Below are 144,179 nucleotides of genomic sequence, written 5' to 3' on the forward strand. Positions count from 1 at the left end.
AGAAGTTGGCTAAGTTCGTTTCCAGCTGAAAGGAGAGCCTCGGAAGGGACTGGGCGAGGAGCCACAGATGGGAGAAAGTATGGGTGAGGAAAGCCCTGAAGGGAGCTTGCCTTCCTTGTCATAACTGAAGCAGAAAAAGAGAAGCCCAGATCAGCACAAGTACCCCGAGGTAGTCTTTGAGCCCAGGGGAGATGGGAAGGAATAAAATAAGTGGGGACAATCGAGCAGGCCTCAGGCTCCCCACTTCTCTCTCCCACGGCACACTCCAAGGGCTATTAGTTGCAGCTGAGGGAGAGAGCTCTTGGAAAAGGAGAGTGCTGGAGTGCAGGGATGGGCAGGTCTCAGGGAGGGGGTTGCTGGCAAATGGGGAGGCTGGATTGCAAAGTCTTCGGTCTTTATTTTATTATGCCTTCCCTTTAAGACTGGAAGCAAGACTATACTTTCTTTCTCACGGATCCTATTCAACATGGTGTTGGAGTCCTGGTCAGTGAAATAGGGTGATAAAGTAAACAAGAGGTTAGAGATTTAGAGAGAAGAAAGTCAACAGTCATTATTTGAAAATGATAAGATCATCTACGCTAAAAAAATCTGAATCAGCTGAGAAACAGAACTAAGACAACAGTGTAGCAAGGTACCTTAACCCATGCTATTTCTTTACACCAGCAATAACTGACTAGAAAATGCATTAGAAATCCAGGCAGCATCCACAAGAGCATTAAGAAAACTGTAAAGCATACATTTATGCATAATAAACAATTTTAATTTTTTTCCTTCTACCATTCCCTTTCTATTTTATAGTGGTCATATAATGTGTTTATAATGATCAACAAAATGTAGTTCTTAATTTCCTGGATATCAGGATATCCTGATATCCTGGATAGCAAGATTGTTACTGGACTAGAGGAGGAATGGATATCACCAGAAATGGAAATAATCTAACAAAAATCCATAAAACTTTTATGGAGGAATTTTTTAAATGCTACTATAGGACAGAAAAGAAAACCCAAGTAATTAGAGAGCCATACCATGTTCATAAATGGAAAGCAATATTATAATGATGTCAATTATCTTAAATTTAATTTGATCAAATTTAATATGGTAAATTTAATATGATTTAAATAAAAATCTAAGAGCATTTTTGAGGCTCTTACCAAATCTATTCCAAAATGTATATGGAAAAATAAAAGTCCACAGATAAAGTCCCGCAGTGACCTGTCTTATAATGGGAACCATACCCTCACAGCTTTAAAACCTAACCTGTCTGGATAACCAGTCCTAGATTGCCATGTTATGCCTTGAGGGTTTGTAACCACTTACGGTGCCAAGTACTATATAGCCCAGCCTTCTTAGTTGCCAACAACAGAGTCCCCTCTAACTATTTTGAGCAGAAAGGGGTTTATTAAAGGTTCTGTATAGTTCACAGAATCCTTGGGAGGGCTGAGGAGACAGAATAAGCTCAGCATCCACATCTGTCTTTAAAATCCACTTCAGCTCATTATCCACACACCCTCTCTTCCCCGTTCTCAAACTTTGAAGCAACATGTTCCTACCTAACATAATGTAACTGCCCTCATACAGACAAAACGTACGCAACCTCCCCACAAAAGAATATGCCAATATCTCAACATTGCTAAGCAGCAAAATAGCACTTTATTCCCATTAAATTATCAAAAATTAGAAAGACATTGTCAAGTGTTAATGAGCATGTGAGGAGACAAAAAGTCCCGTTTCTGTTGGTGCAAGAGCAAACTGGCTTGGCTGTCCTAGGGAACAAGAGTAGCTTCTAGAGTCCTTAGTAAAATTAAGTATGCATATATGACCCTGGACATCTTACTCCTTCATCCATACCCCAAAGAGACTCTTACAGATCAGGAAAGACCCTACGAGGATAATCATCAGTGTTGCTTGTTGTGGGAGAGCTTGAGGCACCTAAGTGTCCATACTGGGGAATGAGACAGAGAAAGTAGTGAACGCTCACCGTGGACTACCATGCAGTAGTCAGAAATCAAGCATTGGGTGCACACGGAGCAGCAGAGGTGGATCTCAAAAGCATAATGTTGCCCCCAAAGTAAGAAACAACACAATATTTACACCATGATGCCTTTATGTAAATTAACACACACACACACAAAACATATATTTGTAAGTATCTGTTCATACATGCAGACACATATCAAGCATGTTGGAGATGGTGACAGTGGTGCAGAGAATGGAAGTAGAGATAAGGAATCAGGTAGAGAAAAATAATTAAAAAATGATGGGCCTTGCACGATGCATAATGACGTGTTCTGTATAGACAAATGGGATTAATTCAACTCTGCACCTGACGGTTTTGTTTTTGTTTTTTTCAGTGGGAGATGTGTTCTGCGATTGTGGTATCCCATTTTCCCCAGTTAATCACAATAATTAAAAATTCAAAAATTGCTCTGAACGTGCAGACGCATTTCACTTTCAGACATAGTGCTGACTCGTTTTACTCATCTCCAAGCTGCTTGTTTTCTTGATTCCATCTAGCATTGGCAAAGGAAGGGGGAGGTTAGAACAGTCTTTCAAAACTTTGAAAATGGTTCTAATTGCTCTACATTTAGGGAAAGTTACTGGGTGCTTAATAGCTATTTAGAGCTCTTTTTGGAAAGCAGACAGCCATTCTAGGCTATAAAGATAGTTTCATGGAAATGTTCCTTTTGACTGAAGGAAGACATTGGAGAATTCATATGCTATTTTAGCTGGCTCTGTGATTGCAATCACACAAATCACTACATTCCAGAGAGATCCCAAGAACAGAAGGTTTTTCCATTTCAGTCTTTCAAGGTAAAACATTATCTTTTCATTTTCTGTATACTCCAGAGTATCCAGAAATGATGAAATGTAAGCCATAATTATAATCGCATTTCTAAGTCTTCCTTGATGGTCAGAGGTAAGAAAAGGACAGAGGAGGAGAATGCTTTTGTTCTCAGTGACTTTAAAGTGCCCACCCAGATAAAAAAATATATATTGAATTTGCTTCCCTTTGTTCAACGGTTGTAACCTCCTGCGCTCTCACTGCCTATTCAGCCCCATGTGAGTGAGTGTTGCAGACCCAGAGAACCACTGTCTTCCACAAGCCTCTGTAGTGCAATAGAACGAGAATTGGTTGGTGCAAAGAAATGGAATGAAATTAGAAGATGAATGCACTATAGATTTGTCACACATTTTTCCATCTGTTCAATCTGGCCTGCTGATCCTTTGTTTGGTACTTTTATTTACCCTCATATGACACCATGAGGAAGTAGATAGTATAAACAGTGAATATCTCTTGGGCCATTCACTTTTGGTTTTATATGTATCAACTATGCTTATGACTGCTGGTGACATTTGTGTTCCATTTGGGTGGTCTGATTTAAGTGTGGAATATCATATGAGGGATGAGCAGAACGGGTACCGCAAATGGAAGCGTCTACATTCAGGGCTGCCGATTTAATTGCTCATGAAATTCTAGCCTGGGAAGCTCAGCTTCCCCAGGCTTCTTGAGGACTGATCTCTGCTATAGCGTCTGCTAAGATGAGGTGTGCGTGGCCCTTATTCACTACGGAGGGACGGCTGTCTCTTAGGAGCAGAGCAGTGTTTAGTAGTTGAAAATAAAATTCTATCTTTTAGAAATAAAGATTGCTAGATATTAGCTCATTGGCTATTAAAAATATCCTTCTATGGGATGAAAAAGATAATCCAAAATGACTTCTTTTCCAGGACCATTTCTTCAGGCATGAAAAATGTAAGAGATAAAGGAAAAGGTGCGATAAATTGAAATTCGTAGCTCAAGATGAACTCTAACCTATGAAACCTTTCTGAACATTCCCTCATTGAAAGCTTCTTTCCTCTTCATTACTTTTCCTCTTTTGTGTCTCTCCATGGCCTTGAGCAGCTGAAATCACTGGCACATCTGGACAGTATTTTCTAAAAATATGTTGGTACCCAGATTCCACTGTTAGAAACTAAACATGAAGCTAAAAATAAATGAGAGATGATAGAGTTATGAGTAAGTCCACAGTCTCATGGTAAATGGCAACAGACTCTTTCAACTATAGTCTGCTTATTGCAGGAAGATAAAAACCAATATCAGGGGCTGGCCCCATGGCTGAGTGGTTAAGTTTGCCTGCTCTCCCTCAGCAGCCCTGGGGTTTGCCAGTTTGGATGCTGGGTGTGGACCTACATACTGCTCATCAAGCCATGCTGTGGTGGCATCCCACATAGAAGAACTAGAATGACCTACAACTAGGATATACAACTGTGTACTGGAGCTTTGGGGAAAAAACAAAACAACAAAACAAAAAAGGAATATCAAAATTGTTTGGGTGATAACCTTCTGCTCTTTCTCTTCTAGACAGCAAATAACCTACACTCTTCAAATCCCTGAATATTTTTGTGTTCACATTTTCTGAATACTTAAGGTGCTGTTCTGAGATAGTGGGAACCAGACCAATCTGTTATCTTATCTCTCTTAAATAATAAAATGCAGATTGCACCAATCAGCCACAACCAGGATTCAGAGGTTACCATTTGAGAACATGGGATGTTGCTAATGGGTGAAGTACACGCTCCATAGCCAAGGGTGCAAAGTCACAGCCAATGTGTTAATGACCCTGGATGTCTGAGATAATTATGAATATACAGGAACATATGTGAGCCAAAAGGTTGAGGATTCCTAAAGCATTAAAGATATTCTATATCTAGTTGAATTATCTTACTTTCCTAAAGTGAAAGAATATAGAAAATATTTGAGGGGCCAACCCAGCAGCGCAGCAGTTAAGTTCGCACATTCTGCTTGGACGGCCCGGGGTTCACTGCTTCAGATCCCGGGTGCGGACATGACACCACTTGGCAAGCCATGTGGTGGTAGGCATCCCACGTATAATGTAGAGGAAGATGGGCATGGATGTTAGCTCAGGGCCAGTCTTCCTCAGCAAAAAGAGGAGGATTGGCAGCAGATGTTAGCTCAGGGCTAATCGTCCTCAAAAAAAAAAAAAGAAAGAAAATATTTGAAAGGAGTCCTCTCTAGACTCATGTTCCTTTTCAAAGCCAAGTTGATTTTACTGCATTGATTTGAAGCAGCCATCACTTCACTTCTAATGCCAATGTGAATGATGTTGTAATACAAGAAACTACAGAAGTTGAGTCTAGTGTGCTCTAAGCACTGTTCTACCACTGATTAATATGTGTTACTTTGCCCTCTTTCTTAGCGCTGAAAGTCAATTGAACCAAATTGACACATGGATTGGCCCCGCAGGGCTGAGGTGTGTTGGGTGGATGCACTGTCTGGGTGGACTGGATCTCAGGATCGGGTCAAGCTGGTAGGGTTACTGGCCAAGTTGGTTTTCCATGTCTAGCAAGGATAGAAGCAGTAGGTCAGAGCTGAGACCATATCTAGAAAGTGGAAGGACCTACATTAAACCTAAGAGGTGAGATGGAGAAATTAACCTTATTATTAATCAGAAAATACCTATCCCTGTAAAAGCAGGACAGGATGCAGGATGTTGGTAGAATTAGCTGGTTGAGGAACTAGTGAGTAAAGCAAGTGTGAAGCCGGGCTCGCTTTGATGTGAGCCTGGAGTGCTGTGAGTGTGGCCGCTTAGGGGAAGCATGCTAGAATGGACGCAATGCAGCGATCCAAGTGTAGGGGTGGGGCAGTGAGAGCAGGGACAAAAGGAGGTCTACGTATATAGGTACTGCAAATGCCTGGAAGCCTACTTATTAAAACAGTTAATAGAAGTTCTCTCTGTATATTGGCAGTTTGGGATAATTTTACTTTTGGATTAATTGTGTTTTCTAATTTCCCTTCAAAACACATATATTACTTGAATAATAAGAAATTTTAGAAAAAATATTTAAACGGATCAAATGAAAAAAAGAAAGGTAACCACCATAGTTTAAGACTCAGTCTGTAAAATTCTAATGCAAGAACATGACCCGTGTCATCTCACACATGCGCATGTGAGCACACACACTGTGTCTGAAGCCAAAAGAAACACATGATTTGATTTATTCCTGTTGGAGCATATTACGATGAGAACAATGTCTAGGGGACGGCATGATCTCTGTTCTCATATGTATAATGAAGGGTCTGCAGCGCTTCCAATGGCTTACGGTTTATGGTTCTAAAGGGAAGAAGCACAGTCACGCTGCCCTGTAAGCTTGGTGAAGGCAGGAACCATGTCTGTCTTGTTCACTAACGTATGTCCAGGGCTCAGCACAGTGTGTATTTATTCATTGGCAATATGCAATTAATCATACCTACCTCTCAGTGGTTATGAGTATTGAATGAGATAACGTGGTATTTGGTTATTCTGGTTGTCTTTTGTTGCATAACAAACAATCCAAAACCTGGTGGCCTAAAGTAACCACAATAATTGTTTTGCTCACAGAGCTGCAGTTTAGGCAGAGCCTGGTGGGAATAGCTCATTCCTGCTCCACCAGGTTCAGCTGGGGTGACTTGAAGATGAGACCTGGAATTACCTGCAGGCTCGCTCACTCATCAGTGGTGGTGAGCTGCTGCCAGTTGAGACTTTAGCTGGGGTACTTAGCCAGAACGCCTACACACAGCCTCTCCATGTGACCTGGGCTTCCTCACAACGTCGTCCTTGGATTCCAAGGGTGAACATCCCAAGAGAGAGAGCCAGATGGAACCCTTATGACCTTGCCTTGGAAGTAAGTATGCAGTGTTGCTTCCACCACATTCTATTCATTTAGGCAGATAGTCACCAAGGTCAACTCAATTTCAAGAGGAGAAGAAATAGACTTCCCTGCTTGATGAGGAGTGGCATGTGGGGCCAGGAATATTGCTGTGGCCTTTTTTGAAAATACAATCTGCCCTAATGGCACATAATGAGATACTGAAAGTTTGACATAATTTTTATTTTAAGATGAAATGTTGGTTTGGTGGCATTAATCATTCTATTCATACTAAGCCTATCTCTCCTCAAGTATGCCATTATTTAGTGACAGTATGGCCTTTTGTAGCAAGAAGTGAGTTCTCTCCGGTGTGAGAAGGTCCCAGATTCCTGGAGAGTAATCTGAATTTCTGGTAGAAATTTGAGAGTCAGATCATAGCCACAGCCTTTCATCCTGAGAAATGTGAAATGAAAATTAAAATGAGCAATATTATTGATACATTTTAAAACAAAGGCAAAATTAAGATTACTTGAATAAATGGATACATGTTGCTCAGGTGTGACCCAGGTGTGTTTCTGTTGAAGTTGAGAGTGAGAGCAACCAGTATGGTTACTGTCACCACGGAAGTTTTCCTGGAAACTGATTCTTTAAATCCTATTTTGTGTTCGTATTGGACTCTGAGCAGAATAAAGAAAACTTCCTTGCAGTTCTTGAGGTAAAGGAGAGGTCTCCGTCTTCGTCTCTGTTTGGACAGCTGAACTCTCTCTCCTTAACCTCCTGGAAGAGAAGGGCTGCTGACTTCCGGGCCCTGGGAATATTGCATTTCCTCCTGCTCCAGGACTGGGAAAGGTGCGAGGCGAGCCTTTTGTTTGAGGCTTTTGAAAGCTAGAATGACCACAAGGAAAGAGCTGCTGGGTTTGGAGACCACACAAATGAAATAACCTGGGATTTAAAAAAAATCATTTTTCTTTCAGATGTGAGAGAAAATGAGTCAGGTCTCACTTAATTGGTAGGTTAGGGCATATTTCAAGGCTTGCATTCATTTACTCATCCATTCATCTAATAAGTATTTATTGAAAACCCACTATATGCTAGGTTGCTTAAGCTAGCTAGGTGCTTAAAATATGAAGATGAATGAAAGAAACAGGTTCTTGCCCTCACAGGCATTACAGCTGGTAGAGATAAAATTGTATGATGATTCTGTTGGTTCTGAGGTTTAGAGTAGCCACGGGGGCACAGGCTGGGATTAGAGCTGGGCAGAATTAGGGCCAGTGGGTCAGTTAGAATATGCAGCCATGGGTGACTTCGATGGGGACCTATAGCCTCAAAGAAGACCAGAAAACAGAGGTGAGATTTCGTGCCCGTGTGGTCTGTATCCAGTGACTGGCAGGGAGTGGAGTCTGAACCTGCAATAGAATCCCTGTCTCAGGACATATAATAGGTAGGTGTGACCACTTTCCAAAATGAGCAGGATGCCACGGCTGCTTGTAGTTAGTGATTGAGATGCAGGCAGACTTTGGGCTATAGCAGAGGCAACATCACTCCTTCTACCAAAAAGAGAAGGAGAGAAAGAGAGAGACGGAAACTGCACTCCAGTGTTGGGATCTTTTCTGTCCCTTGTTGCTCTTTCTTATCCCCACTGTAATGAAGCACCCTACTGTCCCAAGGCTTTCCACGTGATACCAAAGCTCTTAGGTCTCATTTGGGCTTCTGTCTTCTCTCCAGTGAAGAATGGGCTTCAGAGTGCATTCGATGGAACTAATATGGCTTTCACTGAGTCTCCAGATAGATGAGTGACCCTCCAACTTTGTTCCAAAGTTTATTATTATTTTTATAGCATCACTAAATGGGTAGACGACAGGAATGCCAAAAATGTACCCAAAATGTCAAAAGGTTGCCAAAAATGTATTGATTTCATCAAGGCACTTGACAAATTTTGTCTGATATCCTTGTACATAAGCTTGAGAAATTGGATAAGTGGCAAAAATGTGTCTCCAGAATATTGATAAATTAATCAATGCTAATCCAGACCAGTGTTTCTCAGAGTTGAGTAATGTGCAGATTCTCTTTAAAGGAAATACATACTCATTGACTTCCCGATATTGATTTAAAATTTTTATTATAATGTTATTCAAGCATATGAACCTAAAACTAGAAATAACTTCTGTACCCTTGCAGGCCTTATTCAATAAAAAATTTTGAAATCAAAACAAACACATGAATCAAATAAAAACACAGTGTAAGTTAATAGTATTCATTTAACATGACAGATAATGTTGTTTGCTGACACTAAATCACTGATGGATTTCATATTCAACTGATGAGATTTCAGGTCAGGTTCTATAACTTTCAGCATTTTGGCTTCACTGTTTCCAATGCAGAAAGGCTTATGTGCATAAATATGCTGTACAAAATGAAATTTAAAACTCCAAGGATTTGTTTGATAGCTCAGGTTCATCAGACCTTATAATTTATCAAAATTCTGCCAGCGAGAAATTCTTACACGCCAATTTTAATTAATTACTAAAGATTAGCATTAAGGTTAATATTTTAGGGAACCGAAGTCTGCATTAAATGGGAATTTAATCCGTTTATTTCTGGAAGTGGAAACAGAATTTCTTATACTTAGAACATTTCCTGCTAAATTGGTATTCTAGAAGAAAAGTTAAATATTATTTTCAAATCTAAGTATTCAATCAACAACAAGCATTTATTGAGCACATTTCTCAAACTGCTATGTGCCCTGTGAACACAGATCTCTCATTATCTTTCCCCATTTGGACTGTCAGAAACCTTTCTTTGTGTGGGATGCCATGAAATTATTTGGCTTTCACATGGCGTGAACACAGTGGCAGGCATAAATGCAAGCTTGAGTAGTAAAATGAAGTAGCAATACTCAGTGTTAAGACAATCACCAGATGATGAAGAATATGTTCACATGATTTTTTAAAGATCATAATTCAGTGTAAATCCACACTTAAAATTCTGGTTTCTAATTCATGGTTCAGAGTGGAGTTTTTGAGCAATCTTTAGCTTAATGCTGGGAACTGCTCGATAAATGAAAACTATTTTATTATTGTTGTTGCTATTTATTTATTTAAAACATTTGGTTTGCAACACAGCCCAAAAAAAAGGGGTTGATCCCAGAACAAGATTCAGAATCTCTTTTCCAGTCTTATGCTGTCTAGCCTTGGATATCATCTTGGATATCTCTGTACTTGAGATTTCCTATCCACAAACAAGGTTGAAACCTTCTAGAATCACTGGAAAGAGCATATGAATTTAAAACTTAATTCAATAGACGTCTATTACTTAAAAGCCTCAAGGTAAGTCTTATGGCGTTACATGCAGAGTTCTGAAAATCTAACAATGCTGTATACATCTTAGATGTTCTTTTAAAAGACCTGAGACAGCTTGGAGAAAGAAAATAAATTTCTCAACAATAAAAAAAAAAACCGCTCAGGAATAGAGCATCAAATCATTGCCCGTGGACAACTGTCTGATTATCCTACCACATGATAGTGATTATTCTCAAATGAGACCTTCTGAAGCTGTGGAAATATTCAGAGATGAGATTTTTAACCTAGAATTCATGGATAGGCTTAAGGGAATGTGAGTTTCTGAAATGTATGCATCCTTTGGGGTATGATTGTGTGCGTGTGCACATGCTCACACACGTATCTGAATGGAAAGGTTTCTATTTCATCAGATTCATAAAGGTGTTATAAGAACTAAAATGTATATGAACCACTGTTTTGGAATGAGACCCTTAACCCAGTACTACTTGAGAATGAAAACTTCACTTTGACCTGAAGCTCTGTTTCTCTGGAATTATTTTTCTGGGAGTGGTCTCAGGGTGCTACAGTGTTAGTCCTCACCATAATTGTGATACAAAGCGCTAATCAATTTAATAAGGGCCGTTACATCCTTCTTAACCTCCATCAAAGATAAAGCAGGACTAGAGATTAAACAATGGTGCATATTGCAACCATTGAGCTGATGCCGTTGCACTGTGTTACTTGATTTGGAATTATAGTGTTAACTAGCCGGAATAGGTGATGCTCGTAAGCATGCACTTCGTCTTTATAGATGAAACCCATTGAAGTTACAGGACACCTTTTTAGTTATGTGAATGTGAGTCAGCATTTATCTGGGGAGTAACCAGATTTAGGCTGGCTCTCGTCTTCTGTTACGTTATCGAGGCATGTATGGTGAGATCAGGGATCCTAAGTCCACAGTTCACTTTTGACAAATGCCTCCACACCTGCATAACCCACGCCCCTGTCAAAATACAGAACACTGCCATCACTCTAGAAAGTTCTCCTTCTCAAGCATTCTCTCTAGAGACTGATTTGGTTTCTCTCATGACGCTTTCAGTTATTTTAGAGTTTGTCCTAGTTTCTTATTTAGAAAACCAATTGTCAGATTGGTATTCACCAATGTTTTCAACCTGTGTTTCCTAGAATCTTAAAGATCCTTGGAGGTGGCTTGAAAGCCAATTTTGGGAGCCAGAACTGGAGAGAGGACTGAGGGAGAGTCTTCGAGAGATCCAGACACTTCCTCACCTCCTATTTCGACTGCAACAGCTTCCCTTTGAACTTTCTATAAATTGGAATTCTGCGGAGGGATTGGTTTTAAAAGGGGGTTCTGCTTCTTTTAAAAAATTATCTGGCGTAGACCAGTGTGCCAAAAATAACTGCAGTGTTTAAATTAAACCATTATAGAATCTACTCTTAAATTAACTGTTAGACTTCCTAAGACCCAAGGGAGTGAACAAAGTTGGCTGTTGTGAAGAAAGAAGCTGACAAACGACGTGGCCCCACGTTGAAGCAGCAAAAGATTCTGGAAGGCAGCTGCTCCATGGAGCTTTTCTGAGCATGCTCTCCAAGTCCTATAGCGGAGTTCCTTAATTCCTAGAGGACGCTCTTGCATTCTTGGCTGTTTTCTGTAGTAAGGTGACCACTGACCATTTTGACTGCTTCAGATCAGTTTTGTGCTTTGACTTCAAATGTCAAAGCACATTTGTATGTGCTTTGAGAAATGTAATGAGAGATCTGTGTTCACAGGGCACATAGCAGTTTGAGAAATGTGCTCAATAAATGCTTGTTGTTGATTGAATACTTAGTTTTGAAAATAATATTTAACTTTTCTTCTAGAATACTAACTGGACCCAGAGACTGACCGCAGTCACTTGTGACAGCATCTAACTAGACATTGTCCTATTTTCTCCCTAAAATCCAACTTCATTACTTTATGAATTTCAACCTAACATCTACCTGTGCTTAGAGGTTTTGCTTTAATGGAAGAAACAATCCATTATATAGACTGCAAATGTTCTCATATTCATCACAGGTAAATAAAGGAAACTGTCTTTAGAATAAAGTTTATTTTTATTAAGTATTAGCTCCTAGTTGTTTAATTTTTATAAAGGACTCATTAGAGGAGCATCCTTGTTGGTTGGCTGTTTTGATGTTATTTTCCTCTTAATTTTATCCTAAAAAAGATAGAGTGTAAATAATAATACTATATATTTGTATCTTGATTTGTAGTTTATCAAATATTACATCTGTTTGTCATAACAATCCTGAAAAGTATGTATTATTATCTCCACTTTAAAGATGAGTGAAATAGCTAAATCACTAGTTCAGTGTCCTATACCCAGCACCTAGCACTGTTTACCTGCATTTTTAGGACGGGTGTGTTTAGTTAAGAGACAACGAGTAGGTAACTGTTCTTAACCCTAGATGTAGGTCTAATCCCATTTACTAGCCCATTTTTAATGCTGTTTTTATCTTTTAATGAAACTGGGCATGTTCTCTCTAAATGTTTTTAGATTTTAATTTTAAAAGCCTGTTTCCATCGGGAGAGGAGAGGAAATCATTTCCAAAAACTTGAGAAAGTGCCAGGAAAAGCTAAATGATTAATTTCCCATAAAGCGCATCAGGCATTTCATTTTGCCAAATGATTCTGAATTAGAAATCTTCCTTCGACTGCAGATACAATCTTTGTGAGGCTCTCTGAACCAGGAAAAGGTATATTTGACTGGATGGTGCGGAGAGACGGAAACAGGGAAAAGGCCCCCTCTGGACCAAGTAGACCCAGAAATGCCTACAAAACGCTCCGTGAACAGGCCAAGTTTCTCTAACAGATGCGCCCAGCCTGATCGCCTGGCTGGTGAAGGGCCATATGATAAGCAGGGTTGAGAATATCATTTTTAAACAAATGATCACTTAACCGAATGCTCCATTACTAAGAATGTACACTTCCCATCACAGAGGAAGAGAGCGTTTAGTCACACATGTGAGAACCAGCAACAGAAGAGAGACAGAGAGAGTCTAGAAGAGGATAATGTTGCGGTCTTGGGGTCAAAGGGGAGCCATGAGTCTGGATGAGTCACTGAGGGGCCGAATTCCTCAGATACCGTAGATGAGCGTAAGGAGGAGGCTAACCAGCAGAGAAAGCAGATGACAAAGGGTGAGACCGGGCAGCTGCACAAAAGGCTTACGGGTTGTTGGGATCCAGAACAGCCACAGGAGGGCAGCAAAAGCACCACAGATGCACGTTCCCCGGGCATCCTTTCATGAAGCATAAGTTTTTAAAGATATAAATCTGTCACAGATCCAGACTTAAAACTTCTGGGAGTCAGTGGAATATTTCTTAATGACTCTTATGTAATTTAACCCAAAATAACTTTTATATTCAATTTAAAGATTCAAAGAAGTAAGTAGGAGAAGTGGGTCTGCTGAAAGGATTTTCTAAGTAGGGAAAAAACAGATGTATTCTTCACTCCCGTATTTCCTTTGTCTGCCATGGTGGATGGAGAATTCTAGGATTAGTAACTAAGAATTCAGGACAGATGCTGTGGCCTTTCTTTGAGGTGGTGGCATGCAGGCAGCTAAAGCTATACTAACATTGTCAATCAGAACATGGAATGAAGGAAAGTGTGTCTGAGGAAATTGACCATTGGGTGATGAAACTACTTAATTGCTTAATTAAGTAATTAATTAAACTACATACTTAATTAAAATTATGCTTAGGGGCTGCAATAAGGCTCTCTCCAGAAAGGACTCCCTCCCTCACTCCTTGTACTCCCCTGAATTTTCAAAAATTGCGTGGAACAAAAGAGCATAGATTGGGCCAGCTCCACTGGTCTACTGGTTAAGTTCAGCACACACTGCTTTGGTGACCCAGCTTCACCAGTTCAGATCCTGGGTGTGGACCTACACCACTCATCTGTCAGTGGCCATGCTGTGGCGGCAGCTCACATGCAAAAAAGAGGAAGATTGGCAGCAGATGTTAGCTCCGAGCAAATCTTCTTCAGCAGAAAAAAAAAAAAAAGCATAGATTTTTGTTTAAATCACATTTTTCTTCAAAAAGGAAAATAAAAATCTATAACTGAAAAAGAAAATACTATTCTAATAGGTCATCAGAGTGGCCCCCAGAATAGATCTGTTGTTATGTTAGGAGCAAATTTTAGACTGGATTACTTCAATTTAAGAGCAGGAAGCCCAACTTTGGAGGAAATGGGTGAATCTCCCTTATGACATCGGGAGAACGACTAGAAAACTAACTAAAATGGAAAAACACTTACTTTGTTCAGAGAATGTAGTCTTCTCTCTATGACCTCCTGAGGCCTGAATTTCCTGCTTTTTTATTTTTATAAAACTCTAACAAAGTGTCAAAAACAAACAGACATTAACCAGGAATTCCCTTCCTGGGAAATGATTGCAAAAAATAACCAGGGATGCAAAAAGTGATTTTATGTGCAATGATGTTTGAAGACATGAATGTTTTATTTATATTTGAGAAAATGGAAAATAGCCCCAAAGTTTCATAATAATAATAAACCTTTATTGAGTCTTAACTTTGTGCCAACTCCTATGTTAAGCCCTCATACAATTTATTTCTCACAACAAGCCTAGGTGGTAGATGTTATTATTACACCCATTTTACATATGAGGAAAAGAAGGTTCCAAGAGGTTAAGCAAATTGCCTGTCACACATCCAATAAAAAGCAGAGTTGGGAGGCCGGCCCAGTAGTGCAGCAGTTAAGTGCACACGTTCCGCTTCAGCAGCTCAGGGTTCACCGGTTCGGATCCCGGGTGCAGACATGGCACCGCCTAGCAAGCCATGCTGTGGTAGGCGTTCCACATATGAAAAAAAAAACTAGAGGAAGATGGGCACAGACGTTAGCTCAGGGCCAGTCTTCCTCAGCAAAAAGATGAGGAGTGGCAGCAGATAGTATCTCAGGGCTTAATCTTCCTCAAAAAAGTAAATAAATAAAAATAAAAAGTAGAGTTGGCGGGGCTGGCCCCGTGGCCAAGTGGTTAAGTTCGCGTGCTCTGCTGTAGGCAGCCCAGTGTTTCGTTGGTTCGAATCCTGGGTGCGGACATGGCACTGCTCATCAAACCACGCTGAGGTAGTGTCTCACATGCCACAACTAGAAGGACCCACAAAGAAGAATATACAACTATGTACTGGGGGGCTTTGGGGAGAAAAAGGAAAAAAATAAAATCTTTGAAAAAAAAAATAAAGTAGAGTTTGGCCTTTTACTCCAGACCCCATAGGTTTAACATTATATTATACAGCTTCTTTCTATATAATGGAAATTAAATACATTTTGGTATATCCTCATGATAGGATATTTTCCAACCTTTAAACATCATGCTTTTGAAGAATAGTAATGCAAGATTAAAAGCAATCTGTTAAATGAATAATCCAGGATACAAAATTGTACCTGCACTATGACTTCACTTGTACAAGATTCAAAAGAAGTATTCTGAAATGTTAGCTGAACATATTTCTGGAAGGTAGATTGAAATTTCCTTCTTTTTATCTTCTGGCATTTTCCAGTTTCTTATAGAAACAAACTTTGCTTCTGTAATTATGGAGAAAGTTATGATGTAGCAGGTACACAGTGAGGAAGAACTTGACACTTTTACTCTGTCAGAAACTTTGATATGATGAACTTGACAGCGGCTTAGGAATTAGTAGGCGAATTTGCATAAGCAGCTCAAACATTTGGCGGGAGCTGAAGAACAAGATCTGACTCTTCTGTCCGTGGTTCAGAGCTACTGCAGCCTGCCGGGCAGAATTGCAGCGGCTTTAATTAAGCAGCAGTGAAGTGAGATTGGGATCTGTAAAAGAAAATCATCATGAGTGTAGAAAAGAGATGAGGTCAGTGGGGTGATTCCTGTAGTCTTCACACAGAGACAGTATGTCCCCTGAGAAGAAGTCTGGAAGCAGAGTGGTTCCAGGTTTGGTTCAGCTATCTAATCTGCAGTGATGAACCCTGGCACCTTCCCATCTTTCCCCGTACCATCCCCAGTTGGTTTACAGCATCTCACCTCATTGTCTCAGGATGGCTGCGGTAGTTCCAGGGATCACATGCAGACATGACCACATTGAACATATATGAAAAGTGGTTTTTCCTCCATGCATTTCTTCTTATTATGGATATAGTTTCCCTTGGTCCCTGTTGATCAGGATTGCATGCCAGCAAGAGAGTAGGGAAAAGGGAATGGTTGTTGGGTAGGCAACAATCATTGTCTGTGCAAGTTCTTCTGAGTGACGTAGTAAATAGCAGAACTTGCCTGGTCCTTTGGGTGACACAGCTGTGTATTCAAATAATTGCAGCGTTGTAAATTGGGAGCCCCAGCCAGATTTGGTGTGGAGCATTTTGGGTGAATGTAGCAATGAGTCAGGGTGAAGGTCAGGGATGGAGCTCCTGGATAACAAAGCATTCCGACACTTCTGGCCATCACCGGAGGGAGGGCCCAGGTGGGATTCAGGTGGTTTAATGGGAATATTTAAAAGAAATGGGACTATTCATCATGCTGGTAAAATGCAATGTGGTGATGATGTTTTTATAAAGTAGAGGGAAAAAATTATCTAAGAGGATATATTAGGATGAAGTGGTGAGATAAAATTTTTTTTTAAAAAAGATCATGTAAAGAGTAAATCTAACAGGTAAATGAGGCAATAAAAATGAGAAGGTAGAAGAATAGAAACAGGATAAAACCATAGCAGCAGGTACACGAGTAAAGAATAAAAGGAAAGAATAGAAGAAGACAAAGATCAAATACAGTGATACAACAAATTCAATTAAGTGCCAGTACTTGAAACAGGCTAGAAAACAATAGAAGCCACAGCTCCAGAAAGCATGGGGTTTATACAGCTTCGGCTTACAGCTCTTGGGGCTGTGCTAGTTACAGAGGCCAGCAAGCATCTTAAATGTCTGACACGATTCTGAAATGTAACAAAGCCTGTCTCTATAGCCCCATGCTGAACCTAGCTATCGCCAGACTTTTCATTTCTTTAACTTTCTGTAAAGGAACTGCCAAGTAACTGGCCCAGCTCCAAACGTGTTCCCTTCCCGGCTGGTGGAGATGCAGAGCCTCTGCGTTATTTCTGCTCAGGCAGATCAAGTCCACATTTTATTCTTGCTATTTTAATGAAGGCATCATTTTTCGAGAGAAAAGGCATAATTGACTGAATCAGGTGTGAATCACACCCGCGCCTGGGGAATCCTGACTGGTTAGTCCACAAAGGGCAGCTACCCAGTTTGCAAGCGCAGCATCTAAAAATAAATCAAGAGTAAGGGTACTAGTCAAATTCCCCAATGATTAGGACTCTCTGCTCCCTGTGTGTCTTCTAGAATCCAGCAGCTCCCGAAAACTCTGTAAGCTTAGAAACTTGGCTTTGTTTTTAACTCTTATTTGTTCAGTCTTCCCTATCAGCCACTTGCAAGAGCTCCATTTCTACCCAGTAAAAGCCGATGGTCCTGCTGAGCGCGCCTGGCCCGCTGTTTGAGCCCTGAGGTGGATAATGATGAACTATAGCGACTCCTGACAATGGATATCTTCTAAACTCTTAGCCTTGAAATATATTGAAACTTATAACTCTTTAAATAAATATTAAGTGAAAGAAATATTTTTGTTACATGGTATATGTTCATTTTAAAAGTTAGGGAATATAGATAAGTACGAAGAAAAAGAAAAATGAACACATTGTGAAAGGTCCTTTGAGTTTTGTGTTTTTGTGTGTGGATGTGCGCTTTTATTCATTGGTTTATTATTCAATAGGTGTCTATTGTGTGCGGGCCACACCCTAGGAACTAGGTTTAGAGAATGTTGTGCTGAAAAAAGTCCCTCCCTTCATGTAACTCACATTCCAGTATCTTTTGTAAAAGATGGAATCATTTCAGACCTGCAATTTTAAAACCTGCTTTTTATCAATTTAAAGTATACATTGCATGCATCTTCACGCTAAATATAGATCTATGCAGTAATTTTAAATAATTGTTTAATAGTTCAAGATTTGAATACGCCATAATTTTTTTATCCAATTCCATAACTATAAACTGATAGTTTCCATTATTCTTTGCTGTTACCGTATAGACAACTTTTTTGAGGAATTTTGTATGTACATTGGTTCATAAATAAATGGACACATTTATTCAATTACATCCATGGGATAAACTTCATACTCCAGTGTTTGAGCCCTGGATCATATTCCAAGCCAATATGTAGACCTGCTTTATCATTATCTTTATATTTCCTTGTGTGGGTAGTGTGGTATTTAAAAGCAGTTCCCAATTGATTGTTTTGTTAAACAATGAAGCAATAAACAGTCTTGTGCATGCACTTAGGCACATTTATATGAATACTCATTCCTTTATTTAATTAGATTTTAAAATTAAAATACATGTTTGGTATAAAAATGATAAGTAGAGAAGTGTATTACATGAAAAGTGTAAGCTCTAGCCTGTCCTTTCTCCCTACACCCAGTTAGCTCCTTGGACGTAAAACCACAGACGCTCCCTGTGCATTTATTTCTCCTGTGAATTTCCTCCACATATTCTGTATGTGCCACGTGATGCTTTGATCACACAGCATCCATGTCTCTCCTTTGCGACTGCACCCCGATTTTTAGCAGTACCCTCTCTTCCCCCTTTAAATCTGCTCCAGCTACCCTGGCTTCCTTGTTCCTAACACACGCCAAAATAAATGAAAAATATTTCAGCTTCAGGGCCCTTTAATTTGCCACTTACACTGCCTGGAAAACTCATAATTCAAATTCCCATAACTCCCTCCTTGATCCTTTAGATCTTTGCCCAAATCTATCTTATCTAATCGCCCCATGTAAAATGGCAGTCCCCAGCCCCACACCTCCATCTCCCTGCCTGGTTCTACTCTCCTCCGGGGCATGTTTCGTCATCCATAGGTCTTACCATTTCCTTTGTTTATTTGAACCCCCCCACTAGGATGTACACTCCATGAGAGCAGGAATTTTTGTGTATTTTGTCCACTGCTGTATCTTCAGTGCCAGAACTATTATTAACATATAATAAATAGGTGCTCAATTAATATTTATTTAATAAATGAATGAATAACTGTGAAGAGCACACATAAGTTTGGGGCTAATTAGACATTGGTTTGAATCTCCACTTATTCAAGTCACAATAGCTGTGTAATTTTGGGCAAGTGTCTTAATTTTTCTAGGCTTCAGTTTCTTCATCTGTAAAACAGAGGCATTAATCACTTTATAGGGTGCTGAGATGATTCAGAGAGGTTCTATCATAAACGTCTAGAACAGTACCTAGCACTCAGCGGGCGCTCAACAAAGCTTCTTTTCCTTCTCTTTCTCCTTTTCCTCTTTCTCCTTCTCCTTCTTCTTCCCACCTCTCCTCCTTCTCTTCTTGTTACTATTTTGAAATAAAAAAGCATTGCCTTGTTATTTTTCGTTCCCAGAGTTCCAATGTGTTGCTTAGCACACAAAGCATCTGGGAGCTTCCATCTGCCACAGCTGACTCATGTTCCCCTTCAGTGTGTCCTAGCATTACAATGCAGGTAACACTCGTAATTCAGGAAGCCTCTGCTGCTTTGCCCCACGAGGGGGATCTGGCACCAGGACAGCTGTTTGAACACGGACTCTGTAACCTCCGACTACATGGTCTGGGACAGCCATAGGTGTTGGTCCAAGTTTAGAGTCACTCATGTTTGCAAAAATATGAAACCTAGGACAGCTCCAGTGTTTCCCTGAGTATAGGGGGGCCACACTCATGGTCCATAGACTCCAAACAGCCGTCTCACTCCTAGTTCATAGCAGCCAAGGATAAATTAGTGGAAAAAGGATCCCTTTTGGTCCCTTGGCATTCAAAAGGAGAGAAAATGACCCATTCATATTTCTCACAGACTAATTTCCAAGGACTTCTAGTCAAGACTTCAGCTCCAAGTTTATTCATTGCCACATCTTCCATTCACTCAACAAACATTTTTTAAAAAAATAAACACTAGAGGAAAGGCACCATAAAATGTGCCCTCAAGAGTCTTTCTGCCTGAAGACAATTATTACAACTAGTCATAAAAGTTGTGAAAGCTATTTATTGAGAATTTATCTTTTGTCAAGCAGTCTACGCAGGAACTCAAATCCAAAATGATAACAATGTGAGGGGATGGTGAAATCTACATTACAGATAAGAAAACAGAGATTCAGAGAAGTCAGCCATCCAAGGTCACAGACTAGACAGTAACTGAGCCAGGACCCAAACTCCGTGCTGCCAAACTCTCAAGACGAGGATTTCTGCAATAGTTTATATTGTCTCTACATATTGTAACCTAGAAGAGAAAAGATAAAGTTTGTCAATAATATAAATTATATGGAAATCATTCAGTTGCATCCAAGAAGCGTTTGTTGAGGCAGTAAAGCCCTGTTAGGTATTCAAAGGAAGTGTAACAATTTGGATAGAGTCAAGTCTATCCACAGCTTCTCTAGGGGGTTGTGACTGAATATAGTACAATAAATGCCATAATTGAGTCAACAGCAGGGGACCTTATTTCTGGTTAGAGGGAGTTTCACAGATGATGTGGTATCCTGGTCTGGAAGGCCGAGGAGCCTGGCAGCTGGTGAAGAGGGTGGGAAGAACATGGCTAAGGCACAGAGGCCTGACAGTACTGAGCAGGAGTCTGAAGGGACGAGAACCAAGCAGCAGGTGGTTGGAAGCGGCAAATATGGAGAGGTTCCCTGGCCACAGCGTGGGAGTCACATCACTGCTGGGAAGGGGCTCAGGAAGGGCTGACAGAGTGGGACAGTCACGCTGACTGGGATCACAGCAAAAACATAGCAGATTGGAGGGGTTCAGGTGCAGAATGACTGCGAGTCACGGGGTGAAGGAACCGGGCAACAGCCAACTGGAGGGAGGCGGTAACAATGGGGAGGTGACTGTGTGTGGAATTAACCAACCCCAGGGTTCCAGATGGAATTGTGGAGTCATGGTGAGATCATTTAGACAGGCTCAAAATGTCCTTTATTGGCCATTAACCCATAGTTTTGACTTGCAAAGCCTTCAATCTAGTGGCAGGACTACTTTGAAACGGCTTCGCTAGAGGGGGGCCTGGTCTTTGGTGACAGGGATGGTAGGGAGCAGACTCGGGTTGGTGGTGTGACTACTGGAGAATATTCCCCCAAATGCGGGAGTGTTCGTGAAAAGTTTAATCTTCCCAGGGTAGTCTTTTACCCCAAAAGATCAAGGAAAGCGCTCACAAAACGTGGCCAAATCAGATGCATTTGTTTTGAATGCTCTGCTAACTAATGGTTCCTGAAAGTATTTTTTTTCTTTTTAACTGAGATATAATTGACATAAAACATTGTGTTAGTTCTAGGTGTATAGATAATGATTTGGTTGCTCCCTAGTCACAATGTTTTATTGAAGCCCGGGAGACCTAAGAAAGACTCAGTCGAGGTTTAACTCAGATGTCTTCATTCTAGTCACAGTATTTATCGTTAGTTTAAACATGGAATGGAAGATAACAGAAGCATATTATTATTCTGGTAGAAATGAAAGTAGGACAGCTGCTCACTGTCCTTCTTTATTATTCTGAATTATTTACATGTAGTAAGATTGAATTTATTATTTGACAATGGAAATGTATATTAATAGCTGTGACTATGGCATATTGTGTCATATTTTATCAGGGTCCATTTTGTATGTTTTGAGCAAATTGGCTTTAAAATGTGCTTGTTCTTGTAACGATTTCCTACAGTTTTGAATATGTACTTTCATTTTAAAATGCCCCTGGGAAGGAGAGTTCACCCCAGTGGTGAGGGTCAGTGCTCCTGAGATTGGCCCTGTTCTCTCGTGGGGGAGAGGCTGGAGGAGGCAGAGTCGACGGGGCAGCACTGCTCCTTCAGTTCCGTGTCACTGTCACACACAGAGGTTTCACCTTTCTGAGTATGAGAATCTGGCCTCGTCAAGATAAGGGTCTGCTTCTCTTGCCAGCAGCCATGCTGGCCCTTTCTGCCTGTGTTTGCAGGGCAGAGGGCAGAGGGCAGAGGGCAAAGGAAGGAGCCAGAGCAGCTCCTGCTGACGTCGCTCCTGCTGCTACAAACACTCCCACTTCCTGACTACCAGCTAAGATTTACTGGGCATTTACTGTTTGCTAGACCTTGTTCTAAGGATTTCAACCTATTAACTCATTTACTGTTTTATAACAACCCTATCAAGTAGCTGTTATTATCCTCATTTTACGGATGAAGCATTTGAAACACGGCAAGGATACATAACTGGCCTAAGTTCACACCACTAGTAGCTGGCGGAGCGTGAACGGTCTAACTTAATCCATTTTATCAGACAGTTACAGCATTAACATTGCATGCTTTGAAAAATATTCACTGGACATGCTCTAAAGTATAACTCTGTAATAAAATTTCCTCTAGGGAAATTGAGTGAATAACTGAGTCGTTTGGCTAACTTTGACCCTGCAATATTTCCCTATCTCCCAGAATAGCACAATTCTTCATTTTTAAAAAAACAAGGAAGGTTGTAGTCAGGAGCAAAATAGAGTTACAATTTCTGCTTCCATGACTATTTAGGAATTGGTCTCTTTTGTATAGTTGTTTAAAGATAGGTTAATAAATAACAGAGTGCACATTCCATATCTGGGAATTTTATTTTGCTTTGTTGTATTGGATTGCCTTTGAGAGGACATTAAATTTTGCATTAAAGTGATTTGAATTCTTTGACCCTCACTCCACTCTGTGAAGAGGAGACAAACCCCACAGTCCGGAAGGGCATACTATTGCTGGCCTACCTAATGTACATTGCTCTTGGGGCAATGATATTTCAAGCCTTGGAGAAAGACTTTGAGGTAGAGCGGCGAGAATTGGCAGTTGATACGAAATGTGATTTTCTGAAAAATCGTTCTAATATGACTCAAGAAGACGTTGAAGTCTTTGTGCAGGTAAGAGATGAAGACTTGGTTATTTTCAGAGTCATGCGACTGCTGTCTATGCAGAGAAGCCATTTAATGTGAAAATTCTATGAAATAATAACTTCCTTCATCAAAACGAAAGACAGTTCACCAAAACAGGCTTTTCATTTTAGCTGTGAGTCACACAGGGAGAACTTGAATAGAAATAAGGAAATCATGCAGACTGGGAAGAAAAAGGAAGGCAGCAGATAATAAGAGGATGGAAGGAGGTGAAAGAGAGGGGTCGAATTACAGCCCAGTCACTAGATGAGTGTAAAAGCTGAGAATATTCTGACTGGAGTGGTCCTTTTCATTACTCCACGTGGAGTTCAGAAAGATGTTCTGATAAGAATTTGGCAGGAGGGGCCAGCCCAATAGTGTATCGGTTAACTTCATGCACTCTGCTTTGTCTGCCTGGGCTTTGCCAGTTCAGAGCCCCGGCATGAACCTACACACCTCTTGTCAAGCCCTGCTGTGGCAGCATCCCACATATAAAGTAGAGGAAGGAGGGCATGGATGTTAGCTCGGGGCCAGTCTTCCTCAGCAAAAAAAAAAAAAAGAGAGAGAGAGAGAGAACTTAGCAGGAGATAGGCTTTACTCTCCTTCCACTTTTTCCAGGGATTGTCTTGCTCTGAGTTCTGGACGCATTGTCTCTAAAATTATCCTTGTGATATCTTTTGTTTTAGAGAAAATTTAATTTTAATGTAGTTGTTCTTATTATTCTTTTCCTTTAGGGTTTGTACAGCTTAATCAGTTGTTTCTTTTTTTAAAAAATTTTTTAAATTTTTTATTTCAGTAACATTGGATTATAACATTATATAACTTTCAGGTGTACATCATTATATATTTCGAATTCCGTGTAGATTACATCATGTTCATCACCCAAAAACCAGTTATAATCCATCATCACACACATGTGCCTAATCACCCCTGACTTTGGTATTGTAAAGACAATTTCTTTTTTTCTTTCAATTATTTCACTGAAATCATAAAGGTTTTTAACATTGCGTAATTTTGGCTGTACGTTATTATTTATCAGTTTCTGTGTAGACTGCCTCGTGCCCATCACCAATGATCTAATTTCTATCTGTTATCATACATATGTGCCCTTTTACCCCTTTTGCCCTCCCTCCATACTCCTTCCCCTCTGATAACCACTAATCTGTTCTGTAAAGACATTTTCTTAACCTTTTTCTAAAAGCTTTTTAATTTTGCTTTTTACATTTAAATCACTAATCCATCTGGATTGTGTGTGTATGCACGTATGTATACATGTTAAGTAGAATCTAATTATATATATTTTTCCATGTAGAAAGCTCATTGTTCCAGAACAATTTATTGATTAATTCATTACTTCTCCATTAATTTTTAGTGTTAGCTCTGTCATATTCCAGGTTCTCATATGCACATAAATTTTTTTCTTGGTTTTTGATTCTGTCCATTCTGTTTGAATTGTAACAGGCTTACAATACGTCCTAAAACGGACTTTCCTAGTCTTTTGTAAGAATTTCAAGATCAGATTGTCAAATTCCGTAATATCTTCTGCTGGGGTTTTGATTGAAATTCCTTTGAATTTGGGGAGAATTATGTGATGATGTTGAGTATTCTTAAACGCAAAATGGAATCAGTATATAGGAACCATATAATACATAGTCTTGTGTGACTGGCTTCTTCCACTTTGCGTGATGTTTTTGACATTCAGCTCTAGTACTGCATTTATCAGTATGCCATTTCTTTTTGTTGCTGAGTAGTATTCTATTGTAGACCTATAACAAAATGTGTTTCTCCATTCCCATTGGGGAGCTTTGCGTTGTTTACAGGTTTTGTCTATCAAAAATGAAGCTGCTACAAATACTTTTTATGTAAGTCTTGGTGAGGAAACCTGTTTTTATTTATTTATTTTTGGTAAATGCCTGGGAGTAGAACTGCTGTGTGAAATAGTATGTAAAACTCTGTGAGAAACTACCAAACAGAGTGGTTCTCCAGAGCGCTTGTGTCGTTTTACACTCCCATCAACAATGTGTCAGCGCTCCAGTCTCTCTACAGCCCCACCAAAATTTGGTGTTGTAAGGTTTTTAATTTTAACCAATCTAATGATGCTTCATGGTGATTTTAATTTGCACTTCCCTAGTGACTAATCATGTTGAATATTTTTATGGGCTTACTGGCCATTTTTATATCATCTCTTGTGAATTGTCTGTTCAAATCTTTTGCTTGTTTTTTTCATTTGTTTTCCAAATGCAGAATTGTAAGTGTTTTTTTAAATATTCTGGAGAAAAGTCCTTTCTCAGGCATGGGTATTGCCAATATTTTCTCCTAAACTGTGGATTAAATTTTCATTCTATTCATGGTTTCTTTTGAAGAGAACTTTATTTCTTATAAATTCCAGTTTGTATTTTTTTTATCTTATGGATTGTGCTTTTTGTGTTCTAGGAAACCTTCAGCTAAACCAAAGTCACAAAGATTTTTTGACTTTTTGTAATTTGGCTCTTCTAGTTATTTACATTATATGATATATTTCAAGTTAATTTTGGTGAATTGTATGAGATAAGCAACTCGATTTGTTGTTATTTTTAATACACACATCCTATGGTTTCAGAATCATTTGCTGAAAAGACTATCTTTATTTTCCATGGTATTACCGTGGCAACTTTGTCCAAAGTCACTTGACTAGGTTCCAGTTATGGGTAAGGTGGGGTCAGCACACTCCACTCTTTCTCCCCGACTGACTGTAACTATAAAATCTGGAAAGAATATATAGGTCAGGTATTGGAGGAATCTGAAAAGTAAACGGGAGCATCAGTGTAGGGGAAGAACACCAGGACTTGTAGTACTGAACCGGCAGTGAGTTAAGCGTTGTACCCGCCTCACATCTCCCAGCCTGATCTTAATGCAGCTGGAAACTTTGATGTGAACAAGACGACAGCTCTAGGAGATGCCCTCTAGTTCTGGCTCCAGGAACGGGAAAGGGAACTCCTAATGCTCAGAGACAGTGTGGAAATCCTCCCTTTTATTTCTTTTCTTTGTTGTCTTGCACCCCGGTTCCCAAGTGATCCTGTGGTGGTGGCGGCAGCAACAGTGGAAGCAACGGAAACCCACAAAAGGCAAAATTCTGAGCGAGGGGAAAATTGCCCTCTATTTTCTGAAGATGTTGTTTCAAGGCTAGGGCCAAAGCCTTTTACTTTTTTTTCCTTCTCTCTCTGTCCTTTCATCACTTGACCCCAGATATGTTGCAGTCATAGAAGTAGTTGGTTTCTGGCTGGAAGACCAAAAAAGAGGAGCCCCCAGGAATAAGAAAGTAATGAGGAGATCACAGAGAGGGAGCTGTTTGGGAAAGTAACCATATAAAATTGCTTAAGATCTTCTGGGCTCACCCGTGACCTGCTCATACATGGATCCGATCCTAATTTTCACACCAAAGACTTTGAGAACTGAACTAGTGGGTAGACATGCATCTAGGTCTCAGACTGACCTCTGAGTGATGGACATATGGCATAGGTCAAAAGGATACTGTAGAGGCTGTGAGAGCTGAACTGACATTGGAACCACATCCCACAAGATGTGAGCTGGAACTTGTAGTCTGGATCTAACCAAGTCGATTGCCTGCTAAAGGGAAAATATCCACGTTCTCCATAGGATTTAAATAAGACTCAGAGTCTCATAACATAGTTTGCAAAATGCGGAAGACAGTCGGAAAGTACTCAGCACATGAAGAACCGCAAAAGTCTGGCAATGAATCCTCTCAGGTTTTGTTTGTCTGAAAAGCTTTTGTTTTGCCTTTTTCAAAACAACATTTTCATTGGATCTGTAATTCTAGTCTGGAAGTTTAAAAAGGTTGTTCCGTAGTCTTCTGTTTCATTGCTTATGATGGGAAGCCTGCTATTATTCTTGTTTTTGTTGCTCTTTACATACTGTCCTTTTTTCTCTGGTTACATTTTAGACTCATGAGTTTCATTTTATGATTCATTGAGTTTCGTGTGACTGTGGGTTTACAGTTTCCATCAAATTCAAAAATTTTCAATCATTATTTTGTCCCCACTCTGCCCCCTTTCTCCCAACACACATACTTGATATTTGATTTTTTTTCATCTCTTTTTTTCTCTGGGAGCTTCAGTTTGCGTAAAGCCTACTGCTATATCTTTCCGTTTATTAATCTTTTCTTCTGCTGATACGCCCATCTAGTGAATTATTCTTTTTTGGGTATTATATTTTTTATTTCTAGAATTTCTATTTGGTTACTTGCTTTTTTGGTTTTGTTTTTTGGTTGCTTCTTAAATATTCCATTTCTCTTCTCATTATGTTAATACTTCCTTTTATCTTTGAACATGTTTATAAGAGCTCTTTCAACATAGTTGTCTGCTAATTCCATCACTTTAATAGAATTGTTATTTACGGGTCTGCTTCTCTTCACTGATTTTTCTCCTGGTAATTGTCTTTGTGTGTCTGTTAATTTTTAAAACTTGGATAATGGACATTATGCATTGTTTTGGGATGCTTGGTTTTACTATATTTCATTAAATTCCGTGGAGTTTCTTGGACAGGAAATTAAGGAAGTTATTTAAACCTTCTTGTAATCCTTTCAAGATTTGTTTTAAGCTCCTTTCAGACTTAAAGTAGTCTTTTTTCCTAGGGCTAATTTTACTGCACTTCTCAGCTACAGCCTTTTGGGGTTCTCTACTGAATGTTGTGAACATACGATCGAGGCCTCTTCACCCTTGCTGAGAAAACTCGGATAGCTCCTAACCTGGCGTGAGCTCTGGGACTCGGTCAGTTTACAGGCCACAGTAATTTTTTCGCAATATATTAGTTAGTTGCTGCTGCGTAACAACATTACAACAAACTTCGGAGGTTCAAACACATTTATTATTGCAATTTCTGTAGGTCCAGAGTCTGAGCACAGCCTCACTGGGGCCTCTGCTAGACTGTAGTCCAGGTGTCAGATGGGGCTGTGGTCTCATCTGAGGCTCAGCTGAGGAAAACTTGCCAACTCCTGTGGCTTTTAGCAGCATTCAGGTCCCCCAGGAACAGACCAAGGACCCGGTTTTCACGTGGACTGTCTGCTACGGGCTACCTCCGGGGCCCTGCCATAAGGCCCTTTCTATAGGTCTTTCACAACATGGCCGCTCCCTTCTTTGAAGCTAGCAAGGGAGACAGAGACCCTAGCAAGATCAGCACTATAGTCTTACGTAACCTAATCACATGCACGGAATCACACAGCTCCTGTCACCTCTGACGTATTCATAGCCACATATGTGGCTAGAGATAAGTCACAGATCCCACCCACACTCAGAGAGGGAGTCACACAAGGGCATGGACACCAGACCACGGGCGCCACTTTGAGAGTCTGTCTGCCACACTCAGGAAACTGTTTTTGACCAGCCTCATAAAGTTCCACCCTTTTCATGTGCAGGATGTCATTCAGCCAAAGACTCAAAGAGACCTCTATGCAGGTTTCTGTAGTTCTTTCTCTGTGCAGCTTTCTCCTCTATGGAATCCTGCCCACAAATTGCAGCCACCTCAGCTGCCCTGAACTCCAGTCTCTGGCCCCTCCACTCAGCAAAATCACCATGCTCTCTTTGGGGGTCCCTCTCCCTATACCCCAGTCTAGAAATGACCTCCAAATAGCTGGGGCAATAGTAGTACTCACTTCATTCGTTTTCCTTCTCTTGGTGATTACAGTTCTGCATTTCCTCTTGTCCAATGTCTGGAAATAGTTTTTTCCTAAGTTTTGTACAGTTTTCCAGCTGTTTACTGCAGAAAGATAATTTTGGACTGTGTCCTCCATCGTTGCTGGGGCAGCAGTCCACTCCTCATTACCATCACCTCTGCCCTCACCTCAAATGTCATCCAAGAGTGTTTTTGTTCCATCTTATTTTTAAAACTCCCGTATGTATTATTATACAGTTATTTTTTGTTTTCATTTACCCAAATTTTATTGATTTCTTTCTTCATTATGTCTTCATCTCAGAGTTTCTTTCAGGGATAATTTTCCTTCTTGTGAAGTATGTCTGAGAAATTTCTCTCAGGAGAGTCTGCTAATGAGAACACTCTTTTTTGTTTATTTTGTTTTGGTCTAAAAATACATTCATCTCTTCATCCTTCTTGAAACATACTTTAGCAGAGTATCCGATACTAGGTTGACAATTGTTTTCTTTCAGAACGTGGGAGACGTTTGTCCACTATTTTGTGGCTTCCTTCAGCTGCTTTTAAGAAGTTTTCTGTCAATCTAATTGCCTATCCTTTGTAGGTAACTTATCTTTTCTCTCTGGCATCAGAGTCCTCAGATTTTATGAACTTCTCTTGATCTCTGGTATTTGCTGTTTCAGTTCAACAGTGTAAATGAGACTTTTGTTTTTATTTTGCTTGGGGTTTACTTCCTGAATCTTCATATTTGTTTCTCTTATTAATTCTGGGAAACACCAAGCCGCTAATTTTTTTAAAATGAACAATATGGTTGATCTGTTATTTCTGTCCTCTATATCTCTTAACCTTTCTTTAATATTCTCCATTATTTTGCCTTTTTAGCTGTATTTTGAGTAATTCATTGACATATCTTTTATTTACCTATTTTCTCATTGACTCATCATATCTGAAGTTTTGAAATTTTAATTTCAATGGTTATATTTTTTCTTTCTAAAAGTTCTGTTTTATTCTCTTTAACTTTGTTTGGTCTTTCTTGTTACTTATATTCCTACACGTCTCTAGTTCCTTTTGTTTAGTTAAACACTTTAAAGACATTATATATTCTCTATCCAATTACTTCAATACTTGAAGTCTTTAGGATTTTAATTCTGCTATTAGATTGTTCTGTCACTCTCACAGGGACATTCTTACCTTGTTTTTTAATTAGAATGCCTCTAGTGTTTCACCATTAAGCATGAATCTGCTGGGGTTTGTTACAGTTACTGTATATCAAATTAAAATATTTTGTTTCTATTTCTAACTTACAAAATATTTCTCTAAAATTATTTTATTTTACCTCTTTTTGTATTTATTGAAATGATTAATATATGGGTTTTCATCTTTCTTACATTTTTAATGATTTCCTATTGTTAGACATTTATTGCATTCCTTTAGTTATAATGTATTCTTTTACAATTCCACTGGATTTGATTTAATAATATTTCATTTAGAATTTGGAAATCTATATTTACAGGCACTCTATAATTTCTCTCCTTCCTTCCTTCTTCTTCCTCCCTCCTTCCTTCCTTCCTTTCTTATACCTGTGCTAATCATGTCTGCTTTGCATATGTTAGTGTCAGATTCATTCTAGCACTCTGCAAAGAATCAGGAAGCATAGAAAACATCTTTTCATTATTTTGCTCACTGTACCACTTTCCACTCCCACTTTGCTTTCCTCCTGACTCTGTATTTGCAGTTTCTCAGGGGTGTTTAAGGAATAAAGACATCAACGTCTTGAATAGGTCATTACTATTACTGTTTGTTTGTGAAGTTATTTGGCCGAGGTTCTTTTATTCCCAGAATTCCATGTATTGTAGACTTTCCGGAAATTGCTGGCCCTCTCACTAACTCCTTTCTTATTCTCCAGTGATGGGATAAAATTGCTGTGTTCTTCTTTTCTCATACCTCTCTCATGATTTCAGTTTGCTTCAACTGGAGGTCTCCCTGCCGCTGTCTTTGACCCAGATTTGCTAAGTTTTTGAAAATAATTGAACTTTATTAACATTTTAATCATTGTACTATATCTATACACATCATTCTCACAAATTTCCTCAAAAAGTATTGTTATAGCCACGTATCCAACCCATGTACAACTTCTAAAAGGGTTGACACCACTATAACAAATAAGGCTGTCCGTTATAAGTTATCAGACTAAGCATTTCTAGTTTACTTGATCCTCAGGCAAATTTACAACTTGACCCAATTAGATGTGGGTTTTGGTTTTAATCCAAATAAGTGGGACTAATTTTCTTTAGTGTTCTCCTTGAAGAAGTATAAATTAGACAAGCTCAGACTTCGTTTCTGTTTTTTCTCTTATTTTAATTTATAGATGATGACTTCTCTCATCTTGTCAGGAATACCTCCCCTAGGAAATAAGACTAACGCTCTCCTTTGGACTTTTGGAAGCTCCTTTACAACTTCTCTAACTATCTTATCCACAATAGGTAGGTACTGTGCTTTTTTTTCCCAATTAGGATGTTAAATATTTTATAAATGTTTTGCATAAGGTCCTGTCTACATACTGTCCATACCTGTATGTGGCATCTTAGATTTAATGAAATGAAGTAGTTAGTTCAAAGGGCAGCAGACCTTGTGGAACTGTCTGCTGAGATCAAGGAGGGGAGCTGGCCGGATTCTCGGCTCGCTGTGAAAAGGACAATTTTTCTTTTTCCCTACACTTGGGTCCCTTAAAATCTTGGCTTGAGAATATGCTCTTTGAACCAGGAAGTGTGGGGAATAAGAAAAGCTTTCCTCTCACTCCATTTCAACAAAAAGTGTTCCAAATCTAGAAAAATGTCCCCAAATAAGTCAAATGGGACTGACTTCTCCTCTCCCACTCCCCAAAAAGCTTCATCACCAACTCTTAGGCATAAAAGGGCCCATGACTGAGGTAAAAAAAATAACTTCTTAGGATAAGGAGCTTCCCAAAGGGCTAGGCTGTAGTTGCGGAACAGAGGCTAATTTTATCATAGAGGGTGATGAAAAAAAAAAAAGAAACCAAAATGTGAAATGACGAAGAGATGAGGGAGAGAGGGAGAAAATAACAGGGAGGGAAAATACTCTCATCACACAATGTCAGGAATCAAGAATTTATAAAGAAAATTTAAACAAAGCTTTAAGAATACTGTTTAAAAGTATAAAGGCAAATACAGAAGAAAGCAAAGTAGCAATATACAGTAAATATCAAACATGGAGAGAAGGAGGAAGAAGGCGATTAAAGGAATTGAATCCCTATCTTCCATATCAAAAACATGACATAAAATTGGTAAATCAACAATGGACGTATAACCATATTCATCAGTCTAACCCGGAGGACCGCTCTGGGCAGAAATTGCGCCCTGTGTCAGGTCTGGCCCTTTGTATCCCCTGCCGGTCAGCTGTTGGTACTAGCGCTTTCCAGTTTGAGGTGGGGCAAACCGCCAGGTGAGGCAGCTCCACTGGGCAAAGGACAGTTCTCGAGAGAAGGAGGCAACTGCTTCCTCGGCAGCTGATGCTCATGGCACCTGGGGGTGGGTGTACCAGAGGGGTCAAGGGAAGCTGAGTGAGGGCCCGAGAGCATCCAGTGCCGCATGCATTCTTAAAATTAGTCCACTCCTAAAGTAAGTACTCTTCACTTTTTGTTTAACTGCAGGAGTCAAATGTAATAAATGTAGAAAGCTTGGCAAACATGGAAAAACATAATTTTTAAACAATTAACCATAATCTCACTGTTCCACACACAATAACTCTTAACCTTTTGTCATAGAAAGTTCCTCATATATGTAATGTCATTATGCACTTTTAGACTTCTTTCCCAGAGCAATACATCATTAGTATTTTCTGTCATGCACACCTCACTATAATTCTTAAAGCTATCACAGTAATTCATTATATTGATACACCATATTGTACATGTAAAGGAGATCAGTCCCCTTTATTATTGAACATTGATGCTGATTCCAATTTGAAATACTGATACCATGAAAACCCTTTTTATTTTAGCTCACATTTCTTGATTATTTTCTTAGGATAAGATCTGGTTGAGTCCTTGTTTTTTTGTTTGTTTTTTAATGCGTGCGGTGTGTGCCAGGGCTCTAAGAATACCAACAACTGAAAATTGGCCCTCAAAGCCTGACGTCAAATGTGCCCCTTATACCAAGGTGCCGTGCTGAGAGGGCTTTGCATTAATCTTTTTTTCTCTTATCAGGTTATGGGACAGTTTTTCCCAGAACTCCTGGTGGGCAGATGTTTTGTGTTGTCTTTGCTGCGATTGGAATCCCTCTAACTATCGTGTTCTTTAAAAACATCGGTAAATTAGTTTCTCTGCCATTTGAAAAACTTGGAAACTGCCTTAAACATAAGGGAATAAGTGAGGTAAGTTCTCTCTCGTTCTCTCGCTGTCTCCACACAATCACACACACAACACACACGCAAAATCACACACAACGCACAAACACATGCACATACCTGGTAGAGAAGTTTTGTTTTTTTAAAAAAATATATATTATGTGTATTTACAACCTTAGATTGACTATAGGCATAGGACACTTTATAAATACTTATTGAACTCATGTTGAATGAAATTTGTAGGAGTAGAAAAAGCAAGTTGTTCTGTGTTATAAAAACAGAAGTGAGAAAATCCAGTGTTCAAGAGACCACCTAGTTCCTCTTGGGTAATTTGCCTTTAGTCATTTAACTTATCATAAGATGAGCAGAGGTGAGTTGTGTACAACCTAAGCGTTCTCAGAGGTCATTTAGTCAACCCCTTTGTTTTAGAGAACAGGAAAACATTTCCTAAAAGCTGGCTGGCTTACCCAGGATCAACCAGAGAATCAGCTGCAGTGCTGGCACCACCCCCAGAGATGCCTGGACCAAGGCTTTGTCCACATATCAAGTTGAGTCATGTGTGGTCAACTGAGTAATTAGCACAGGTTTTACACTTTTCAAAAAATTAGCAATATCGTTACTAAAATGATTGAGAGTTTATTACTAAATTGAATTGTAGACATTCTTCAAGAAGCTGTTTTTATTTTCTGTAAAGGAATATAAAGAAGGGGTCCCCTTCAGAGAGCCCATGGGAGCAGGTGGGCAAGGTGAGAATCCCATTAATCGTTGGTGTAAATAAAGTCCTCACCCTGGAGCGGAGCCCTTCACTCTGTGGGGCTCCGCTTTCTGTGTTATTTCTCTGTGTCCTTTTTGGCAGTCTATGATTACTGTAGGATCTACTCTGCTGTTATAATTAGAGTTTAGTCCAGTGGTTCTCAACTGCAATTACACACTAGAATCACCTGGGGGAGCTTTTAAAAATCCTGATGCCTAGGCCCCACTCCAGACCAATTTGATTCAAATCTTGGAAGGTGGAACCCTCAAGAGCGTTTAAAACTCCCCAAGTGATTCCAATGTGCAAGAAGTTTGACAACCATGGATCTAGACGAATGGGTCTCAAGTGGAGTGATTCTACCTTCCAAGGGGACATGTGGCAATGTCCAGAAGCATATTTGGTTATCACAGTTCAGGAGGAGACTGCTACTGGCGTGTCATGGGTAGAGGCCAGTGATGCTCCTAAACATCCTGTAATGCGTAAGATGACCCCTCACAACAAAGCATTAATAGGTCCCAAACATCAGTAGTGTCAAGGCTGAGAAGCTCTGATCTAGACCAGTGTGCTCAAAGGATGGTCCCAAAATCAGTGTCACCTGGAAGCTGTTAGGAATGCAAATTCTCAACCCCCACCCCTGAGTATAAATCAGAAACTCTGGGGATGGGGCGCATCAAGCTGTTTTAACAAGCCCTGCAAATGATTAAGATGCACACTAAAGTTTAAGAAACACCGAGCTAACCAGGGGAAAGGTGGGGTGGGGGAGGGCACAAAGGGTGAAGAGGTGCACCTACAACACGACTGACAAACAATAATGTACAACTGAAATTTCACAAGATTGCAACCTATCATTAACTCAATAAAAATTAAATTAAAAAAATACAGGGCCAGCCCGGTGGCACAGCAGTTAAGTTCACGCGTTCCACTTCGGTGGCCTGGGGTTCACCGATTCGGATCCCGGGTGTGGACATGGCACCGCTTGGCAAGCCATGCTGTGGTAGGTGTCCCACATATAAAGTAGAGGAAGATGGGCATGGATGTTAGCTCAGGGCCAGTCTTCCTCAGCAAAAAGAGGACTGGCAGTAGTTAGCTCAGAGCTAATCTTCCTCAAAAAACAAAAACAAAAACAAAAACAAACCAGGGGAGAGCGTATATACATGTTGTTTGTACACACACAGAGTACCTCAGAAAAGACTCTCAAGAAACTAGAAGCGGTGTTTGGCTCCAGGAAGGAAAACTGGGTGGCTGGAGACAGGGTAGGGAGGGAGGGAGTTTTTACTGTATACGCTTTTGTGCCTTTGGAATTTTGTACCATGTGAATGAATTCCCTATTCATAAAAATAAATAACAATTTAAAAAACAAAAACAAAAACACCAAGCTAAAGCCTAATCAATACTTCAGCAAGATTAAAACTTCACAAAGTTCTGCTCTTTGAAAGAAACTGTTAAAACAAAGAAAAGACTAGCTACAGACTGGAAGAAAATATTTGCAAATTATATATCCAATAAAAGAACTTGCATCCAGAATATTTAAGAACTCTTAAAACTCGATAATCAGAAAATAAACAACTCAATATTTTTAAATGGGTGAAAGGTTTAAACATACCTTTTGCCAATAAAAATATACACAAGGCAAGCAAGCATATTAAAATATACTAAGTATTAGTCATTAGGAAAACGCAAGATAACACCACCATGAGACACCAATACACGCTTAACATAGTGACTCACAATAAAAACACTGACCACACCAAGTGTTGGTGAGGCTGTGGAGGAAACGGAACTCTCGTATGCTGCTGGTGGGCGTGTAAAATGGTACAATCACTTTGAGAAACAGTTTTTGGCAATTTCTTAAAAAATTAAACATACACCTACCTTGTGATCCAGTCATTTCACTCCTAGATATTTACTCAAAAGAAGTGAAAGCATCTGTCCTTACAAAGACCAGCACATGAATGTTCTTTGCAGCTTTATTTGAAGTAGCTCAAAACTGGAAACAATCCAAATGTCCATGAAGAGGTGAATGAATACACAACCGTGACCTATTTATATATAGGAATATGACTTATCAATAAAGTGAGTGAACTATTGATACACTCCACAACGTGGATGATTTTCAAAGTAATTATTCCAACTGAAAGGAGCCAGACAAAAAAGAGTGCCTAGTGTATGATTGCATTTATAGAAAATTCAGGGAAATGTATGCTAACGTAGAGTAACAGAATGCAGACCTGTTAGTGCTGGAGGTCCGAGATGGGAACAGCGTGAGAGGGAGCATCCAGGGGCATGAGGAAACTTGTAGAGTTGATGGATAAGTTCATTATCTTAATTGTGATAACGGTTTCACAGGTATATACATATGTCAAAACGTATGAAACTGCCCAGAGTTTATTTTTGTCAGTTATACCTCTCTTTAAAAGTGGGAGGAGCTTAAAAAGTACATCGAGTTAAAACAAATAGGCAAGGTAAATTAAAGTGTCTAGGGATCCACATATGGTGCCATAATCAGAAAGCAGTGGTTCTCAGACCTTTTGGTCTCAGGGTCTCTTTCCACTCTTAAAAATGATTGAGGAGCCAGCCCCGGTGGCCTAGTGGTTAGGTTCAGTGTGCTTCACTTCTGGAGGCTGAGTTTGGTTCCCGGGCATAGGACTACACCATTTGCCCACGGCCATGCTGTGGAGGTGTCCCACACACAAAATAGAGGAAGATTGGCACAGATGTTAGCTCAGGGCGACTCTTCCTCAAGCAAAAAGAGGATTACCAACAGATGTTAGCTCAGGGTGAATCTTCCTCAGCAAAAAAAAAAAAAAAAAAAAAAATATTGAGACTCCCCCAAAGGGCTTTTTTCATGATTCTTCTTTAGGAAAACTGCAATACCTCAGTAAGCAGCAGAAGTGCTTTAAGCATACTTTCCCATTTTTTTCCCCAGAATATTAAATTAGTGTTCAGAAAAATTAATTAATTTTACAGAATATTAAAAATTCGTGTACTTGAGGCTTATGATTTAATAAAATTAATTTTTAACTACTTCATTAAGACATTCTTAAGTGAAGCTGGCTTCTTTTTTAACCGTGAGACCCCGGTGCTCCAGAATATGACGAGTGCTGCTACAGTCAGCTGCCACCGCCTTGATTCCCGGGAAGGTGGCAGCCATTTTACCCACCGTCAGTGCAAATGGCAACATAGTAAAAAAGGCAAATCATATCTTAGTATTACTATGAAAATACTTTTGATCTTGCAGATATCCATAAAGCTCTCAGGGCTCCTGGGAGTTGTAGATCACACTTTAAGAACCACTGCCATAAAGAAACGCAAGGAAGTCATTCCTGTCTAAGTCAGTTTAGGAGTTACTTTTGGGAGAATGGAGGAAAGGGGCACGTGATTGGGATTCTGACATATTAATACCTTATAATAAATCACTAAGCTTTAAAAAAGTTCATTATATATCTTTCCAGAATTTCCTGTATGGATATACAAAGAAATATATCTACAGGATTTTTTTCCAGCTTTATTAAGATATAATTGAGATATAACACTGCGTTAAGTTTGAAGTGTACACGATGTTGATCTGATATCACATAACAAAATGATTGCCGCTGCAGCCTTTGCTAAAACCTCCCTCACGTCACGTAATTACCATTTCTTCTTTGTGGTGAGAACATTTAAGATCTACTCTCTCAGCAATTTCAAGTATCTAATGCAGTATTATTAATGATAATCATCAGGCTGTATGTTAGATCCCCAGAACTTATTCATCCTGTAACTGGAAGTTTACACCCTTTGACTAACACCTCCCCAGTCCCTGGTAACCACCTTTCTACTCTCTTCCTATGAGCTCAACTTTTTTAGATTACACGTGTAAGTAAGATCGTACAGTGTTTGTCTTTCTGTCTGACTTATTCACTTAGCATAATGCCTTCAACTTCTATCCATGTTGCCACAAGTAGCAGGATTTCCTTCTTTCTCATGGCTGAAAATATATATTTATATATATAATTTATATTTAATTGTAATATTTATGTATACGTACCTCACGTCTTTATCCATTCATCTGTCAGTGGACGCTTAGGCTGTTTCCATGTCTTGACTGTTGTGAATATGCTGCAGTGAACATGAGAGTGCAGCTATCTCTCCGAGATCCTGTTTTAATTTCCTTTGGACATACACCCAGAAGAGGCTCACTGCATCATAGGGTAGTTTTATTTGTAATGTTCTGAGGAACCGCCATATTGTTTTCCATAACGGCTGCACCAATTACACATTCCCGCCACCAGTGCACAGGGGTTCGATTTCTCCACACTCTTGTCAGCATTTGTTTTCTCTTGCCTTTTTTTTTTATTGAGTTAATGATAGGTTACAATCTTGTGAAATTTCAGTTGTACATTAATGTTTGTCTTTCGTGTTGTAGGTGCACCACTTCACCCTTTGTGCCCACCCCCCACCCCACCTTTCCCCTGGTATCCACTAAACTGTTCTTAGTCCATAATTTTAAATTGCTCATATGAGTGGAGTCATACACAGATTATCCTTCTCTCACTGGCTTATTTCACTTAACATAATTCCTTCAAGGTCCATCCATGTTGTTGCAAATGGAATGATTTTGTTCTGTTGTGCAGCTGAGTAGTATTCCATTGTATATATGTACCACATCTTCTTTATCCATTCGTCTGTTGATGGGCACTTAGGTTGCTTCCATGTCTTGGCTACTGTAAATAATGCTGCAATGAACATTGGGGTGCATAGGACTTTTGGGATTGCTGATTTCAAGCTCTTTGGGTAGATATTCAGTAGTGGGATGGCTGGATCATATGGTAGTTCTATTTTTAATTTTTTGAGGAATCTCCATACTGTTTTCCATAGTGGCTGCACCAGTTTTCATTCCCACCAGCAGTGTATGAGGGTTTCTTTTTCTCCACAACCTCTCCAACATTTGTTGCTATTAGTTTTAGATATTTTTGTCATTCTAACGGGTGTAAGGTGATATCTTAGTGTAGTTTTGATTTGCATTTCCCTGATGATCAGCGATGATGAGCATCTTTTCATGTGCCTATTGGCCATCCGTATATCTTCTTTGGAGAAATGTCTGTTCATGTCTCCAGCCCATTTTTTGATTGGGTTGTTTGATTTTTTGTTGTTGAGTTGTCAGAGTTCTTTATATATTATGGATATTAAGCCTTTGTCAGATATATGACTTGCAAATACTTTTTCCCAGTTAGTGGGTTGTTTTTTTGTTTCAATCCTGTTTTCATTTGCCTTGAAGAAGCTCTTCAGTTTGATGAAGTACCATTTGTTTATTCTTTCTATTGTTTCCCTTCTCTGAGAAGGCATGGTGTCCGAAAAGATCCTTTTAATACTGATGTCAAAGAGTGTACTGCCTACGTTTTCTTCCAGAAGCCTTATGGTTTCAGGTCTCACCTTTAGGTCTTTGATCCATTTTGAGTTTATTTTGGTGAATGGTGAAAAAGAATGGTCAATTTTCATTCTTTTACATGTGGCTTTCCAGTTTTCCCAGCACCATTTGTTGAAAACACTTTCTTTCCTCCATTGTATGCCCTCAGCTCCTTTGTCAAAGATAAGCTGTCCATAGATGTGTGGTTTTATTTCTGGGCTTTCAATTCTATTCCATTGATCTGTGCACCTGTTTTCGTACCAGTACCATGCTGTTTTGATTGCTATAGCTTTGTAGTATGTTTTGAAGTCAGGGATTTTGATGCCTCCCGTTTGGTTCTTTTTTCTCAGGATTGCTTTAGCAATTCGGGGTCTTTTGTTGCCCCATATGAATTTTAGGATTCTTTGTTCTAATTCTGTAAAGAATGTCATTGGGATTCTGATTGGGATGGCGTTGAATCTGTAGATTGCTTTAGGTAGAACGGACATTTTAACTATGTTTATTCTTCCAATCCATGTGTATGGAATGTCTTTCCATCTCCTTATGTCGTCATCCAATTCTCTGAGAAAGGCCTTGTAATTTTCACTATATAGGTCCTTCACTTCCTTAGTTAAATTTACCCCAAGGTATTTTATTTTTTTGTTGCGATTGTGAATGGTATTGTGTTCTTGAGTTCTTTTTCTGTTAGTTCGTTATTGGAGTATAGAAATGCTACTGATTTATGCAAATTGATTTTGTACCCTGCAACTTTGCTGTAGTTGTTGATTACTTCTAAGAGTTTTCCAATGGATTCTTTGGGGTTTTCTATATATAAGATCATGTCGTCTGCAAACAGTGAGAGTTTCACTTCTTCCCTCCCTATTTGGATTCCTTTTACTCCTTTTTCTTGCCTGATTGCTCTGGCCAGGACCTCCAGTACTATGTTAAATAAGAGTGGTCGTAGAGGGCATCCTTGTCTCGTTCCTGTTTTCAGGAGGATGCGTTCAGTTTTTGCCCATTGAGTATGATGTTGGCTATGGGTTTGTCATATATGGCCTTTCTTATGTTGAGGTAGTTTCCTTCTATGCCCATTTTGTTCAGAGGTTTTATCATAAATGGCTGTTGGATCTTGTCAAATGCCTTCTCTGCATCTATTGAGATGATCATGTGGTTTTTATTCCTCAGTTTGTTGATGTGGTGTATCACGTTGGTTGATTTGCAGATGTTGAACCATCCCTGTGTCCCTGGTATGAATCCCACCTGATCATGATGTATGATCCTTTTGATGAATTGCTGAATTCTGGTTGCCAAAATTTTGTTTAGAATTTTTTCATCCAAGTTCATCAGTGATATTGGCCTGTAGTTCTCTTTTTTCGTGGTGTCCTTGTCAGGTTTTGGTATCAGCGTGATGTTGGCCTCATAGAATGTGTTAGGAACTGTTCCATCTTCCCTAATTTTTTGGAATAGCTTGAAAAGGATAGGTATTAAATCCTCTCTGAAAGTTTGGTAGAATTCCCCAGGAAAGCCATCTGGTCCTGGGGTTTTATTCTTTGGGATGTTTTTGATTGCTGTTTCAATCTCTTTCCTTGTGATTGGTCTGTTCAAATTGTCTGCTTCTTCTTGAGGGAGCTTTGGGAGATTGTAGGAGTCCAAGAATTTATCTGTTTCCTCTAGGTTATCCATTCTGTTGGCATATAGTTTTTTGTAGTATTCTCTTATAATCTGTTGTATTTCTGCAGAGTCTGTTGTTATTTCTCCTCTTTCATCTCTGATTTTGTTTATTTGAGCTTTCTCCCTTTTTGCTTTGTAAGTCTGGCTAGTGGTTTGTCAATTTTATTTATCTTCTCAAAAAACCAGCTCTTTGTTTCATTGATCCTTTCTACTGCCTTTTTCATTTCAATAGTATTTATTTCTGCTCTGATTTTTATTATTTCTCTCCTTCTGCTGACTTTGGGCTTTATTTGTTCCTCTTTCTCTAGTTCAGTTAGGTGTAGTTTAAGATTGCTTATTTGGGATTTTTCTTGTTTGTTAAGACGTGCCTGTATTGCGATGAATTTTCCTCTTAATACAACTTTTGCTGTATCCCATATGAGTTGGTATGGCATGCTATCATTTTCATTTGTTTCCAGGTAGTTTTTTACTTCTTCATTAATTTCTTCAATGATCCATTGCTTGTTCAGTAGTGTGTTGTTTAGTCTCCACATCTTTGTGCCTTTCTCAGCTTTTTTCTTGTAATTAATTTCTAGCCTTATAGCACTATGATTGGAGAAGATGCTTGTTATTATTTCAACTTTTTAAAATTTGTAGAGGCTTGCCTTGTTTCCCAACATATGGTCTATCCTTGAGAATGTTCCATGTGCACTTGAGAAGAATGTGTATTCAGCTCTTTTAGGGTGAAATGATCTATATATGTCTATTAAGTCCAATTGTTTTAGTTTTTCATTTAGCTCCACTATTTCCTTGTTGATTTTCTGTCTGGATGATCTGTCCATTGATGTGAGTGGGGTGTTGAGGTCCCCTACTATTATTGTGTTGTTTTTAACATCTTCCTTTAGGTCTGTTAATAGTTGCTTTACGAATCTTGGTGCTCCTGTGTTGGGTGCATAGATATTTATAAGCGTTATTTCTTCTTGATGAAGTGTCCCTTTGATCATTATATATTGTCCCTCTGTGTCTCTCTTTACCTGTCTTATTTTGAAATCCACTTTGTCTGATATAAGAATTGCAACACCTGCCTTTTTTTCCTTGCCATTAGCTGAAGTATTGTCCTTCACCCCTTCACCCTGAGCCTGTGTTTGTCCTTGAGGCTGAGGTGTGTTTCTTGGAGGCAACAAATTATTGGATCTTGTTCTTTAATCCATTTTGCCACTCTGTGTCTTTTTATTGGAGAGTTCAATCCGTTTACATTGAGAGTGATTATTGATGCATGTGGACTTAATGCTGTCAATCTGTCGCTCATCATCTTGTTTTCCTGTGTTTCTTTTCCTGTGTGGTTTAGCCTACCCATTTAATACTGCAATTTCTTATGCTGGGTTTCTTAGAGTTTTCCTTATTTATGATTTGTGACTCTGTTCTGTATTTTATTTTAGTGTCTACCCTGAAGTTTGTATTTTAGAATCTCATGTATAATATAGTCTATTCTCTGGTGGTCTCTTACTTACTTGACCAATACTGATTTAGACCCTTTGCTCTTCCCCTCCTAAATAATTATTTTCATTTCTTATTCCAACTCGTGTTATGAATTTGTACTTAGAGTGATAAGATCGTCCTTGCTTTGGTAGTTTCCTTACCTTTACCCTAATGCTATAGTTGAATATTTGCTATCCTGTTCTGGTTCTATCCATCGGTCTCCCTAGTCTGTGGATTGTGACCCCTTTCTCCCTTTTTTCTTTTTTCAGGTATGAGAGCCTTCTTGAGGATTTCTTGTAGTGGAGGGCTTTTAGTTACAAATTCCCTTAACTTTTGTTTGTCTGGAAAAGATTTAATTTCTCCCTCATATCTGAAGGAAATTCTTGCTGGATAGAGTATTCTTGGCTGAAGATTTTTATGTTTTAAAGCTTTGAATATGTCACTCCATTCTCTCCTAGCTTGTAAGGTTTCTGTAGAGAAATCCGCTGACAGTCTTATAGGGGCTCCTTTATAGGTTATTCTCTTCTCTTTTCTTACTTCCCTGAGTATTCTTTCTTTATCTTTCCTTCTTGCCAATTTTACTGCTATGTGCCTTGCTGTAGGTCTTTTTGCATTGACAAATCTAGGAGATCTGAAAGCTTCCTCTACACACATTTCTCCATCAATCCCTAGATTTGGGAAGTTCTCTTCAATAATTTCATTAAGCACACTTTCTGCTCCATTTTCCTTTTCCACGTTCTTGGGAATTCCTATGATCCTTAAGTTCTTACTCCTCATTGAATCCACTATCTCTCGGAGATTTTCCTCGTTTTTTTTAATTCTTAGTTCTCTTTCTTCCTCTGTCTGGAGCCATTCAGCCTATCTATCTTCAGTTATGTTAATTTGCTCTTCTATGGTGTCTACACGGGCATTCAGGGAATCCGTGTTCTGTTTTATCTGGTCCATTGTGTTTTTCATCTCTAGTAATTCTGTTTGATTCTTCTTTATGATTTCAATCTCTTTTGTGAAGTAACTCCAGAACTCGGCTTGTTTCTCTATCTTTCTCTCTACGTCATTGAGTTTTTTGATTATAGCTGCTCTGAACTCATTATCACTTAGTTTACCTAATTCCAAGTCCTCAGGACTTAATTCTATGTTTTTATTGTTTTCCTTCTGGTCTGGGGCTTTTATAAATTGCTGGAGGGTAGAGGAGCGGCTTTTTCACATGGTGGTAGAATTCGGTTGCAGTTACAGCCTGTCGCCACTAGATGGTGGTCGAGAGCCGTGTGTTATGAGCTCTCCACCTTCGGGCAAGATGGCTGCGCCCAGTGGCTTTGCCGGGAGGGAGGGGCTGCTATTCTCACGTGCTGATCTGGATTCAGATCAGTTCTGTTCTCTGGTCTCCCGAGGCCCTGGGTTTATGGGGTCCCCACGGACAGAAGCTTTCCCCCATCAGCAGGTTTCCACTGAATCAGCGGCAGGAGTCCTGGATGATCCCCGGTCGTGTGGCCCCTCCCCCGCTCCTTCCCGACCCCGCGCAGCAGCCATCGCAGACTCTAGGGGGGGAGCGACATTGTCTCCTACCCTTCCAGCACCTCCAAGGCTGTAAGCAAGGTTTATGTTCTCCGCCTTCTTGGTATTGTAGGTCTCTAACGTGTTGGCATTAGATTTATTCTCTGAACTTCAGTTTTTCCAATCCTTTGTTGTATTTTGGAGGGGAGAGAATCCCGGGTCAGCTCGCCCTGCCATTTTGCTCCGCCCCTTCCCTCTCTTGCCTTTTTAAAAAAAAATTCTTTATCTAGTAAATTGCAAATCTCTGTGACTTTGAATTTGGCTACCAGGAAATTATTGTGATCCTTTAGCAGTGTCATGTCACCTTGATTGTTTGTGTTCTTTGGAGTTGGCGTTGCTGTCTTTGCATTTGAAGTAGCAGTCACCTCCTCCAGTCTTTGCTGACTGCCTTCAGGATACAGATATGTTCCGTCTGCCCTGCTGGGATTCTGAGGCTGTCTCAGACCTTCTACGTGTACACCGGCTCCATCCTTCTTGCTCTCTCTTCTCAAGCTTGTATGCCTTCTCTGGATCCTCAAGGCATCAGGCCAAGCACTGACACCCTCTCTTGTTTTCCCAAAGGTGGCGCTAAACCTCAAGTTTGTGGTCTCTCTGGTAGGCATATTTGGCTGACCTTCTGCACTCACTCCTTAGCCAGCTGGCTCCTGCTGCTGTCAGGAGTGCACACAGGGAGCTGGCCCCAGGGTAGGGAGGCATGTGGGTGAGACACACAGAGCACTGGGGGTGCGTGGGCCAGTGAGGCATTCCCAGTAGTTCATGGGTGGGCTTCTTGATGGAATCTGTGAGGCAGTAGGGACTGTGACCCTTTAATGTCCCCCAAGAGTGTTCCTGCCACTCTCCCTGCCTCTTCCTGCGCCACAGGCCACAGTCGTGTGGCTCTCAATCCAGCACTCTGAATGGGGTGAGAGAGAAATGAGCCCCTTTGGCAGCATCCTGTGAAGCTGGGGAAGCTGGGTGCTCACTCACATGCTCTCCCTTCCCCTACGGGACAAATCACAGGTCGAGGAAGAGGTTCCCTGGCCCTAAGCTGTGCCACTTTGGGGGAGGGGTGATGCAGGTAAAGTCAAACTGTCCGTCTCCCCCTCTACAATGGATCCAAACTTGTATCTGTTTTTTCTCCAACGAAGTGCTAGAATTTCTCCTCTGGAAACCTAGATTTCCACAAAGGCTCTCTTGCCCATGAGTGATTGTCAAAGTCAGTGTTCACCAGGGCCTCTCAGACCGCAGCCAAGAGGGCAGGAGATATTTCTAGGCCACTGCAGGGTCCACAGCCAGGACCAAGTTCTGTCTGCCTACTACCTGACAGCAGGTGGGCAAGGCTCCTCCGGTGGCCTGTAGTGCTGGGTCCCACAGCTCCCTCCACGGCACTGTTGTGCATGGGTGGCTGCTTCGGTTCATGCAGGAATTTCTCCTGTCGGGGGGACAAAAACAAGGGATGCCTCATACCACCATCATGCTGACATCACTTTCTACACAGGATTTTTTAAAATAACAGTTAGGTCATATTATCTCTTTAGCTCCAAAATTATTATGGACACCTCTCTGTGATGGAATTTTAAAGAGCTACCTAATTAAATCTAATGACTTAATTATATTCCATTGTATTTTTCATAATTTACTTATCATGTTTAAACTAGTATCATAATGTATCCTTAATTATCACATCATACTAAATTATACTTATATTAATAATTTAAACCACTCACAAACTTTTAAACAGAACTTCAGTAGTGGTTAAAATAGATTTGTCATGATAATGAAGCATTTTAAAAAGAAAAAACTATGTATATTGCATACAACTTCTAATCATTTTATCCTTTTTGGACATCTAGTAAATCTTTAATGTTATTGGAGGTGCATGTGAATTTTTATTGTCTTTAGCATTCATCAGTTAGTGTTTTTTTATTGCTAGTTTTATGTTATCGTATAAAGAAGTTTTATTCCCCTGTGAGGGGCCAGGGATTCTGCCCTGTGCATATTGTGTATTGCCCCATCCTCAACTGTAATAACTCCCTGGCCTACAGAACACTACTTTAGTCACTGTAAAAGTTAAATATGTAAAAACTGATTTATTGGAATCTTGTTTCATAAATGGGGATACAGGGACACAGCGAGATCAAGAAACTAAGTCTGAACATTTTGAAATAATTGGGTCCGAGAGACGAGACCTCAGCAGACAGCTATAGCACTTGCATCTTTCTTTTGGAGAAGAATATAATATCTGAATTTCTTTAAAAGTCACTATATGAATAAATATTTGTTTGGAGATTTATAGTGTGTAGTTTAGTTTTACAACATCATTGTCTGATCCTTGTGACAACCCCACAAAGCAGGCAGGAATACCAATACTATGTGAAACTCAGTGGAGAGCAACTGTGAGGGAGCTGGGACCTCTACCATCAGAACCTAAATCTCTCTCACACGGTTCTCTGTACAGTAGGCACAGATACAGGGCTATGTCTCCTGCCTCTGGAATGAAAAAGTGCTATGTGAATTGCGTTGAGCTTAAGACAAGACATACAATTAAAAAATTGGGGAAAATAAGCCTGCCTGAAGAAACTTATCCTTTTTTACTAAAACCACCACTCCATGATGGCTCAGATAGAGCCATGGGGAAGGACCAGGAAAGTGTGTGCTTTATAAAACTTTGAAGTTTTTGGACCAAATGGATGTAGTCTCGTGTTGACTCAGGATAGACCACAAAAAGAACTTGAGTCAAACTTAAATAGCTTCTTTGTTCTCCATTTCCCTGGGCCCACATTCATGTAAAGCTCTGATGAGAGGCAAAGACAAGTTTAGACAAATGCCTGTTAGGGAATGGCAAGCCCCCAAAAGAAGAATGTTTGCCTAAATACTGAGTAGAGAGCTAAGACTTCTCAAGGCAGTGTAGCCTCCAAGTCAAGGCAACATCTTCCAGCCCTTGTGTCAGGGAGACACGAAGAGGGAGAGAAGAGCGGGAGAAAAGAGCCTGTATTAGTCTGCTAGGGCTGACGTAGCAAAATACCGTAGACTGAGGGGCTTAAACAACAGAGATTTATTTTCTCACGATTCTGGAGGCTGGAAGTCCAAGGTCGAGGTGACCTCAGATCTGGTTTCTCCTGAAGCCACTTTCCTTGGTTTGCAGATGGCCGCTCCCTTGTGGCCTCATCACATGGTCTTCCTTCTGAGGACGTGGGCCCTGGTGTCTCTCTGTGTGACCTAATCTCTTCCTCTTATAAGGACAGAAGTCAGATTGATTAAGGCCAGCTCTAACGGCATCATTTTAACTTAATCACCTCCTTAAAAGCCTTATCTTCAAGCAGAGTCTCATTCTGAGGTACTCAGGGTTGGGGCTTCAATATATGAATTTTGAGGAGACGCAATTCAGCCCATACTAGAATGCAGAGAGAGAAACTCCAAAGAGGTAGAAACACTGACCGCACATCTAGCCCTGGATGCTGGAATGTTCCTGAACATGACTCAATGGTAGGGAAGAGGTGGAGTGGGAAGAGCACTTAGCCCTCACTGGAAGCCAGCTTTTCTCAGTGTTTTTGTTTCTTCTGTTAACCCAGTGGACACAAAGGCATAAGGTATGGTCAGTCAGGGATGCTGATGTGCCTCTCAGGGAAATCTGCCGTGACCTCAAGGGACCTCTTCAGCAACCTTTCTCCCTTCTCCCCCAGATCCACCTAGTAACAGAGACGGGCAGGTCCCCACCTCCGAGCCTCTCTGACGTGGTCCTCAGAAACCTTGAAAACAGATCAAGATGGTCCATAATCAATGACAAGACTATGTCACAACAGTGCCAAATCCAACTTATTCTATTTCCCCTCTCAAACAAAGCTCAGCAATCTTGCCCATCCACACTCTCCAGAGAGGCCTATAAACACTGTACTAGGTATTAGCAGAATTCAAATAAGACATTCCCAACCATTTTAAATGCTCAGCTTCTGCCTGAATGTGATTTAATCTAGTAAAATGAGAACATTCTCATTATGCTTACAGAGAAATGAATGCTTCAACACAATTACTCCTTGATTCCACAGAAAAATAAAATTTGCAAAATGTATACCAAATGTCTGTCTGCTGCCCTTTTCTCCTGATTTTCCTTTGTACTATCCAGGAGGGTTTTTTGGGGGGTTCCCAGTTGGGACCTCTCCAGGGTTGATTGATTCCAAAGCCCTGTTCCTCACGTATCCCCCTTTTCTAGTATTCAGGATAATCTACAAATTCTATTAGAATATTGTACTGCCACAAAAGAAAACACAGTATGCCTCAGGCTCTAATGTGACCAGTACAACAAATTACTATCAAAACATAAATCTCCATATGCAATAGTATTTTTAAAAACCACCCCTGTCATTATGTTACTTAGAATTCACAGTCCCTGGTGTTGTGAAGTAAATTATATGTAAATATAAGCAAATGATATTTACACATGTAAATGATAAACACATTTTCTAAATGTTTATTTACTTATCAAAGCTCAGTGAAGGCATCAAATATGTCCTTTATTCCTTTGTTTGCCTTGCATCTCATATAACGCTGGACAGCAGTAAGGGTAAAAGATGCTGGATGAATGATAAATTATAACTTTATAATAAATGAGTAGAGACTTGAATCACATGATAAAAAGAAATTGATAAATAAGAAATTAAATTATGAGATGATGTCTTGATTTTGTGTGAAAATGTAAATATAGTTTGGGGCTCTCTAAACAATAAATGAGATACTTACTGATGCCAATAGTGCCCTATCTTCCAGGTGACAGTTGTCTAACTTACCTTATTATGCAAGCAGACAGGAAGGTGTGGGGCTGTGCCAGATGGGGTATCCTGGGCTAGGCTGGGGGTGTGTGGGCACAGCCCAGAGCAATGGGAGCTGTGGCCTGATATCTAGCCAAGGGCATTCTTAGAAGGAATGGGGGTCTTGAAGGGTCACATGGAAATTAATCTTAAATCATGGTCTAGATTTTGAGAATAGGAAAGAAAGAACAAGAGAGAAGACAAGAGAAGACAGAGCAAAGGATGATAGGAGGTAGAGTAGTAGAGCCTGGGCATACTCCCAGAGGCAGGATTATTCAAAGGAATGATCCCTTTGTAGGGCTCCAAGCCTCTGAGCAAGGAAGAAGTAAATAACACTAAGCTAGTGGAGCAAACAATAGTTTTTGAATGCTGCTGGTTTATGATATAACTGCTAACATTTTATCTCTTTTTCTAATATATTTTAGAAAAATAGTTCTCTTTCGAAGAATCTGTTTTTCATTATGACTGGAGCACTTTTGTTTCTGGCATTACCACCATTTGTTTTCATGTCATTAGAGAACTGGACTTATATTGAAGGAGTTTATTATTCATTCACCACCATAAGTGCTATTGGTTTTGGAGACTATACAATAGGTGAGTCTTAATAATCTTGAAATAAGATTAGCTATCACAGCAACACATTGAAACAGGATGTAAAATAAAGGATAAAATAGAAATGTCAACAGATTTCTTTGAGACGTAAGATAAAGGCCAGGCTCTTTTACATAAATCCCGATGGTATAAATAAACCCACCCCATCCACATTCCTCTCTCCTCACACCACGGTGATTGCTGACTATGGGAATAAAATTCCTCTTAAACTAAATATCTCTGCTTGATCACACATTTTTTAAAAAGCATATGTAATCAAAACACTAGGCTTAAGTGATTAAACCTGTATCATGTGGCTTATATAAATTTTCCAAAAGGTATTTCAAATTCCTCCCTGAAATAAAGATAGGAAAGGAGGGGGATAGAGCCATACAGACATTAAATGTTTCCATAAACATCTGTGAACCAAGATTAAAATGGCCCCTACAGCATTTTGGGTATAGATTTCTAAATGTGCAGTTATTTTCTTTCAGTACTTTAAAGCTGCATTCCATTGTCTCTGGCTCCATCATTTCTGATGGTAAGTCAGCTGTTAGTCTTATGCTGCTCCTTTGGGTGAGGAGCCTTTCCCTCACACCCACCGTGACCTGCTTCTAAGCTTTTGTCTTTGTCTTTGGTTCTCCCCAATTTAACTGTTATCTACTTCAGTGTGGTTTACTTTGTATTTATTCTGCTTAGGAATCTTAGGTCACAGAGATTATTGAAATGAGGAAGTGAAATTTTTCATTTGTTTTGAAAAGTTCTCAGCTACTAGCTGTTCAAATGTTGATTGTCCCTTGTTCTCTCTCCTGCTTCTGAGAGTCCAATTACACAAATGCAAGGCCAGCTCACAGGGTTTCACATGTTCTAATGTGCTTTCTGTAGTTTCCATTTTTTTCTCTGACTTAACTTAGGATATGTTCTCTTAAGCTGTCTTCTAGTTTACTAATTCTAACTTCTGCTATATGTAAAGTGCTTTTAAATACATTTAATGAGTTCTTAATTTCAATATCATATTTTTTTAGTTCTAAAATCCCCATTTAATCTCCCCCTTTTTTGGTAGATTCCAATTCTCTGATGAAATCCTCATCTGTTTTTCCATATTATCTTATATTTTAAAAACATGATAATCATAGCTATTTTAAAGTTCTTATCTACTACTTACAATATCTGGAACATCTGTGGGTCTATTTTATAGTCTTTTTTTTCTTATTTTTGGCTGTATGGTTCTGTCTCTTTAATGCTTGATAATTTTTATTTGGATGCCAGACACTGTACATTTTAAAAATTATAGATGCTCCAGGTAATATTAGTTTCCTCCAGAGAGGTTTTACTTTTTCCTATGCTAGGCATATAGAGGTAGGAGGGAGCGAGGAGTAGAATTAAACACCTTAATTCAGTCAGGGAATGATCTTATTCGAGACTGGATTGCAGGTTTGGTAAGGCTTAGTCTCCCTTTGGTTTCTTTCTGTTTCTAAATCTTGGTTCTTCAAGACCTTCAAATGAAAGCCTGATGTGTTCACAAAGCCATTCCTTAAGCTGGTCTTGAAGTCAGTTCTTTGTTTCTTTGTACTCCAATCTACTGAAAACTCTGCTCTGTTCCAAAACCTCTTAAAGGTTTTTGGCTTACCTTTTTTGCCTGCCACCTCATGCAACTTCAGAATTTGGCAATGTATTCCAGGGTGAAACAAGCCATGGGTTTGAAACCCTCAGATCTCCAATTTTGTCAATCCAACCATGTAGGACTACCAAAAGCTTTGCCAATTTCTCCGGTGCTCAGCAGTATCCTTCCACTTAGACAAAGCCCAGACCCATAGCCTCTTGCCTATGCCAAGAATCAGCAAAAGACCCAAGGGAAAAAGCAGCTGCAGAGTCTCTGCCTATCTCTTCTACCTGGAATCTTAATCCTTGCAGTCTTCATTACTTTAGCAGCTGTAGTGCCTTTAAACATATGATTTTGTTTTATATTGTTTTTAATTTATCTGAGCTTTCTAGTTGTTCTCAACTGGAGCATTGTTCCATCACAATGGTACTCCATCCTACCCAGAAATGAAAGTGCCCCTATTATATCTATTTTTAATCTAAATAGCACTAAAAATTAAATCATGAATATTTAGTATATACCTAATTTTGAATAAATAAACATATTTTGAGGATATAGGCCTAAAAATCTAAAAGCGTTTTTTAAATATCACTCAGAAGAGTTTCTGTTACATTTTTCTGGATTCTCAGAGTAAAGATAGTGGGTGCTTTCTTGGCATTCCTGTAGAAATTTGCTCCTAATTTTACAATAAAACTTTTCATCTTATACTATGAAACTTAGTACTCATCTTTTTTTAAATCACATTCTCTTATCAGTAAAAAGAATGACAAATAAAAACATTTTCAAAGACATAGAAGTTTCCAGTGCTCATTGAAGAAATTTTAGAAAGCATAGCTTGATGTAAATAAGCATGAAAAAAATCAAAATGTAATTGTAGTAGCTCCTGTTAACATGTTACCTGAATTCCATGCATTTTTTAAAATCTTTACCTGCTTGACATAATTAGCATATGTAATTCTGTATCCTTTTATGTAGCTTTATATCCTCAGGCTTTCCCTAAGTCATTAAAAACTCTCCAAAAATTGAAATGCCTGCTATTTTAAATAAAATTTCAAATTTCATTTACAGCTGATTTAAAGTCCTTATTGGGTAATTTGATATTCTCAATCATTTCAGAGTCTACTTCTATTGATTGATTTTTCTTCTGGAGAGGGATATGTTCCTGCTACTTTGCATGCCTGATGAGATTATCTCTGATTCAAATACACCCTAAAGATATGGCCTGTTGGGATCCCAACTTAGTATAAAGAGTGTTTCTGTTGGAAATTGATTTAAGTTGCTTTCACCACACCACAGGAGGCTGCCAAAATCAATGCCCTAGTGTTTTAGAATAGCGAAATACACTTAAGGAAAAATGGCTTAGGTCCTCTGGTGCTTATAATGTTGTCTAGTAGAGTCCCAAATTTTTGTGTTTTCTGATGCTTTTAACATGAATCAAACATTTCTATTAGTTTTCAGCAAGGAAAGTTGGTCCAAATATCCATAGCTGTGAATATCATAAATAGAAGTTTCTTTAAATATTCTTCCTTTTAAAATTGGGGTATAATTTACCTATAGTGAAATACACAGATTATAATTGTTCAGTTCTATGAGATTTGGTTATTGTATGCCTCAGTGAGCCATGTGGACAACAGGACGTAGAATATTTCCACGTTGTGATCACTCTTCAGAGGCAGGATAGACCTTGCAACCAAAATTGGTTTGGATGTTGAGATGATGCCACATACACCACCCCCCCAAGAGTGTAGGTGGGCAGTAGTGGTGTAGTGCGGTATGTAGAGTAGTGTGTAGTAGTGGTGTAAAGAGATTTGTTATTTGCATAATGAGGCTTTCTGAGCAGAGCAGGATGACTTTTGAGCAGGTCTGAAAATTTCTTGAGAGAGCAAGAAAGAGTGACTGGATTTGGCTTTTACTGTGGACTGGGGAGCTGGGAAAGGATGAGAGCTCCATGCCTGGACCAAGGCTTGCATGGTTGCGTTTCCCACCATCAAGGAAGGGAGTATGCGGGATTTCTTATAGATTTGCCCATCTGTGGGACAAGAGGGAAAGAAAGAGGGATAATGCTGAGAAATGCCAACAATGAAGTTACACTTTATTCCATCCCATCCCTCAAAAGTACCCTTGTGATCCTATACAATCCATTCCTGTAGTGAGGTCAGGAGATTCGAGAGCTGATCAAGCAAGAGAATATGACGGTGAGGTGGCAGGAGCATGCATGAATTTTATTTGGGGTATGCTTTGATGAGTTTCCATGGGGGGTAAATCCCTCACAGCATGAGACCATCCAGAGACTACAGCATGGGGGCCTCCACCCAGGAGGAGAGGAGGGCAAGGGACCTTCTGAGGCAGAGGAGAGTCAGAGGTCTCCAGGTCAGAGAGCTCCAGAGAGCAGCAGGCATGCGGAGGCTTTGAGAGCCCCAGGGCTTACCTCATCTATGGCTTCCAGAGGTGAGGAGCAGCTTTGCGGGGTGTGCAAAGCTGGCACGTCCAAACGGCTAAAAATCTACTTATTTGGGCTATTTATAAAACAATTAGATACGGAATACTTTGAGTTTGGTGCTGGTGGGCTTTTGAGCCAGTGGCCCAGCCTTCTGTGAGGAAATCAGCAGCACAGGGCCGGTACGCAGACGCCATCTTTGGCTCATTTATGCAACAGTTCCCTCCCATTCAAAGAGGCAACCACTTTCTGATTTCTAGCAGCATTGCTATTTTGTGTGTTTTGGACTACAAAGGAACAGAAGCAGAGAACACGTGTTCTTTTGTGTTTGTCTGCAGTTACTTGACATCTTTTTGAGATTCATTCGTGTTATTGCTTCCGTGGTTCATGGTTTTTCTATTGCTGTGTAGTAGTACGTTGAGTGATGATACCACAATTGTTTCTCCTCTTGATGGACAGGTGAGTCATCTCCAATTTTTGGCTTTTATAAATAAGGCCACTATGAACATTTTCATACAAGTTTTTGTGAATCTATATTTTCATTTCTCTTGAGTAATTAGGCAAGAGTGGAATTATTGGATCATAGGTTGATATATATTAGCTTTATAAAATAAAGCTTAAAATGTTCTCCAAAGGAGTTTAGCCATTTTATTCTTTCGTCAGCAATTTATGAGAGTTCCCATTGTTCTACAGACTTACTAACGTTTGATATTATTGTTTTAAATTTGACTGTTACAGTGGCCATAAAATTGTGGGGTTGATGTGCATTTCCCTGATAACTAATAAGGTTGAGCGCATTTTAATGTGCTTATTGGCCATTCACATATCTCCTTACATGAATTCTTTTTCAAATATTTTGCTTATTTTTAGGTATTTCTTCTTTTTTAAATTTACAGACAGTAAAATTCACTTTTTTATGTACAACTCAATGAATTTTGAAAATGTATGGAGTTGTGTAACCATTACTACAAAAAAGATACAGAATGGTTCCATCACCCCCCTACACACACACACAGATGTCCAAATTTCCTTGTGGTAACCTTTTATAATCAAACGGCCCATCCTCCCATTAACCCCTGGCAACTACTTATTTGTTCTCAGAATGTCATTTAAATGGAATCATATAGTATGTTGAATTTTTAGTTTGGTTTCTTTACTTAGTATAATGCATTCGAGATTCATCCTTATTGTTCCATGTATCAATAATTCATTCTTTTTTATTGCTGAGTAGTTTCCATGGTAGAGTATGTACCATTTGTTTATTCAATCCCCAGATGAGAGATATTTGGGTTGTTTCCAGTTTGAGACAATTATGAATAACACTTTTACATTATATAAACATTTTACATTAAATAAACACTTACATATAGGTTTTTATAACAAACATAAGTTTCCATTTATCTTGAATAAATAGCCAGGAGTGAAATTGTTGAGTCATGTGATAAATGACTGTTTTCCAACTGTTTTCCAAGTGGCTGTAACACTTGCATTCCGATTAGCAATGTAGGAGAATTCCAGTCATTGTGCAACCTTGGTATTGTGCCATATTTTTTACTTTAGCATTTTAATAGATTAGTAAAGTATCTGTTAGTAGTTTTAGTTTGTATTTCCTTAGTGGCTATGATGTTGACTGTCTTTTTATGTGTTTATTTGAAATCTGCATCTTTTCCTTTTGAAATGTTGTTCAGTGCTTTTATTTGTTTTCTTGATGAGTTTTAAGAACTCTTTATATATTCTGGGTGCAAGTCCTTTGTAAGATATATGATTTGAAAATATTTTCTTCCAGTCTATAACTTGCCATTTAGTTCTCTCGTCAATCTCTTTTGCAGAGCAAAAGCTTTAATTTTGATCAGATACAACTTATCATTTCCTCTTGATGGATAACTCTTTTCATATCATATCTGAGAACTCCTTGCATAGTCCAAGGTCCCAAAGATTTTCACCTGGAGATCCCGGAAATCCTATTCTTTCTTATTAAACTCTTTTTTCTTTTTGTATTTAATTACGGATAATTTCTATTGGACTATCTTCGGTTTTATTGATGATTTCCTCTGCTCTGGCCAAGCTGAGCCCCTTACATCATTTCTTCACTTCCAATTCTGTATTTTCATTTCTAGCATTTCCGTTTGCTCTCCATTAGTTTCCATCTCTTTGCTGAAATCCCCTCCAACTGTTCCTAATGTTATCCACTGTTTTCACTATATCCTTTATCATATTTGTCATAGTTTATTTTAAATGTCTATTTGATAATTCTAATACTTTGTCCATCTCTAAGACTATTGACTGCATTTTCTTTTGAGCATGTGCCACATTTTACTTCTTCTTTCCTTAGGTTTTTATTTTATGCCACCCTGTGTGTAAAACAGCAGTGGAGACTGCAATGTTTACCTTCAGAAAAAGGCACGCTCCTTCTTCTTCCCGGCTTCTAGTATGCTCAGGCGGTGTGCGGATGTGATGGTTATTGAATCTTTAGATGTTGAGGATCTGAGCTTTGTTGCAGCTTCAGTTGGATTCAGTTCATCACTGGCTTGGAGTATTTTGAGGGTTGAACGAAGACAAACCCTTCAGCAGTCTTGAGAGCTGAGTACCGGTGAGCCGCTACACCATCATGGGGTGTTCTTTTTTCAGCTTACAGCCCGGCCACAGCTATTTGGGTTCCTGGAGTGTTCTCTTTACTCTCCAGTCCCCTACTTCCCCCCTTTGAAGGCCAGATGCTCTTCAGGCAGATTCCTCAGCCCTCCTGCCCTGCCTCCAGGCTTCAGTGGACAGTCTCTGCTGCACCTGGGATGCCCACCGTGGGTCTCACTCTACAGGGAAGCAGGTAGCCATGAGTATCTTCTCTGCCAGGAAGGGCTGCTCACTTTCTAAAATTTCATTCATTTAGGATTCTTTTTCATGTCCTCTGCTCTCTGACTTTTTAAAAATAAAACTATGATTTTGTATCCTATCATTTTCTTCTCTTGGTGACTGTAGGTATGACAATCTCTTCTGTCTTTCTACATAATAATACAGAAGTTCCTTACGTTTGCTTTTTCGTTAGTAACATAGACACTCAGATTATGGCAATAGATTGGACTCACAGTCTTAGGTATATTTTGCTTTTATTGATCTGTGCGTGTGTGTGTTTGTGTGTGTATGTGTGCATGTGCCAGTGCACAAGCACATGCTTTTAGGGAGGTGGTGTTTGGAAGAAGGTGCGTCAGACAGCAGTTAACCGAATATCACTTTAAACAAAAGTGCATGTGGCCTTCCAATTAGATGCCTTCAATTTATTCTCTGATAATTATGCTTCGTAAATCTTTGCTGGTTAATTTATGAAATTATAGATGAATATGGAATAATTTAATGTCTGATAATTTAAAATATTTCCTGTTATCTCATACTCTAATAAGCACAGTTAAATTGTGTTCTTGTGATAAATCGCAATGTGTTCACTGTGTTGTCTCTGTTTACTTCTCTTTGACTTCGAAGTTCCTGCTCTTTCAGCTACCCCTCCTCATATGTGTAGATTGCAATCATAAAAAATAAATGACAAGACCTGAAGGGAATGTGAAAGTTATAGTTTGCCATATTTGGATGAATGAATTATGAGTGATTGTCTTTCCCTTCTTCAAAAAGTTCTCGCAAGATTTTTAATGACAAAGGCAATGAATTTATAGAATTTTAAACTCAGAAATACAGACAAGTGGCACAATGAAAAGTACTGTATTTTTGTCAACAAAATCTGAATCCCGTTTTAAATGGTTTTGTGTTATATATTTTTTCTTCCCCCATTTTAAAGGTTTCCTAGCAGTAGTGATGATAAATAAATTACCTCATTGCGAAGTATTGTATTTATTGTGATATTCAAAAGGATAATTTTCAAAGAAGAAGAGAATTTTTCAACCTCCAGATGTGATCTAAAAAATGAAAAGAATCTGAATATTTGGAATTTAAATTATATTTTTTCCTTGAAAGTAGAGATTATTTTAATTTCTAATTTGTTTTCAACATCAGACTCTAAAAGGAGGCATTTTTCTAGGTATCGATGAATGGAAAGAAAACGTTATGGGGAAAAGTCACCATCTGATTATTTGCATGTTATTTGCTTCCTGTCTTTAGTTTCAAACCCAATGAAAGAGAGTCAGAACATCGCTTACTCAATCTTATTATTAATTTGGAATCTCCATGGTCTTGCCTGGATTGCTCTTGTATTTCATTTGATAACCAACGTTTTTCAAGAAATGGAATCAAAGCTAAATAAGAACATATCTGAAATAGAAGTTGAAGCAGAAAGCATGAAGTCAGGCGCTGGAGATCCACACGGTCGGTAGGTTTCCTCGATCCAGACAGCAGAGGGTTTCCACAGAGCCCTTTCAAAGGTGTCAGAACAGGAAGGAAAAACAGAAAAACACCCAGATGTCTCTCCATAAACTTCTTATGTGAGTTACATTTCCTCAGTGAAATTTATTGATTTAATTTTGTATTGTCATTAAGAAAAATAATTTTAAAATATAATGCAAATCTCAACTTTACTTGTTAATTTTCCCCACATCAGCCTTGCCCCATGTGTAGATTAACACTGCATTTGTGTACAATAGTAGCTATTCTGAAAGCTGTGTTCTCATTTTTTTCCACCGTGCATTTCAATTAAAGTAGAAATACGCATGTACAAAACTATGGAGCTATTTTTATTGGGTTCTTGTACACATAATTTCTAATTATCAATCCAGTGTTTCTTGAAGTTTTATGCATTTTTTTAGCCCTATCAAACAAAAAGCATTTTAACCCAAAAGTATGGCTTGAGAGATTTGTTTATTTCATAAGGTATGATTTGTACCTTATAGCAATATCTTTTTTGGACAATGAGGAAATTTAGCCTTTGACATTATGAAATATTTCCCGATGTGACCTTTTTTAAAACCCAAGGTATGAATTCTTTCTATATAGGTATAGATATAGACATAGATGTGGATATGTGCGTGTCTGTAGTTAATAGATAAATGTCAGAGCCAGAGGGCCCCTCTGTACTTAGAAAAAGACCCTTATCTCCCACAGTGGACGGTCATAGCTGAACAACAGGCTGGAAACCTCGTTCTTAGAGTCACAGTGCTCTAGAGACCTTTGAATGTTCAGTCAGGGCACGTCTATAACGCGAAAACCAGGGCCCTAGTGGGCATCCTGAAACAGGGGTGGGGAAATCTGGATGGATACTTCTCAGGATATTGACTCTGCATCCTTCACCGGTGGATCCCCTGGGCTGTAGCGATGGCTCATCTCTCCCTGGCAAGAGCGCGTGCTTGTGCCGTGCTGGAAAGTGCTGCAAAGCCTCTTCCCCACGAGCAGCAGAGGCTCTCCTCAGAAGCAGGCCCTCCCTCCTCTCCTGGCTGCCAGGCCCATAACTAGAGTTAAACCCCTGAATCAGCTTCCAGGGGCCATGTTGGGCCTGATATGGGAGAAAAGATATTGTGCAACAAAGAGCTGGAAGAAGTCATTGGCTGGTGCCAATGAATTGAATTGGGGTTTGTTTGATTGATTGGGGTTGAGTATGGAGGGTACTTGATCAAAGTGTACAGAATGTAAAACTGGTCATGCAAGAATCGTTGTTTAGGGACCCTTGTTCATGACGTGGGATTTAACTCTGTATTAGCCTGGGTTTTCCAGAGAAACAAAACCAATTTTTATACAGATTTTCTTCCACTCATGATGGGGTTAGATCCCGATAAACCCATAGTGAGTTGAAAATATCGTAGGTCAAAAATGCACAGAGTTTGTGGGGTGCGCCCTGCCTCTTTAAGCATCAGGGGTTCCTTGGGGCAGCAGAGGTGGCCTGAATTCGTCTTAGTTTTCCTCTGGGCTGGAAGAACCCGGGGCCTTCTGAGACCTGTACTGAACCAGCCTCATGGGCAGCACAGAAGACTGTGGGGGCTTCTTCAAGCAATTTTGAAATGAAGTTTCCAGTCGTTCTCAGTTTTGGAGTTAGAGGACTTGGAGACTCTGGGCCACAGGGACCGGATGCACAGTCCCAGTCTCTAACAAGGATTGAATTCCCTTCTCCCGAGGACCTCTTGTCCAGTGTCTTCGGGGTGGCTTTCTGCTCTGTTCACTGCCACAGACCCCTGTGGGGATTCCTGCCCGAGCTGCAGTGGATCTTCAAGGCTTGATGGTGGATGAACCTCAGGCCCTTCACCTCTACACCCTCAGGACGGTGAGGTGATTCAGAGTGAATCTGGCCTGGGCTCTAATACTACAGCACTCCGGAGCCCAGGAGGGTGTTTGGGTTCCCTGCGCTGTGCCTGCTCTTCCACTGGGCATCATGCAGACACACAACCATGGCTGTTGGCCTTACTTAAGTGTCACCCTCGCTGCTGACTTCTGTAATCATGGTGCTATGGTCTGAACATTTGTGTCCCCCCCAAATTCATATGCTGAAATCCTAACCTCCAAAGGTGACAGTGTTAGTAGGTGGGACCTTTGGGAGGTGATTAGAGCTCTTGTGAAGGAGACCCCACGGAGATCCCTAGTTCCTTCCGCCGTGTGAGCGCACAGCGAGAAGGCGCCACCATGAGCCTGGAAAAGCAACTGGCACCCGGCCATGCTGGCTCTGAGGTCTTGGACTTCCAGCCTCTAGAACTGTGAGAAGTCAATCTCTGTTGTTTGTAAGCTACCCAGACTGTGGCATTTTGTTATAGCAGCTGGAACGGACTGAAACACATGGGTCAAATCTGACCAGAATGCCAGTGAGAGACCTGTTTGTCCAAGCAGATGCCCAGGATTGGGGAGGGGGCAAGGAAGAACACTGTGGCCTTCTCCTTTTGTTTTTTTGAGGAAGATTAGCCCTGAGCTAACATCCCCCACCAATCCTCCTCTTTTTGCTGAGGAAGACTGGCCCTGAGCTAACATCTGTGCCCATCTTCCTCTACTTTATATGTGGGACGCCTGCCACAGCATGGCTTGACAAGTAGTGCATAGGTCAACACCCAGGATCCGAACTGGCGAACCCTGGGCTGCTGAAGTAACCACTGCGCCACTGGGCTTGCCCTCAATGTTCTTTCTTGCTTTGAGACGTATTTACAGGTAAGATTCAGGGGAACAGAGGCAAGAAGTAACTTCTCTCTATCTTCTGGGTTCAGAAATATTGAATAAAGCCCTATTCTGCCTGCCTCCCTCATCGCGACGAGAGTGCCACTACACTGCAATGAGCAGATTTGTCTAATGGTGACCCTGGGAATGATTCCAGGTAGCATGGATGGTAAGATGGTAGGGACTAGGGCATCTCCCCTTCTGCCAGAGCTCCCCATCCCCCATCCCTCACCCCGCCCCCAGGAGGGGATGCAACTTTCCACAAGCCCCACAGCTCCAGGTGTCTGGCAGCTGTCTTTCCCAGACAATTCCCTAAAGGTCACATCTGAAGCCAGAATGCCTGGCACCTAAACACCCTTGCTTCTTTCTACTGATAAAGACAATCTCTTGCCTGACCAATAAGAATTGTGGAAATAAATGAAGACCACTCAACTGAGAAGAAAAAGGCTTGTTTATTTGGAGCTTTCTATAACAAGGGAGTCGCCCACCATTACTTGCATTTGGCAGAGACTCAAAGGCAGAGAAGTGAAATGGAAAAGCTTTATAGTGAAAAAAAGGGAAGGCTTCAGCTGTGCTCTGATTGGAGATGTCGTCATGGGAAGCCAGAGGCTGGCTAATTAGAAACAGTGCATCTCTTGTGATTGCCTTGGGGGAACATGTTTGTTTACTCTGAGGGGTCCTGAGTTGCAAGCAGGGGCAAAACTTAGGGAAGCTGGCAGTCATTGCCCAGGGCCTGACCGCTCTGGGCAGATGGCTGCAGAGGTTGTGGTTTGGCTTCCTGGACTGGTGCTGCCAAGGTTGTGGGTTACAGTTTTATTGTCACATGTGGTCTGGCCATTGTCTGTTTGTATATTCAGCCTCTCAGAATGGAGACCAGTCGTGGGTTGGAGTCCTCAGACCTATAACTATTCACAGACCTAGGACCGCTGAGCAGTGCCCAGCGTCAGCACTCGTCTTTTGGGAAGACACAAAGACTGAAGGACCTGTGTCTTCTCTTGAGCTAAATCCTCCCACTAAAGCCTATTCGTTAACCAGTGGTTCTCAATTCAGGGGGTGATTTTGCAGCCCAGGGCATGTTTGGCAATGTCTGTAGACATTTTTGGTCATCACAACTGGGGGTGCTACTGGCATTTAATGGGAAGCTGCCAGGGATGCTGCTAAATCTCCTATAAAGCACATGACAGCCCCACACAACAGAATAGACTAGGACTTAGATGAAAATTGTCCTGTTCCAGTTTATCACAGCTCTCAAAAATTTTAATGTTTGACCTCGCAGAGAGAGTTAGATCTGTGTTATTAACAAGTTGTTAAGTGCTAGGCTTGAGTCTTCAGGTGGTCTCTCGTACTGCTACATGGTTCTTCTCACATAAGATTCCAGGCGTCAAGCTCATTTGCCTGAACAATCCATACTTGTCAAGCAAGTATCTTATTCTAGACTCGAGGAGAATAAAAGGAATTTCTTTGAGACTTCCTTCACTCAAGTACCTATGAATCTTCCCTAAGAAATTTGCCTTCTTAATGGAAACAGTTTATTTACACTCTTACGTTGATAAAAGTTCTCTAGAAATCTTTCTGACAATGGGTACATATTCTTCACCTAGAAGCTAGGTTAGGCATTGTACATGACAAATATTACTTCTCTCATTGCTGTATATACATAATGATTTTGATCACTTTGTTGCTGAATATAATCCCATATGGCCCAGGTTTCACCATTGATACTGAGCACGTGATCTGGATGTTAGTAATAGTTTACATCTGCAGTTAGTGTCTCTATATGGCCTCTCCTGCCATGGAAGCCAAAGTCTTGTCCTGGTGATCCCATTTAGCTGGAATTTGCCTTGTTTCCTAAAGAGGAAGTGGTCTTACAGGAAATGACGTTATACCTGCATCTGTGAGTAGTGCCAGACATTTTTAGAAGCAACAGGGTCAAGGGAACCATATTGGGAAAGGGGGAAAAATTAACTAGCAGCCTTTAAGTAATTGCTGGGCGACCATTCCTCTTTCCTGGTCCTGTTGAGCTGTGCGTTCAGTGTCCCCACGCCCAAAGCCTCTGAGCCTACAGCTACCCCAAAACGTGCTCTGTTTGGCCTCAGGGACTTTCCACTTTGCTTTAATCCCTTTGGTGAATTGCAATCTTATGGTTCTCTGTCCAGGTTTAGTCAGTGGATTGTCCTAAAATGGATCCCTCTGATTTTGTGAAACAAAAATGTTTGGGATATTCCCGTCCCAATGAATATTTAATTGCAGTTTTTCATTAGTCGGGATTTTTTCTCAATGAACCATATACTCTTTCTCACGATTGAGTAAATGAGGCTATTCTACTTTTAATTGAGGTTCAGGGCTCTTTACAGTATAATTACAGAGTTCTTCATGGTGGACATGACCAAATGTCACCCAGACTGCTCGCTTCTTTATCTTTTTCCATCACATGCAACAGTCAGAGATCTTGTCCTGATGTCATCTTCCTGAGAAATAATCTGGATAAGTGAACCCAAAATGCCGTGGTATTAGAGCCCAGGCCAGGTTCACCCCAAATCACCTCACAGTCCTGAGGGTGTAGAGGTCAAGGGCCTGAGGTTCATTCGCCATCAAGCCTTGAAGATCCACTGCAGCTCAGGCAGGAATCCCCACAGGGGCCTGTGGCAGTGAACAGAGCAGGAGCTCAATGGTGGTGTCCCTTTGGACACAACTGGGGACAAGTGCTTCTGCTGTGGCCAGAAAAGTCAGCTTGGCTTCCCTGAAAGTAGCTTTGGTATAATTTCAAAGAACCAGCTTCTAGTGGGGGGTGTGATGTCCTATGGCCTTAAGGGAAATGTCTGAGTTCTAGTTCTGATACCAGCCTAGGACAAGGTTGACCTGAGGGAAGTTATATTGTAACTCAGAATGACCTCTGAGTAACTCACCCACACTGTATATGTTTTACCTTGCACTCTAAGAGATAAATAGCTACCCTCCAGGAAATAATCCTGGCTGATGCATGTACTTCCATGCGGTGATAAGTGATAACTTTGTTCTTTTGAGTTTCTTAGGAATATGATGACATCAGAGAAGAACATCTATGCTGGCATCCATTGTCGATGACAATTGAAAAACCTAGTGTGTCATCTCCAGTCGCTCATGCCAGATGGTCAATGTTCCTTAGCCCCACGTTTATAGCCTGCTAGTGGCTATATAACTGCTTAAAGTTTGTGCTTATTTAACATGGTCTTTGGGACATGAGTCCACCGTCTTCCAATTTGCTGGCTAATAGAATAAATCCCTTTCTCAACCACTGATGCATTTTGCAATTGATCGGCTTCAGGATTGCAGTGAGCAGAACGAGCTCCTGCTTGGTTACATTTCCAGGGGTAAAACAGGAAGAACCAAGATTAGCCCTTTGGACAGGAAATGCTTCCCAAAGACTTCAGGGTTTATCTGCAGAAGAGCCACCCCAGGGAGGAAAGGGAGCCATTTAAACCACTACTGAGACAGGGCCCTCGACAGTTTGATCAGAACATGGGCAGAAAAGATGTTATTTTGTACTTTCAAGTGGCAAAAAGACATACAGGTTATAAAACTACAGACTAAATTAGCTAAGAACATACTTCAACTCAAACATCCAGGTAAATGTAATAAAAACCACATAAAATGGTGTAATAAAGTTAAGAGTAAATATACTAGGAGGAATAAAATAATTAAAACCAGAAGATAAATAGAAAGAAAGTATGAAGGGCATAAGAGGTCAAGACTATGTTAGTAAGCAATAAAAAAACCCTGAAGTACAGATGCTGGGTCTTGTCCCCCTGCCCCTCCACCACAGGAGCAGGTGGTTCCCGGGAGCGTGTCAGTTACCGAAGCTTCGCAGACTTTGTGTCTCATGGTTTGCCCAGGGCAGCCTTTCACTGCAAGGGCTCTGGGGACCTACAATGAAGATGGGGCCTCCAGGCATACCGTAAACCTTCAGACAGAAACTCACCTTCAGACACTCTTCCAGCTTCCTTTTCTTCCTGGCACCAGAAGGTATGCAAAACCAATCCGCAATTCTTTCCCAAGCAGTGTGTTTGGGTAGATGTATGTTTTGTGCTTGCTACTTTCATGTTTTAAATTCTGTTATCATTTTATTTTACTAAAAGAATTCCCAGTTAAGTGACTCATGTGTAAATCTGAGCTTTTATTTTCCCATGCCCTGTGAAATTCTAGCCGGTTAGTCCACAAGGTCAACACTTCGAGAGGTCTCCTTTGTTCTCCTAAGGACAGCGGCCTAAATGGTAGATGTAATCTCTGAAAAGAAATGTGTGTCTGAAGGACAGGCCTTAAAAGTGAGCACTTACAAAGTGGTCACTCATGTCACCCTTGAGTGATTCTCCCTTGCTGCCCATCCTGTTAATGTAGGAAGGAACAGTGCCCTGCAAACTCGCCAAGCTTAGAATGGTGGATTTGGCACTGCTTGTTGGTCATCCTCTCCTTACGCCGTCAAAGGCACTACTTCTGAGTCATAAATACCCTCAGATCTGCTCAGGGATCTGTGCTCTCACTGGGCAGCCAGAGGGGATGAGTTCTTGAATCCTGGGGTTGAGTTTGAAGATGTTTTTTCCTCATGGCTGTGATGATGTGTTCCACATCCTTCTGGCACCCAGGTGGCGGTCAGAAATCACGTGTCCGTGGGCTTCCCATTGTTTGATTCTTCTTTAATCCTCTCTCTCTGTCTCCATTCTTCAGATTTTCTTTATTTTTTTTTTCCTGAAGTGTCACAGTAATGATCCAATGTGTGGGACTTTCATTTATCCACTGTGTCAGGCCCTGGTGGCCCTTTCAAGGGGAAGAGGTTGCGTTCCTCTCTGGGAAACTCTGCAATACTATTTTTTCACGTTGGAGTTCCCATTCCTGGGATGATAGGCTTCCTGGATAGATGCCCTAGACCTCATATTTTCTCTCAAAAAATGTCAACCACTGTCTTTTTGCTCTACTTTATGGAATATTTTCTTGGCTTTATCTTCCAACGCTCTGTTGATTTTTTTGGGTTTGGATGTAATCGTTTTCATGTCCAAAGACTTTGAAAAAAAAAGTGCCAATTCCTTGTTTTCCTGTCATCCAGTTCTCGTTTCACCTCTGCGGAGACTCATCGGGGTCTCTTCTGTCCCCTGCTCCCTCTTGATTTCCTTTGGGCCCCTTTGTTTCCTGCTTGCTTATTTTGGTCTCTCATTTTGGGGACTAACTTCAATAGTGCTGTAGTCTTTGAGAATGCACATGGATAAAACCATAGCAACTGGTGGGTGTTGCTTTTAGATGGCCAGAAGGGGATCTATCGATTATGCCGGGAGGTCTCTAAATGCCCGAATGTAGAAGTCTTGGCTTGTGGGGCACTGAATTTCTTTAGAGAAATATCCTCCAGTTTGGGGTTTGCGAAATACAGTGACTATGAAGTGTTGGATTGGAGAAAGCATTGGAGTATTAACAGTTCCTCACACAGACTTTTAAAAAAAAATTTATTGAGGTCATATTAGCTTTTAAAGTTGTATAAATTTGAGGTGTACACTGTCATATTTCAGTTTCTGAATAGATTGCATCACGTTCACCACCAATAGTCTAGTTTTTATCCATCACCATACACATGTGCCTGTTTCCCCCTTTCCCCTTCTCACTCACTCCCTTTTCCTCTGGTAAACACTAATGTGTTCTCCTTATCTATGTGTTTGTTTATCTTCCACATATGAAACCATAAGCTATTTGTCTTTCTCTGTCTGACTTATTTTGCTTAGCCTGATACCCTCAAGGTCCATTCATGTTTTCACAAATCGCACAATTTTGTCTTTTTATGGCTGAGTAGTATTCCATTGTATATATAAACCTCATCATCTTTATCCATCCATCTGTTGATGGATACTTGGGTTACTTTCACGTCTTGGCTATTGTGAATAATGCTGTGATGAACAGAGGAGTGCATAAATCTTTTTGAATGGTTGATATCATATTCTTTGGATAAATGCCTGTGTTTTTAGCTCCACATGCCACTCTCACCCCGCAGTTTCCAAGCCTTGAGACTCTTTGGGGCTGAGGCCATGATTTTCTTTGTGTACTAGGCTCTGGCTTCTTCTTGCTGCTCCACCAGGCATCACTCCTCTATTTACTTTCTGTCTTCTAGAAATTTGTTGTCTGCTGATGGCCTTCTCCCCTTTTCCTCATCAATTGGGTTTACCTGAATAGATATCATCTTAAAGTCAAAGAAAGGGGATCTTGGTGAGGTGGAAACGCCTGGGAAAACCTGATTCTGGTCAAGTTAGAGGACATGATTCTGTGAATCCGTGGGTTGTACATATGTAGTAAAAGACGAGGGCCAGGACTAGGATGATACAGATGAGGCTCTCATTCATCGCCTCGGGTACAAAATTTAAGGGGTCATGAGCCAAAAAACTCAATAAAAAGAGTCAAAATTGTTAGAAGTATCAACATTTTAAATAAAGACAGGATTAGTAACAGTGCCCTTCTGAGCCATATTGAAGTCTGAAGCAATAGGAAAAAGCAGGAAAAAATACTGATCCTGTCTTTATTTAAAAATTTGACATTTTGTTCATCATAGATTTTTTGCATAATTTTTATTTTTAAAAATATTTCACTAACATATGATGCATCTTAATTAGTGAGATTTTTGGGACTCCCTTAAATTTTATGCAAGCTGGTGAGATTTGAAAGAGCTGGAAAATTTAATAAGCACAGAGAACAACTTACAGAAATAAGTGTTTGCAAAGTATACAAAGAAAGTTTTTATGTGCAAGCCAGTTAAGCCATGACTCCATAATAAGACAAAAGACAATATTTCTCATATGATAGTCTCAACAGAATAAATCAGGGGTGACACAGCCTCCAGGCTCCTAGGTTGTTGCTCTGCCATCTCCTAAAATGTTTCCCTCACTCATAAGGTTAAAGATGGTTGACTACACGATGGCAGGAGTTTACCTAATTGCCTCCCTGCCAGCTAGTTAGTCTACCACTGCTTGGGACTGAGGGTGGGAAAAGTCAAAAACACACAATACAGCATCTGAAACATAACTGGAGCTAAAATGCAAAATAAATGAATGAATAAGTACTTATGGTGTTAATACCACCACCAACAGTGTATAAATAAGACTCCCACATATAAACATAGACAGAAAATGAAAAATTATGAGACACATGAAAAGAAGTTCAAAAACTTGCTTAAACTTCTTTTAAGCACACTGATTAAGAATTATTGCCAGTTCTATGGGGAGGAAGAACTGGATACTGATATCAAAACTGTCTGTAAACATTTTTTCTTAGTTATATATTTTTGTGTATAGTATGCTGTATAAAATTCTCGTTAAAATTTTATAAAGCTCAGAGAAGTAACAAAGCTGACATATAAATGGCCACCACTGAAATATAATTGATGAGGAAACAGAAAAGTGGTTTAATGATTTGAACTTATTCTTTAATTTGAAAGCAGAAAATGCGATCAGGCAAAAAGAAAAGTTACTCAAAATATTAAAAATAAAAAGGCTAGCTGTATTAAATACTCAATAGAAATGACAAATACTAAATAGACACCGACGAAAATGTAAATTAGAAGAATATCAGGAAAAATTCATCCAGCATTCAGAGAAAAAAAGAAATATAGAATTAAAATGACAAATATAGATGACAAAGAACATATGCTAGAGAAGAAAAAAACTCTGCAAACATTTTGAAAACTGGTCATCTGCCAAATGCTATCTGCTAAAATTCAGTATCTATTTCTGAGAAAATACTTCGTAAGCTAGAAAGAGATGGAAAATCTCTTTTTGATAGATGGTGTCTTTCAGAAGGTTTTCATATCAACCAAAAACAAGTGAAAAATTAAGTCAAGTAAGAATCAACCATGACAGTGCCATGTTGTGATAAAAATAAATATACAAAATCTAACAAATTTTTTATATACTAAAAAAATTTTTAAAATATAATGATAGGCATAGAAAATGTTCATATCTCATCTTTTTTAATACTCTTTGCAGGTAAACCAGATTGATGATGAAAGGAAGGGGGAGGACGTCAGCAGGCAAGAGATTTCAAGACAAATCTGAAAGAAAATTTCTAGACGATAACACAGAGAAAATCTAGGTGACCTTGGATTTTGAGATGAGTTTTTACATACACACCACCAAAAGCATAATCTATGAAAGAAAATATTTGATAGCTTGGATTTCCTGAAAATTAAAAACTTCTACTCTGGCAAAGACAATGTTAAGAGAATGAAAAGGAAAGCCACAGACAGGGAGAAAATATTTGCAAATCCCGTATCCAATATGGGACTTGTGTCCAAAATATACAGAGAACTCCTAAAACTCAACATTGAAAAATGGGCAAAAAATACACACCTCATCAAAAAAGATATACAGATGGCAAATAAGGAGAAGATGGTCAACATTAAATGTTATCAGGAAACTGCAAATTAAAACAATAATTAGATAAAACTACACACCCATTAGGATGGCTAAAATCCAAAACACTGACCACATCAGCATGCTGGTGAGGCTGTAAAGCAATGGGCACTCTCATTTATTGAGGGAGGGATGCGAAAGGATACAATCACTTTGGAACACAGTCTGGCAGTTTCTCACAAAGGTCACCTAGTCTTACCACACAATCCAGCATTTGCACTCCTTGGTTTTACCTAAATGAGTCGAAAATGTATGTCCACACAAAAACCTGCACACAAATGTTTATAACAGCTTTTTCATAAATGTCAAGAGGTGAATGAGTAAAGAAACTAATACATCCACACATGGAATATTATTCAGCAATAAAATTAAATGAGCTATCAAGCCATGAAAAGGCATAGAGGAACCTAAAATGCACATTGCTAAGTGAAAGAAGTCAGACTGAAAGGATGACACACATATTGTATGATTCCAATTATAAGACATTCTGGAAAAGGCAAAACTAACAGACAGAAAAGATGAGTGATTGTGAGGGGTTCAGGGGAAGAGAGGAAGAGATGAGTAGGGTTAGGGTTAGGGGATTTCAGAGCACTGTTCTGTCAGATACTGTAACGGTGGATGGATTATATCATGCATTGTCAAAACCCATAGAACTGTGCAACACAAAGAGTGAAACAATGTAAACGAAGGACTCTAGTTAATAGTAATGTATCAATATTGGTTCATCAATTGTAACAAAGGTACCACCCTAATACAAGATCTTAATAATAGAGGAAACCGCTTTGGAGAGGAGAGAGAGGAGAGGTTTATGGGAATTCTCTGTGTTTTCTGCTCCATTTTTCCATTAACCTAAAAGCACTCTTTTTATAAAGTCTATTAATTAAAAAAAACACTGAATTGGTATTTCTGAGATAAGTGTGGTATTAAAAAGAAAATCTAGGATTCCTAGAAATCTAGGATTCCTAGAAATCTGGTCCCAATATTTTTGCCAGGGACAGAACAAACTTGCATTTTGTCTCTCCCATAAAAATCACTGTGCTCTATGGATATTTTGTGCTGACATTTTTTCTGACCCTTCTTTTTGCACTATTATGAAATGAAAGGTTATTTTCTCTAAACTTCAACTATAATCTACTCCCAAGAAGCTATCCATTAGCATAAAAAGATTATGGGGGCTTGCTGGTTAGTTAGTTGGTTGATTGGTTTTTAGAGTGGATTCTAAGTTAAAACAGCTTCATCCCTAACCTGGCAGACCTTGCCAGGAACCAGAAGCATCCAACGATCTTCACTTGAACATCAACCTGCCTCAATCCGTTGAGTTCATACTGACATCTGGAGGCCCAGTTTGGTACTACATGAGGGTTACACTATCAGAGCAGTTAGTCACTCCAACCCTCTTTAAAATAAGTAAAACATAAAAAATATGAAAAAGCAGTTTAAAAAAGAGAGTTTGTTTTGAATGTTTTTTGTATCTTCTACATAGAAATCTGTTCCTTGGGAAATTGGAGTGTAATTCTGGGGAAAGAGTCACAATCACCACGGCTAGCATTCACTGAGTTTTGGTACCCAACTAGACGTCAGGCGGCACTGGTCCTTCACCTGCAGCCACTCATTTCATCCTCAGATCTCCCTGTGAAACAGGGGCTGTTCTATCCCCATTTTACAGTTGAGATGCAGCCTCACAGTGGTTGGTAATTTCTCAAGGTCACTTAGTCTTGGGTTCAAGAGCAGAACTTGAACCCAAACTGTTTGATCCCAGAATCCAGTTGACACTGTTGCAGAGGTTCTGCAGGAAGGATGTATTGTGGGATCAAAAGAAATTCCTATGAAGAACAAAGCGCTCTGGGTCATTCCCAAGAGGAACTGAGTTCTAGAACTTCCTAGTCATAAACATTCAAAATACAGCACCAAAAAAAAATATGTCTTAGGAGGAGAATTGACTGGAGTAAGCAGAAGTATCTTAGAAAAAAATATAGCCATTTGCCAACTACATCCAAGGTCCATTTGAGAAGTATTTTCTTGGGTCAAGTGAGTTGGGTCCATCCCTATCCTAATGGGGGCTGGAGATACCATCTGTTTGAGGCCCACATTTGTGAAGGGCCTCAAATGTGGATCTCCAAATTGGATCTACCGAACGCATTGAAAGATGATGACTTTCATCATACAATTTTATGCTTGCGTCCCATTCAATGATAGTCCAACCCCATCATGTGTCACGAATACATAACTTTGCAAGTGTAATTATTTTCTAAATAGCGTAATTATGTTATGCTATATTTCTTCATTGAAAGTAGTAATTTATTAAGTGTAGACATGCTATACTTCAAGTATTGTAACTATTTTGGCATTTTAAAAATGTTTTTAATAAGCTAAGAGCTTCCAAAGATGGAAAGAGCCCACGTCTCCATCGCCCTTATAAATGCCCAGAAGCACAGCTCTGTGATTCCGCAACGGTACTTGGAACATTTAGCCAAGAAAGGGCTAATCTCTGCCTTAAGGACACTCTTCCCAAACTCAGCTTCCCTTTCTAGTAGTTTCTCTAAGGTATTGGAGGCCTTTGCTGGTAAATCAAAACACCTCAAAAGCTAAAGGCATGGATGAAGATAATTTCCAAGAAATTAAAAGAAGATACTTTGCTTTTGGAAGCTGGCTAAGTGATAAATTTCTCAGAGCATTTTGGCGAGTGTGGTTCTTGTACTTGGCTAAAGGGACTTAGCTGACTTCTGTGTCTCTCAGTGATTTAATACTCCCAATAATGAGGATATGCTTTTTGTAGAAAGAGAAAAAATTTTTGTTATATTAAGGTGGTAACAACTAATGAACATCTCAAAAGAGAGAAAGGTAATGAATTTTTTAATCAAAATTCATTGTAGGACTGGCAAATGTCAGTAGGCACAATGAGCTTCCTCCTCCTGACCTTAGCCGTATGCCCAGAGATCATAAAGAAGTGGGTACTTCTCACACCACATCCCTGTATGTTTCCCTCTGTTACAAACCCGCCAACGCAGTGTGTTGATGATAACAGCCTGGCAAGAGCCAGTATCTGTCTACCAGCTTGGGAGAGAAAGGAGGATCTGTTAGGACTAAGTCTGTCTGCTGCTCATTATTGCACTATGTATGGTTTCTGTGAACCAATTAAAGACGCTCATTTCAACATGCTTCATGACTCCTGTCCTGGGCAAATGTAATCTGCTATTATCTTTATTACTCATGTGAGAGTCAAGTGTACTAACACGGGTAGTTTGGGTAGAAGATGTCCAATCTGGAAACCTCAGTCATCCTTGACTCCTTGCCTTCCTTTGTACATACCCACCCAACCTCTCCCACCAAAAAAATACATATATGATTATTGACCATCTAGTCTTTCTGATTCTTCTTCCTAAAAGCCCTAAAATCGTTCCAGGATCTCCATTCACACTGTCACAGGCTTGTAATTGTCTTTCTGCCTCCACTACACAACCCCTCGAGTGTGCCTTCACACGAGAGTTAGAGTGATGTGGTTAAGGGTGGCATCTCCTAGGTTAAATAGACCGGAGTTTGAACCACAACCCTGTCTTTTGACTAGTTGGATAACCTTGGGCAAGCTATTTACCCTCAATTTCCACATCAGTAAAATGAGTATAATAATTATATTTAGTTCATAAAGTGTCTGAGTACATTCCCATATGACAAATAGAGGCTTCTATACAACATCATGGAAATGTTAAGGGTCTCTAGAAATGAATTGACCTTTTAATAGGTCGTTTTCTGATGAAAATTGTGGTGGTTAATTATACACGTCAGCTTGACTGGGACACAGGTACCCAGATATCTAGTTAAACATTATTCTAGGTATGTCTATGTGGGTGTTTCCAAGTGAGATTAACGTCTGAATGGGTACCTGGGTAAAGAAGATTGCCCTCCCCAGTGTGGGTGGGCCTCGTCCAGTCTGTTGGAGACCTGAATAGAGCAAAAGGCAGGATCTGCTCTGTTTGACTGCTCTTGAACTAGGACATTTGTTCTCCAGCTTCTCAGACCCTCAAACTCAGGCTGGAACTACACCACTGGCATTCCTGGGTCTCCAGCTTGCAGACAGCAGATCACGGAACTTCTCAGCCTCCACAATCGTGTGAGACAACCTGTTCTAATAAGTCTGTTTACGTATATAGGTTCTTTATCTCTGCATTTATACATAGGTTCTCTCTATATATTCTGTTTCTCTGGAGAACTCTGATTAATACAGAAACCAAGCTAGAAACTACACTAACTTGTATAAAATATTCTAAATGTTTATAGTTAATGAGCAATTCCAAATGAATTAATGTTTCTAAGCATTATAATTTATTAAAACTCTGTCAGTAGAAAGACACATGAAACATTAATTTTTGCCTGTTCAGGGAAAATCTACCTCAGGGAAAAAAAAAAAATCAGCTGACCACCACAGAGCATACAACACAAAGAGTGAACCCTAATGTAAACCATGAACTTTAGTTAATAGTAAATATCAATATTGGCTCATCAGCTGTAACAATTGTACCACACCAATGAAGATGTTAATAATAGGGAAAACTGTGCAGCAAGATGAGGGATATCTGGAAACTCTTTGTACTCTCTGCCCAATTTTTCTGTAAACCTAAAACTGCTCTAAAAAAGGTGTTTTTTTTTTTTTAATCCATTCACCATAGATGTATGGCTTTATTTCTCCACTCATACTTCTACTCCATTGATCTATATGTCTGTCCTTATGTGAATACCACACTGTTTTTACTGCCTTTGCATTGTAATTTTTTAATGCAGGAAGTGTGATATTTAGTCGCGTACATGAGTTCCCTTTTCTCCACATGCTCTCCAACACTTGTTATTTCTTGTCTTTTTAATAATAGCCATTCCAATGGGTGTGAGGTGATATCTCATTGTAGTTTTGATTTGCATTTCCCTAATAATTAGTAATGTTAAACATCTTTTCAAGAGCCTGTTGGCCATCTTTGTATCTTCTTTAGAAAAAAGTCTGTTCATATCCTCTACCCATTTTTTGATCAGATTGTTTGTTGTTTTGTTGTTGAGTTGTATGAGTTCTTTATACATTTTGGGTATTAACCCTTTATCAGATATTTTCAAATATCTTCTCCCAATTTTTAGAGTGTCTTTTCATTTTGTTGATGGTTTCCTTTGCCCTGCAGAAGCCTTTTAGTTTGATGTGGTCCTATTTGTTTATTTTTCTTTTTGTTTCCTTTGCCTGAGGAGACAGATTCAAAAAGATGCTGCTAATACTGATGTCAAAGAGCATACTGCCTATATTTTCTCCCAGAAGTTTTATGGTTTCAGGTCTTACATTCTAGTCTTTAATCCATTTTGAGTTAATTTTTGTGTGTGGTGTAAGATAATGGTCTCCTTTCATTCCTTTGCATGTGGCTGCCCAGTTTTCCCAACACCATTTACTGAAGAGACTTTCCTATCTCTGTTGTATGTTCTTGGCTCCTTTGTTGAAAATTAGCTGTCCAAAGATGTAAGTTTATTTCTGGGCTCTCTATTCTGTCCCATTGATCTTTGTGTCTGTTTTTCTACCAGTACCATGCTGTTTTGATTACTATAGCTTTGTAGTATATTTTGAAAGCAGGGAATGTGATACCTAAAGCTTTGTTCTTTTTCCTCAGGATTCCTTTGGCTAGTCACAGTCTTTTGTTGTTCCATATACATTTTAGGATTCTTTGTTCTATTCTGTGAAAAATGTCATTGGGATTCTGATTGGGATTGCCGTGAATCTGTAGATTGCTTTAGGTAACATGGACATTTCAATTATGTTAATTCTTCCAATCCATGCGCATGGACTATCTTCCCATTTCTTTATGTCTTCTTCAGTTTCTTTCAACAATGTCTTACAGGTATCAGTGTACAGGTCTTTCAACTCCTTGATTAAATTTATTCCTGGATATTTTATTCTTTTTCTTGCATGATTATAAATGGGATTGTATTCTCTATTTCTCTTTATGCTAGGTGGTTTTCAGTATATAGAAACACAGCTGGTTTTTGTAAGCAGATTTTGTACCCTGCCACTTTACTGTATTTGTTAACTATTTCTAACAGTTTTTTGGTGGATTCTTTAGGGTTTTCTATATATAAAATCATGTCATCTGCAAATAGTGACAGCTATACTTCTTCCTTTTCATTTTGGTTACCCTTTTTGATTTCTTGCCTAATTGCTCTGGCTAGGTCTTCCAATACTATGTTGGATAAGAGTGGCAAGAGTGGGCATCCTCTTCTTGTTCCTGTTCTTACAGAGATACCTTTCAGTTTTTCACCACTGAATTTGATGTTAGCTATGGGTTTGTTGTATATGGCCTTTATTATGTTGAGGTACTTAAACCCACTTGGTCATGGTGTATGAAACTTTTAATGTGTTATATTCAATTTGCTGATATTTTGTTGAGGATTTTTACATCTGCATTCATCAATGACATTGGCCTGTAATTTTTCCTTTTGGTATTGTCCCTGTCTGGTTTTGGTAACAGGGTAATGTTGGCCTTGTAAAATGAATTAGGAAGCATCCTATCTTGTTCAAATTTTTAGAAGAATTTGAGAAGGATAGGTATTAAATCTTCTTTGCGTGTTTGGTAGAATTCACCAGAGAAGCCGTCTGGTCCTGGACTTTTGCTTTTTGGGAGGTTTTTGGTTACTGTTTCAATCTCTTTACTAGTGATTGTTCTACTCAGATTCTCTATTTCTTCTTTTTTTATTATTTTATTGAGATCACATTGGTTTATAACATTGTGTAAATTTCAGGTGTACATCATTATATTTCACCTTCTGTTCTATTTCTTCTTGATTCAGTTTTGGAAAGTTGCATGATTCTAAGAATTTCCCTATTTCTTCTAGACTATCCAATTTGTTGGCATATAGCTTTTCATAGTATTCTCTTATAATCTTTTGTATTTTTGTGGTATCCATTGTAATTTCTCCTCTTTCATTTCTGATTTTATTTATTTGAGACTTCTCTCTTTTTTTCTTAGTGAATCTAGCTAAGGATTTGTCAATTTTGTTTAGTTTTTCGAAGAACCAGCTCTTAGTTTCATTGATGATTTCTGTTGTCTGTTTAGTCTCTATTTCATTTATTTTGGCTCTGATTTTTATTATTTCCTTCCTTCTACTGACTTTGGGCTTCATTTGTTGTTCTTTTTCTAGTTCTTTTAGGTGTAGTGTTCAATACTTTATTTGATATTTTTCTTATTTCTTGAGGTAGGCCTGTATTCTTATAAACTTTCCTCTTAGTACCACCTCTGCTGCATCCTATAGATTTTGGTATGTTGTGTTTTCATTTTCATTTGTCTCCAGGTATTTTCTTATTTATCCTTTGATTTCTTGATTGATTGAACAGTTGTTCAGTAGCCTGTTGTTTAGTCTCCACCTATTTGTGAATTTCCAGCTTTTTTCTTGTAGTTGATTTCTAGTTTCATATCATTGTGGTTGAAAAAGATGTTTGATATGATTTAAATCTTAAATTTATTGAGACTTATTTTGTTTCCCAACATATGGTCTATCTTTGAGAGTGTGCTTTGTGCACTTGAGAAGAATGTATATTCCACTGCTTTTGGATGGAATGTTCTATATATATCTATTAAGTCCATCTGGTCTAGTGTTTCATTTAAGATCAATATTTTCTTGCTGACTTTCTGTCTGGATGATCTATCCATTGATGTTACTGGGGTATTAAAGTCCCCTACGAGTATTGTGTTGCTGTCAATTTCTCCCTTTAGGTTTTTTAGTAGTTGCCTTTGGTAGTAGTATACTTTGGTGGTTCTACGTTAGATGCATATATATTTGTAAGTGTTGTGTCTTCTTGGTGAATTGTCCCCTTTATCATTACATAATGTCAATTTTTGTCTCATTATATTTTTTCACTTGAAGTCTATTTTGTCTGATGCAAGTCTGGCTATAGCCACTTTCTTTTGGTTACCATTTGCTTGAAATATCATCTTCCATCACTTCATTTTGAACCTATGTTTGTCTTTAGAGCTAAGATGGATCTCCTGGAGGCAGCATATTTTTGGGTCTTGTTTTTTAACCCATCTAGCCAATCTGTGTCCTTTAACTGGTGAATTCAACCTATTTACATTTTGGGTGATCATTGATATGTGAGGACTTAATATTGCCATTTTATCTTTTGTTTCCTGGTTGCTCTGTATTTCCATTGTTTCTTTTTCCTTGTGTTTCTGTCTGCCATTTCAGTTTGGTGGTTTTCTGTGATGTGTTTCTCAGTTTTCTCTTTTTTTATTTTTTGTGACACTGCTCCAAATCTTTCTTTTGTGGCTACCTTGACAATTATATAAAAGATATCATGGCTGGGATAGGCCTTTTTCTGCTGCTAGCATCTTATCTCCATTTGCCCATGCAGGTTTTGTCCTTCTCCTTTTCCCTTTGTATGTTTTTGTTGTCACACATTGTCCCTTTTTGTATTGTGAGTTTGTTACTAAATTGAAGTGGTTATACTTATTTTTAGTGCTTTTTTTCCCTTTTACTTTTATGTTTTTGTATACTTTTGCCTTTTTGTTTTGAGTAAGAGAGCTCTTTTCAAGACTTCTTGTAAGGCAGATCTAGTGGTCATGAACTCCCTCAGCTTTTGTTTGTCTGGGAAACCCTTTCTTTCTCCTTCATATTTGAAAGATATCTTTGCTGGATAGAGTATTCTCAGCTGACAGCTTTTATCTTTCAATATTTTCTTTTTTTTTTTTTTTGAGGAAGTTTAGCCCTGAGCTAACATCTGCTGCCAATCCTCCTCTTTTTGCTGAGGAAGACTGGCCCTGAGCCTGCACTTTCCACCCTCCACTGCCTCTGCAGAGGTGTCATCAATGCTTTTGTTGCAGTGCTTGTGTCTCTGAGGTTACTGATGCTTTGCTGCTTACGATGTCACTGCAGTCACAGGTGTCACCACAGGGTCACCAGGCTGGCACATACCTCTGCTGTTTCCCAGGCTTCCCGGGTCCTGAGTTCCCCCAGTGTAGCAGGGGGTGGGGTAGAGTGGGGCAGGAGCTGGAGTCACAGGCTCCTCTTTCATGTCTGGGTTTGTTGGGTCTGCAGGTGCCATTACTACGGGTAGGGTGGATGAAGTTGCTGGTGCTGCTGTAGGTGGGGTGGGGATTGGTGTCATAGCCTCCACAGTTGCCATTACCTGGCTCTCTGCAAGCTCTCTATGGGCTTGGGTGCTGCTGCTGCATCCACCTCCTGCACTGCTGCTCCTGGGTTTTATAGGTGTGCTGGCACCACCACTGCTGGAGATGCTGGGTTTGCAGGTGTCACTGCAGCTGCCACATGGGCTTGGATTGTAGGCTACACCACCACCACCCTGAGAGGAGGGGTACCCCGGTCACAGTTACTTCCAGGGTTTGTGAAACCTCTGGTACTAGGCATTTGTATGGTTCCTGGAACCTCAGGTCATGGGCACTGCTGCTACTGCCAGGGGCTATCAGGGTCTTGGATGCAACTTCCACTGCTGTGATGACCTAGGTCAAAGGCACCACCGCCAGGAGAGAAGGAGCGGGCTGGGTCAGGTATCATCGCAGTTCCCAGACATCCGATCACCTGCCTGCAGCAGTTTCTGGCTCCCCCAGGATTGTGGGCTGCCTGGGTTCCTGGGGCCTCTATTCACAGGCATTACACAGTCCCTGTGGCCTTTGGTCTCAGAAGCTCCCACTACTGCTCCCCTAGTTCCATTGCCTCCAGGAGGTCCAGTCCACCCACCTTCAGATGTTCAGATGTACGGATCTCTCAGGTCTTCTGGTGTGCTGTGCAGGGACTCCTTTGTTGGTCTGTGGGTAACTTGGAGGGGAGAAGCAAGGGGAACACCTCGCTCTGCCATGATGCTCCTCCTTGAGGTCTATTTTTTTGCAGTGTTAAGAACACTTAACACGAGATCTACTCTTAACAAAAGTCTAAGTGTCAAATACAGTATTATTAAATACAGCACACTGTTGTCCAGCAAATCTTTAGAACTTAATCATATTGCGTAACTGAAACTTTATACCTATTGACTAGCAACTCACCATTTCCCCCTCCAGCCTCTGGCAACCACCATTCTATTCTACTCTCTGCTTCAATGTGTTTGACTACTTTAGATAGCTCATACAAGTAGAATCATGCTGTATTTGTCCTTCTGTGACTGGCTAATTTCACTCAACATAATGTCTTCAAGGTTCATCCATGTTGTCACATATGGTAGGATTTCCTTGTTTTTTAAGTCTGAATAATATTCTATTGTGTATATACAATATATATATAGTATATATACTATATATATATTGTATATGTATTCACATATAAATGAACCATATTCTATTGTATATGTATATATGTTCACATATATGAATAATATACTATGGTATATATATGTATATACATATATATATGAAATACATTTTCTTCATCTAGTCATCTATCAATGAACATTTAGCTTGATTCCACATCTTGGCTATTGTGTACTCACAATTATTATGCTGCACAATTATTATTATTGACAATTCACGTTATTATGCTGCAATTAACCTATCAGTTCAGAACAGTGAAAATATCTCTCCAAGATCCTGATTTCACTTCTTTTGGATAGATACCCTGAAGTGGGATTACTGAATCATGTGGTATTTCTATTTTTATTTTGGGGGAACCTGCATATTGTTTCCCCCAGAGTCTACAATATTTCACACTTCTAATAGTGTAGAAAGGTTCCAATCTCTCCACATCCTGGCTAACATTTATTATCTTTTTAATTTAATTTAATTTTATTATTTTTCCTTATTCTCCCCCAAGTCCCCTCAGTACACAGCTGTGTATTTTACTTGTGGGTCCTTCTAGTTGTGGCATGTGGGATGCTGCCTCAGCATGGCCTGACGAGCAGTGCCATGTCCACATCTAGGATCCAAACTGGCGAAGCCCTGGCCCGACAAAGCAGAGAGCATGAACTTAACCACTTGGCCATGGGGCCAGTCCATCTTTTTTTTTTTTTTTTTTTATAATAGCCATCCTAACAGGTGTGAGGTGGTATCTCATTGTGGTTTTGATTTGCATTTAGTGATGTTGAGCATCTTTTCAAATACCTGTTGGTCATTTGACTTCTTTAAAGAAATATCCATCCAAGTCCTTTGCCAGTTTTTAAAAATAAGGTTATTTGTTTATTTATTGCTGTTGAGTTGAAGGAATTTCTAACATATTTGAGGTTCTAACCACTTATCAAATATATGATTTGTGGGGGCCAGTCCCATGACTGAGTGGTTAAGTTTGTGCACTCTGGTTCAGCGGTCTGGGGCTCACCAGTTCAGATCCTGGGTGCAGACCTACACACCACTCAACAAACCATGCTGTGCCAGCATCCCACACAGAAGAACTAGAATGACCTACAACTAGGATATACAACTAGGTACTGGATCTCTGGGGAGAAAAGAAAAAAGAGGAAGATTGGCAACAGATAGCTCAGGGCCAATCTTCCTCATACACACGCACAAAATATATATATATATACATATGTGTATACATATATATGATTTGTAAATATTTTCTCCCATTCTGATCTGTATTTTGAAATCATGACATGTGATGTCTCCAGTTTCATTCTTTCTTAAGATTGTTTTGGCTCTTTGGAGGTCCTCTGTGGTTCTTTATGAATTTTAGAATTTTTTTTTCTATTTCTATAAAAAATGCCATTGGGATTTTGATAGAGATTGCATTGGATCTGTAGATCATTTTGGATAGTACGAACATTTTAACATTATTGTCTTCCAACCTATAAACATGAGATGTCTTTCCATTTGTGTTCTTTAATTTCTTTCATCAGTGTTTTGTAGTTTTCAGTGTATAAGTCTTTCACCTCCTTATTTAAGTTTATTTCTAAGTATTTTATTCTTTTTGATGCAATTGTAAATGGGATTGTTCTCTTAATTTACGTTTTAGATAATCCTTCATTAGTATGTGTAAATGCAACAGATATTTGTGTATTGATTTTCTATCCTGCAACTTTACTGAATTTGTTTATTGGTTCTAAAAGTTTTCTGTGGAATCTTGAGGATTTTCAATATATAATATCACAGCAGCTGGAAACAGATAATTTTGTTTCTTCTTTTCTGTTTGAATGCCTTTTCTTTCTTTTCCTTGCCTAATTGCTCTGGCTAGCACTTCCAGTACTGTGTTGAGTAGAAATGGCAAGAATGGGCATCTATGCCTTGTCCTTGCTCTTAGAGGAAAATCTTTTGGTTTTTCACCATTGAGTATGATGTTAGCTGTGGGCTTTTCATATATGACCTTTATGATGCTGAGGTAATTTCCTTTCATCCTAGTTTGTTGAGAGTTTTTGTCATGAAAGGGTGTTGAATTTTGTCAAATAATTTTTCTGCATCTATTGAGATGACTATGTGGTTTTTAATGTTCATTCTGTTAATGTGTTATATCACATTAATTGATTTTGATATGTTTGACCATCATTGCATCCCGGGGATAAATCTCACTTGGTCATGGTATATGATCCTTTTAACATGCTGTTGAATTTAGTTTGCTAAACTCAACAAGGAGGATGTTTGCATCTGTGTTCATCAGGCATATTGGCCTGTAGTTTTCTTTACTTGTTGTGTCTTCGTCTGGCTTTGGTGTCAGGGTAATGCTGACCTCATAAAAATGAATTTAGAGGTATTCCCTCCTCTTCAATTTTTTGGAAAAAATTGGGAAGGATTAGTATTAACTCTTCTCTAGATGTTTGGTAGAATTCACTCATGACGCCATCTGGTCCTGGGCTTTACTTTGTAAGGAATCTTTTGATTACCGTGTCAATCTCCTTACTCACATAGATCTGTTCATATCTTCTAGTTTCTTAATGATTGTCTTGGTAGGTTGTATGTTTGTAGGAAATTATCTGTTTCTTCTAAGTTACCCAATTTGTTGGCGTATAATTGTTCACAGTAGTCCGTTATGAAGCTTTTCATTTCCGTGGCATCAGTTGTAATGTCTCTTCTTTCATTTCCCATTGTAATTATTTGAGTCTTCTGTCTTTTTTCTAAGTTAATCTAACTGAAGGTTTGCCAATTTTTTAAAATCTTTTTTCAAAAGTCAACTCAATTTCTATTTTTGTATCCTTTATTTACTTATGTTCTAATCTGTATTATTTCTTTCCTTTTTCTAACTTTGGGCTTAGTTCTACTTTTTCTAGTTCCTTGAAGTATAAAGTTGGGTTGTTTATTGGAGATCATTCTTTTTTTGATGTAGACGCTTATTATAAACTTCCTTCTTAGTACTATTTTGCAACTTCTCATAAGATTTGGTGTGTTGTGTTTTAGTTTTTCATTTGTCTCAAGATATTTTCTAATTTCCTTTTGATTTCTTCTTTGACCCATTGGTTGTTCAGGAGTGTGTTATTCAATTTCTATGTATTTGTGAATTTTCCAGCTTTCTTTCTGCTATTGGTTTCTGGTTTCATTCCACTATGGTTGGAAAATATACTTGGTATGATTTTAATTTTCTTAAATTTATTAAGACTTGTTTCATGACCTAACACATGATCTGTCCTAGAGACTGTTCCACATGTTCTTGAGAAGAATATATAGTCTGTTGGATGGAATGTTCTGTTTATATCTTTTAGGCTCATTTGGTCTATAGTGTTGTTCAAGTCCACTGTTTCCATATTGATTTTCAGTTTGGATGGTCTATCCATTATTGACTGTGGTGTTTTGAAGTCTCCTGCTATGATTGCATTGATATCTGTTTCTCCCTTCAGTTCTGTCAATGCTTGCTTTATCTAAAGTGAGTCTCTTGTATACAGGATATACAGCCATGTGTTTCTTAACAACAAGGATACATTCTGAGAAATGAGTCATTAGGCAATTTCATCACTTTGCAAACATCATAGAATGTACTTATACAAACCTAGATGGTATAGCCTACTACACACCTAGCCTATATGGTACTGATCTTATGGGACCACCATCATATGTGCAGTCCGTCATTGACCAAAACATCATTATGGGGCACATGACTGTACTTAAATATTGTTTGGGTTTTTTTATCCATTTAGTTGTCTATGTCTTCTGATTGAGGAGTATAATCCATTTACCTTTAAAATAATTATAGACAGGGAGTAACTTCCTATTGCCCTTTTTGTTATCTGTTTTCTTTCTGTCTCATAGTTCTTTTGTTACTCTTTTCCTCTTGCTGTCTTCTTTTGTGTTTTGCTGATCTGTTGCATTAATATGCTTTGATTTCTTTCTCTTTTCTTTTGTGCATCTTCTATAGGTATTTTCTTTGTAGTTATCATGGGGTTTACATAAAACAACTTACGGTTATAGTATGGGGATAACAACTTCACTTCAATTGCACACGAAAACTCTACACTTTTACTTACCCCCAACACACTTTGTTATTGATATTACAATTTACATCTTTTTTTGCTGTGTATCCATTAGCACATTTTTATGGTTATAGTTATTAATACTTAGGTCTTTTAACTTTTTTTTTGGAGGGGAAGTTTGGCCCTGAGCTAATGTCTGTTGCCAATCTTCCTATTTTTGCTTGAGGAAGATTGTTGCTGAGCTAACATCTGTGCCAATCTTCTTCTATTTTGTATGTGGGACACCACCACAGCGTGGCTTGATGAGCGGTGTGTAGGTCTACACCCGGGATCTGAACCTGTGAATCCTGGGCTGCCAAAGCAGAGTGCACAAACTTAACCACTATGTCACCAGGCTGGCTCTTCTTTTAACTTTTATACTGAAATTAAAAGTGATTTACCCACCACCATTACAATATTACATTATTCTGTCTTTGTCTTTTATTTACCTTTATCAGCAAGTTTTGTACTTTCATATGCTTTTGTGTTACTGTTTAGAATCCTTTCATTTCTACTTGAAGAACTTCCTTTAGCATTTCTTGTAAGGCAGATGTAGTGGTGATGAACTCCCTTAGCTTTTGTTTGCCTGGGAAAGATTTTTATCTGTCATTTTTGAAGGATGGTTTTGCCAAGTATAGTATTCTTGGTTAGTAGTTTTTTTCTTTCAGCACTTTGAATACATCCTCCCACTCTCTTTGGCCTGCATTGCTTCTGCTGAGAAATCTGCTGATGGTCTCATAGGGTTAACCTTGTCTGTGACAAGTTGCTTGTCTCTTGCTGCTTCCAAAATTCTCTCTTTGAGGGTAGATCTTAGTTGTTATCATCACAGAAAAAAATGATTATGGACATATTAAGCATGAATTTTTCTAAATTAAAAGGGGTGAGATAAACTAAAATGCATTTTTCTTTACATAGAGCCCTGCTCTTGAATCTCTCTTGCCCATCCTTCCAAATAGCATTCATCAACTTCTTTCACACATTTCTAAGATGTATGTCAGTGGTAATGTCTTTATTAAATAATAATTGTTAAATAATTAAAAAAAAATTTCTTTGACTTTTGATAATTTGATTATAATGTGTCTAGATGTGAATTTCTTTGGATTCTTCATATTAGATACTGTTTGGCTTCCTAGGTCTGAATATCCATTTCCTTCCCCAAATTTGGGAAGTTTTCAGTCATTATTTCTTTAATGAGATTTCTGCCCCTTTTTCTCTCACTCTTCTCCTCTGGAACTTCCATAATGCATATATTGATCTCCTTGATGGTGTCCCATATGTTCCTTAAGCTTTCTTCAGTATTTTTCATTCTTTTTTCTTCTCTGACTGGATAATTTCCAATGACTGATCTTCAAGTTTTCTGAGCCTTTCTTCTGCTTGTTTTAGTATGGTGAACCTCTCTAGTGAACTTTTTATTTCAGTTATTGCTCCATGATTTCTGTTTGGTACTTTTTCATATTTTCTCTCTCTGTTGAAGTTGTCACTTTATTCATGCATTGTTCTCCTGATCATGAAGAGCATCTTTATAATAGTTATCTTGAATTCTCTGTCAGATAAATCTTCTATCTCCATTTCACTAAAGTCAGTTTCTGGAGATTTACCTTGTAATTTTGTTTGGGAGGTGTTTCCTTGTTTCTTTGTTTTCTTGACTCTTTGCATTGATATCTGTGCATTAAGCAAAACAGCCACCTCTCTCAGTCTTCACAGACTGTGTGAGAACTTTCCAAGTTATTCATGACACCGTGCTGAAGCTGTCCCCTGCCCAATGAGGAAAAACCCGAAACCGTGGTAGATGTTATCTGGCCAGATCTCTCACTCAAGCAGTTATACCAAAAGATGAAGGCCTTGGCTTCTTCTCCAGCACAATACTGGGCAATGACTCATTCATCTTTAAGAACTTCACCTGAGTGGACTTTTTGAGCCTGTCTAAATTTTTACCCACTCCACAGTTCCATTTGGAACCTTATGAATGACTAGTTCTTGCTCCCCATTATTACCACATCCATCCAGTGGCCAACATGAGGAAACTGTCCTTGTGATTAACAGACTCTGAGCATCACAAAACCTTCAGAGTTTTTCTTCTCTCCTGAACTGTTTCAGCTCAGTCTTATCCCATCCACACTCTTCAGTCCCCCATGAATCCTCTTTCTACCCAAGATGCAGCTCCATTCTGTAGCCATCAAACCTCCTTGTGTTCTCAACCTCATGTCTTGCCCTACTGCTCTCTTCTCAGTCTTCCCTTTTCTAGGCACTATCAAGCCTTAGGCCTTTGCCTCCAACCTTCCCAGCCTTCTCCACCTACTAGACTCTTCTTCAGCCATCCTGACTCAGCTCACTGTCACCTTCTTGTTGATGCTGACTCTGATTCTCTTTAGCTATAACCTAGGCTTCTCCTTCTTTGATCCCAACGTACTTTGATCCTAATTATGGTATTCATTTATTTATATAAATGGCATGTGAACACTAGAAGACATAAATCTGTGCTCTGTACCTAGGTCTTCAAAATGTAAATGCTAAATTTATTTGGATTATTTCATATTTTTCTTACAGTATATAAAAGATGAGTTGGGGACACTGCTATGCTTGAATGAACTATGTTCACTATCAGACTTTCTGAGTGACTTGGGCAAATTATCATAGATCTATTGCTTCATTTGTAAAATGGTATTATTTACCTACTTCTAAGGTTATTGTGAGGATTAGATAAAATGATAAATGCAAAATACTTAGCATATAAGTGCTCAATACATTTTAGTTTTTAATACATTTACCTCAGTGACTAGCACACAAAAGGCATTCATTTTCTGTATCTAATATTAGTCAGTGTTTAATTACCATTCAGGCAGTGACTATATCTTCATTTCATATTCCTCACAGTGCTTAGGGAAGACACATACACAGGTTAGGTCCTCAATTAATTTGGTTAAGTACATTAATCAGAAAATAGCTTTGTCACCTTGGGTTGTGGAAGGATTTCTAAAACAAGATGGAAAAAGTAGTCGTTATAAAAGAAAAGATGAACTACATTCTAATTAAGAGCTTCTGTTTATCAAAAGCTACCATAAAGATGGGACAGATGAGTCACAAACTGGATATGATATCTACAATAAATATAACTGAAAGTAGATTCGTATTCAGAATTTATTAAAAAGAAAATAACTCCTACAAACTACTAAATAGAAGACAAATAACGAGTAGAAAAAATGGGCAAAATTCATGAAGAGGGAATTCACACAAAACAAACAAATGAATAAGAATAGCCAGAAACACAAGGTGCTCATCCTCTATAGTAAACAAGAATAACCAAAGCAAAACTACAGTGAGATAGCATTTTATACCCATTACACAGACAAAAATTTTAAATCTGACAACATCAAGTTAAAGTGAAAACATGGAATGATAGAAAGTCAAATGCCCTTCTGGTGTGAGCAGAAGTAGAGTAAGTATTTTAAAAAATAACTTGGTAATGATGCACTAACAACGTGGATGGATATGACTGTTGCCTCTGGGGAGCCAGGAGGATGGACTGGGGATGTGCACAGAGTTAGCTTCAATTATATTCTCGTTACTTCTACTTCACAAGTTGTATGGTGGGTTCATGGGATTTTATTGCTCTTTTTAACATGCGATTGCATAAATTATTTTTATTGTATCAAATATTACATAAAGAAAGGTTTTGAAATGAAAGGTCCAATGATGACAGTTGGGCTTTTGTATTTTTAATTAGTTATTTATTATAATTCAAAATAAAATATGAATTACAAAACTTCACTGTGGATGTGACCCAGATGGCAGGTTAATGAAGAAAACACATTTATTCTCTTCTGCATCATCATGTCCCTTTTTTTATTTCACAAGAGAAGTTTGAGACTCTCTCTCTGATTGTTCACTCAAAGCCCAGAAAAATGAAGTTTTCGTAGACGACGTTTCTTCTGTTTGACTTAACGTATTGCAAGTGAGGGTTTTTTTAGTTTTTTCCAAAATTTTTGAAAACAAATCAAACATAAGAGTAATCCAAGTAAGACCAAAGGTATACCAAAGTATTATTATTGCTGGGTAAAGTCGTGTATGTTTCTGAGGGGGATACGTATCTAAAGGCAAAAAGTAAATCACGTTTAAATCATTGGAAGATAACTTTTGCCTCTGATCTTCTCTTCTCCCTCATAAACTATACCAGACCAGTGGAAACTCATAAAAATGTCTACATTTAGAGTCTAATCACTGTTTATTAAATGCCAACCAGAAATTAAGAAGCAGTACTTCCGAAATGACTATCATATTGAATGAGAATATGGGATTATAGTTACAAAATTTTGTTTACATTAAGCTTTTTTGTAACATATCTATTATGTGAAGGGAAAAAAGCTCTATTTCTATGTATGATTTCAAAAGTATCTATGCAAATCTATTGAGCTGAATTCTGAACATCTTACAGCATGAGCTGGAGTCCAGATGTGCCATAAAACTTTGAGACATACGTTAATGTGACCATTTCTTTGCTTTCATTGCTGCTAAGGATTTACTAACATAAAATATAAAAACCTTTTTTTAAAAAAGAGCCTTTTAAAAGAAACTCAAATTTTTTTAAAAAAAAAAATGATGTGGGGCCCGCCCCGTGGCCAAGCGGTTAAGGTCGTGCACTTTGGCGGCCCAGGGTTTTGCTGGTTCAGATCCTGGGCATGGACATTGCACCGCTTGTCAGGCCATGCTGAGGCGGCGTCCCACATAGCACAACCAGAGGCACTCACAACTAGAATATACAGCTATGTACTGGGGGGCTTTGGGGAGAAGAAGAAAAGAAATAAAAGATTGGCAACAGTTGTTAGCTCAGGTGCCAATCTTTAAAAAAGAAGAAGGAAAAAAATGATGTAGCCATTCACAAATATACATTCCTACTCTGCCACTGATTTGTTCTTTATGGCTACAAACATGCCAGATTTTTTTTTTAACTTTTTATTGTAAAAAGTAATTTGAAATAACAACTAGAAACACAAAGAAAAAATACCCATAATCCTGACAACCATCTCACACTACATTGAAACTCAATGAACATTGGCTTCATTCTCTCAATCTTTACACTATTTTTGCCTCAAATATCCTTAAAACTAACACTGTGTATCAAAAGGTAAATAACCATAAGAACTCTGGTCACATTCTGGCATTTGCTAATAAAGACTATATATCCTTCAGTGAAGACTTGCCAAGGAGCACAGGATAAACTATAGGTATCCAGCAAAAGCACACGTTTTAATTGCATTTAACATTATATTTATTATATATATTTTATTTATTTATATATATTATATATATTTATTAATATATTTAACATTATATTATTATCATTTATGGCTTATCGTAGCCTGAATTGTAATTATCTATTTATATGTCTACATCCTACCCACTCCAATGTGTGCTCCTTATAGATAGGAGCCAAGTTTTAGTCAATGTTGATTCCCCAGCACAAATCACTCAAGACTTTCATGTGGTAAGAAAGGCTCAAGAAATACTCATCGCTAGACTGGTTGAGTGGCTAGTTGATTGGGAGAAAAAAATCAACTAGTTCAAAGTTTCCCTCATCCCAGCTATTTTATATTAGATCAAATTGAATCCTACTGGTCAAGTAGCTTGTCCAAGTTGACCTGCATAGATCGTAGTAGATGAAACATCAATGATCAGCTTCTTAGCTCTGTGCTTATGGTGGTAGAAAACTGATTCTTCTACGTAGGTGTGAGGTGTGTGCATGTATGCATAATTGGGTGCTATGCCTATGTTCTTTGGGCTAATTTTAAAAAAATATGTTAATGGTAAGAATAATGCCTGATATTATGATGTTAATTCGAGGCAGAAATGAATCAAGATCAGTGGAAAAGTTTTCCAAAATGTATAGCCTGGAAATTTGCTTTGTTCCTTTAAAGAACCCACCAATACAAAAAGACCTTATAGAAATAATCCTTCTTACAAGGCTTCTTGGATATTTTCCTGTTGAATTTAGGTATATACATGAACACTTAATGTCTGAGGGTCTTTATTTCCTCCTGATGTGTATTTATTCCAAGGTGAAAGTGGACTGAAAGTACATGTTGCATGGGATTCACCCTTTGTACTCACTATTTTCATCTCACATGAACTTTGAATACCTGTATGAGTAAGTGGTGACATGCTTTGAAAAGAATTCCTCTGTTCCATTTTCCTATAATCAATTTACTCTGTGGCCTGAACAAAGAACGTTGATGGAAAGGAATTATTTTGGATTCTTTCGTGGATTGTCAGGTGACTGGAGTTTTGACCTCTACCCTAACTCCTATAGATAAATGCTATATTTTGAATTATACTTTACTTCCAATCCTGTTGATTCGGTGACTATTAATGCTAATACAATTCTAAGATTAATAACATCAGTTGACTTACCTATTACATAGTCACCAAACCCAATGGTACTTAAGGAAATGAATGCAAAATATAATCCTTCCTCATAAGTCCAACCCTCTGTATGCGTGAAAATTAGTGGTGGTAGCAGGATGAAAATGAGGAGTCCAGTTACCAAGAAAAAGACGAGCATGCAAATTTTAACTTGTCCCTAAAAAAATGAAAAAAGTGAGAAGGAAAGAAGGAAGGAAGGAAAGAAAGAAGGAAGGAATGGGAGGGAAGGTAGGGGAGAGAAAAAAAGGGGAAGGGAAGGGAGAGGGGGGAAGGGAAGAGGAAGGAAGGAAGAAAAGAAAGAAGGAAGATGTTAATATCAATCCAACAGCCATCAGAGAGCTATGGTTGACTAAGCTACCATTTGCCCCTTTCAGATCCTTTCCTGACCAAGGGCTTGCGTGCTGAATCCTACCATACTCTGACTTGCAGACTTCCTCTGCATCTAGGAGTATTTCCCAGCTCTGTCAACTGAACCATCTTCTTCCTTATGAATCTCTGTTCTTGACCCTTTATTTCAGTTTTCTCTCTTCGTGCATTTTGTTGCACTTTGCATAGTTTTAATGTAAAACAATTTACATTCCTGCCATGCCTAGGTCTCCGACTACAATGTTCATTTGCTCTGTGACCTGCTCACTCCCACTTCCAGCTCTGGGTCCCACTGGCTGTGCAAAAGGGTAGGATAGACGGTCACCATCTGGAAGTTCAGGACATTAACTTTTTGAGGCAAATAAAAGAATCATATTTTGTTAAAAGACATTTCAGCACCTCAAACTATAACAAAAAATAAATGTATTTTCCCATCTAAAAACTGGATATTACATTTACAATTCTGTATCATATTAATTGATTAAATGCTTGTTGTGGTATAATTCAAATTCATTCAACAAGTGTTTACTGAGTTTTTCCCATTAGTAAGTACCATCGGAGGTACTCAAGGTACAAAGTAAAAATAAGACAGTTTGTTCACACAGAGATTACAGTTTTGTTGGGGGGAGGAGGAGAGACAGACAGGTAAACCAATATTAGAAATAACATGTTTTAAACTTTCACTTATAGAGTACCTCATATGGGACAGACACTATGCTAAGGGCTATACATATTTTTTTGACTTATTATGGTAAAGGGATCTCAGAAATATTTCCTTAAATTTTAGCATTTATATAATATGCTGATTCAGTGATTACATTGTATTGTGGGATTTGCAGTACTTTCTAAATTTGGTGGGCTATGGAGCTGATGTTATAGAATTTTTATATATCTTGTTTCTCCAGAGATTTGGGAACAGAGACTTCTTATCAACTTTGCAGATCAACTTTGCAGATGCTTCTTATCAACCTATATAACACACCCAGAGCAGGAGAGAGCGGAATTAGAGGAGAGTGGAAGAAACAGGTAGAGGATTTCCAGTTTATATTTTGGAACTGTTAAGGAGATTTGGGAACAAGAGGAAATTGATATCGAGGATTTTCTTTTCTGTGGGAACCACTGTTAATAGCTCCTTTTGTTTAACTTTGTATGGTGGTGGCAAGCTCAGAGCATTCTATATCACTGACAAAATTTTATTTGGGTCATGCTATTATCTGGTGAACTTGAGTGACCCTGTCTGATGAGGTTGTTTAGACATCTTTATAAGCATGTAATAAGGTACAACCTCGGCCTTGTGCTGGCTTTAGAAGGCAAAGTCCAAGAGATCTTAAGTTTCTGAAATGACCAAATCTTTAATACCAGAGATAATTGCAAGGACTGATAACGTGGCCCCAGGAAAACAAAATGGGCAAAATCTTTTTAGATGCTATGTGATCTCCTTCCTTGAAGGAGAAAGAAACTTCTCTGGTTGAACTATTTCACAGAGGATTTTTGGTCCCTAATGAATGCTCAAAGATTTTGCCCCTCTTTCCACCTCTCCCAGAATCCACCTGCAAGAGAGAATTGCTGGTAGGAATGGGTCAAGTACAAGAGCATTCACTAACCACCATCTTGGAGTAACTGGTCAAATAATCTCCCAGGACTTTCTTTCTCCTGACTTCACTTCCTTGAGACTGGGGAAGTAGCACCAGCCAGGATCTGCTCTTACTCAGCACTGCTCTTTCCTGAGAAGGCCTGGGGCAGCTGGCTTAGACTAAGCTGTTTAGACATTGAGCTGGCCTTATAGTTATTACTCTTAAGCTAGTGAGTGTGAATCCAAAGAGGAAGTCCTGAGGAGCACCCTGCCTCAGTCATCTATTTAAACTGGATGAGCTAGTCCTGCAGGGTTATTACTAAAATTCAGCCTGCTTCACAAGATTACCTCGTGCAAACCCTCCTGGTAATAAAAGCAAATATCTTCCGGTCTTGTCATCTCTGCATATCTCTTTCTGGGATGCCTGGAATATTAGGAATGGACTATCCATCCATGTCATCTATCTTTATTTTGCTTTGCCCCAACTCGACACATTTGTCTAACAGTTTTCCAAATACCCTCTCCTAATTATATACTTCTGTAATCTGTAGCCTTAAATAATTTCTTGCCCTTAGCAGTGTCAAGAAAGGAATTGTGAGATAAAAGAGCTCAGACTCTAGCATCAGAAGAATTGAATTCAAGTTGATAACTTCCTCTAGAAAATCTAGATGTTAGGTTTTACCATACTTACCTCATAGAGCGCTTCAGGGAATCAAATAAAATCACACCTGTGCAACTGCATTTATACCATAATATTCTACAAGAATTCTTTGAAATAATACTCCTATTCTCCGAAGAAGAAAAATAAAGCACTGTAGTTATTTTGGTATTATTACCCTTTTCTCGATCTAGAAGTTCCACTAAAAATAGGGCAAGCATACCAAATATGTGTGTGTGTATATACATGTACATATACGTATAATAATACAGATTATTTTTAGCTTGTATTTAACAAGAATTTATTAAGGGTTGTGTACTTATTCTTTGTAAGATTATGAATCCAAGCATATGTAAGAAAATTTTAAAATACCATTTAGTAAACATTACCTCTTTGATTCCCATATTCTGAAGGTATTTCCCAAGTCCTGAAAGTGGTTGTGAGATTGCTTTACTCACAAGTTCCAGGAAGATGATAGTGAGAGGGATCCCCAGTAAAGCATAGAAGACACAGAACAGCTGGCCCATGGGGGTTCTGGGGGCAATTGTCCCGTAGCCTGATGGATGAGAAGAGGCGAATTTAATATCCACTCAACATTAATACCCTCTGGAACACACACTTTTGGTGTTGTATTGTTGACAATATTTATTATGAAAGCCCCAGCAGTACACATAGTTTTTAAAACAAAACGTACTATTGAGTCATTTAACATCCAGAAATTTCTCCTAAGGAGATGATCAGAAAAGTTAGAAGTGTGTAAAAATATCACCAAAGCATTATTTAAGTGAAAAATGGGAACTAACATAAATGGCTAACATTAGAAGAGATATGCTGAGTAAAATGGTCCAATAAAATATCTTGCAGTCTTTAAGAATTACGTTGCGCAAGCATATTCAGTGATATGGAAAACTAATCATATATTGCTGGGGGAAAAAGATTTTTTTGTAGATTTTGCTATAATCATTCATAATGGGTGTATTTATGGGATAAAGAAAAGAAAAATGGAGAAATTTGCTACTTTGCATATAGTCAAGCTTGAATAAGCCAATCTCTATTACTGAATCTTATTTTAATTTATACATGTTGGTATTTGCTGCCTTATGTATAGAACAAAATTTAGCAAAATCTCATTTCTCTAAGTTGTGGATTTGGGATTGCTTTTGTGAAAACATGTTACACAGACACACACACACTCACACACACACACATAATTGATGACCTGAATAGTTTTATTCCTTCTGTGCTCATGACTCTTAAGTTTAATTTTTATTTTCAATGATATAAAAGAATAAGAATGCAATATCACCATAAAAAGGTGGAGGAGAAGAATGCTATACCAAAGTTTCACAGTTTTTCATGGAGTTTACACAAAAACTCCCTTGGCTGCCTGTGGTAATATTTTAAACAGCCTGGCAATGTTAAAGCTATTACAACAAACGAGGAGTTCATGCCCATTTAAAGCCATGTCTGAACTCATATAAATTCATAGTTTTCCTTAACTCACATGTTTAAAAGAATTTGTTCTAACAACAAAGACAAAGTAGGCTTATTGACGGTTTTCAGGACTGAGATATCAGCACTACCTCCATTCTGCAGACAAGATGATACTTTGATTCCATCTCAACAAGATAAAAATGTCAGAACACCAGATGACAGAAAACAGTCAAGTGGGCTCACCTCCTTTAATTCCCTGTGAAACAGAGCCATTGGGCGCTGTTGAACTGCCTGAAGCTAAGATTATTTCTCTACAGTGGCCCAGAGCTGGAGTGGCTCACTGGGCTTGGGGTCAGATGACAAAAGGCATGCCCACCATTCAGCTGGGCCTCTGTGGGCACTACCAAGCCGTGCACCAAGGTAGGAGGGACATTCAGACCTCTGCTGTTATTCTCCTCAGGGCAGAATCCATGGGTTATGGTGACATCTGTTCCCAACACTCTGACCTCATGTGGATCCCTGAAATCCAAGATTCTCCCAATTTTTTCACTGAAATACAATAAACAAGTGAGACTGGTTTCTAAACTAATATGGTCATCTGGCTGGGAATTTGCAGGCATTACATTCTTCGTCACTGTGAACATGCATCCTATTTTCAGTAAAGGAAAATAGACCTGAGCAGGCCATACTTGAGAATAACAACCTTTGCTTATTAACCATCTCCAGTGCCACGAGAAGAAACATTCCACGGCAGTGCCAGCCATCTGTGGCAGTCTACAGTGGCATTTCCCAGGACTCTCCGAGCGTCTTTGACAACAGCTATCTTAAGGTACGTTTATGCCTTTTGGAAACACTAAAAGCCCTTGGTTGATAATAAAATATCTTAGAAGTGTCTAAAGTTTAGCAGAAACCTGTGGTAACTGTTTGTTTTTAAATCACAAAATTCTCCAGCTAAGTTCTAGCCGAATTCCAAGGAGACTTATAGACTTCTTAGTTCTATCAGGAGTCCTAGAAAATCTGGCTGGTTCAGGCTTTGCTACTTATCTCACCAGTATGTTGGAAGACTAGATGGAAATACCATGGCCAAGATGACCCACTCAAGAGAAAAGGCACACAGAATTTGCTAACGAAGAGACAAATGATCTAAAAATTCAAAATAAAGGGGAAGCTGCATGTATTGATGAAGCATCCTCTTAAAAAAAAGAAAGCTGTTCTAAATTTGCAGGTTGAAGGGTTATGGCTCATGTAGACAAAGCTCCGTGCTATGATAAAATTTTAAATGATTGGCACCCTAATAAGAAATAAAAATAAATTACACTAAAAATAAAGTACTATACTCACCTATTGTGGTTAATGTGTATGCCACAAATGAAATAGAGTTCTTAAAATTCCAACTTAGATAAAGAGTTCCATTTTTTAAGGGGATTATTCCATTTTTTACAGAAAAAGTCAGTGTCTACAAGTTAAAACAAAACAAAAAGAAGTAAGGATTAATTTGATGAAATATATGACCTTTCCCTTAAAGCAATATAGGAAAAAATCCACGTATGTGGAATTTAGATTCTGGCAGGGGGAAATAAACATAAGCATTAGATAATATATTAGGAGGTGATCAGAGACAAGTAGGGCAGAGTAAGGTGGAACAGCAGTTTTGGGAGGGGGATAGTCAGGGAAAGTCTCGTTGAGAAGATACGATTTGAGCAAGGACTCGAAGGCAGTGAGAAAGTTAGCCAAACAAGTATTTGCGGAAAGAACACTACAAGCAAAGGAAACACCTAGATCACAGGTAAGAGCCTGGAATATTCTAGAGCAAAGTTGAGGACAAAGTGAAAGAAGAGGAAGTAAGAGAGGAAATAGAGGAGTAGCAGATCACGTAAGATCAAAGAACTTCAGCTTTCAGTCTGAGTGAAATGGAGAGGGTCACTGAAGGTTTTGAGCAGAGAAGTTGACTTACAAACCAAAAGGAGACCAAAAGGGTCACTTCTGCTGCTGTATTTAGAAGAGAATGCAGAGAGCAAAGTCAAAGCCAGGAGATTGTTAGGAGAATGTTGCAGAACTCCAGAAGCTCCAGAAGAGACTAGATGGTGGCCCAGTGAGATGGGGTGGCAACAGTGTTGGTGACAAGAAGCAGTGAGACTCTGATAGGTTTTGAAGGTCCAGCTAGCAGGATTTCCTGAGAGATTCAAACTGAGTCTAAGAGGAGGAGCATAGTCAAGGATGACTCCAAGACTTTTCATGGGAGCAACTAAAAGAATGGAATTGCCATCAAGTGAGGTGAGGAAGGCTGTGGTGGTTGAGGGTGGGTGGAAAAATGTCCTTTTTAAAGGGAAAGAGCAGGTGTTCATTTCTGGAAGTCATGAATCTGAGTAGTTTGTTAGACATCCAAGTGGAGGTTTTAAATAGGCAAGTGGATAGACAATCTGGAATTTGTGAGAAAGACCTCAGCCCAAGATATAAATTTGGGAGTTGTCGGCATGTTAAAAGGCCATGAGATAGATGAACCACAAAGGAAATGAGCATAAAGAGAAAAGTTCTGAGGACTGAGCCCAGGAGCCCTTCAATATTAAGAGATTATTGAGAAGAATGGAACAACTGGCAAAATAGGAGGAAAATCAGAATTAGAATGTGGTGTCTTGGAAGCTGTGTGAAGAAAGCCAATGCTGCTAACAGGTTACATGCGAGGAGGACAGATTGTAAGCAAATTTTAATTATGGCCACTTTCTTGAGTGAATCTAGGAGGGGTGTGTGTAGACTGCTGATTGAAATGGTGGACACCATAATCATTTGTAAATAGCACACAAAGAATGACATAAAGATGACATTAGGGCTACCTGTGATTTAAAGGAGTGGGATGGGCTCCTTTTTCTTGCCTGTTCCCCTAAAATTCCATTAAAATAACACTAAAAGTACATAAAACAAAATAGCAAAACACAGTATTGAAAAGCAAGAATCATAGGTAAATCTGAATTGTGAAGAATTTCTAAAAGATGTAAAAGAAATGAAATTGATTGCTAAAGAAAGAGACAAAAAGTCCAAAACTGAAAAGAAAAATAGGAGCAATGTGCTATGGAAATGAATGCTGCTTTTCACATAAAAATCCCAACGGCACTTCAAGCTCAGCATCATTCATTAGACATGGGCCAGGTAGATGCACATAATAGCTATTAAAGGAAGGAAGGGAGGAAAGGATGAAGGAAGGAAGAAAAGGAGGAAGGGATGGAGGTGGGAGGGAGGGAGGTTTTGCTCCCAATGCTCTATAAGATTTATGCAGGTCTCCTATCAAAACTAAGCAAAAATAGCATAAAATGATGATTGCACAACTCTAATATACTAAAAACCATTGAATTGAAAACTTTAAATAAGTGAATTGTAGCATGTGAATAATATCTCAATAAAGCTGTCATGTTTGAAAAGCACATAATGATTTATGTGATCACCACCACAATCAAGAATACAAAGCTATTCTATCAACAAAACACGAAGATGTTTTATAGTCACGTTTTGCCGCCTCCACCCTCCGTCGCTGACCTCTGGTAACCACTCATCTGTTTTCCAGCACTATAATGTTAGTTTAATGCTTTTTAAAGAATTCCAGACATTTACTGAAATTCTCTATCCTCTATTAGATTTTCTTAAACTATTAACCACACTTATTTTAAAGTTTTTAGATGATAACTCCGCATCAAATTATTAGTGAGTCTCTTTCTAGTGTCTGTGATTTCACCTAGTTTCCAGTCAACTGTCTCTACTTTTAATCACACTTCCTAACTTTTAATTGGGTGCGGCCATAGTACATGAAAATTTGTAGAGATTCTGGTTGACGTTATTTCTTTAAAGAGGGGACGGGGTTTTATTTGACAGGCAGATGGAATAGAGGCAGATCACCTTGATCCTGCTTAAAATTAATTTTATACTTTTTTAGGGCTTCCTCTGTTTTCAATTTTATTTCTAGATGTGGCATTTCTAGGATCTCAATGGAAAGCCTGTGGTGTTTACCAAGTCCCTCTAACCTGGTGAGCCTTGACCTCCAGTTTTAGTCTCCCTGGCACCAGACAGCTCTATATAGCTCTTTGCAATCACAGATGCTGCTTTCATGTGCTTTCCTGAGGGCGTACTCTGCACACACGATTTCGGAGTTGGCCAACAGCTGGAGCGGGATTCGTAACAGGTTTGGAATTTGAGGGCTTTCTCACTCTGAGGATTCCTCCTCTTGGGATTTTCTCCCAAAATTCCAACCACTGTTGGAGCCCCCAAGTTCTGACTTTTTGTCTCCTCAGCCCAGAAAGACTGCTGCTTTCTGCTTGGGCTCATTGACCGGTACAAGCAGGGTTAACTGGAAAGTGCCCACAGAGGAAAAGACAGGTGGACGTGGAACTCAGCTCATGTGCTTTCTTTAAATGGTCACCCCCTTTTGGGTCCTGCCTGCTTTGCTTATACTCCTGTGTTTTCAGACAGTTCTTTTCAAATATTTGTTTTGCTCTATAATTGTTATCAGTGGGAGAGTGAGTCCAATCCTGGCTGTTCTTCCGACTCTCGCACAGGATACCTCTGAGAGTCCAGATGCCCGTGCAATGTCTGCTCTGTCATTTCCCCTCTGACTGTATTGTCCCACCCTTCACATTCTCATACGGTTGTCTTCATATCTCCTTCCACTACGAAGGCTTATCTTTTTCTTCATCTCTCTTCAGATGACAGAAAACTAGTGCTAGTTCAGGTAAAACACATAGGAAGGCATTCTATAAAATCTATCTTTGGCTCTCTTCCACACAATTGGCACATTTATAACTCTCAAAAACAAAGCACCTTTATCTCTTACCTGAAGAAAGATTTCAAGTTCATCTGAAGTTATGCAGGCGTAGTTCTTCATTAAAGCTGCTTTGGCCTCCAAAAAGGAATTTCTCAACTCCTCCTGCTTGTCTGTCTCCAGAACCTGAAATATCTTTGCCCCCATCAAGTAGTAGCCCACAACGGCAATCAACAGTATGCACCTAGAGACTTGAGAAGCAACCACCTCTATTAGAAAACTAAAGACCAGAGGAATGAGAGGCACAGGAGGTCAGACTGCCGTAACGGAAAATAGCTCCTCCCCAAAACAGAAAACAGACAACAAAAAAGATCTCCTCCTCATAAAGAAAAATAGCAATCTTATATTTAAACAAATATACAAAAGTAAACAATCCCAAAATATGCATGGCAAAATTAAATTTGAACTCCAATTGTATTCTGATATGAAATATCCTGAACTGTGAAAATTCAGGGGAATAAACTCTGTTTCTGGGGAATGTTAGTCAACTTAAGAGGAGAGGAGGGGACTTCGTCAAATACTGCTATTTAAGGATTCATAGACTGGCATTTAGAGGCAGATGAGTCTAGTATAGTTTATTCTTGGGGAAATGTTTTTGTAGGTTCAAAAATATGTCTTATTAGTTAGCTTGCCCAATTCAGATGAATTTGGTTGGATTATCTAAGCTAAGGTCTCTTTTTCTATCTTCATTTCTGGTTCCTCTCTGTGCTGCTCAGCATGAAAGAATAAAAACTACTTATTGAGTAGAAACATAACTATTATCTTACTACCTATTGAGTAGAATAATAATCATTATCTTGCTGAGACCCGACTCTGATATGAGACCTGACAAGGCAGCCCAATGATTGTCTCGATTCCCATAGAAATTCTTTGGAGATATACCAGATTTTTATATGGCTGCCCCATCAAATCACACCTACATCCCTATCAATCTCTTCCATCAGAAACTGACTCAGACCTCAGTAGCACAGGCCCCAGGCACTATGGAATCACTTTGTTATTGTGTGATTTACAAACTGAAAAATATACTTTGGAAATGTCATAGAACAATTAGAAACACTTCTTCAAGTTGGTACATATTAAAGTCAATATACCAATTGGAGTAAATACTTTAAAATATCAAATGCACCAACATAGAAATGATAGATTCTTCAAAGGACAATAAATTTAATCTTTCTGTATACAGATAGTTCAACTTACGTTAAAACAATAAAAGTGGTAACTAATTTTTTTCCAGATTTGCAGTATGATTACATTGTTTGCTAGTCTATGTTTAAACTGAAGAGTAATATTAGATTCCAAAAAGAAAGAGACCGGAGTAAAGCAGAATCTATCAGATTCGTTGTTATTTTTATTGTACTCTATGAATAAGGAGAAAAATAAAAATTCTAAGATTCACCATCAGAGTATGAAAAAGGAAAATGCATTCAGTGATCTGTCAAGAAACACTTATTATGGTTTTAAAAACAACCCCCTGGAAAGTCTTCACCCAAGACTAGGCCAGAGCTTCTCAGGCTAAGCTTCCACTCACACAGAACATCTTAAAGCAGTCCTACCTTTAGAGGAAGATTTGTCTTTATCTTTCTTTCCCATGGTGGGCTCAGGCAACAGCCCTGCAGCATCTGAGCGGTGATGTAGATTCTGGGTGATCTCATAGCAACATCACAATTATTCCTGGAACCTGGGGAGTGGCTGGTTCTATAGACAGTGCCCCTCCCTTTAGTTACAATGGATTCGTTGCCCAGGGCTGCTGTAATAAATTACCACAGCCTTAGTGGCTTAGAACAACACAAATTTTGATTACAGTTCTAGAGGTCATATATTCAAAGTGGGTCTCACTGAGCTACAGTCAAGGTGTCTGCGGGGCTGCCCTCCTTCTGGAGGCACTAGGGGAGTATCTGTTTCCTTACCTTTTCCAATTTATAGAGGCCATCTGCATTCCTTGGCTCATATCTCTTCCTCCACCTTCAAAGTCAGCAGCACAGCATCTTCAAACTTCCTCTGATGCTGACTCTCCTGCCTCCCTCTTTTGTTGATAAGGGCCCTCATGAATACCTTGTTCCCACCCTGATAATCCAGAGTAATCACCCCATCTCAAGGTCAGCTGATTGGGGACCTTAATTTCTCCCTTGCCAAATAAAAGAACATATATATTAAACAAAATAATAAAATTAAAAATCTTGGCTGAAATTAAGGGTTCAATAAAGTGTGACTATTTTTAGTACCATGTAAATGACTAGCATAGGGACTGATGTAGAGTAGCTGGCCACTAAATTCAAATTATAACTATTAATAAGTGGTAACTACTATTAAATTTAACATGGGTCATGCATCCTATTCATTGGGTTATTTCTCACAATAATTTCACAGATATATAGAGATTTATATTATTTTATATATTATATATAGATATGCAATATATGTCTGCTATATGGATTTGTCAGGATTCATTTGGTTAAAAGTGATAAAACTCAACTCAAATTTTCTTGAATAAAAGTAAGAAATTTATCAGCTTACATACCTGAGAAATCTAGGCATGGATGATGCCTGGAGCAGACAGTATTGGTACTTGCCCCGATACCTACCTCTCCGCAGTGGAGATCCAAGAACTCTTATCTGGCTTTGGGAGCAGGGCCAGCCATCACACTGGGTAAGGCAGAAAGGTCAAAGGGTTAATGTCCCTGAAAGCAGTCACAAACCAATGATGGGAGCTGGTGAAAAACTTCTCCAGCTTCCGCCCAGGGTTGCCTCAGAGAGGAAGACACATCTCAGGACCTCCCCTAGACTCTCTCCCCAGTTCCTCACTGGGGTTGAGCCACAGAGGCCCACAGTATTAACATGCTTGAAAATGCATCCTTTATGGCCTTCTTCCACTTTTCAATCTCATTCCCCCACCTCCTTACCAGTATTTCTTGGGTTCTCCTCTCAAATAAATTGCTTGTACTCAACTTCATAGCCATGCCTGAACACTTGGACAGTAAACCCACCAGGTATTCCCTCCAGATAGTGTCACAACTAATCTTAGTATGGCATTCTACCTGGTAAGTGTGACAGTGATGAGGAGTGAACTCAGAGGGTTGAGCTTCGTGCCCAGTCAAAGTTGGAGGAGTACAGGGATTTAGAGAATCAGCGAATGATGAAATTCATCCTAGTTATTTCTTAGTCCCTTAACCTTGTTAATCATTCCTAGTTTTGGGGGAGGTGGATAACCGATTTAATTGCAGTGTCCTTCTGAGACTAGCCTATTAGGAATCCTGGAAGAGTTGAAAGAAGAATGTTGGAGGGGTGGGAGTGGAGATCTTCCCCCAGGGCTGGGGGAGAGGTTGTCTTCCTGGGAACATGTAGAATTCTGCAGCCAGGGCCATCGCATACAGCCTGGAAGGCTGTGCATGACCCTATTCCAGAGCCCACCATCTCCTGAGATGCCAGCGTGTATGGTCACCCCTGGAGCTGTCCTGCGCCACATCTGCATCTCTACAGAGCGCCTATCCATAGCTCTCTCAAATCCGGAACTAAGAGCTAAAGCTTGCGAAGGAGTGGTCTCACCATGAGCACTGTTAACAGTAATGAGAAATTAAAATAGCCTAATCAATAAAGCATTGGTTAGTAAATAGAATCTTCAGCTGAGTTTTAAAAATGTGTTAAATCTATATAAGACGTAGAAAGAGATACGGATATGTAAAATAGGAAAGGAACGGTATAAAAATTGTGCTGATTTTATATTTACATTTGTATGCAAATGCATCAGTAAGTATGCTTTGGTGTTGATTCAAAGGTACTATATCTAACGGAAGGACGGCAAGACAGAATTCTCATTGCTACGTTTCCTGACGCCAGCCTCCAAGGTCAGAGGCCCTTTCAAACCTTTAGTGTAGGCTTTCCATGCAACGCTGCCTGTCATCTGTCTAAGTCAGGTCCATCCAGGATCATGCTACCTATGTTTGTTTTTGTTTTTAAAGATTGACACCTGAGCTAACATCGGTTGCCAATCTTCTTTTTTCCTTCTTCTTCTCCTCAAAGCCCCCCAGTACAAAGTTGTATATTCTAGTTGCAGGTCCTTCTGGTTGCGCTATGTGGGATGCTGCCTCAGCATGGCCTGATGAGCGGCGCCATGTCCACGTCCAGGATCTGAACAGGCAAAACCCTGGGCTGCCGAAGCGGAGCACGAGAACTTAACCACTCAGCCATAGGGCCGTCCCCACTACCCATGTTTTTATAACCAGATCTGCTAGACACAGTCTTAGAAAAGATAAATACGGTGGTTAAGATGAAATATAAATGCAAAATCTTGAGTGTATGTTACTACGTGAAACGAGCCAATTCTGCTCTGTGAAGTCAGCTAGGAATTAGGATCCCATTTGCACAATAACAGATGCAGAGTTTCTGAATTCTCCAGAGCCGTGTACCTGTCTCCCAGCCCTGACTCACCTTCTCAAGTGGACCTGGTGACTAGAAATGATGCCCTAGGTAAGGACTTGGTCTATACACAGTGGAATCCTTGACAAAGGTCTCATTTTGATTGTCTTCTTTCTATGTTTGAATTGGTGACACACACACTCATTGCACCCAACCCCTGGCCAAGCAAGCTGCAAGTTTACTTTGAATCATCTGCCCGACTGTGTACTGTGTCTTTCTACTTCTTATGGATGGGAGGTACCCATCCATATTTCAGCATACTTGATGTACCTGTAACGGTATGGACCCTCAGAAATAAAATTTGATGAGCCAATGATAATGTTGTTTGTTTATTTTTAGGGATGAACTTGAGATTCAAGGAAGCAAGTAACTGAAATTCAGTGGATTTCTTATTTTTACTCTATGAGAAAACAACAAAACCCTTGAAAAAACTCTCAGCTGAGAAGTTGTAGGGTCTCTCCATTGAATCTAAAAGATTGGCAAAGTTCGTAGGCAAAATAGTGAAGCTGACCCAACCTGACGGCAAACAGCTGCTTTCAGTGTACAATTAGAAGAATTCAGTTTGTTTGAGATAGAAAAAAAAAGACGGATTTTTAAATTTCAAAATTAAGGGGGAAAAGTTCCCTACTTTCATTAGTTAAATGTATGATATCATTTTAAATAATTTATACTTAACGTGTACGTTAATGTTTGCTTTTAAAAATAATTTCTTGAGCTTTCTAAGAGAACTTTAAACTTAGAACTCTGAATTTGTAAATTTAATGTAAACCATTTGGGTTTTTAAATGGTGTTTGACAATCTCTGTGCTTTAAAAAATGTTTCTGTTTGGAAAAGATACCTTCTGAGCAACCAATTAAAATACTTGAGAACATAAACTTTCCATTTATAAAAGGAGTAAAAACAAACATTTTTTCAAACTTGTTTTCATTTTTTCATATTCTTTTGAAAGAATATGTATAACTGTTTTTGCATTAAAAATGGATGCAAAATGAAAAAGTACATATAACATTTCTCGGTTTCAAGATAAATTCTGAATCCATTTGTCTAAAATGTTTGTATAAGTTAAACTGTGTTTTAACTAACACTTCTGTTTCTTGACAAAAATTTATGTAAAAAAATAAATTTAATTCCTGTGCATTTCAGAACTATAGCATGGCAAAACACACTAAGATATAATCTTATATGTGTAAATGGGAATATAGTTTTAGTTGTATATGACAAGGTCCAAAATAAGTGTCTTGAATAAGTTAGTTAGAAGTTTATTTTTCTCTCATTTCCCAGACTGGAAATACACAGTGCAATGTTGGTTTAAAGGATCTGCTCCATGAGGTCGTTCAGGGACCCAGACTCCTTCTATATTGTTGTACCTTCTCTAGGATGCTCACTTGCTTTCATGGTCCATAATGGCTCACCACCTCATCCACAGTTGAGGCAAGGTAGGAAAAAAGGGCAGAATAGAGCACACCTCTACTGTAAAGGTGCGAGCCTGAATTTGGACACAACACCACCATTTATATATGTTGACCAGAACCTAGTCTCATGACCACATCGAGGTGCAAGGGAGACTGGGACTCGGGGAAAATTCGAAACCTCTCTTATTATAGAGAACAAAGAGAAAGGTATGGGGCAGCTAGCAAGCAGTCTCCTTCACAGACTGCCTCTTAAGCCATCCAAATATCCAAGTGCACATGGCTTATCTTCCCTTTTCCCACAGTAGATGCTCTCAAAGTCATATCCAGTTATATTATGAAGTTCAAAGTCCAGGATCTCTTGGTGATGGGCGCTTCTCTCCATTACGTGGCTCCTTTTGCTCTGATCACCTACAGTCTAAGAGAAAGGTTTTTTTTCCCCACCAACAAAGATAGATTTGGAACAGAAAAGGGGAAAGGAAGAAACACCACAGTCGTTTCCATAGCAGTAGTCACGTCCTTCTGTTAGGACTGGGAAGATCCCCTGTCCTGGTGATAGAGTAAGTCCCTGATTGAGCTCTCAGAGAGGAACGCCCTTGCTTCCTTGACCTCCAGCTCTGGGAGTTAATTCCTTGCCCATTGGCCCCTGTTCCACATCTGAAGCACCCTAGAGAGCAAACTTGGGGACCACACAGCTTGTTTGTGCAGCCCACTTCCTGTTGGAGCATGTTTACAAATCCAGAGGTTGCTTAGAGAGACAAATCTAATATATATGAAATCGTAAGTTCCTACTACTACTTCCAATTCCAATCATACACCACAGGATTCTTCACCTCCTGTTCATTCTATGTTTGCACCACATTAACCTCTCAGTAAGAGCCCGTTTCCCAACAATATCAATATCTATCTGTCCTCACTTGCTCAATTCTAAAATGTGCACAAATAATTTCAGAATTACTACATCAATGCCTTTACTAACAACAAATCTACTAAGTAGTGTTTACTATTTCTTTAAAGTCCTTTTTGTCCTTGGAATATATTCCATTAAGGGTGTACCTCAAAGTACTATATTCAAAAGTCACTTAGATTAATTATTTTTGTTCTGTGTGGTTATGTTATCATTTGGTATACGCTGAGGTTTATTTGTTTCTGTTTGCATTTGATTTCTGAGTTTTTCCCATACTTTCTGATTTATCAGTTACTTTTGGCCAATAGAAATACCAATAAAGACTCATCCCCAAAAAGGAGATTATAAGGAAAATGTTGATTTCCTTGGTGTGTAAGGTGCACTTCTACACCAAGAAAGACAAAGACATAAACACAAGTTCACCAAAAAAATTCTAAATGGCCAATATATGAATTAATAGGACCTACCCCACTGTACTATCCTGAGAAGAAAATAAGATGCATGATTATCTTAGTGGTTGGCCACACAGTGAGTTCCTAAATAGATACTAGGGATGATGATCGTGATCATTGCTCTCAGAGAAATCTGAAGAAACACAATGATGTACTATTTTTCACATTTCAGATTAGACAAGTTTTTAAAAATTATTTTTAGGGGCCAGCCTGGTGGCATAGTGGTTGGGTTCACGCACTCCACTTTGGTGGCCCAGGGTATGTGGGTTCAGATTCTGGGTGCGAGCCTACACACCACTCATCAAGCCTTGCTGTGGTGGCATCCCACATAAAAAATAGAGGAAGATTGGCACAGACGTTAGTTCAGGGACAATCTTCCACAAGCAAAAAGAGGAAGATTGACAACAGATGTTAGCTCAGGGCCAATCTTCCTCAAACACACATAAAAAATTATTTTTAATATAGTAGTAATAGGTAGTGTTGGTGACAGTATTAAGAAAACAACTATTCTATATACTTTTGTGGAAATATAAATTGTTATTAACATTTTGGAGGGCAACTTAACCAGATGTACCAAAAACTTTAAAGTTTTACAAACTCTTACTCAGTAATTGCATTTTAAGGCAATTATAAAGGTATAATCAAATAAATGTGGCAAGATATTTGTGATGCTTGCAGGCCAAGAAACAAAAAAGAGCAGGAAATAACTAAAGGTCTATCCCTAAAGAATTGACTAAATGAATTATGATGCATCCAGCCTGCTCTAATTTTCTTTAGATCCACTAAATAGTTCAACTGTTTTAAAATCTTTTTACCACCAGACATTTAAAAAGAAAACATTCTAATTACTGGATGTAAAAAGAAAATGAGAGCTGTAGCTGTTGTCAATAACATCCACCCAAACCCTCTCACCCTCATCCAGTGAAAGACTTTCATGGGTCCAGGTATGTTTCCCTTCAGAAAGGATGTGTCTTACTCTTCCTGGGTCACAGGTCATCTACATGAGTCCACAGCCCTTCCAACTTAGAATGATCCTGAAGGGAAAGTTTGGGCAGGGTTTCATTCAGGCAGGATAGAGGTAATAGTGGTTGCAATAGCCCCAGAGTATCCAGAGCTCACAGCATTTATAGTGTCTCTCCAGATTGCTGTCCACCGGGGCAGAAAGCTCTTTATCCCAGTTCATGGCTATTATATCAGAAGGGACGGGGGCAGCCTCTCTCTTTGGTATGTATTTCACTTTAAGACTCAAGAAGAGAGAGCAGGTCAAACTAACATTGGCTCAACTGTTTTATCTAACTTAGAGAGTCAAGTCTAATAAATCAGAATATTCTTCTGCGTGGGTCCTGCTGACCTTCACAAACTTATCTTTTAATTCATGAGAATTCTTATTACCCAAATCTGAATACAAGTATGGCCTTGGTTGCTGTGTTTTCACAATAAGAGGAAACACATCTATAGAGCAAAGTACCCACTTACAGACAGAAGCCTGTTCAGCATCATAATCCCAACCCCCAAGTTAGCCCACCACAGTCAGAATGTTAACATTTGCCAAGACACCATAAAACGGAATCCTACACAGCAATTAAGAGACATGATGTGATCTGTATTTGTTGATGTACAGATGTACATCTGGCAAATTTTTAAGTTAAACAAGTTCCCAACAAACTATGTTTGTTGTATGTTGTATGTATGTATGTATGTTTATATACAAACAACTATGTATGGTGTTATGCCATTTTTATGGAGAATCTCAAAGGATATACAACAAAACATTAACAATATTTTGGAATATTCCTTAAGTTAATTATTTTTATTTCTATTCATGTAATCTCAATATTTTGAATCTGGTTGTTTTATTTTTACAATCATTGGGAGGTTTGTCTAATCTTAATCATTCTTGATTTTTATTATACAATTTCATCTCATTTTATAGCACTTTATTTCAACATCTTGTTTGTTTGTGCTCTTAGTTAATTTTATCCCTTTATTTGTAAAAATGACAACTGTTAGGTCACATTTTACCAGCTTGGAGATACAAAATAAGTTCACATCTCCTTTTAAGGTTTCAACCAAATGGTTTGAGTGTACATCCTCCCTTAGCACAGACTGCCCCTTTGGCCCTAACACCGTATGTCCCTGGGATGCTGTTTTTGGTCTAAGGCATCGTGCCAGAGCTGGAAGCTATCCTGTGGGGCAGAACGGGTTCCTGTCTTCACCCCACCAGCCCCAACACATCAGTCCTCTTTGACAACCATTTCTATCCTTGTGATGATTGCGTGTTTAGGGGTTATTGCTCTTCCCTATTACTGAGTCCAGGTGAGAGCCATCCAGCCCAACCACCAGTTTCAATTCATTATCAACAGATATTCAATCACTCTGACTGTCAGGAAGCAGGGACTGAGACCTGGGTCTCCTCCCCTCGTGACGCTCTGGGAATTCTCAGGCAAATTACCCACCTCCTCCCAGAGACTCCAAGTTCCTTTACCAACAGATTTTGTTACAGAAAAAAGTATGTCAGCTTCTGCCTGGACAAGTACCTCACTACATAATTAGCTTTTTTTTTTCTGATTCTAAAAATAATGCGTTCTTTTAATAAAGAATGTATGCAATAAAGAAAGGTCAAGAGGCAAAAAAATTATTGTTAATTCCAGCACAAAGATAAATGCTATTAATATTTAGATGACTTTCCTTATTGTCCTTTTATGCTTATATCGACACTTTTTTTTAGCATATAGGGATTAAACTCCACGTACATTTACTCAATATTTGCATTAAATTAACTTTACAGTAATATTTAATATACACTCACTTAACATTTATGTTCAAATTTTATAAAATCATTTGTCTTCAGAAGTATAATTTTCAAGGGCTGCGTAATATTCCCATATGTGAATGCACCACAATTTATTTAACTAAATTCTTTTTGCTGGATATTTAAGTAGTTTTCCATTTTTCTTCATTATAAATAAAGCTGAAACATTCTTGTACATAAATCTTTTTTTCATCTCTAAATATTTTTTAAGATATGTTCCCACAAAGGAATTTGCTAGACAACTCTATTCATAAAACATTTAACATCCTCCTTTGTAGGAACAGATCAAAGGGGAATGTACCTTTTTATAACCCAACGAACAAAGATGTTGCTTTAGTTTTGACTGTTTTTTTAAATTTGTGGCGTAGCAATTTGCCCTGGGATCCATTAGTAGCTAGAAATTCATTTTTAAAGTGTCTTTTTCAATCCCAAACATATTCCTTTTACATCTGAGAACAAAGCATATAAATTGATATTTTCTTTCGTTAAGACAAAACCTTTGCAAAGAGCAGTCATCCTGGAGTAGTAATCTACAAGTCAAGTAAACTGGATTCTGTCATAAACCTGACAGTGGACCTAGCCATAAAGAGTGCCGCAGGTTCTATACCACGTTTTAGCTGATTTCAAGTGACACGCCACAGTCGCCTCTTTAGAGAGAACATTCAAGCAAGACCACCATTGCTGGTGTTCAGTGTGGACGGGATCCGGGAGTTCAGAAAGATGTCATGAGGACTTTCAGTGCGGACAGAGGAAGGTTTCCCCACCTGTGACCTGCTTTTCCAAACACCATTGCTGCCATTGTCATTCAGGTCCTCCGAGCTTGCGCCCCTTGGATTTACACACCGCTAACCTTGGCTCATCTCCATGGGCCTTAAGAAGTACTAATGCCCTTTTTGAGAACGCATTTAACAATGGTTGACTTTAACTACGTGCGTTTTTTAGCACAATGGTCTGTACAAACTGTTTTCAAGCGCATTTTTAAGCAGTGAAAATCTTTTCTTCCCCTGACAGGAAAGATTTACATGAAACTCCAACATACAAAAAAGATGAAAGCTGCTCTGGTTGAAACCAGGCAGGACTTTCTCCCCTAAAGCTTTTCTCCTCCCTACTCCCAAGACAAGCGACCTCCGAATCATTTCAGGCAACCTGTAAGTTTAAAAAACTTGAGGCAGAAAACCAGCCAAGTACAGGTTGTGCCAAACGAAAATTTGGCTCGCTGGAAAAGGAACTGAGGGCAACCACGGAGTACTCAATGCATACTTGAAGCACGCTCAGACAATTTAACTGTAAAAAAAGGTCCTAAAACTTTCATCGGTTCCATTTACGCAGCCGAAGCTAATAAGCCAGCGGCATACCTACATTGCATATGCTCGCATCCAGTCCAGCACAGATTTCACTGAGCATGTTCTCTGAGCTAATTAGCAGATCCTGTCTTGTTCTGAGCATTAGATACTAGTTCTGTCCTGTCCCATGAAGTCACGATGTAGCTTTATTTGGAACACAGAGGAATACTAAAATAAACATCTTTGTTTTACACTTGTGTAGTCTAGAATTTAGACAGAATTAGGTTATCCTGAAAAGCAACACGATATTTAGCCAGTGCCCCTGACTTGTGGGGTCGCCTGCCTTGTCCCAGGTCTCTTCTGGGAACAAATGGTAACACGGTCAGCCCATCTAGGCCTGGAAGCATTGCTCCTGTTCACTGCTATTATCCCAATCATCAGAGATTTCAGATTGTGGTACATTACGGTCTTGCTTTTATCAACATTTATAACAAAGCATATTGCCTGTAATTATTAACATGGTGTATACAGGTTTAACTCTACTCAGTTTAGAACTTAGGGCCAAACCACAAGACATGGAAACATAGTCTACTAGACAAGCTAAACAGATTATCTCACACAAACGGCAGTGCGCTGGGATTTTCCCTTGGGTACTAGGACGGAAAGAGGCGCTCTTCACTTTGCATGGTCTTTTTGGTTATCTCAGAGGATTTTAAGGCCATCATCACCTCATCCTCATAAACCCTTAATAGGAGTGTAAGAACTGAGAAACATAGAAACCCTGGAGTCCGTGTGATTCAAACCTACGCCCTCTTCAGACAATGAACATGAAGTTGTCACAGCTGGATGAAGGATGGACCAGCAGAAAAATTCCAACAGACCCAGTTAAAGCACAAAAAGTGTTTTGAATGGCACAGCGTACAGCAATGTGTGCAGGTGGTTGCACAAAGCCCAAGACAGTGCATGCGGCTTGTTGCTGAACGGGGCTGTGGCTTCCCAGACTCCCACAGGATTGTCACCCACGCTGACTGAGGATTCCCCCAGGCAGGAGAGTTTCTGTCTTTCTCACGGAAGACTTTGCACCCTTCCACTCATGCCACCTCTGCTGGCCCCGTTCCTGCCATACTTTCCTACCTGCTGCCAACTGTTCTGAGCACTAACTGCTCACCAGGTGCGAGTGACACATACAAAACCACCCCAGCACTGCTGGCCGTCTGCGGGGAGACTGGGGAAGCGGGATGTCAGATCGCAGACACAGCCTTCCTTTGCAGACCCAGGCTGTAGGCCCACCGGAGGTTTACTCCTGCAACATGGTCATTGTTGTTGGTGGTGGTAGTTCTGTTGATTCTGACTTCTAGAGACCCTGCGTACACAGAACAGAGCCCTGCCGGGTAGGCGCTCTATCAGACAGTGCCCCACTGCTCTTCATAGGGTTCTCGTGGCCAGCTTTTTCAGAAGTGGGTGACCAGGTCCTTCTTCCTAGTCTGTCTGGTCTGGAAGCTCCACTGAAACCTACCCATCATGAATGACCCTGCTAATATTTGAAACACTGGTGGCATAGCTTTTAGCATCACAGCAACACGCAGCTGCCACAACGTGACAACCAACAGCCAGGTGGTGTGGTTTCCTGACCGGGAAACGAACCCAGGCTGTGGCAGTAGCATGGAATCTTAACCACTAGACCACTCGGGCTGGCTAACATGATCATGCAGACAGAATAAAATGGTTTTTAAGATAAAAGCCAAAAAAAGTTAACCAGGGAACGTAGAAGGAGACAGGCGATCTCACCTGAGTTGTTTTGAGGATAGCGAAACTTCTCGTTGGATAGGTTCCCTAAGTTAACGGCTCGCCAACTGTTTGGGGGTGATCATCATTTTATGTATTTAATTTTGGAATGCATTTCAGCCCTGCCTGCAGTATATGATGAACAATACAACCAGGTTCACAGAGTCTGCTCTGTGCTTGTTTTGGAATCTATTCATAAAAGCAAGACTTCATAAAAAGAGACTGCATAAATGACAGAAAGGGGAAGAATAATTTGAAGGTTTTATAAAGGTATGCAAGTTGCCCTTGACCAGCTAATTAAAGGCACAATTTGAAAGTAAGAAAAAGTCACACTTTTCTTGGATTGGTCACAGATATTGATTTGAAGGACAGATTAAAAATAAAATATAGGGCTGGCCCAGTGGCACAGCAGTTAAATTCGCACGTTCCGCTTCAGTGGCCCTGGGTTCGCCGGTTCGGATCCCGGGTCCAGACATGGCACTGCTTGACAAGCCATGCTGTGGTAGGTGTCCCACATATAAAGTAGAGGAAGATGGGCACGGATGTGAACTCAGGGCCAGTTTTCCTCAGCAAAAAGAGGAGGACTGGCAGCAGATGTTAGCTCAGGGCTAATCTTCCTCAAAATTAATTAATTAAATATAATTTCTTTCTTTCTTTCATTTTATTTTGTGTGTCTGTGAGGAAAATTCTCCCTAAGCTAACATCCATTGCCAATTCTCCTCTTTATTTTTTTGCTAAGGAAGATTTGCCCTGAGCTAACATCTGTGCCAATCTTCCTCTAGTTTTTGTATGTTGGATGCTTCCACAGCATGGCTGATGAGTGGAGCAGTTCTGCAGCCAGTATCTGAACTCACAAACCTAGGCTGCCACACTGGAGCATGTGGAACCCAACCACTTGGCCATGGGGCCAGCCCCCAAAAATCTAATTTCTTAATTTAGGATGGACTATGGTGAGACTCTGCATTAAAAGGAGGTAAGAATCCAACTTGGGACACAAAGGTGCAATGTGGGGATGGAAGATTGTTAGAGAGCAGTGCCAGGGAGGGAAAACCTCAAATGACCAAAAGGTTCCTAGAACCTAGAGCACTGTGTAACACATAAATACTTGATTGTTTGGGGCCGACCCCGTGCTGTGGTGTTTAAGTTCGGTGCATTCTGCTTCACGAGCCCAGTTCCCAGGTTTGGATCCCAGGTGCAGACCTACACCACTCGTCAGCCACTCTGTGGCAGCAGCCCACATATAAAGCAGAGGAAGGTTGGCACAGATGTTAGCTCAGGACAATCTTCCTCAAGCAAAATAAGAGGAAGATTGGCAACAGATGTTAGCTCAGGTTTCATCTTCCTCAGTGGAAAAAAAATTTGATGGTTTGTCCAGCTGGTTATTTTATTAGCTAGGTCCTTTGCTGCTGTGAACAAGCATTGGGCAGCATATAGAAATAAATGGTTTATAATATGTTTTGAAGACAGTAAGGTCTTCCCCTAACCAGACTTTCTTGGAATTCACTTTATTTGGAAGATGTTGGCAATCCCAAGATAGTTGAAATCCAATGTTTCAGTAATAAATAACTATAGTAATGCAAAATTTTCTCTTTCTTCCTCTTTTCCCCCAAGTAAATGAAGTGTTTGTTTTGTACTTTGTCTCCAAATACTATTCACAAAACTTGATCTCTGTGCTCTATGACTCATATTTTTTTTAATTAATATCACCTGTTCTTGTTCTAATTTTTATTATTGCCTAGTTCAATTTTGGGAAATTAGTTTTCAGTCATTAGCATAGTAAACTTAAATGATGGGTTTTGGTTGAAACAGGAGCAGCGTTGGTCAGAAATCTGCAAAGATTATGAAATCATCATGCCACCTAGCAGGACAGAAGAGTGACAAAGTCTCCCAAGAAAACGTGACATTTTTATGATATAATACATAATGCCAGGACAGGAACGGCACATTCCAGAAGGGTTGGCATTTCCTGGGCTCTGCTGCATCCACTACATCAGCCCCATCATTCATCCCACTTAAAGGGCAGCCTGGATCGCCCTCCCTGCATTTTTGTCTCTATCAATTTTCAAGTATATAAATGGCTTGAGAAACAAAACTGTGTACCATTTCAAGTCAAATGATCACTTCACAAAGAAAAACTAAAAACAGCTGATAGGATAACACTCTAAAAAAAATGGGCCTCCCATGAATTCTCCAGTGTGGCTTAATCTACATGCAGCCAAAGGAAGTGCACGGACCCCAAAATGTGACCATAAAACAGCACTTATTAAACAAAGTTTCAAAAAAATTAACATAAAATAGTTGTCCTTGTCATTCTTCTAGGGTCCTTTCAGCTGGTATGTGACTGTGACTGAAGAATGCGGCTTGTTCTGGGTCAGCTTTCCAAGAGAAGATAAAAATCCGATTTTTTTGCACGTAGCCTCAAATAGTTGTTTTTTTGGAATGAGAAGTCAATCCTGGCTTTATTTCCTCAGTAGGAAACTTTCTATAATATCAAATGCAGGCACGAAGGAAAAGAGAATCTTTTTATACAATAGTTCCCTCTCCCTTTTTTTAAACAAATACTACATGCCAACTTGCAAACGAAGCTTTGAAAGCCTTGATTTTCCTCTGTGAAGCTTCCGCTGCCAAGCGTGGCATTGGCGAGGATAGATCTCATTTCGCAAACCTACCCAGCCCCGTTTCCTCTCAATTGCTGGTAGCATCTGGTATCCCTCTAGGATCTATTTAAGATCCATAATTATTTCTTTACCATGTTAATGATTAAACATCTCTTTCCCACTATCCTGCTTCTTCCAGACATTTCTTTCTTTACGGTTGACACACTATTGTGAGAAAAGTGAATGAGACAGTCCCTAATTCCATGGTTGAGATCTCTGCCTCACAAAATGATAATCACCAGCAGGAAGAGTGGTTCAGAAATAATGATCTGAACCAAGTGATTCTAGTACCAAATGTAAGATAATTGCTTTTCTTAGAAACCATCAATCTATGTTTCTATTTTCACTATTCCATGTGGATCCAAGACCCCTCTCTCCAGGGACATATTTGGCTTTCATGTTGTAAGGGAAAATTTTTTGACAATGCCAGTAATTTGGAAAAAGACCACCCACTCTTAGTTTGCTTTCTTTCCATGTTTTGTCTTTCTTTTGGCAGGGAAGCCAGATTTTTAAACCAACATCTCACATCGGCCTGGGAAGATACTTAACCATACTGGATCTGCCAAGTCCTGAGTATAAAAGAGTTCCTTTAACCAACTGGACACATTCAAGCAGAAACAGGAAGGACACTCCTTGTACATGAAGAGTCATCTGCTTCATGAGCACTGGCAAATCACCAGTAGCCTTTTTACTAAGCTGTAGGGGGATTCTAAATTCAAGTCTAAGGTCTAAGGAAATACGCCAAAAGTCAACATTTACGTGCATTAGCAATAATAATAACAAAATACAAATTTTAGGATGGAAAAATTCTGAGATCTTACTGTGCCTAAGACTAGGGTTTATAGGATCCTGCCTGACATCTAGGGACCACCCTTCCTTAATTACCTAGTGTGCCGAGATACTCCAGAGTATCCTGGGGAGTTTGTGACGGACCACTTCTCCTCCAAGAGTGATCCAGGAGCTGTGCCCGCCTAAGTGCTCTGTGACTCTTCCCTTCTCGTGACCTATAATTAATTTGAGACAAGAGCCTGGTATACATTAAAGAGTAAGAGCTGTCATTCTCTCTCCTCCCGGCCCCCACAGAATGTGAGCACGCAGAGGGCGGGGTCCTTGTCCCTGTGTACACGGTAGCTTCCCAGTGCCACACTCAGCATGAGTTCAGAAAGGATCTGTTGAACAAGTGAATGAGGGAAGACTTTAGGACAATGGATCATCAAGTGCTTCTCTGTGTGGGGCAACGTGTCAGTGTGGCAGGAGTTCTGAGGATGAGCAGAATAAGTGGACCAAGAGTGGATGGAACAAACTTTGCAGAGAAGATAGGACTTGAACCAGCCATGAAGGCAGAGCAAGATTTCAGCAAGTAGAAGGCTCTCTGCAGAATGGGAGTGGGTGGGGGATAAGAGCCAGGGCCAGGAGTGAAAGAGGACCTGCCGGGAGCTCCTCTCTATCTTTACCTTCTCCACAACCTGTCCCGACAGTGGAGGGTGTTTAAGCCTTGGCCCACCGTCTGGGGCCTACCTCCTTCAGTGCACCATGCAGCCACCCCCATTTCGGGCCATTTCCCTGGACCACTTCTTGGAAGCTGGACATCAGTCCTCTTGTAACTCCATCCCACAGGTGGGCAGATAGGAATGTGCAGGATCCCCAGCCCTTCATCCCTTCCCAATCTCCAGTAATCTCTCCTATATGATTCCCCCTTGCTCTCTCCAGAACCTTCTCTCCTCCTTTTCTCTGGACACCCAGCATCATCTCATCAACGGGCTTGAACTTTTGTGAAAGATAAAAGCTTCTGGTGCTTGTGCTTTCCTTACTACAAAGATTCCTGAGGTCGACTTCCAGTAGGTCCAGGTAATCTTAGCAAATCGAGGAGAGGGGAAAATTCAGGAAGAAAACATGTATAAACACAGTCATGTGCCACATACTGACATTTTGGTCAATGGACTGCATATACAACCGTGGTCCCAGAATATTTGTACCACATAGCCTGGGTACCATCTAGGTTTGTGTGGGTACACTCTATGACGCTCGAAGAAGGATGAAATCACCCGAAGACGCATTTCTCAGAAAGTGTGCCCACTGCTGGTGGCACATAACTGTATTTCAATAAATTAAGCTTCCACAATTTCTGCCAGTGGCTAAAGGACCTCTTTCCACTTTCACAAAGCACTTTAGATATAACTAAATAAATATAAAATTTGCCGAAATAAAGAGTTAGAAAGCAACCCAAAATGCTGGGTTCAAACCTGATCTGTGTCCTCTGGGGAACTGAGAATCCAACAGAAACGCTGTAGCACAGCTGCAGCCTTTCTCGTCGGTGACCCTGTTAATGAACTAGCACGCCAGGGGCTGGTCTGGAGTAGGGCTACATGTGACGGAGATAATTAAACTGAGGGAAATGCAAACCGAACTGAAGCAAAGAGACTTGATTTCCTGCGTGAGTCATCCAAAGACAGTGGTGATTCGCCTATTTGAGAGATGAGATTAAACGACTCAGAAAATCAAGCGACACGTAGAAATTCAAGACCAGGGATTTTCTCTCTGCAGCCTGCTGTGTAGTTTCCTGAAACTCCTCAACGTCCTAGAAACAGATAAATCGTGCACGGGCTGCAACAGTGCTAAGCTGAAGACGAGAAATACCGTGTTTGATTTGTACAAGAAAGCCACAATTAGCTGAAGTGCTTGGAGAACAGAATACCACGGTTGCCTCAGTGTTACCTAGAGAATGAGAGATATATATAAAAAATAACTTTATAAAGAAAGCTGGAGAATGCTTTACAAAATCATTTGACTCAGCGAGCCCACTCTGCTTCAATAAGCAGAGCATGGTGAATATAATTAAGTACTTTTTTAATTATAGGAATCTAATATTATGATATAATAATATATAAAGGAATTTAATATAATTATAAAAATAACAGTAATTCTAAAACTTACGCTGACTCTGCGTCGTGTTTAAGTGCACTAAAGTGACTAGTCTGGCCCTGCCGCTTCTGCTCTCTCCCAGCAGAATCCAAAAAGTTCTCTGAAGAGGCATGTTGAGAACAAGGGGATTCGTGCCTCCCGATTCCAACACACAGAAATATGATGCACAGCCATCTACTAATTTACACTAAGCAGTTTCTCACTTACCTAGAAATGTTTTTTTAATGCTCATATCCATATGTCAGTGGCTCTTTTGCAGTTTTTCGAGAACTGCAGAAAAATTACCCGATTAAGTGAGAGCTCTAACTATTCGAGCTCCAGTTGACTGGGGTGTTCCAGTTTTCCAGGCCTCTCCATTCTCTCCATACGGCAGCACTTTGTAGAACAAGACGAAGTGGGCAGCTTCTCCAAACTGCGGTCTGGTCGGAAGGGAGTACCAGGAGGGGAGCATGCCTCAACTTTAGGAAAGAATTACTCACACTTTGGTTCCGAGATCAATCAATCACCATCTGTTGGCATATGTGCCACTGGGTATTCTAGGGAGCTGCTGTTCTACAGTAAGACTTGGGATCACTGATACTTCTATTTAACTTGTTCTCATGGTTGTTGCTGTGTGTGTGTGTGTGTCTGGATGTCTGTGTGTGTGCATATGTGTCTGTGTGTGTGTGTGTCCACTGTGAGCCTCTGAACAGTACTGAGGTCAGCATGGAGTAGGCGTGGAGGCTGCTGCTGGTGGACAGAACAGAGTTGCCAACTGTCCATCTCTGTCGTGGGTGGGCCTGGTGCTCTTCTGGGTATTTGATGGGAACGAAGTGAATCTCACATGGAGGTTGAGAAAAGTGGAGGTGATCACTGACGTCCTCCTGTCTCCTCAAGTGGCACCAAACTTATCTGGTTGGTACCCATCTCCCAGTTTCCCTATGGTGCTTCCTCCCTCAGGCTGTCATTCCTAAACCTTGCTCCCCATTCCCCTCAGCCACTCTCTTGCCCCAACCGTTCAAAGTGCTTGTTGTCCTGCCCCTTTCTCAGAGGAGCCTGCTCTCAGCGAGTTACCCTGTAGAATGGGATTTGCTAAGGCTAATTCATACTAAGCTTTTAGAGGTTGTTAACAACTTAACATGTAACTTCTCCCACATGACAAATTCAAATGTAAACTAGCACTCTTCAAACAGTGTTTCAGCCTCTCTTAAAGTCCCGCATGTCAGCAGCTGATGGTGGACTTTTGGAACTCTCAATAGGGGAGAAGTTTGAAGGGAACGTGGAACTCTCCTGACATCCCTCTGTTGTCACCATGAAAGCGCCTGCCTCCTTCTGTGAGCAAGGCGGGGCCTGCGCGGCATCCCCCATGTCCAGCAGCAGCTGCCGTTGTTCTAGGATCTATGGTCCATTTGGCTAGCTGCTTTCCAGGGCCCCTACTAAAGTCTCAGGGGCAGGAGCAGCGAAGATGTCAGCTGAGCAGAACCCGCTGTAGAAGAGGTGGCAGCCAGAATGCTGGGAGCAGACCGTCGTGCTCGTCTTTCCCCCCGCTGGCAGCCCGGGGTGACCATGCTTGTTGCGCTGTTTACTCACCAGAGTGGGTCACCAGAAGTGAGATCCACACCTCAGCTGGCCTGAGCCGAGCTAGGGTGACAGGGGATCTGTTTATTTTAATTTATTTTAAAATGACTCAAGCCCAGTTTACTGTCTCTGTTTATGTTGCTTAGAAACCTCATAATTCTGACTTGAATCCAAGCCACAAATGGAACATTTGGAAAACTATGGAAAAATGTTCTTGGAACTCTATCATCCTTCAGGAAACTTGTTTCCATGTTAACTCGGCATATCTCTTATACATATATACAACTTCATGAGTATGACTTAAAACTGTCTATCTGGGGTTGTTAGTCCATGTATCACAAAGGAGGAAACATTTTCCTCTTTTCCCTGAGCTCCTGCCTCAGATGATAAGAGAGACCCTTCCACTAAACTGGTAGTGTTGGAGAGAAACCTTTCACCCTCCTTCCCTCCATTCATTCTCCCCAGAGAGGAAGAGAGATCAAAACTAGTTAGTAGACCTGCCAGCAACCACTGCCCACATGTGGCCTCTCCCTCTCTCTCTGGCCTCCTCTCTCCAGAGAGATGGCCCCCCCGCAGCAGCGTCTGCCTTCTTCTCCTCCACGCTGTACGTCTGCCCGGCAACGGGGTGCCCCTGCAGGGAAAGGCCGATGCTTGTCCAGCTGCTTTGGCAGGGCCGGGTTGGCAAATGCAATTCAAGGCACAATGACTAGGAAAGAGCTCTTGGAGCTTCATCTGGGCTACGTTCTCCAGTCCAGCTTTACCAATAGTCATGCTGTTATCTTGGTTTCTTGTTCCTACACCTATTTCTCAATGTTCCCAGAACTTGAGAGAAGTGTGTGATTCCCTTAAAGCCAACAGATTGGTATAGTGAAATCACACACGGGATTCTTGAAATCTTCACACACCTGTCAGACACACTGATCTTTGCCACGACTAAGTACCCTTACTGTCATGAAGGAACCTGTAGGTTTAATATCCAGGCATACTGGTCCAACAACGTGGCATATTCTAGTATTTTAAAGTGTGTCATCTCATCATCTAACACTTCTCCCTCTGTAACAGATTAGTCAATAAACGTTGAAATATGCTGGAATCTCTGTCATCTTCAAAACAAACATAAACAAGCAGACAAAAATGTTCCCTCCATTCCACATTATGCCTCTATCACCCTATCTTCTCAGAAGAGAGGCGTGCCCTCATTTCTTCAGCTCCCTTCACTCCTTAACTCCCACCTACTTGTTCCCCCATCTGCCCCTTACTAAGCTCACCAGCGAGTGTTCCCTTCTCTTCTCATCTTACTTGGTCTCTCAGCAGTATCCATCCCAGCAGACCATTCCTTCCATCCTGAAACATGAAGATAACACTGTCCACTCCACGTTTTCTTCGTAATCCCCAGGCCGTCTCTCAGTCTGTTTCACTGCGTGGTTTTAGTGGGCGCTGTGATTACCTCTGCAGTTGTCCGGATATTCGAGCCTCAGGCCTCCACTCACAGCGCATGAGCAACGAAGGACTTGACTTCCCTCTCCACACTTGTGTGGGTTGTGTGTGGTTCAGATAGATTGTCCTAATCCCATTCTGAGGTTTACAGTGTTGGTTCAGACGTGGGCCTGGGACCCACTTCTAGCCAATGGAAGGAGAGCTGTCAGTAGGGACTTCAGAGGGAGAAGCCTCTCTCTTCTCCGAGGAAGCGACAGCCCGCTCTGCTTTCTCAGGTGGAGAAGGGAGCATGTAGCCCTGGGAATCGTGGGCAGCCACCCTGCAGCTACAGAAAGGAGTCGGCTGTAGAAGGAAGCCAGCACCACACAAGGCAGTGCCCAGAAATGGAAAGAAGTTGAGAATTTGATGGCATAACTAGCCAGTTGAATCTAATCGATCCTGAAGCCCACGTTGCTGCTGGGCTTTCTCGTTGTGTAACCGTTTATTGTTCGAGCGGGTCTGGGTTGATCTAATTATTTGCGACCAAACTCATTGTTTCTGATTAACTGACTGGCCTTTAATCTTTGGGTTTCCTCTAGGGTCTGGTCATTTTTCTCTTCCAATTTTTACCCACCTGCATGGCTCCAGTAACCATTTACATGTTGACAATCAAAATTGTATCTCTGGACCAGACCTCTCCTCTAAATAGTAGACATTTATATTTAACTGCTGACTACGTGTCTCCTCCTGGATAGCTCACAAGTAACTTAAACTCACTGAGTCCACAACTAAAGGTATTTCTCCTCCCACCACTCCCCCAGGCTCTCACAACCTGTTTCTCCTACAGGGTTCCCTGGCCTAGTAAAAATGCACCCAGCCTGAACTTTAGTAGTTATCTACATCTCTTCCCTCTTCCTCACCTCTCATATTCAATCAATTATCACATCTACCAGTTCTACCTCCTAAAAACTCTAATCCCTGTATTTCCCTCCATCTTTACTGTCTCTACCTTAGTCCAAACCTCCAACATCTTTGCCTGAAATATGCAATAGTCTCTCCTATCTGCTCTCGCTGCCTCTAATGTGCCTCTCTTAATGCCTTATCCACTGTGCAACCAGGAGAAACTTCCTAAAATGGAAATCTGCTTAAGCTCTTAGAGAGTCCAAAATCGTTATAGTTAATATCGTTGTCACATTAATTCTGCCCCCAAACAAGAATACAATAGCAACTATAATAGACTTTATTTTGTTTACTCGAGTCATTTATCAAATTCCTAAGTTCTTTGCAATTTTTCATTTACTCTTCCCAGGAACCCCCTGAAGGAACACTGTGGAACGCTACGTTGCCATTCCTTTATAAGACAGGAAACTGCGGTTTAGAGAGGAGATTTAGTAAATTTCCCAAGGTCTCCCAGTTGGAAATAAGAGAATTAGGTTTTGAGCCCAGATTTGCTCGATTCCAGAGACTGAGTTCTTAGCTGGTACTTAGTACAACCACAAGCCCCTGTATGAACTGGCCCCTCTTCACCTTTCTAGCTTCATCTCAAGAAACTTCCCTAAGTGAATAATCCAGCCACACCAATCTTCTTCCTGTTCCTCAAATATGTGGCCCTTCCTCACCAGTTCCCTCTGTCTGGAACATTCTTTCTCTCTCTGTTTCTCTGAGACAAGCCAACTATCAATACTTGCTGATGCAGCATCTCATGGATGTCATCAAACACCCAAGTTCTTCATGCTCTCTGCTGTGCTATCCACAATCTCTGCTTCATCTTCTGGGCCACGAAATAGTATACATAGTACTTGGGCATGCTGCAGAAAGAAACTAGCTTGGTTCCTTTATTGGATTTCCTAGGTCTGATTTTTCTCACAATGATTTGGGCCATTTGTCCTCGAGATAGCTTGGCACTTTTGGGCCAGTGGATACAGTCTAAATTCCTAGAGTATATGTTTGACAGACCATACAGCAGAACCCTGGAGGCCGATGCTGACAAAATTGGACTACAGCTTGCTGCAAAGGCCCATTTGGATGTGAGAGCCAGTTCAGTGTTTTGGCAGCAGGTGGAAGTTGCAGACAGCTTCCACAGTCATCCCAAGTGGCCAGAACGCTTATCTACGCACCCTTCTCCTGGAAACTGAGCTGAGCACATGGATAGACTCATATCTCAGGCTCTCAAAATTAGAGAGATCTGTAATTGCCCACCACTTGCTGGACCAGACTCTCGATTACTGTTCAAACTCAGCATGAAGCACTTTCTTGAAGAATCAGAGAAAGAAGACCTAAATATCACTATTAAGAAACAGAAAATGAATACTCTTCCCATTCAAAAAACAGGAGCATATACCACTAACATATGTAGTTGAGAAAAGAATAGGCAATTAAATTAAAATTTGTAAGACACAGGATATGTGAAGAATGCAGCAATCCTTATAATTTTTATTAACTTTTTAAAAAATGATGTTTGAAATGAAAAAAAGGATATTCCAGGCCAAATCACAGATATCATCTAAATTCTTCTACTGGCATTTATTTTTCATGAAATATTGATGTATTTTAATCTATTTAAAATCTATAAATAAGGAAAATGGCACAGAATAAATTTATATTACACATTTTAAAAAATCCTATGAATTCTCATAGGTATAAGATGGCTGCCAGTATGATGTGGCAACATCCCCCTCTTTCACATCTGGCTGAAGAGAGAGCAAATGTTTTCCCCCAGCACTGGAACATTTCTTCCCCTCGATATGATTGGGCCAATTTGGGTCATGGGTTCTCTACTGCTGAACAAATAATTGTCGCTAGAGGCATGCCATATGTGACACAGCGCATGGGATTACTAATGTGGCTTAGACCAATTAATACGTATCCTGGAGGCAGAGAGCAATTCCCCAAACTGTATGGCTGCGACGCAATGGCCGAGGAAGTGGAATAAATATTGGTGTGTCAGCCATGATGTTCTCAACATCAACCCTTTGCCAAGCTATGTGTCAATATTTCAAGTCTCAGTTTAAAAGCCCCCAATTAACTCACTCCGTACATATTTTTTGGATGCCAGACACAAGGCTAGGCACTGGGTTTACAGTGATGAACAAAACAGCAGGATGCTACGGAGTTTACAGCTTAGTGGGAGGGACGCGGGTATCCAAACACAAACAAGTGGGCGACGACAATGTGTGGTCGGTGCTCTACGGAACACCAGGTTACCATGAGAACAGGGGTCAACATTAAGATTTGGGGTTAGAAATGGCCATACTGAAGAAATGCAGTTCAGCTCAGACCTGAAAGATGAATACAAAATAGCCAGGCAATGGGTGAAAGAAACAGCAAGTAGAAACAAGTAGAAGAAACAGCCCAAGGTTGCTGACAAACAATCCAGTCTCTTCACTTCATCAATCATTTGCCTTTACTTTCCCAAATGACGTGAACATCTGTGGAGACTTGTGACATCATATACATTTTTAAAACCTATATGTTATCAGCGTAAAGGCATCACTTCCAGCAGGTGAATGCGGAAGTGGGGAGGGAGGGTTGGGGATGGTGGGGGAGCTGATGTCCCATCCGTATAGAGAAGGCTTGACATACTGACTAAACTGACGGGACTAGAAATAAAAGTATGAAAATGTTATTTAAATTTTTTTAAAAAGATAAACTTCAGATTTAAGATAAACTAGGCACAAGCTTTGGCTTTCTGTCCCTTTCAAGCCCCAGTGAAGTAAAAACACAGAAGTCCTAAGACGAAGAAAATCACAAGAGAGCAGGAAACAAAAGAGGGAGAGAGACCCTGTCCCAGGACTTCAGGCCACTAGAAACCGCAGTTAATGTGAAAATGTTAGTTGTTCCTAAGAGAACATCTTATAAGCTCTATTAACAGAAGTTTCCCTGCTTTCTGTCAAGTGAAAGCAAATACTTTTTTAAAAAGAGTGTCCTTTTCAATTATTCCTGTTTTTTTTTAAAAGCAATAATGCCTAGACCCAAAGCCAGATAGGACAATCCTAATCATGTGCTCCTTCTAATAGTGCCTGTGTCGCATTATCACAAGAGTCTGCCTCCATCACTAAAGGAGAAGAACCACAGGCATTTCCTGTAAAGACCAGAAATGTCTGAATATTTTGTTAGCTCCATTTGAAAGTTAATTATTTGAAATTATATGCTGAAATCTACACTATTTTGCAAACAATATGTTAAGAAATAATGTATTTTAAGCAGTAGTGGCAGAAATTCAGTGAGCCAATGGAACCTGATCATTTAAAGACTGGTTCTGTTTTGGAAGAAATCTGAGAAGTTCTTCAAGGTTGGCAGCTGGGTTTGCCCCTCACCTGTCTGGCAACAAAAGTCAGGCATGACAGCATGAGTCACACATTTGGCAACAGCTATGAGATAAATCACGTCCTTGTGAGGAAATTTAGAAGTACCATGCACGGAAAACCTGAGAGAAGAAAGACCTTCCGGCAGGAAGCTCGGCTCTCTAAAGCTCTGTGCTACCCCTGCTGTGGGCCAGTTTCAAGTCCCTGCCATTTTCAGTTTAAAGTGAGCCTAGCGCAGTTGCTTTCAGAAGTGTCAGCAAACAGAATCAATAGAGTATTCGATTTATAACCCAAGGGGGGAAATGGGCAAGGTCTATTTTAAACAGTTAATATTACCGGATATTTCATGCACCAAAATATCCAGAGGGCAGGCAATCCAGCAGGACAGGTCTGAGTTTCATGTACATAGAAGTTATCCAACTCGTGTCTTGGAAAAAGCACAGATTTAGGCTCTGAAAACCTGGGATCCAAACCCAGCTCTGAAAACTTTCTAGCTTTCAATCACAAAAATAGAGAGAATGCCTATGGCGCAGAGTTGAGTTGAGGATCATCTGAGATAATGTGAACACTTTGTAAGCCCTGGTCCACTGTGCAGAGTGTTCTTCTCCATCCCCACTTACCTGGTTCTGGATCCTATCCCTTCCACCACCTCTAGGCTTCTGCTCTGTAAAGAATCCGCAGCACACACAGAGGATTCCATGTGAAGACGGAGGCAGGGATTGAAGTGATGCGTCCACGAGCCAAGGAATGCCAAGGATTGCTGGCAACCACCAGGAGCTTGGGGGAGAGGCATGGAACAGACTTTTCCTCAGAGTTTCTAGAAGAAATCAACCTTGCTGACTCCTTGATTTCAGGTCTCCAAAACTGAGAGAATAAATTTGTGTTGTTTTACGCCAGTAAATTTGTGGTCATTTGTTACAACAGCTCTAGGAAACAAATACAACCTTTCATCTGAAATCTGAACACTCAAATTCCTTGACACTCAGCAACCTCTTTCCTAGGAATATGTCCAAATAAACTTGTGCACATGAACACCTTATTCATAAAATGACCCACATTGTTCACAAAATGGTGCAACTTGCTCCACCATTGATTGAATAATGTGATATAGTCACAAAATGAAATATCTATACAGTAATCAAAATGAATGAACTACAGCTACATGCAACAACACAGAGAAATCTTGGGAATTTAATGTTAAGTGAAAAAGTGAGTCCCAGAAGACTACACACAGTGCGATTTTATTTTTATAGAACACAAATACTAGCAAGATTAAGCAAAATATTAAGCATAGATATATTTGTGATTAAGCAGTTTCTTAAAAAACTAAATATATGCTTACCATATGATTCAGCAATTCACTTTTGGGCAGTTATCCCAGAGAAATTAACACTTAGGTTCACACCAAACCTATACATAAGTGTTCATAGCAACTTTATTTGTGATAGCCGAAACCCAGAAACAAAGTAAACACCTCCAACAGGTGAATAAACAAACTGTGGTACATCTATACCATGGAGCACTACTCAGCAATGAAAAATAGACTATTGATAAACATCACAACTTGGATAGATCTCAAGAGAATCACACAGTGTGAAAAAAATCCAATCTCAAAAATTTACATACTGTATGATTCCATTAATATGGAATTCTTGAAATGACAAAATGATAGAGATGGAGAAAAGATTAGTGGTTACCAATGGTTAGAAAGGCATAAGGGAGGGAAGAAAATGTCTGTGGCTACGAAAGGATGGCATGAAGGATCCTTGTGATGGAACTATTCTGTGTCTTCATCGTGGTGGTGGCCACACAAATCTATACATGTGATAAAATTGTATAGAACTAAACATATACACACACAAATGAGAGCATGTAAAACTAGTCAAATCAGAATAAAGTGGATGGAATGTATCAATGTTAAAAAGATAATGAATTCCCTCTTTCTCCTGTAACTTCAGCCTCTCCATTCATTTACTGATTCATTTGTTCATTCAACAAATATTTGCTGAGTATACTGTGTACCAGCTACTACGCCATTAAAGTAATTCATCAAAGTTGTGAGATATGCTACAATGGAAAAATGTCCAATGCCTTGAGAGTGTAAAACAGGGTGACCTCACCTTGTCATTTGGGTCAGTGAAGGCTTTGCCAAAGGAGCATTGCTTAAGCTAAAACTTAATGGATGAGTAAGCAGAAGCTAGGTAAACAGCTGGGATCTTGGTGTTGAGAGGAGGAAGTGTTTCAGGTGAAAAGAACCTATGTGTTCCCTCAAGTGTTGCCTGGAGATGGGAAGCAACGTGGCTTAGAGGAGCTGAAGGATGTTCAACAAGACTGGAGCAAAGAGAGTGTGGGGGAGAGAGCCACAGGATGCAGGTGAGGAGGTACAGGAGCTAGATGGCCAAAGCAGAGTCCGGTAGGCAGGTGCAGAACTGTGGGAGCAGGTGGCTGAGGAGGAGTGAATGAAAAGGTCACTGGAGACGAGGGTGTCAAGGAACTAAGACATCAAGGAGTCCTATGGGCCATCCATACGAACAATGATTGCAGGAGTGAGGTCAGAGAGGAGACAGGTGCCAAAGTCTTCATCAGATGATAAGAAGTTTCAATGGTGGCACCAGAAGTGGCTGGAGAAATTTTGTCTCCCACTGTAATCTCCATTAACCCCTCAAAATCACCCAAATAATGGTAGTAGTTGTAGTAGAATTACTGATACCGGCAAGAGATCAATTGCTGTGTGGAGGGATGAGAAGTTGGGTGTCTTATCTGCTAGATCAGGTTGATGCCTGGGGTAAGGATTCAACCCTTTTGATAGAACTCTCCTGTCTCCAGCTTCTCCCTCTCTATTGGATTCTTCCAGTTTGCAAATAAATTCAAATCTTCCTCATTGTAATACTCTCCTTTAACCTTCACCCACTCTGTCAACTGCTCACTGTTCACAGCTAAGCTTGCTGACAGGCTGATGGCAGCCTGATGGTATCAGAGCTGTCCCTGAGGACAGAAGAAGGACCTTGGCTGCTGAGGTCACCCCATCACTGTCTCTCAACTCCCACTGCCACATAAGGCTGTGGGGTCCACTGAGATGAGAGAAGATTCTTTACCTTTTAGCCTGGCTTATGAAGAGAGAAAAAAAGCTAGGAAAGACAAAAGGCCACTTGTTGCAAAAAGGCAGAGAAGAAACTTTCTGAAGGCGTGAGTTGGGTAGCCTTATCTATCTAGTTACAAAGGAGTAGCCACAGGAGTCCACTACTGCTTATCCACGGGACATGAGACAGGGCAACGCAGAAAAAAGGTAGGCAATGTAGAAAACGTAGAAAAAAGATTAAAGCCCAAGCAGAACACGAATAAGCTGAGAGCTGCCTGACAGCCGACATGAGCCTTCTGCAAGGGATGTTGACTGCTGAGGCCACTCCTCTCACAGCACAGCCTTCAGTGGAGAAAAGCAGAAATTCAGAGTGTTCGTGACAGGAACCTAAGTGCATGACCATTTTTAAGCTAGAAAAAGAAAAATTCAACAGATCCGTGTATTGGATGCAAAGCCCCCAAAGATAGCAAAGCAATAAAAGAGAAGAACGGGCAACTCAAATTGCAGTTCTAGAGGATGTGGAGTTCCTTGCGGCTGACAGTGAAGGAGGGAAGAAAGCCAGCAAACCACCAACAGCTGAAAAGTTCAGACTTCAGTAAAGTCCAAGAGAAGAGAGCCTGGTTGTAGATGGTGACTCTGCAGCGCGATCAGAGCCATGGGGCCCCTTCCCCATTCGGGCACAGCCACAACCTTTTCAATGGTACTGAGATGGAAGTTTGCAGAAAACACACAGAAAGTCACAGACTTTCAGTGTCCAATCTTCCTCCCACAAACTTTCCATTTCCAGAACTTGCTCTCCCAGAACTCTCTAATAGCATTCAGAGAAAATTAGAATAATTAAAAAGGAAGCCACAGGAGGAGTACAGATTCAGATAGCACAGCAAAAAAAAGAAAAGAAAAAGCAAATCTGTGTGATCTGTGGACTATCAGGAGATGGTTCCCTGGGAGGAGAGGGTTGCCACGTTTAGAAGACGGTCCTGTGACATTTATAGCACAAATGAGTAAGTGACTAGAATTAACTAGCAGACTAAACTCCCAGGGGTTCAGTCTCTCCCGATGAGAATTAAAAGTTACCTGGAAAAACAATTTTAAGCAACTATTATTTGGCTTTTCTTAACTTCAGAACTATAACGTACAAGTTTAATCAAAGTATGCTGTATGTAATATTAATCTATAAGAGCATGAAAAATAATGCAAACTCTAGTTAATATGAAAGTCTGAGGCTGCGTTCTCTATTTGAAACACAGCTTTTCCCATGTATGACTGAATACACTTTGATTTACGTATTTTGCTAATCCATTTACAGTGTGTGAGTTACACACCTCTCTAAATGAAATGTTATGTGTAACACTTTGTACTTTTCTTAACACAGTGATACCTTCATACTCTCAGGAGAAACTTCAAATTTCCACTTTACGAAATAAGAGACCAAATTATTATTCTTGTTTTTAAAAAAATTATGAACATACATATCAATTAGACTGTATTGAAGCTTCAACATTTTATTTGTTTATTTATAGAAAGTATTATGCACCTCTTGTCAATGACTAAGGGTTTATACTTTAGTTTATAGTGGTATGTGAATGGAATTTTGTAGTATTTGATTGCAGGAAATCAATGAGATCAACATATGCTGTGATAACTTATTGAACATCACCTACCCCTGCTGACAGCCCCTTCAGTTGATGGCAATACGACCTTTCCTTCCATTGGTAAATCCAAGTGGTACTTATTTGCAACCTCATTATTTTAAATTCTCTAGAGCACTTGATCACTCCTTATGATACTCTCACACACCCATCGCCCTTCCAGACACCATATCTTTCTGGTTCCCCATCTACTGCTGTAATTCTTTCTTCTAAATCTGCTCTGTGGACTTATTTTTTCCTCCTCAGTTCAACCTTCAAATATTTGTTTGAAGGATTCCATCCTCAATTCAATTCAACATTTTTGAACACCAACTAATGCACTAGGCGTGATGATCAATGCTGTAGATGCAAAGATGAATAGACATGCAAATCACGAGAGAAGCATATAAATAAACAAGCATACTCTAATCTATACTTAAGTGCTACCATAAAAATGTGCACAGGTGATGCACCCACAGGGCCTCTGAGGAAAAGATAGTGAGCTCTGTCCTCTTCTCTCTTTACCTTCTCTTCTGGGTGTCTTAATTGGGCCCCTTCAATGACAAGACATAGACATTCACGCAAGCGGATTCGAGCAAGGAAGAGTTTATGGTAATGACAGCTGTGGGGCAATAAACGACAAAAGGATCTCACTGGAATGAAAGAAGGGGCTGTGCTCCACTTTCCTCTGCCACATCACTTGTGCTACATTATACTTTCTGCTTCCCCACAACTTCGGTTTGCACACAGACCGTAATGGTTCTTCCTCTATCTTGTAGTATCTTCTAAGTGTCAGCATCCACTATCAATTGCCATATTTTCTCAATGTTTATCAGCACGAACTCCTAAAGGAGAGAACCCTGATTGGTCTGGATAACCTTTTTGCACTAGGCCTTGTCAGCCTAGGAATGGTCCCACTCCCCATCCAACCCACTGCGACTGGGAGAGGGATGGACACTCCCCTGCTTACGAATCCTCAGAGGCTAAAAAAGAACTCTTCTCTTTACCCTAACAAGGCCCCCCCCTGACCTGGCCTTGCCTGCCTCTCCAACGTCGTTTCATGACGAAGTTCCTAAACCACATCAGCATTTTTTCTGCCTAAGGGTGACTGCATATGTTGTTCCTGCTGCCAGTATCATGAACTAGAATGTGAGGTTGTCTGTCTTGTTCACCAGATGATCACTACTGTCTGGCACAATGCCTACAACAGGGGGACTCAAAAGTGTTTGTCAAGTGAATGTTGAATTAATGGTAGAAACATAGCTGCCTAAAGCTTACCTCGACAGCAGACACTGTAGATGGGAAAATATAATTACTGAAGCCCAGTTCACTGGCTGAGCATATCTCCTCCTACGTTTTCTATTGCTGACATTTTCCACTGACTATGTATCATCAGAGTTCCATTCCCAGTTTCAGATCTGCATTTCCAACTTCCTCTGAATATTGCTCAACTGGACACTCCTCCACGATGTCAGGCTTACACTGGTCTCTCAAACACACACCTCCTTCCATATTCCTTCTTTCTTTGGTTTCTCTATTTAGCTACTCACCAAAATCAAAAACTTGATAATCATCTTTTCTATCTGCCCCTTATTCACCTCTTAAATCAAATCTTTTATAAAATTCTTTTTACTTTCCCTTTTTAAATCGCTTTCAAATCTGTCCTCCCTCCCAGCCTCAGAGCTGACCCCTCCTCCCTCTCTTGCCCCATTTCCCTCTCTTCTCTCCTGCCCTTGACACAGTTCTCCAGTGACAGCAAGGGCCTTGCTCTTTCAAACTTGCTCATGTTCTGTGCATCCTGTTTCCTCTATTTGGAATGCCCTTCCCACCCATCTCCCTTTAGTCTTAAACTCCCAGGAGAACGTGTCAACCTTTGAACACTAAATGGACACACCCTCTCTTTCGGAAAGAACAATGAAGAAAGTTGAAAAAGAAAAAAAATAAGGTTCCTGCTATGCTTGAAGACCTTAGGAAAAAGTAAAAGAACTTTGAAGACATGAAGCTCAAGGGTTTGAGCATTTTTCCCAGAGGATGCTCCTAAAAGCAAGGGGGGAGATGACTACAAAAATAGTAAGCACTATCACAAAAAACCTAGTAGATGAAATTACAATGACTAAAATGTCAAGAAAAACTAGTAACTACTATGTTCCTGTGTTAAAAGTTCCAAATTAACATTTGTCATTGGGATAGGATGTACCCATAATGTGATCCTTTAGGTCTGAAAGACATTGCAGCTGTCACCAAATCTTTGGTGGCTGATCTGTTAAGCTCAACCCAAGCCTGAAGTAAGTGAATGAACTGGTCTTCAGTACAGTTATGACAAAATCAAGAAGCAAACTGTCCTGATGCATAATCTCTTATCGCACGCTTGCTCAGTAATTCCTATGCTGTCTGCATAAAGGATCTGATTTATGATATGTATACAGTTGGAAAACATTTCAAAGAGGGAAACAACTTATCACGGCCTTTAAATTATTTCCTCCATGAGGTGGAATGAAGAAAGAGACTGTCCATGTTTTTAAGAAGGGCATGCTGTTAACAGGGAGAACGAGACCATTTTAGATCATATTAAAAGAATGAACCAAAGGGTGTGCCAGTGACACAGATGTCACCTCTTCTGTCAACCTTTTCATTACTCTCTGCTTTGAGATAGAATTAATGCTCCTGGGACCCTCTTCTGCATCTCATAAATATTTATATTCTTGCACACATCTCACTCTTGTAGGTATGTGCTCGTGTTCCTGTCTCCCCTTCTGGACTGTAAGCTACTTAAGGACAGAGACACTTTGCACCATCTGTACTCGCTGTGTCTGCTCAGGCTTGACCCTACAGCCTCCTGATGCACTAACTGTGCTAAACTTAACTCAAAAAGGACTCTATGAGTCCTCACAGAGAACATTACCGGCATGGGAATACTCTAAGCTAACGTAAAGAATAGGCACGTATTTTATTGACTGGAACTCTGATGCCTAAGCAGGAGCGATGCCCAAAACAAAGCCACGTATTCGGACAGGACTTTAAGCCAAGTGTTCTCTGTCTTTGAGAATCTACCCCAACCTCTTACTGCCTTTGTCCAGTAACTCTTGGTGATGGCTTAATGTTCTCCAGCTGTTTTCACTTCCAAGATTTTAACTTTTTCTTTCACTCACCAAAAGGCATCGAACAGCTTAAAAGGAAATAGTATTTTTAATGGAATTATTTCGTATATTCACCTCCCAGTTTTGTGCCAGTGCCTAATACCATCCACTCCAAACATAATCTAGCCACTCTCACACAGTCCATCCATTAGTTGTCTGTGAATTCCATCACCTTAGGTTCCAATGTCATCCAGAATTCCCCTCTATGCACTGGCTCAGCACATCCATCCATCCCAAGGCTTGTAGGCAATGTAGTTTCTACTCTGCCTTCCTTTCTACATGCTGCACATCATTGGCCAATCTATGAATTTGAATTTGTCTGTGAAAATACCACTGAAGTAGCATAATCCATTGGTCATTATACAGAAAAGCTACTAGAAGAAATTGCCTAAGGATGACTTTGTTCAAGTCCCAATGGCCCAATAGAAAGCATTCCTTTCCCATGATAGAATGTCTAACTATCCTGATAAAATCATGTTCTTTTTGCATATTATTTGCCTGGGATGTTTAGCCAAGTGTCAATGCCAGAAGAAAAGAGCAGAGGGCTAGAAGTTCTGAGTCGAGGTTTCTAGACTCAGCTTGGAACCAGCTCTGTGATCTTGGTCAATTCACCTACTTCTTTCGGTTATCACTGTTGGTTTCACCAGACAAGCACTTGAGCTAAGCAAAAAAATAAAGTGTACTGAACCTGTACTAAAGTTGCTTTTATATAGTATCAAGAACTGTGAAGGGTCTGAGATTGAATCCTACTTGAAATTTAACAAGTTGGCCTGCCACAATTTCGTGGATGCTGACAAAAAACATGAGATTCCCAGGTCATCTATTAAGGACTTTATTATCATGGCACAACAAGCGGCACGAGCATCAGTATATTTTCATCAGTTCTCCTTGCTCCCAAGATGCACGGGTATGACACAGATGGGTCCAGAAGGAAGCCTGCACATGGTTGGTTGCATTTCAGGACAGGAACCCTGAGTTTAGGAACCCCAAACCTTTTATCATGTGGAATAAGCACACTTGCCTTTGCTCCAGAGGAAGGCGCTCTGCTTCCCTAGACGGTTTGCTATGCAAACAGCCTGGAAAAGATAGACCAGAACAAAAGGCAACGCCTAGCTCACAGACATGCAGAAATGTGAGAGACCCATGGAGAATATCTCCCAGCATTTAGCAACCTTTATATAAAGGAAATATAACATACTTACCTATCACTTTTGGAAAGCTATCTCCAGAAAATATACTTAATTGTGATCTTTCTTTAAAATTCAGATTGAACGCAAATGATAACATGCTTTTTCTATAAGCATCTCACTTTATAGGAGCCTTATTCTCCCAAATACCAAATAATAGTACTATGTAGATTTAATGGGATTTCATGTTGAGTTACTAACATCTACCATTTTCAGGCTCTATTTTGGACCAGACACTGTGCTAGGTCTGTGCCTGACCTATATTATCTCATTTTATCTTCAAAAAGTGCTGGAAGGTAGATATTATATTATAGATGTTAGAAATTAAAGCTAGATAAATGGTCAAGATTTAGGTGCTTCTGCTTCCTAAAGCCGTGCTTTGCCACTAACCTGCGTGGTTGGCTTAGTAGCCACTAAATACCATGCGGAGGTTGAGGTGACCCCATGTCTGAGGCATAGTCCCTGACAATCAAAGTCAAGTGCTGCCTGAACATAGTCATTCTCTTTGTCTGAGCCAGTGCATGAGAAACATCTGGGGAGATGTGGAGACGCAGATTCTCGGGTTTCAACTCAAGATACTCTGCTTCAACCGATCTTGGTTGTGGCCCAATAATCTCTATTTTAAACAAACTCTTCAAAGTGTTTTAATGCAGTTGGTCCTTGAAGCTCATCTGAGAAATAGACGGGACCCCAAGTTATAAAGAGATAAAGCAGATTACAGTTTTACAAATGTGAGAGTGCTGGTTAATTTGAAGAGTTACTAAGAACCTAATCAGGAGGAAACATGCAAATAATAATAATAATACGTAGAAGAATAAAACAAACAATGTTTTCAACCAGATGTGGGATTTGGCTATGAAAAAATATAGGAAAAGATAATATCCAAAATATATAAATACAGAGGTGATCAGATTGATTATTTTACAACCTAAATTAAGGATTCTAGATCCTGGTCTATTCATAAGGAAGATTTAGTTCTTACTTCCCAAAAGTTTTTGGAGAAATAGTGAAGACTGCCAAGCAGAAAAATGCTGTGAAATTTGCAGCCTTCCTGAGCGTCAGCAAAACGGAAATTTGTAAGTTAGGTTCTTAGGGTTGTTATAAAGATTAAAAGTATTTTTCAAGTGCCTAGTATAGTGTCTACTAAAGTTTAGTGTACTTTTCAAGTGTGTCTCTAATAGATCTGATACAAAACACTGATATTTTATTTCATAATTTCATATGTTTTTTAAATATAACAGTAGATGTAATTCTAGAGAAAAGAGACAATTATTTTATTGTAAATGAAGGATATAGAGAGGAAATAACAAAATGTAAAAGTTGTGATATATTTCAGGTCAATGTTTAAAGCTGATTTGTCATTCCCTGCCTAAGAACTGTGCTGTACAATCCATTTGCTTTCTCCTTTTCACTGTTCAAATCTTGTCTTCAATACTGTAAGCAAAACAATTCCTTTCATGCCCTCTACTGGATATTTGAAGTTAAACATCAATAAAACTGCAAAGTAACCAAAATAATAATATACATGATCTTCGAAACCTTCTTTTATAGCTCTTTATTTTATTTTTTTAAAGTCTCCAGAGATGAGGCCAAATGTAGTTATCATCATTAACTTTTTTTTTTTTTTTTTTTTTTTTTTGCTGGGGAAGATTCACCCTGAGTTAACATCTGTTACCAATCTTCCTCTTTTTTTTTTTCATGTGAGCCACCTCCACAGCATGGCCACTGAAAGATGAGTGGTGTGGTTGTGTGCCCAGAAACCAAACTTGGGCCCTCAAAGAAGAGCACACCAAAATTTAACCACTTGGCCATCATGGCTGTCCCTATAGCTTGTTTTTTCTTTTAATTTTTTTTTTTTTTTTTTTGAGGAAGATTAGCCCTGAGCTAACTACTACCAATCCTCCTCTTTTTGCTGAGGAAAACTGATCCTGAGCTAACATCCATGCCCAACTTCCTCTATTTTATACATGGGAATGCCTACCACAACATGGCTTGCCAAGCAGTGCCATGTCTGCACCCAGAATCTGAACTGGCGCACCCCAGGCCACTGAAGCAGAACATGCACACTTAACCAGTGCACCAACGTGCCAGCCCCTATAGCTTTTTAAAATTTAAATTCAGCTACATTGGTTCACTGGTGTCAGAATTCCTTTTTCTGAGCCTAAATGCAAATGTCAGAGTTAGCTCTTCCTATTCCATAGAAACTATTGGTTGGGGAAGGGAGTGACTAGGAGTGGTTCCCAGCACTGTGACCTTTGAGGTGTCCCTACACTAGAGTGGCTGTGCCCTGTGATATTTAAGAAGCCTCTATTTTTTTGCTGTCCTGACTCAATAGCAATATCTACTGGCAGGTGAAACTCGTATTAGAAGGGTGAGCCAGCCCATGACTGGAGAACTTCTCCATGTCAACTGCTCCATCACGCACGTAGAATCCACCAGAAGGAGGGCAAAGGAGCACTTTACTTGACCATCTGTTGCCTGTGGCCATCCCTACAGAATACCTTGGGGGGGGCCTGGGAAGATGCCCCCCAACCCCAATTCAGCTCATCCACCTTCTCTCAGGCCTGATTTGTACTCAGCAGAGCCATACCAGTACTAAATATTAAAATACTCCCATAGCAGTTGGTACATGGCCACTGCCCTTGGCTATCACACGCCACTCACTAGATCCTGCTCTCTGGGCTATACCCCGGGATTCCTTGAACTTCCTCAAAATCAAGAATTTGAAAGGTTAAAGCCTGGTCTACTCACTCCTGGAAATTGTCTGATCCAGTCCACCCAGCCCCCTAATCCTTTAGGCCCTGTGCAGCCCACAGGGGTGCAGTCCTGTCTGAGTTAACCAGGACCTTCAAACATCACTCCCATAGTGTTGCTGCACAGCTGCAAGTCAGCAGGGCCAAGGAGGAGCTGGGCTTCCAGCTCTCAGTCTGTGATTTTCTCTCTACGTTGCAGTAATAGGTAAGATTTACGGAGCACTTATGTGCCAAGCACAATGTGCTTTATTTCATTCACTCTTAACAACAGCCTTATTTTACAGATAAGTAAACCAGAAACATCTAGCAACTTCCACAAGATCTCACGGCTAGTGCACGGGAGAACTAGAATTTGAAGCAAACCTGACCTATACCAAAGCCAGTTATCTAGTGAAATTCACCCAGTGCTGCAAACCCAGGGACAGTCCAAAGACTATGCAGTGGGCTCTGAAGGCACTGCCAGCAGAGGAGCTCCAGAAGCAGTTTACACAGGGGCAGGATCACTGGGATGAAGACAGCGGAGATCCCAGTGGGAAGTGGACAGTCTCCTACAGTTGTTATCACATAATCGCAGTCACTCTCAGTCGCACCCTGTACTTCAAAGAGGACAAGGGAACTAAATTTTGGATTCCCTGTGATGCCACTCCCATAGAAACCAAACTCCTCAGATGCCCCAGACTCCTCCTTCAATTTGCTCTTTAATTTTCATGTTAAAGGGACTTAAATTTAAAAACTACAATTGTGACTCTCATACAAATATAAAACAAATGTGTCAAAGCTTTCATTTAACTCATCAATTAAAGGAGGGAACCAGTAAAATGAGGGCTTCAGATAACTCCACAGGGAAGCCCATCAGAGGACAATTGCTTGGTGGTTGAGAGAGTAAGGGTCCACTAACAACCAGTCCAAAGGAGAAGGCGAAAAGCAGAGACATCTATAAATCGGGAATACTGAAATGAATTTGCTAATGGAAACACAACTGGTGTTTCTGCAGGGAAGGTGGGGAAGAAAGTCAATTAACCCTCCACTGGACCAAATTTATTTGTATGTCTGTTGATATATTTGTATTGCTCTCAGTTTTCTGCAAGATAACTTTGATCTCTCCAGAATTATAAAATAGTCCAGTGCAAATGACTCTAGGCAGATAATCCCCAGTGATCACAGCATTCTCTCGAAAAGATACCAATCTTGCTTGCTTATTCCAGTGTCTCTGGGGTTTCTTTACATGGATCAAGTGGAAGACAAATGAATAGGATTGACCCATGAGAACTTTCCTTTCCTTAGGAGCAGTTGCCATTGGGTTTGGATTTGGGAATCGTTAAGAAAGACTAGGAAAATTAACCATGTACTCTTCAGCACCAGTTGCAGCAGAGTATTTAGAGCTGAATAATAAAAGTAAAGATATGTTCACATTCATTCATTCATGCAACTAACGCTTATCGATGCTTAGCTCTAGGAAAACCATGAATCTACATGGGTTTCCAGGGAACTACTCAAGTAACTGTAACTGGAAACATTTAACCCACAATAAGGTGAGCTACTGTGTCTGAAAACACAGTGTGGAAAATCCTGTTCGCCTGTTTACCACTTAGGCCAGTTGTCTGCCCAGCTTGCCCCCCCATTTTTTTCATGACTGATACAACTTGTCTGTGAATTTTTCACCATACTCTCCCTCTACCCACTCCCAACATCCCCAGGCCAAATGCCAGAACATTCTTGATCACGTTAAAGGTCTATTAGAATGCCCCAGTAAAGTAGTAGTTCTTAAAACAGACATCAAGGTGAACCTCAGGTAAGATTTTCTTTGATATCAAAATCACATGCCTTTCCCAAAAAAGCACAAGTCAAAGGCCTTATTTCTAGGCCTTTGATCTTCAGCCATATTACCTAAGATATTATTTAGATTTGATTTAAAGTTTGCAAAACTTCAAAGCAAATTCGATTTGTACTGATGGAAACACAGGCTGTGAAAGGGCCAGAGCGCCGTTCATGGGCTGGCAGAAAGATGAGACATTTCTACCAGAAGGTGGCAGTGTTCCTTCTCCAAACATCTCAGATGGAAGAGGTTCTTGAATAAGATAGAAACTCGGGGAAGCTATTTCTTGACTTTTCCTACATTTGATTCCTATATATCCTTTACAGAAAAGAATGTGATTTAGCTCTACTCCAAAGTTCACCGTCGTAATAATACTCAAAATATACACAGAGGAGAAATATACTAAGAATATTAAGTACAACGAGTCCATAGACATGGATTGAACCAGCACCATGTAGACGGTTCCCTCGTGAAATTTCGAATATACTTGGGAAGAAGAACTATATTCATAAAATCATCAGAATTTCTCTTTTAAAGAAATTTAAAATTTTCTGGCCCCAATCTAAGTATATGCTCCTAGATCTTCTACCTAAGAGACACCAAACTGGCTGCTTTCTGTCTAACCATCGGGTCTTTCTTCATCCTTAGCCTATCATCATCATGGCTGTGTTTTCTTTATCGCTTTCACTTGTTTGACTAGAAATATCTCAGCTCTTTACATTTTTGGTGCTGGAAGGCAAAGAAAATAAGTCTTGGCGTAGCCCCTTCCCAGTGGAAATAAAGGGACAATCTCAACACTGCTCCCCAGACGGCCACAGAGCTCCGCCCCCCCGAGATCCTGGACGGCGCCTGATGTCAGCCTTGCCGTCCTCCCAGGCCAGCACGAGATTTCCCACAGAAACCTCAACAGCTGCCCACACTGGACAAAACGTTAGTAGCCAAGAACTTAAAAAGAAGAGAAAGGCTTATATTCCCAACTTTTAACTATTTCACAAACTACATTTCAGGATATTTACTAATATGTTATGACAGAGAAGAAATAATCAGAAGCTCCCCAGCTTGCTTAAACAACAACAGTAATAGCAGTTAAGAGCCTGTTCTGGCTCTTTCTATCGTGCGAAAGCTCTTCCTTGAAATGAAAGTCACTGTATGAACACTGCATCTGTGTTACTAGGCTGTGACTCAGAAAGCTCATTAGTCTCGGTGAGTGTCTCTGGCACAACTTTGCATAACTCCAGAGTTCACACTGGGGTAGAAGGAGCGATTAGTTGTGTGTTTGTTTATTTTACCTTGTTTACAGACAAAAGAAAGAATATAGTCAACTTACACACCATCCCTGAACACCTGCTGTTCCCTCTTCTCTCCACCTCTCAGGTTTGAGGTTGTTTTCTAATTAAAGCTCATTGATGAGAACACAACGGCTGATGCTACTGAGGAGGAAATGCCAGGTCAGCATCAGAACTGCTCCATACGTGCCTGCTCCATAAATGCCCATTTTTCATCTTTAGTATGCCTCAAAGTTAAATAGCTAAGACAGACAATGCAAAGGAAAATATGACCGCAGCAAAAGACAGAACCCACAGTATGGCTAAAATTAAGTCTGCATACCATCATGCATTTTTAACACGAACGTTTATGGAAATCGTCTCCTAATATTTACAGTGTTTTCCTTCATTGGTTGTTTATGATGCTTTGAGCTGGAAACATGAGCTAAAAGGGAGAGCAGAGAATGGGACTTACTTAACAAATGACAACCTTGTCCTCATAAATAAAAAGAAGAAACTACTTATTACTGTTAAAGGCACCATCACTTCCATATCATCCCTGAACACCTACTGTTCTCTCATCTCTTCAAGTTGCATCGTGATAAATAAACTTAAGAAGAAAAAGCTACCAGAATTCGTCACATCTTTTTTCCTTCCCAACCTGGAATTCTCTTATACATAGTGTCTGATTGGTTTCTTTTCTCTGCTAGGGGTTCTCGGCCATGTTGTTTAGTTTAATTGTGCCATTTTGCTATTTGGAAAGTGAACATAGAAGAAAAATTTTTCCATAAAATTGAAGAGATAATAATTAAATGACTTCAGCCAAGTGAAAATAGCTTGGGAGAGAGGGAAGGTGCTGCTGGAACGTAACATAAAATTAGATCCGAGAGGAGTAAAAGGGAGGGGCTTGAGAGCCCCAGGGGTGAACCTGGCCCCTGGTCTGTTCGGTTCCTTGGTGCTGATGTCCCGCCTCTCGAGTGTGGTCTTTCTCTCCAAATGTGAGTGGGATTCCCTAGGAGAATGTTCAAGGTCTGCCGTGGATCAAGCTTCTGCAAACAAATTCTCCCCCAAAAAACAAGCAACTGAGCCCACGTGCTGAGACTCAAGGCTGGACCATCTTTTATTTAATTGTGTATCTCTCAAATTAAGATACATGTCCTAAACAGCCAGCCAAGGACTTCCGCCATCTTCAGGGGAACCGAGACTGATGCTCGGCTCAGAGTCCTGAGAGAATGCATCAATGCCCACTTCACACAGAACGATCGCTGGAAATGTTGTACAGACTTAGGATGCCTGGAATATACAGGGAGCTGGGACCCACCGGAGGGAGCTGGTGAGGCAGCTTATTTCCGCTTCAAGAGGAGATCCCGTGAGTCACTCGTGACCATTCCCATGTCTAAAGGAGCCCTTCCAAGTTCTGTTGTTACAAAGCCAAGAGATTTTTACACCCGTGGTAAGCAAAATGCAGCAAACAAGACATAATAACGGCCTTCGGTGGTCTATCAGCCAGTTTCCCACCAGGAACGAGGACTTCCCTCCTGCGGACTGCATCCTGACCCCAAATCTCACAGCAGATCTGTGATAAAGGTGAACTTCACTTAGCCCAGATCTGACAGACCGTGGGCTCTGCTGATCTCTACCTTTTGTTGAGCTCATTCTTAAAATACTACCTTCCTGCCTGGGCACCGTCTGAGGTGATGCATAATGCTGGAAGAGAGCTAGGGAAGAGGGGGTGAAGCAGTTAATGAAACCGACAGGTGCTGTCATGCCCGCTGAAAAGGCTCCAGACTGAGGATTAGTCGGGCTGGCCCAACAAGCTGGCTAATTGGCAAGACTGAGACATTTGGATCACTGCAGATCACCTTGCTGTGTAGACAAAAGGGTAAGGACTTCCATTTCTGGGAGCATTTTCATTTCTAGAAGCATTCTATGGTTGTGCACATAGACCCGGTGCCGACCACCTGTGGGTCAACACAGGTGACACCAGCATTTTTTAAAATTAAATTAAATTAAATTAAAAAGTCAACTATTTCTTATTTTGAGTTGTGTTACATGAGAGTATTCACTTTGTGAAAAATTTTTAAGCTGTCCACTTAAAATTGTGTACATTTCCATATAATTCAACAAAAATTTTACTTGAAAGAAAAGGCAGAGGATTGTTCTAGATACGGAGTCAGCAAATTATGGTTGGCGGCCAAATCCTACCACGTACTGTTTTTCACAACCTGTGAGCTACAAATAGTTTGTGTATTTTTAAACGGTTGAAAAGAACAAAAGAAAAATAATATTTTGTGACATGTGAAAATTATACAAATTCTAAATTTCAGTGTCTATAAAGTTTTATTGAAACAGCTAAATCCATCCTTTACATATTATCTATGGCTGTTTTTGTGCTATAACAACAAAATCTAGTAGTCGTGAAAGACAAGTATGACCTGTGAAGCCTAAAATATTTACATCTATATTATTTTATTGTAATATATTATTTACATAATATATAAATATTTGTATTTATATCTGGTCCAGAGAATGCTTGCTGATGCCTGTTCCGGATTTAAGGAGACAAAGAACATAGGATAACCAAATATAATACATGATTCTTGATTAGACCTAGATCAGAAAAAAATTGCTATAAAGGACATTTTGGAAACAATTTGGCAAATGTAAGTACGTTCTGTGTAATCAGATAATATTTTTATAACTATGTTAAATTTCCTAGTGTGACAACAGCACTGTGGTTATGTGGGAGAATGTCCTTGCTCTTAAGAGACACATACTGCTGCCACTTACTTGTAAAAGGTTGGGGGAGATGTCTGCAAAGAGCATACAAATTTATCACAAACGTGATAAGATGTTCACAAGTGAATCTGGGTGAAGGATGTTGATCCTACTGTTTATCCTAGTGTTTTTCCTACTGTTCTTTCAACACTTCTGTAGATTTGAAAGTTCTCAGAACAAAAAGTTGGGGAAAATAATAAATACAAACCTAAAAACAACAAGAATTTAAAAAGAAGTCGTCCGGGAGCCTATAAATGATGGATCGGCAGCCCAGGCTGGGGGTCAATAAGTTAATTCGATTGGTCTGAGGTTTGCACATAAACCTCTTCGGCAGCTATACGTTGACAGCTGTCCTCTGTCAGCCCACAGCTCTCATCCTTGTGGCTTTTCTGAATTCTCCTTTCTGTTTTTTCTGAGCCTACTCCAAACTGCAAGGGGTTTACCAAAGATTTACTTGTTATTCGATCTCCACATTCGAAGTAAAAACGATAGTCAGTGTTTATCCTGTCTTTCGAGAAACTAAAAAATTACCTCCCACGTAAATGGACTTTTTCCTTTTTCCTAGTGGGACATGGAAATCCATCGTTAACTGTTACTTTGCCTTTTAAGAACTATTTAATTCCTTGAAGATTTATTATCTCTTTAATCAGAGCAAACTCTTAACGCACCAGTAACGATCAGTAATGTACCAGTAATTATACACCATTTTCAACCCATATTTCATCTGTGTATTTTTACAGGAGTTTCTTTTCTAAATTATGCTTTTGTCTGTGGGCAGTAATTTTGAGGTTTAGGAACCAGCTGAGGTATAGATTATCTTGAAAGGTTGCATATGGATCTGCAAAGGCTTGGAAATTCCATGCAGAAGCACTTGCAGCCAGGGGCCTCGAAGCATTTGTGGCTCTGGAATGCAGTAAATCTAATTGTTACTCTTCAGGACCAGTCCCTTGGCTCCTGTCTCAGGTTGACTCATTGTAAGACAAAGTCTATTTTATCGCAATGCATTTTGTCTCAGATTGTCAGGCAGACACTGCAGATTGTGGGTTCTCAAGGAAAGGGAAACAGCAGTGGTTTTATTAACAGAGTCAATGGTCGCTTCAAAGCAAAATCGTGGATCAGAAACAAATTATTTTTTCCCACTGGCTGAGATTTAAAACAACTCCTTACAGAAAGAAACTAGATTTAATTCAATGTAAAATGCATCAACCAGTTTCTAAAAATAAAATTGGAAGCACTTTCGTTGTTACAACCTTCATTCCAGGAAAGTGAGTTATATGAGTGCCTCATATTGTTTTGTGGAACTTGGAGATTAAAATGACTTTTGGTAGACATCGTTCGGTTTCCTATTTGAATCAGTCCAGAACGAAGCTGAATAGAATTATAGGAAAAAAATGAATGACCGTTACTGGCAGTGAAACAACCAGGCATTGCCAATAACATTTTAAGCACATACATACACACTTACACTCTGTTCAAATTTTTTAGTGGTTCTGTCCACATACACTGAAGTTTCTACACCAGTGGTACCTCTCAGAGCTGATTCCCCATGATTCAAACTGTTTCATGGCATGATCCACTCCCAAGTTTGGAGGCAGCGGACAGTAGACAGCTCTTTGTGGCCCCATATCTCCAAGTTCTGTTCAAGGCCAGCAACAGGAAGCACTGTGCTCCAGTTCCAAGGTGATGGAGCTCCAATGGATACAAAATTTTTGGTGAGTCCTGCAAAAGCCTTTTGCAAAACGAAGTACAAAAGTTAAACAATCAGACATATGTAGCGGAAAGAATATTTTTTCTCTCTCCTTCTTGGTAATTTCTTTTTATTCTGCCATTCATCTATAGCTTGTACTGAACCTTAAGGCTGAGGTTTATTGCCCCAGAGAAGAGAGGATACTAGAATCCCAGGAGGAGCAAAAGAATGAAACGGGAGACTCAAAAGCCTATGCTGAATTTCAAAATACGGTCTTAAACCAATGGCAGAGCCAGGTTCAAAAGGAAGAAAAAGGTTTCCTGAGCTTCAGAAGGAAAAGCACATGAAGTGCTCAGAATACAGTGTTTATATGGTAAAGTCCAGCATCTGACTGCAAAAGTAGTTTTCCTGAAACACAGAGAGAAGATAACACTGAGGGAGGGAGAGACGTGGGAGCGTGAAAAGACTTCAAGGGAGTTAATGGTGTGGGTCATTGTGAAAGGGCCTCTCACACTGCTGGGTTCAAATCCCTAGGAGGGAAGGGGTAATGGAAACCCCCAGAAAGATGTGGGAAGACAAGACAGGAGGGGGGACTTGTGCCCTGCATCCTGTCTGGAACACTGGGAGGAAACGGCCTTCCAGGGCACCCCATGCAAACATGGAGGACGGAGCAGGTGCAGGAGAGACCACATCACACAGACACCAGCTTGAGTCTCCCTCTGCACCTGCAGTACCTGACAGAGGCCCGAGAGTGA

General features: G+C 39.8%; 2 protein-coding genes and 1 long non-coding RNA gene across 4 annotated transcripts in view; 2 read left to right on the forward strand and 1 right to left on the reverse strand.

Annotated features, from left to right (window-relative positions):
- Positions 1-20,906: 20,906 nt before the first annotated feature.
- On the forward strand, positions 20,907-68,389 carry LOC111770287 (potassium channel subfamily K member 16-like). The gene is made up of 7 exons (XM_023627820.2): positions 20,907-20,921; positions 22,690-22,886; positions 30,907-31,021; positions 32,764-32,930; positions 48,912-49,080; positions 57,219-57,426; positions 68,168-68,389. The coding sequence occupies exons 2-7, from the start codon at positions 22,740-22,742 to the stop codon at positions 68,169-68,171; spliced, it is 810 nt and encodes a 269-aa protein (XP_023483588.1). The 5' UTR covers positions 20,907-20,921; positions 22,690-22,739; the 3' UTR covers positions 68,172-68,389.
- An 18,239-nt stretch (positions 68,390-86,628) lies between these two features.
- Positions 86,629-118,513, reverse strand: LOC102149276 (potassium channel subfamily K member 16). 2 transcript variants are annotated; one of them, XM_014735865.3, is made up of 8 exons: positions 118,387-118,513; positions 100,760-100,820; positions 99,731-99,924; positions 98,187-98,365; positions 94,712-94,826; positions 92,326-92,492; positions 89,328-89,496; positions 86,629-87,010 (listed from the first exon to the last, which is right to left on the reverse strand). In XM_014735865.3, exons 3-8 carry the CDS (start codon positions 99,765-99,767, stop codon positions 86,766-86,768), a joined length of 912 nt encoding a protein of 303 aa, XP_014591351.1. In that variant the 5' UTR covers positions 99,768-99,924; positions 100,760-100,820; positions 118,387-118,513; the 3' UTR covers positions 86,629-86,765. The 2 variants fall into 2 exon arrangements, with proteins under 2 accessions (XP_014591351.1, XP_023483585.1); XM_023627817.2 differs by lacking the exons at positions 100,760-100,820; positions 118,387-118,513 and having other exon boundaries at positions 86,629-86,859.
- Positions 118,514-140,284: 21,771 nt separating this feature from the next.
- Positions 140,285-144,179, forward strand: part of LOC138920526 (uncharacterized) — a 9,306-nt gene continuing 5,411 nt past the window's right edge. The window contains exons 1-2 of the long non-coding RNA XR_011431866.1: positions 140,285-140,841; positions 141,486-141,622. This is a non-coding gene — a long non-coding RNA (uncharacterized lncRNA). The remainder of the gene's footprint in view (positions 140,842-141,485; positions 141,623-144,179) is intronic.

This window comes from Equus caballus, chromosome 24 (assembly GCF_041296265.1).
Source record: "Equus caballus isolate H_3958 breed thoroughbred chromosome 24, TB-T2T, whole genome shotgun sequence".
In the NCBI taxonomy this organism is placed as follows: Eukaryota; Metazoa; Chordata; class Mammalia; order Perissodactyla; family Equidae; genus Equus; species Equus caballus.

Coding starts and splice junctions, on each gene's coding strand:
- LOC111770287 (XM_023627820.2), top strand. CDS start 22,740: ATGTACATTGCTCTTGGGGCAATGATATTTCAAGCCTTGGAGAAAGAC. Junction 32,931..48,911: donor AACATAAGGGAATAAGTGAG/GTAAGTTCTCTC, acceptor AATATATTTTAG/AAAAATAGTTCTCTTTCGAA. Junction 49,081..57,218: donor TTTTGGAGACTATACAATAG/GTGAGTCTTAAT, acceptor TCCTGTCTTTAG/TTTCAAACCCAATGAAAGAG.
- LOC102149276 (XM_014735865.3), bottom strand. CDS start 99,767: ATGGGAAAGAAAGATAAAGACAAATCTTCCTCTAAAG. Junction 89,497..92,325: donor AGAATATGGGAATCAAAGAG/GTAATGTTTACT, acceptor TCATTTTTTTAG/GGACAAGTTAAAATTTGCAT. Junction 87,011..89,327: donor GTTTGGTGACTATGTAATAG/GTAAGTCAACTG, acceptor TTTTGCCTTTAG/ATACGTATCCCCCTCAGAAA.